Source organism: Notechis scutatus, chromosome Z, assembly GCF_049901735.1.
Source record: "Notechis scutatus isolate UNSWTSFEM ecotype Mainland chromosome Z, rNotScu1.2, whole genome shotgun sequence".
In the NCBI taxonomy this organism is placed as follows: Eukaryota; Metazoa; Chordata; class Lepidosauria; order Squamata; family Elapidae; genus Notechis; species Notechis scutatus.
In genome coordinates this window covers 109,598,985-109,729,452 of record NC_142025.1, presented here as the reverse complement: position 1 = coordinate 109,729,452, position 130,468 = coordinate 109,598,985, and the positions used below count along the sequence as shown (strand labels likewise).

General features: G+C 40.4%; 6 protein-coding genes and 6 non-coding genes across 12 annotated transcripts; 7 read left to right on the top strand and 5 right to left on the bottom strand.

Moving 5' to 3' along the window:
- Positions 1-11,950: 11,950 nt before the first annotated feature.
- CLDN15 (claudin 15) lies at positions 11,951-35,569 on the top strand. Its single transcript, XM_026683924.2, has 5 exons — positions 11,951-12,391; positions 25,280-25,444; positions 28,280-28,361; positions 32,284-32,394; positions 33,383-35,569. Exons 1-5 carry the CDS (start codon positions 12,175-12,177, stop codon positions 33,504-33,506), a joined length of 699 nt encoding a protein of 232 aa, XP_026539709.1. The 5' UTR covers positions 11,951-12,174; the 3' UTR covers positions 33,507-35,569.
- Positions 35,570-39,316: 3,747 nt separating this feature from the next.
- Positions 39,317-65,517, bottom strand: LOC113422776 (dnaJ homolog subfamily C member 3-like). The gene is made up of 12 exons (XM_026683921.2): positions 65,340-65,517; positions 62,776-62,886; positions 61,170-61,294; positions 60,901-60,975; positions 59,951-60,094; positions 57,771-57,952; positions 53,621-53,740; positions 53,176-53,281; positions 47,686-47,806; positions 45,576-45,708; positions 44,353-44,501; positions 39,317-40,625 (listed from the first exon to the last, which is right to left on the bottom strand). The coding sequence occupies exons 1-12, from the start codon at positions 65,485-65,487 to the stop codon at positions 40,483-40,485; spliced, it is 1,557 nt and encodes a 518-aa protein (XP_026539706.1). The 5' UTR covers positions 65,488-65,517; the 3' UTR covers positions 39,317-40,482.
- A 39-nt stretch (positions 65,518-65,556) lies between these two features.
- On the top strand, positions 65,557-69,553 carry ADAT3 (adenosine deaminase tRNA specific 3). Its single transcript, XM_026683923.2, has 2 exons — positions 65,557-65,806; positions 67,259-69,553. The coding sequence occupies exon 2, from the start codon at positions 67,280-67,282 to the stop codon at positions 68,318-68,320; it is 1,041 nt and encodes a 346-aa protein (XP_026539708.1). The 5' UTR covers positions 65,557-65,806; positions 67,259-67,279; the 3' UTR covers positions 68,321-69,553.
- Positions 69,554-75,323: 5,770 nt separating this feature from the next.
- Positions 75,324-75,395, top strand: TRNAM-CAU (transfer RNA methionine (anticodon CAU)). The gene has a single exon. It is a non-coding gene; the product is annotated as a tRNA-Met (tRNA).
- A 529-nt stretch (positions 75,396-75,924) lies between these two features.
- Positions 75,925-75,997, bottom strand: TRNAK-UUU (transfer RNA lysine (anticodon UUU)). Its single transcript has one exon. It is a non-coding gene; the product is annotated as a tRNA-Lys (tRNA).
- A 2,905-nt stretch (positions 75,998-78,902) lies between these two features.
- Positions 78,903-78,976, top strand: TRNAI-AAU (transfer RNA isoleucine (anticodon AAU)). Its single transcript has one exon. It is a non-coding gene; the product is annotated as a tRNA-Ile (tRNA).
- A 1,616-nt stretch (positions 78,977-80,592) lies between these two features.
- LOC113429545 (histone H2B 7-like) lies at positions 80,593-80,990 on the bottom strand. Its single transcript, XM_026692048.2, has one exon. It carries the CDS (start codon positions 80,971-80,973, stop codon positions 80,593-80,595), a length of 381 nt encoding a protein of 126 aa, XP_026547833.1. The 5' UTR covers positions 80,974-80,990.
- A 375-nt stretch (positions 80,991-81,365) lies between these two features.
- LOC113429544 (histone H2A type 2-C-like) lies at positions 81,366-82,320 on the top strand. Its single transcript, XM_026692047.2, has one exon. The coding sequence runs from the start codon at positions 81,406-81,408 to the stop codon at positions 81,793-81,795; it is 390 nt and encodes a 129-aa protein (XP_026547832.1). The 5' UTR covers positions 81,366-81,405; the 3' UTR covers positions 81,796-82,320.
- Positions 82,321-84,894: 2,574 nt separating this feature from the next.
- Positions 84,895-84,967, top strand: TRNAM-CAU (transfer RNA methionine (anticodon CAU)). Its single transcript has one exon. It is a non-coding gene; the product is annotated as a tRNA-Met (tRNA).
- A 487-nt stretch (positions 84,968-85,454) lies between these two features.
- TRNAK-CUU (transfer RNA lysine (anticodon CUU)) lies at positions 85,455-85,527 on the top strand. Its single transcript has one exon. It is a non-coding gene; the product is annotated as a tRNA-Lys (tRNA).
- Positions 85,528-85,825: 298 nt separating this feature from the next.
- Positions 85,826-85,897, bottom strand: TRNAM-CAU (transfer RNA methionine (anticodon CAU)). Its single transcript has one exon. It is a non-coding gene; the product is annotated as a tRNA-Met (tRNA).
- A 13,586-nt stretch (positions 85,898-99,483) lies between these two features.
- LOC148129104 (vomeronasal type-2 receptor 26-like) lies at positions 99,484-107,016 on the bottom strand. Its single transcript, XM_087947905.1, has 5 exons — positions 106,741-107,016; positions 104,669-105,544; positions 103,339-103,566; positions 101,988-102,114; positions 99,484-101,218 (listed from the first exon to the last, which is right to left on the bottom strand). The coding sequence occupies exons 1-5, from the start codon at positions 106,900-106,902 to the stop codon at positions 100,317-100,319; spliced, it is 2,295 nt and encodes a 764-aa protein (XP_087804031.1). The 5' UTR covers positions 106,903-107,016; the 3' UTR covers positions 99,484-100,316.
- Between the last annotated feature and the right edge of the window lie 23,452 nt (positions 107,017-130,468).

Here is a 130,468-nt window from a genome sequence, read left to right as displayed (position 1 = left end):
GGTTTACTCAGCTTTCCATCCTTCCAAGGTTGGTAAAATGAGGACCTATATTCAGGGGTGGGATTCTACCAGTTCGCACCTATTCGGTTGTTAACATTCTAAGCAGTTTGGAGAACCGGTTGTTAGAAGAAATTACTGGCCTAATCCTGCAAGGAAGGTAGGAAGGAAACATTCTGGTATTGCTTACAGAAACTGCCTCTCCATTAACTCTTATTACATTCTTGGGAGGATTAGACTTCCTGTCTCAGGAACTTCTCTGGAGTTTTTTCCCCCTCCTTTGCTGCTACTTTGCTTGTGTGGAGTGACCATTTAAAGTTACAATGGCACTGAAAAAAGTGACTTATGACCATTTTTCACACTTACGACTGTTGCAGCACCCCCTCAGTCATGAGAGGCCTGGCGAGGAGATGCATACCTCTATGTGAGTGATATTGAGTTGGCCACACCCAGCCAGTCACATGACCACCAAGCCATTTCCACCCAGCCACATGACCACCAAGCCACGCCCACCAACTAAGCCACGCCCACAGAACCGGTTGTTAAAAAATTGAATCCAACCCCTGCCTATATTCAATGGTGGGAGGCTGCCAGTGAAACAACCGGTGTGCTAATTGTGCACTTTGTGTGCACACAGGAACTTCACACAGCTTTTGAAATTACTAACCTTCAATGTTACTTTGGGGAAGTAACACAGCTGAGGTGTGGCAATGCACTCTGCAGTGCAAATCAGCTGAGCAGATATAAGCGAGTACAACAGAGGGGTGGGCGGGCCAGCCCACTTGATCGTTGGAACAAACCGGTTTGGAGCCAGCTGATCTTCACCGGTCTGAAACGGCTGAATCCCACTCCTGCCTATATTATTGGGCACAATAGGCTGATATTTGTTCACCGCTCAGAGAATGCTATAAAGCACTATGGTATATAAGCCTCAATCAGGGGTGTCAAACTCAAAGCCTGAGGGCAGGATCCAGCCTGAGGGGTGCTTAGATCTGGCACCCCGCAGTTTCAATCCATTTTCGCTGGCAGAGCGCTTGGGCCACCAGAGGCGCCCCTGACATGAGTGACGTCGAGCTGGCCACGCCTACCCTGGCCATGCCCACCTGGTTTCGTCCCCCACCCGAGGTCAAACACAACCCTGATGCGGCCCTCAATGAAATCGAGTTCGACACTCCTGCTATTGCTGTAAGTTGAGGGCTATCTGTACTAATATTGAAATAAGACTTCAAAACTGGATGGGGAGAAGTTGTAGAGATGTTTGTTGCACATAACAAAAGGCAGAGTTTTAGTTGCACTGCTGCGGGTGCCATACTGACTTTTTTTTAAAAAAAACCCATCTGTGGTAGTCTCCGTCCTTGGAAAAGAACATCTTTCTGGAAAAAAACAAAAAACCAGGGAGTCACAAGACCCAGTTTGAAAAGCATATGTTCTCCATTTTAATGGAAAACAATTAAACCGTCGAAAGCAAATGTATGCCTGGAGAAGGAAACAGACATGTTTGCTACACAGGCCACAATCCAAAGCACATTCAGATGAGGGAGATTTGGCTCAAAGTCATCCAGGAAACTTCTATGGCTGGGGTGGCTTTGAATCTGCTTCTTGAATCTGCATCCTATTTGTTACTGTTATTGTTATTATTATTCATCCTATAGCCAGCCAGCATCACATAGGCAGCCAGATGTTTTGACTAGATTTGACATTTTTCTTCTTCTTCTTCTTCTTCTTCTTCTTCTTCTTCTTCTTCTTCTTCTTCTTCTTCTTCTTCTTCTTCTTCTTCTTCTTCTTCTTCTTCTTCTTCTTCTTCTTCTTCTTCTTCTTCTTCTTCTTCTTCTTCTTCTTCTCCTCCTCCTTCTCCTTCTCCTTCTCCTTCTCCTTCTCCTCCTCCTCCTCCTCCTCCTCCTCCTCCTCCTCCTCCTCCTCCTCCTCCTTTCTCCCTTGCTTCCTCCTCTTTCCTTTCTTGTCCTCCCCTCCCCCCGCCTCCTTCCAAATATAGGTACTGCCTATCAGAGAATGATTCTAGGTGTTTTACATGATTATTTATACTAAATAAAAATAGGAGGGTTCACCATATACTTTGCCTTGAACATTTGAATAAAGGGTTGGTTGCAAATGTGACAAATAAATAATCCACCAAAAAATCCACTAAATTAATGACAAACTGCAAATCCCTGTGCTGATAAAAATGCAGCAATTAAATACATCAAAAAGCAGTAGAACCTTCCCTTACCCCCTCCAGTTTATGGATTGGATAGAAAATAATAGGAGTATTTCCATGTAGAATTGCCTTGTTTTGTCCAGGGACAACAGAACCATGCAGTGAATAATTTGTTTCTGGGATCAAAACAAGAGCCCCCCGCCTACAATTTAAGAGAAGTCTAAAATATAAATATTTTGCCAGCCTTCTGAAGTCACTATTTGCACTTCCATTTGGTTTGTCATCCATCCATCCATTTATGCATCCATCAATCCATCCATCAGTCTATCCATTTATGCATCCATCCATTTATGCATCCATCAATCCTTCCTTCCTTCCTTCCTTCCTTCCTTCCTTCCTTCCTTCCTTCCTTCCTTCCTTCCACCCACCCACCCACCCACCCACCCACCCACCACCCATCCAGGGTCCTTTGATTTCCTTTCTTTTCTTTCCCTCCCTCCTTTCCTCTGATTTTCCCTTCCCCCTTCCCCTTCCTTCCCCTTCTTCTCCCCCCCCCTCTCCTCTCATGATATTAGTCCAAAAGGGCATCAGACATATATTTATTTTTTTAACACGCACATCCATGAATAAAAAATATCTTAGTATTTGATTTCAAAAGCAGGATACCTGTTAAGAGCGGTTGGGTGAAATACTACAAAAATCTCTTTCCTGTGCTTTGTGAGGCCAAGCCGTTTTGTGCAAAGTTTTCCTAGGTGTCCATTTTTCTCTTTCACTGAGTTTTAATTCTGCACTGGAGTCTATACAGTTTTCCCTAAAGCAGAGGGGTCTCCAATTTGGCAACTTTAAGACTTGTGGACCTCAGCTTCCAGAATTCTTCAGCAGAACATGGCTGGATGAGGAATTCTGGGATTTGAAGTCCACAAGTCTTAAAGTTGCCAAACTTTGAGACACCCCCCCCCCGCCTCTGGTATTTTCCAGATGTTTCAGTGACAATTCACTGAACTCTGACCTTTCCACTGCATATTATTTCCCTTAATTAAAGCTAAAATTTAGATAGGGAAAAAATATTGTGTCAAACCATGATTGTGGACTCCTCCCTAGGTTTTCCAGCACAGGTCCACGTTTGGAAAATTTCTGGAGACTGCGAACCTTTGACAAGACAGAAACCAAATATTTCAAAGCCCAAGGTACCAGGTTACAGTGAAAACAGGGCATTGTGCTCATTTGAAACCTATGAACCAATCTTCGTGCAAAGGTTTTTTTGGTCTACCGATGCTCAGAGGTACTCCACCCTTCAGTCAAGTTGATGACACAATCTTTGTTCCTCGTGAATCACCCTGGTTCTTCAGAGATGTTTCAGGATAGGTCCAAGTTCCATTTGGGAGGTCAATTTAATTTTTATTATTATTATTATTTTAAAAGGAAGAAATCACAGAACGAACAATCCTGGGAATAAAATCCTGTATTTTTGAGAGAATAAAATGCTAGGAAGCAGGTGTTTCTGTGAACAGCTGAGCAAAAGCTTTAAACAATGAGGTTTAATGCAAATAATTCCTAAGAAATTCTGCATGACTATAGTTCTCTTTTCCATGAAAAAACTGGGTGAAAAAAAGACATGTCCAAACTAGCATGTGATATAACCAAAGGCTTTGCACACCCATCCTTTTAGCCTCATGATGTCCCGAAGTCATGAGACTGTGCTACATCATGATTTGTATTACATCTTCACTATTTCCTAGGGTAGCATATTTATTTGCTTGGTTTTTGTTCTGCCTTTATTACCTTAATAAGTAACTCGAAGTAGTGAATGTACTCAAACTTATTCTTCCTTCTATTTTCCCTACAACAACCCTATGAGATAGATTAGGCTGAGACAGGGTGACTGGCCCAAATTTACCCAGCTGGCTTTGAAGCCTAAGGTGGGACTAGAACTCACAGTCTCCTGATGATTGGCGTAAAGTCTCCCAGCCAGCTTTCATGTCTAAAGCGGGATTAGAATTTACAGTCTCCTGATGATTGGCCCAAAGTTACCCAGCCAGCTTTCATGCCTAAGGAGGGACTACAACTCACAGTCTCCTGGTCATTGGCCCAAAGTCACCCAGTCAGTTTTCATGCCTAAGGCGGAACTAGAACTCACAGTCTCCTGGTGATTGGTCCAAAGTCACCCAGCTATTTAGACTAGAACTCATCATCTCCTGGTTTCTAGGGCAGCACCTCCACCAACTGTGTCAAACAGACTCTCTATTTCATATACTCCAGTGGTGGGATTCAACAAATTTTATTACCGGTTCTGTGGGCATGGCTTGGTGGGCATGGCAGGGGAAGGATACTGCAAAAACTTCAGTCAGAGGTGATATTTGCCGGGTCTCTGAACTACTCAAAATTTCCGCTACCGGTTCTCCAGAACTGGTCAGAACCTGCTGAATACCACCTCTGATATACTCCTTGATTCATGCATTGAAGCAATTTCTAAGATAGCTACCTGAAGTAGCCATGTTAACCCCAAAGCTATTTAAGAGCTTTGTATTTATTCTGTGTGGGAATAAACGGAGAGTTCAGTGAGCAGGAAGTAATTCAAGTTCCCTTCGTTGCTTAATAAACCTGTGTGTGTGTGTGTGTGTGTGTGTGTGTGTGTGTGTGTGTAAGAAATGTTTGGTAGTGCTACAGGTATGTTGATTAGGAAAATGAATACAGATGTATTTTTTTTTTGTTTTGTTTTATGGAGATGGTGGCTGAAAGCCCAAGTGATCAAATCAAATATTTTTATTGCAGTCTTTTTTATGCTTCGTTGCAGCCTTTACAATCAAAAAGAGTACTGCACAAAAGAGAAATACAGATAAGTCCTCAATTTACAACAGTTCATTTAGTGACCATTCAAAGTGACAACGGCACTGAAAAAAAAAAGACTTACAACCATTTTTCTCACGACTATTGTGGCATCCCCGTGGTCATGTGATCTAAACGCCGAGCCACTGACTCATATTTATGACGGACACAGTCTCAAGGGGGTCACGTGATCCCCTTTTGCGACCGCCTGACAAGCCAAGTCATCGGGGAAGCCAGATTCGCTTAAAAAATGTGTTACTAACTTAATATCTGCAGTAATTCACTTAATGACCGTGACAAGAAAGGTCTTCATATTTGGCCTGTTAGTTTCAAGCCTCAGAACTGCATTGAGGATGCATTTTGGGGTACTGAACAATGACCTAAGAAAATTTGATTGAATGGCTTTAATTGGAAGAAATATCCTTCTGGTTCAGCTGGAAGGAAGGCACTGGAGACAATTGGAGGCTGTTTGGAAAGAGGGTCCATTTATTGATGAACAGAACCACATATTTGTAGTTCTGGTGCATCTGAACACAGGGAGTTGAGTGTGGGATGTATTTATATCTTCTCTTGGGCTTTGCACTTGAGCTCACTGTTCCTGTGCAAGAGCATGTGTTCTATTGGCTGTTGTCAGAATCTCATGGGGCTATGTACAAATCCTATGAGCTTGTCTGAGCTAAGTTTGGTTGAAGTTTGGCTGATGCAATGAAGGGGCTTGTTGGGCAATTCCTATTGGCTGAGGGCTAATCCTACCCTTGTTGGATCTTGCATGAGGGTATTTGCTTATGAACAGAGCTATCTATCTCTTTGTCACTTAAGTGCTGACATCTGCTGTGGGCTATGAAGGAAGGTGGGGGCTGCTTTCTGTCTCCAAAAGCATGTTTCTCCCTTTAGGGAAATATAATATTCTTCCTTTTTAATATTTCCTAAAATATTTCATTCTTCTAGGAGAGGGGTGGGTGCTAACTCTCTACACTTCCAAGTCATCAAAATTTCATTAGCCCCCAAATTCATGTATGGGCCAAGCCATCTGCCATGAATGCTGAGAAGCTTGCATGATGCAGCAGGCAGCATAGATGTGAAAGTTAACCCATCGCAGAGTGAGGTGGTTTTGGCAGTTGCTTTAGAAAATGAACAGTTGCAAGTGGGGAACAAGGAGGTGAATTTCTGTGCCTTGGTAAATCGTTAACTAAAGAAGGGGAGATGGATGGAGGAGGAGGAGGAGGAGGAGAAGAAAGGAGAAAAAAGAAGAAAGGTGGAAGAGGGGAGGAAGAAGAAGAAAGGAAAGGAGAAGAAAGAAGAAAGTAGAGGAAGAGGGGGAGGGGAGGAAAAAGAAAGAAGAAGAAGAGGGGGAGAAAAAAGGAGAGGAAAGAAGAAAGAAGAGGAGGAGGAGGAGAAGAAAGAAGAAAAGGGGAAAAAAAGACAAAGGAAGAAGAAAGGAGAAGAAAGAAGAGGAGGAGAGGAAGCAGAAGAAAGAAGAAAAGAAAAAGGAAGAGAAGGAAGAAGAAAGGAAAAGAGGAGAAGGAGAGGAAGAAGAAAGAACAGCAGTGCAGCAGCAGGAGAAGGAGGAGGAGAATGCTTGAATGACTTATAAAGTCATAAGGGCAGGATAAAAATCTAATAAATAAATAAAGTGGGAAGCATGTTGGTTTGAACTAATGCAGTGGTTCCCAAACTTTTTCAGTCCACTGACCCCTTGGTGCTACAAACTCATCCTCAATGCCCCCCACCCAGGGGCGGGATTCAAATTTCTGTGGGTGTGGCCTAATTTGAGGGTGTGGTTTGCTGGTAACATGATTGGGTGGGCATGGTTTGCTGGTCACGTGACTGGTGACGTAGCTTGCTGGCCATGTGACTGGGTGGGTGTGGTGTGGTGACTGGCAAACCAAATACAAGTGGTCCTCACTTAATGGCCGGTTGCTTAGCAAGTGTTCTAATTTATGACTGGCTTCCCCAGAACTACTTGACCTGTTTTTGGAGTTTTGACAGCCATGCACACACATATACACATACTCTCTTCCAACCCTGCTGGAGCAGGTCATTGGACTAGAATCGGCAAAGCATCTCTGATTAGATTCTAGTAGTGAATAAAATCTAATCAGAGATGCTTTGCTGATTCTTGTTGATTTGTTTTATTTGTATTTCTTTATTTTATGTTGCTGAATTGCATTGACATGTGTGTCCCTTCTTGTGCACAACCCAGAAGCTTTTGTGATTCTTTGCAGCAAAAATTACTGACCTCTGGCTTTGCTCCACTTTTCAAACGTGCTGGCACAGTCACGTTCTAGGTGCTGGCCCCACAGGTCCACCCCATTGAGCCAGCTGCACTGGAGGGACCTGCCCAAGCAAGTCCGAATGGAGCGGTGCACCAAATCAATGGGGTGAGTCTGGGAAGGGGAAGAGAGAGAGAAAAGAAAGAGAGAAAGAGAGAAGGAAGAAAAAGAATGAGAAAAGGGAAAGAAAGAAAAAGGGACAAAGAAAGGGGGGATGGAGGGGAGAGGGAGAGAGAGATAGAGAGACCTGATGCATCAGATTGAAATGAGGCCTAGTTTAGAGGCCCTTTTCCACATTGAAACATCCTTGCCAGCATCTTTGCCAGCACATTGAAACATCTTTGGCATCTATTAATTAAAGGTTTTGTGGACGAAACATGGCCAAGACTATCAGGAAGCTCTCACATTTTGTTGAGGCTTTAAACAGGATCCATTGGACCAGACCTCCACCCTAAAAAATTACTTTTCCCCAATGAATTACAGTGCCAATTCTGAAGAAGGCAAAACCAAAATGTACTGGTAAATTACAAGGAGAACACACACACACACACTCCCTTCTAACCCTACTGGAGCAGGTGATTGGACTAGAATAGATATCTCATTATCTTTCTCCTCCCTCCCTCCCTCCTTCTTTATTTCTTTTTCTTTCTGTCCCTTCCTTCCATCCCCCCCTTTCTTTGTCTCTTTTTCTTTCTCTCCCTTTTCTCTATCTCTTCTTCCTTCTCTCTTTCTCTCTCTCTCTCTTTCCTCTCTCAGGCTCACCCCACTGACTTCGTGCACCGCACCGTTCAGACTTGCTTGGGCAGGGACATCTGGTGCAAGGGGCTCAATGGGGTGGACCTGCAGGGCCACACCCCAAACGCGGCGGCGGTGGGATGTTTGAAAAGGAGAGCAAAGCCACTCTGGCTTTGCTCTCCTTTCCCAATGCTGCGTTCAAGGCAAGGGCCCGCAGGATCACCCCATTGAGCTCCTTGCCAGAGTGTGGGGGATTTTTTTCCTACCCCTGAATTGTGCCCTGCTGCTCACCTCCAGTGCCCCCCTGCTGCCTCTTAGTGCCCCCTGCCATCCCTCTTGCCTCTCAGCACCCCCCTAAGGCATCCCACCGCCCCCCAGGGGGTGGTACCGCCCACTTTGGAAATCACTGAACCAATGCTTGATAAGAGAAGCTAAATGTCAAAGTTCACATTGGGTGTGTCAAGAAAACAAAGCAGGACATTGTTTGCAAGGGGACTGGGATATCTATATATAATATAGGAAATCTGTGAGGATGATCAAGGGACGTAAACGAGGGTGGGCTGAATCCAAAGCGAGTGACCAATTTGGAAGAGGTTATGGTGACATGGTTTATATAAATACAGAGCAGGGTTTCTCAGCTTGGGGCAGGGATGCTGGCTGGAGAATTCTGGGAGTTGAAGTCCACCCGTCTTAAAGGTCCTAAGGTTGAGAAACACTGATATGGAGAGTATAAATGAGGACTGAATTGCACAACAAATATTTGAAGGCAAAGTGAATTGTGTTTATTATGGATTGCAATTCACAAGGGTTTATGACACGTTCAAGAGCTGGGTTTGTCGGTGGTGATAAGCAAATTACTTATCAGAAATTACTAGATAAACTGAGCACTTGAGAGCCAAACTTGGAAGAAACTTATTCTGGTTTACCTCCCAGATTAACTGAATCCAGTTAATCTAAGTTATATCTGAGTTGGGGCTTCTAGCGAGAACCCCAGAAGTTGTTAAATGACAAGTAGTCCTTGACTTACATACACAATTGAGCCACTTGTTTCTGTTGCTAAGTGAGACATTTGTTAAGTGAATTTTCCCCCGCCTTTCATTGTTAAGTGAATCACTGTGGTTGTTAAGTGAGTAACACGGTTGTGAAGTGAATCTGGCTCTCCCATTGACTTTGCTTGTCAGAATGTTGCAAAGGGAAGTCACATGACCCCGGGACACTGCAACCGTCATAAATACGAGTCAGTTGCCAAGCGTCTGAATTTTTGATCATGGGAATGGCGCAAGGCTCCTAAAGTGTGAGAAACGGTCATAAGTTTCTTTTTCAGTGCTGTTGTAACTTCGAATGGTCACTCAATGAACTAAATGAGGCCTATCTGTAGAACTCCCAATGGTCCCAGCAGGTATGGCCAGTGATGAGGAATTCTGGGAAATGGAGTTCAGTAGCTCTTGCAGGTTGCCATTTTTCTTGCTTTATGTACATTGTAATAGAATAGAATAGAGCTGGAAGGGACCTTGGAGGTCTTCTAGTCAGTCCCCTGCTCAAGCTGGAGAACTTATACCTGGAGTGTCAAACTCAAGACCCGTAGGTCGGATTCAGCCCATGGGGTGCTTCAATCTGGCCTGCAAAAAGCGTGTGATCCTCCCGAGCTCCGTTTTTGCTGGCAGATGGTTGCAGGAGGTGTCGCAGATGAAAATGCAGCTCGGAAGAGCGCTCGGGCTGCCACAGGCGCCCCCCTCACGCAAGTGACATCGAGTTGGCCACACCCACTCCGGTCCTGAGGTAAAACACAACCCTGATGCGGCCCTTGATGAAATTGAGTTTTGATACCCTTGCCTTATACCATTTCACATATTCAGATAATACTATCTGTACAACTTTTTTCTTCTTCTATTTATAGCCTGTACAACTTTTTTTTCCTTCTTCTATTTATAGGCCGTACGCAGCCCTCCCGAGCTCCGTTTTTGCTGGCAGAGGGTTGCAGGAGGCCATCGCAGACAAAAATGCAGCTCAGGAGCCTGTTTTCTCTGGCAGAGTGCTCGGGCCACCACAGGTGCCCCCGATACAAGTGACGTCGAGTTGGCCACACCCACCCTGGCCACACCCACTATGGTCCCCTGAGGTAAAATATAACACTGATGTGGCCCTCAATGAAATTGAGTTTTGACACCCTTGCCCTATACCATTTCAGATAATACTATCTGTACAACTTTTTTCTTCTTCTATTTATAGCCTGCCCTTGATCTATCGATTTGTGTGGTGGTTGCCAAGTCTTGCTTTGCACATTGATTTCCAGAGGGAACTCGCAGGATGCAGGTAGTCCTCGACTTACGATCACAATGGAAGCCAAAATTTCCATTGTTAGCTCGAGACACTGGTTCAGTGAGGTTTTGCATGTCCCCACTCCCCCCCGCACACATGTCCCCCGTGCCCCCCGCACATGCGCCACCCCACTGCTCTCTGTTTTGGGCCTAATAGGCCTCCCTGTAGCTTCCTGGGAGCAAAAACGGGGTACAAGGGGGTGCAGTGTGCCACACCCCATCTGCGCTCCCCCTACCCCTGGGCATGCACAGCAGAGACCCAAAAATCAACTTGGCGGGAGGCGGGAGGCATGCATGCATGCACGGTGGAGCTGAGCTGGGGTGACAATTCACATGCCCACAGAGAGGGCACACGTGCCATAGGTTCGCCATCATGGATATGGGCTTTCCTTTCTGAGCTGGGGGTTGGACTAGAAGACCTCCAAGGTCCTTCCCAACTCTGCTTTTCTGTTATTCTGTTCATTTATAGTTTGCCTTTCCTGCTGGTAGCCTGTTTAACGTTCCTTCCTCTGATTTTTCATCCCAACAACAACCCTGTGAGGAAGCTTGTGGAGAGGCAACAACTGGCCCAAAGTCAGTGTTTTAGAGCTGAGATGAGTCTTGCAGAGCTGGCTGTCTAATTCTCATTTTTTTAAAGCCTGCAAATGAAAAGGAATTGATCCTATGGAGAAAGTATGCTGGGTCTCCTGTCCCGTGGCCAATGGACACCCCCCCACACACACCCCTAATGATCAGGGAGGAATTTGGGTTTTCTTCAGGTGGTGGGGTGGGGGCTGATGCTCATCCTTCTCCATCTCTGGTTGGTTGGTCCTTTTGCAAAAGAGAAATGGAGGAGGAAGAGAGATGACGGGGGAAAAAGGAGGATAGGGAGATATGCAGAATGCAGGGAGAGAGAAGGGGAAAAATGCTTGATGAGGAGACAGTAGCTGCCTTGGCTCATTCTGCTAACCACCACAGATAAGCCACACTTCGTTTTAACCAGGTTTGTTGAGTCAGGAGGCGGTGGATGCCTGGTGTTCCCTCCAAAAATTCCCAAGCAAAGCAACCTAAAACTAAGGAGAAATTTCCTAACCGTGAGAATAATTAACCAGTGGAATGGTTTGACACCTTAAGTTCTGGGTGCTCTGTCACAGGAGGATTTTAAGAAGAGACTGGACAGCCACTTGCCAGAAATGGCATAGGCAGGGTCTCCTGCTTGTGCCAGGGATTGGACTAGAAGACCTCCAAGGTCCCTTCTGGTGGTGGTGGTGGTGGTGGTGGTGATGATGATGATGATGATGATGATACCACGATTTATCTGAAATGGTATAGCCTTTCCTGCCTCAGCAGAGGGTTGGATTAGAAGACTTCCAAGGTCCCTTTCCAACTAAGTTATTTTGAAGCATGGAACGGCTCCGCTTCAAGCGTGAACTCCCCTTTCCCGCCCCCACTCCCAAAACAGGCTGGCCGCAAAGGCAGGAGGACAGCGGTTCCCCCACTTTCCCCAAGCCGCCAGACCACCTCACCCATCATCCACGGGAATAGCAGCGCTTCGCAGAACACCACACCCCCATCCCTACCCTCCTCTGCTCTTTCACTTGCAAACTGGCCATCCCCGCCCCGCAGCGCTTGGCAAGGTTCAAATAGCGGGACCGCCAGCCGGGCGGGGAGGCTCTTATTAAAACGGAGCCTTCAACAAGCACCTGCCCATTCCCGTTTAGAGGTGGACTTCGGGGCCGGGCACTGACGTCACCCCTCTTACCTGCTCGCTCGTTCGGCGCTGCAGCAGGAGCAGCAGCGGCAGCTCATCGCTGGGGCTTCGCGCTAATCGCTTTGCAAAGATCTCGGATCGCGCTACTCTCGCCTCCGCTCCGCCGCCGCCGCCGCCGCGATGTCTCTCCTGCTGGAGACGGTGGGTTTCTTCCTGAGCATTGTCGGGTGGGCGCTGCTGGCCGTCACCCTCTTCAACAGCTACTGGAGGGTCTCCAGTGTCTCAGGCAACGTCATCACCACCTCTACCATCTTCGAGAACCTGTGGCAGAGCTGCGCCACCGACTCCACCGGCGTCTACAACTGCTGGGAGTTCCAGTCGCTGCTCGAACTGCCAGGTGAGCGGTGGGTGTGGGAAAATGGTGAGAGCCTGGCCGGGGAGGATTGGCGACCCTCCCCCCCGGAAGGATCTCCCCGGGGAAGGGAACGAGGTCGTTGTAGTCCGGTGCTCCCCAAAGCCATTGGAATTTAAAAAGAATAAAGAAACATTTTGAGCCATATTGTTTTACCTGTTAGTTTTTTCTATTCTGTTGTATTTACACCACAAAACTAAACTTTAGCTGCAACTTCTAGATTCCAGACTCACCCACCCAATTCATGCATTCATGAAAATGTGTGGCTTCTTTGATTTTAGCTTAGTGCAGTCTGGACTAAGATGTCAGACACAGTGTAGGGTCTCCTGCTTAGGCGGGGGGTTGGACTAGATGTCCTTCCAACTCTGATTATCTGTATCGATTTGGAAAGGAACCCGGGGATCGAGTCGAATCGCTTGCCCGGAATGCTGATCTTCCCCAGCCGTCGATTGGAGCGAGCAAAGGTGCACCTTTCCCGCGCTCGGAGCCCGATCGGGGAATCCAGGTTGATTCCCAGATCTCGAGCCGGCTTTAGGGAATCCTTTTGGGGGGGCGACTCCCCTCAGTAGCTGGAGTTTCCCGGACCAGCCCTTCCAGAGATACCCATCGTTCTTCTGTGGCTCCAGAACGAGTTTGTCGTCCAGGCGCTCTGGAGGAATCCGGGCTATTGGATTGAGCCTTTGCCTTTTCTTTGCCTTCGGAAGTTGTGGGAGCTGAATTCATCACTGGAAGATTTCAAGAAGAGATTGGACTGCCATCGGTCAGAAATGGTGTAGGGTCTCCTGCTTGGACTGGGGCTGGGGGCTGGACTAGATGACCTCCAAGTTCCCTTCCAACTCTGTTCATCTGTACCCCCATTCAAACCGCGTCTCTTCCCCGCTGTACCTCAGTCACGCTGAGTTGTGGGGAATTCTGGTTGTTGAAGTCCACAAGTCTTTTTAAAAAGTTCAAGTTTGAAATAACGCTGCTTGGGCGTGCAGCAAACAGGTGGCTTCGATGCCATTTATTTAAATCAGGGGTCTCCAAACTTGGCAACTTTAAGACTTGTGGACTTCAATTCCCAGAGCTGAAGTCCATAAGTCTTAAAGTTGCCAAGTTTGGAGAGCCCTGATTTAAATCGTATTCCGACTCCTGCAAATAAATCTCTTGCAAGCAACAGCAGAACAGTCTTTTACCGCTCAATTAATGGGACCAATTCAGAGCGTGCCACCTTATTTTATTGTAAGCCTGAACTGCAAATCCTTGAGTCTCTCTATTAAGGTGTATTTTTACCCCGTGCCCTTTATCCTGCCTACCTGTGCAACAGGTAGAAATGCAGCAAAGGTTTTGCTAGGGACCCAATGGGAAATCCCCCTTCCATGCCTAATGATGATCCATTGGTGTAGACATATTTCTTTGGTCATCTAGAGACAAAGCTGCTTAAATTTATTTTATTTTTTGGTCCAGAGTTGATTTTCCATGCCAAGGTCAACTTCTTAAAATCAGGCAAGATATTTTTCTAAGGGCTAAAATAACTTTTTCCACGACTGCGAGCAATCCATACATCCCTCGCTTATTTCGCTCAAAGCCAGCAGGGGGCAGCAACGAACAATTATCTATCGTGATAGTGGGTGGGAAACCTATTAAGATTAGAAATAGCTGTAAAAGGAGGATTCGGATCCCCGATATATAAACAATTATAGGCCGATTTCACTGTTAAACACCGACTACAAAATATTTACTTCTATTATAGCAAGCAGACTAAAAAGAATGCTAAACGCGCATATACATGAAGACCAAAATGGATTTCTCCTGACCAGACAAATTAGGAACAATTTAAGAACAGTACTAGATGTCTTAGAATTTTATGAAGCTCACCCCGAAAAACAAATTGCACTTAAGTTTTTAGATGCAGAGAAGGCCTTCGACAATTTAAATTGGCAATTTTTAATCCAAAAAAATTATAATATGAATTTAGGCACCACATTTGAAAATATTATAACAACTATTTATGATACACAACAAGCTAATATTATAATAAACGGGGAATATACCCGCCCAATAAAAATAGAAAAAGGAGTCAGACAGGGCTGCCCACTCTCACCCCTGCTCTTCATATTATCATTAGAAACATTATTAATGCAAATTAGACGGAACCCAGATATAAAAGGATTAAAGGTTAAGAAAGAAGAATATAAGTTGCAAGCGTTTGCGGACGATATGATTTTTTTCATTGAGGAACCAATAGAGGACAAAAATTGGTGAATGAATTAGAACAATTTGGAGCAGTAGCAGGGCTCAAAATTAATAGGAAGAAAACTAAACTAATGACTAAAAATTTAACAGGAAAACAGAAAATAGAGTTAGAAGAAGTTATGGAAATACAAGTGACAAAGAAAGTTAAATACCTAGGAATATGGTTGACAGCACATTGTAAGACACTTAAGGAAAATAATTATGATAAATTGATGCAACAGATAAAGAAGGATTTAGAATCATGGGGTAAGTTGCAACTTTCATTATTAGGCAGGATCGCTGCCATTAAAATGAATATTCTTCCAAAATTTCTATATCTATTTCAGACGATCCCAATGAAAGTACACAAATTTTTTTTTGAAGAACTCAACAAAATAACTGTTAAATTTATTTGGCAAGGAAAAAAACCTAGAATAAATTTAAAGGCAATGCAGGATATGAAGAGCAGGGGAAGACTGGCACTTCCAAATTGGGAGGTGTATTATATTGCTGCCTCTTTAGTATGGTTGAAGGAATGGGTGAATTTAACTAACAAGAGAATATTATTTTTAGAAGGCCATGATTTGCAGAGGGGGTGCCACACTTTTTTATGGGATGTAGGGAAAACTAGTCAAAAATATTTCCACAGACATCTAATCAGACTCATTATTAACTAATTGAAGAAAATACAGAAAAAACACTATTTAAAAATACCAATCTGGATTTCAACAATGGAGGCGATGATCCACCCAAATAATCTGGATATCACTAAAATGATTAAATATAAGGACCTATTGGATACACAAGGAAATTTGAAATCGAGGCAAGAACTTCAAGAGCGAGGACAAAAAATTGATCAGTGGGCATACCTTCAAATTCAAAGTAGATACAAACAGGACAAGAAAGAATTCGGAATCAACAATAAACTCCAGCAATTAGATAAAATTTTATTAGGATCAGGCAAAAAAAATTTTTTTTAAATAATTATTTATTAGAAATCAAATTAGAAGAAGAAATTGTAAAAGGGAACATGATTGCCTGGAGTAGGAATGTAGGACGTAGCATCACCTTAACAGAATGGGAAAAGGTCTGGGGTAGAAACAATAAGATCACAAAATCGGTAGCATATAAAGAAAATGGCTATAAAGTGTTTTATAGATGGCACCTTCCTCCTTCGAGATTAGCGAAGATGCACCCCAGTATGAGTCCGAATTGCTGGAAATGCAAAAAAAAAAGAGGGAACTTTTTTCCATATGTGGTGGTCCTTTACAGAAGCACAAAAATATTGGCAGAAAATTAAAATTTGGCTGGAAGAAATGACAAAAGAGCAGATTGAATACAAACCAGAGTCCTTTTTGTTAGGGATCTTTGACAAACAAATATCAAAAAAAGCGAAATACATAATAATACACATTTTGACAGCGGCCAGATTAGCCTTTGCCCAATGTTGGAAGCAGCCTCAGGTTCCATCAGAGGAAATGATCATTCAAAAAATCTCAAGCTGTGCAGAAATGGACAAATTAACTCTGGCACTAAAAAATAAAGACACCTCAATATGCTTCAATAGCTGGAACTGCTGGTACAAATGGATAGACCAAAGATAGATTTTACACTATAAGGCAAAAGAGAATAGGATAAACCCATAGCAGTGATATACAGATATATGTAAAGATTAAGTGTGTGTATATGGCATAAATTAAGGGTTAAAAAAAAAAGAGATCTTACAAACTGTTGAAGATGAGAATGTTTTTAATTGCTTTCTATTTTTTCTTTCTATTTTCTTTTCCTTCTTTTCTTTTCTTTTCTTTCATCTGTGTATGTGTTGTTGGTTTGTTTTAATTGTAAAATTAATACAATTTATTTATTAAAAAAAAAGATTAGAAATAGCTGTAAACATATTTTTGGCTATAATAGCTGTTCTCGATGCCAGCCAAGGCTATATTTTAGTCAGTGTGCACATCGATATCCTGGTAAGTTGTTTGCGGAACCAATCGCAGAGGTTCAAACAGCCTCTGGGAAAAGTTGTGAGATTCTCACCCACTGTTGCCAACTTTTCACAGCCTGTGCCCTTTGCAACTTTGCACAGCTGAGCGATTGGCTTGTAGCTTTTGCACAAAATGGGGTGGGTGGGAAATGTGGTTGGTTTGGTTTTGCCTAAGTGTGTTATTTGAACTTAGCTAGCCTGGTTTGTAAACCATAGCTGGATGGTTTTAGTGTCTCGTGGGAAGCCAGCACACCACGGTCAAAGCCACTGGTGGCAAAATTCCTCAGTACACGACCAGAATTGAGCCCAACATTTCTGTTGCTAAGTGAGATGGTAATTAAGTGAGTTTTGTCCCATTTTACAACTTTGTTTGCCACAGTTGTGCAGTGAATCGCTGCGGTGGTTACCTTAATAAACACCAAGTGCGGTGGTCACGTAATGACAGTTGTTAAGAGAATCTGGCAAAATCCGTTGATTTTGCATGTTAGAAGTTTGCAAAGGGGATCACATGACCACCATAAAGATGATTTAAAAGTAGCTGAATTTTGATCATGTGACCCTAGGGACGCTGCAATGGTCGTAAGTGAAAAACAGACATAAGTCATTTTTTTCAGTGCCATTGTCACTTCAAATGGCCGTTAAACGAACTGTTTTAAGTCAAGGACTACCTGTACAATGAAGTCATCCAGAAAATAGCAATAACAACAGCACTTAGACTTATATACCACTTTATAGTGCTTTCCAGCCCTCTCAAAGTGGTTTACAGACTCAGCATATTGCCCCCAACAATCTGGATCCTCATTTTACCCACCTCGGAAGGATGGGAGGCTGAGTAAACCTCGAGCCTGGTGGGATTCGATCTGCCAAATTGCAGTAGGAGTAGCTTGCAGTACTGCACTCTAAACACTGCATCACCGAAGCTCTGTAGCCACTTGTGGAATGCGAATGCAATTGTCATGGTAATGTATTATGTATTTAGTTATCAAAACGAGCAGGTAAAATGTTCAGAGTTTCTGAAAATGTTCAGGGTTAATATGGACTAATCCAGGAAAAAAAACTATTGTGTCTGTTTGCAAAAAAGTCTCTTTTTATGTCAGGTGAGGAAGAGAGCCATGATAGTTTCTGGTTGTAAAAAAAATATCAAGGAGTTGGGAAGCACCTTTTTAGATTGCAGATAATACTTGACTCACAACAATTCATTTAGAGACAGTTCAAAGTTACAACGGCAATGATCATGTGAAGTGTTAATACCACTTTATAAGGCCTTGGTAAGGCCACACTTGGAATGCTGCATCCAGTTTTGGTCGCCACGATGTAGAAAAGACATTGAGACTCTAGAAAGAGTGCAGAGAAGAGCAACAAAGTTGATTAGGGGCCTGGAGGCTAAAACATAAAAAGAATGGTTGCTGGAACTGGGTATGTCTCGTTTAATGAAAAGAAGGACTAGGGATGACATGATACCAGTGTTCTGATAGCTAAAGGGCTGCCACGAGGAGGAGGGAGTCAAGCTATTCTCCAAAGCACCTGAGAGCAGGACAAGAAGAAATGGATGGAAACTAAGGAGAGAAGCAACCTAGAATTAAGGAGAAATTTCCTGACAGTTAGAACAATTAATCAGTGGAACAACTTGTCTCCAGAAGTTGTGAATTCTCCAACACTGGAAGTTTTTAAGAAGAGATTGAACAACCATTTGTTTGAAGTGGTGTAGAGTTTCCTGCCCAAGCAGGGGGTTGGACTAGAAGACCTCCAAGGTCCCTTCCAACTCTGTTATTCTATTCTATACAATGAAAAATAACTTGTTGTGACCTTTTCTCACACTTACATTCATTGCAGCATTCCCATGGTCATATGATCAAAATTCAGAGGCTTGGCAACTGATTCATAATTATGATAGCTGCAGTGTCCCGGGGTCACGCGATCCTCTTTTACGACCTTCTGACAAGCAAAGTCAATGGGGATGCTAGATTCACTGAACAGCCATGCTACTAACTTAAGAACTGCAGTGATTCACTTAACAATGGTGGCAAGAAAGTCTGTAAAATGGGCTAAACTCATTTAGCAACTGTCTTGCTTAGCGACAGAAACATTAGAATCAATTGTGGTCATAAATTGAGGACAACGTCTGAGGTAGCACTCCATCCTGCGACGTTTTGTTGAAAATCTTAGGGTTTCTTCCTTGCTCCTGTTCATGATCTCTTTCAAAGTCCCAAAGGTGCTTTTATCCAGGAGGCAACTAGACTTTTCTGAGTTTTTTTTCTTTGAAGACGTTTCACTTCTCATCCCAGAAGCTTCTTCAGCTCTGACTGGATGGCGGGGAAATGAAAGGATCTATATTCCTTGCATCCTTTTTAGAGGGTCGTTGAGGCCACTGAGAGGTCTGCCTGTGTCCTCGGGGTGATCTGAGTGGTGTAATGGTTCCTGCAGTCTGTGATTTTCCCTCTGGAAAACTGTTCATGCTCCCACACCATTCAAATCTTCATAGAATCTCTTTCAAAATGCTGCTCTGTCACTGGATGAAAATGGCCACCATTTGCCAGTCTGTGGCTGACAGCAATTTGCGACAAGAAGGGAAGATGGGCTGAGGCGGAGAGGATTCTGCCTAGGATAGAAGATGGAACACTTGGCCTGAGACCATCCCCTGTTCAAAGTACAGCTGGGGTGGAAGCGAGGAAATAGCCCCATTTCTCCCTGCTTCCTGGTTAATATTTGTTGCTACGCCTCTGTCAAAACAACAGGCCTTTTGTTGGGATTTTCTTCTGCCACAGAGAGGCAGGACCAAAGTTGAAATGACGAGGCAAGCTCCAAGGACAAACGATCAAGAGGTTTTTCCCTTCCCAAATTTCCGTCACCTTCCAAGTTTCCATAGATGCCTTCATTTCTTGGGATACGTGTCGGGGGGGGGGGGGGCTTTATAATAAAACAAACCCTGAATGCTGGCCTCATCATCTGGAAAGACAAAGAAAGACCCTTCTTCCCACTTGAGGAGCTGGTAGTAAGGAGAGGATTGCGGTGTGAAGTCTAACATCACCTAATTGTGGCATTTGTGAGTTGATTTCTGGGTCCAGAGAGCAGTCTAGTCATTAAGGTGCCAGGCGAGAAACGAGGAGAGTGAGAGTTCAAGTCCATCCTTGGTCATAAAAGCCATCTTTGGGCCAATCACCAGGAGATTGTGAATTCTAGTCCCCTCTTAGTCAGCTGGGTGACTTTGTACTAATCACCAGGAGACTGGGAATTCTGGTTCCCAATTAGTCAGCCAGTTGACTTTGGATTAATCACCAGGAGACTGGGAGTTCTAGTCCCCTCTTAGTCAGCTGGGTGATTTTAAGCCAATCACCAGGAGACTGGGAATTCTGGTCCCCTCTTAGTCAGCTGAGTGACTTTGGGGCCAATCACCAGGAGATTGTGAGTTCTAGTCCCACCTTAAACATGAAACCCATCTCGATGACCGGGCCAATCCTTCTCTCTCAGCCCAACTCACCTCACAAGGTTGTTATTGTGTGGAAAAGAGGAGGAGTCTTAGATGTGTACGCTGGCTTGAGTTATTTGTAAAGTAATAAAGGTGCAATAAGAGAAATAAAAAAAACACATTTTTTTCCCTTCTCTTTCCACGTGGCAGCTTATGCCTGCATTTCTCAATACCCATTCCCCGCAACTTAATGTCCTGCCAATATGCTGACTGAAAGCTCCATTATCCCTAGCCTGTGGGAATTTGGACAGGTGAGGCCTCCACGTTGGGAGCGTTTCGGGTGGTGGCTAGCTGGCTGCATGCTTGTTTGTTTTTTAAGGAACTAACATTTGGGAGCCAGTTGCATAAACTAGCCATTTGTCCATGGATTGGTGTGGCTTCAATCTAAGCTGTTGCTACACAGGACCTGATTATGTTCTGGGTGAGAGAAAAAGGAATGCCAGTGTAGTTTGAGACCATTGACAGAAGAAAACAAACAGGGCATTTTTTTTGGAGGGTGGAGTTTATTTGCTCAGCAGATAAGTCAAGGATGTTATCAACATTGACCTAAAGGTAACTCTTTATAAAAAAATAAACATTTGGTTTGGGCATACTGGCGATGAATTGTTTTGGCAAGGACCAAGGTTTTTCAGCCATTTGCGGTTAGCTTCAATCTGCCACGAACTGTACTGGGCCTTCTTTGTTGTCACTTGATTTAAAACCATCCAGCCATTCTGAAAGGTAAATGTTTGTCTCAGCAGTTGAGTCAAGTTGAATTGGCCAACTGATGCTAACTCAGTCTGTTGGGAAAATCTGCTTCCTTGATTTACAACCGTTCATTTTGCAATGGTTCAAGTTCCTTAAATAGGAGCTGGCAGTGTGCTGCATCTGCCAAAAAGGCCAACACAGGCCTTGGCTTCATTAACAGAGGGACAGAATCAAGATCACGTGAAGTGTTAATGCTACTTTATAAGGCCTTGGTAAGGCCACACTTGGAATCCTGCATCCGGTTTTGGTTGCCACAATGTAAAAAAGATGTTGAGACCCTAGAAAGAGTGCAGAAAAGAGCAACAAAGATGATTAGGGGACTGGAGGCTAAAATATATAAAGAACGGTTGCTGGAATTGGGATGTCTAGTTTAATGAAAAGAAGGACTAGGGGTGACATGATAGCACTTAGCAATAGCACTTGGACTTCGCAGTGCTTTAATAGCCCTCTCTAAGCGTTTTACAGAGTCAGCCTATTGCCCCCAACAATTTGGGTTTTACCTTTTATCCACTTCAGGAGGATGGAAGGCTGAGTCAACCTTGAGCCTGGTGAGATTTGAACTGCCAAACTGCAGGTAGCCGGCAGTCAGCAGAAGTAGCCTGCAATACTGCCCTCTAATCACTGCACCACCACAGCTCATCATGATAGCAGTGTTTCAATGTCCAAGGCACTACCATAAAAAAGAGATGGTCAACCTATTCTCCAAAGCATCTGAGGCAGGAGAAGAATCAATGGGTGGAAACTAATCAAGGAGAGAAATAACCTAGAACTAAGGAGAAATTTCCTGATAGAACAATTAATCAGTGGAATGACTTGCCTCAAGAACTTGTGAACGCTGCAACTCTGGAAGCTTTTAAGAAGGGATTGGACAACCATCCAATGGCTGAAATGGTATAGGGCATGGGTCTTCAACCCCCGGTCTATGGATCGGCACTGGGCTGCGGCATGCCAGAAACTGGGCCCTGCAAAGAAGCGAATTTTCATCCATGGGATGCAGGCAGTAGGTGAAACCATACCCGCTCCGTTCCATCAAAAAAACACTCTCTCCATGGAACTGGTCCCTGGTGCCCCAAAGGTTGAATGCTGTTTGATAGAGGATCTCCTGCCTGAACAGGGGGTTGGACTAGAAGACCTCTAAGGTCCCTTCCAACTCCATTATTCTGTTACAGTGGCACTAAATGAAGTGACTTATAACTGGTCCTTATGACTGTTGCGACATGACCAGACTGGGCACTTGGCATAAATCCTGGCATCATGTGATCCCTGTTGCAATCTTCTCAGTTGACTTCCAACAAGCAAAGTCGACCGGGAAAGCTGGATTTGCAGAACAACCACATGATTTCATTAACAACCATGATATAAAGGCTGTAAAATCAGGTGCAGTTCACATAACAACCACCTTGCTTAGCAATGGAAATTCTGGTTCCAATTGTGGTCATAATTTAGGGACCACCTCCATTACCCAAAATAATTTCAAAGAAGTCCTCTTGCTTGAAAATGCAATTATCTTTCAATTATACTGTATTCTATAGTAATATTACGAGGGCAATACTACAATACCAACTACATTCTAGGCAGATTTTCTAATCTGCAGCTACAGATCCTGTTTATTTAATTAGAGCAGGTATAATGTTCCTAAAACTAGGGTGATGGCTGTAATATCTATCTATCTATCTATCTATCTATCTATCTATCTATCTATCTATCTATCTATCTATCTATCTATCTATCTATCTATCTATCTATCTATCTATCTATCTATCTATCTATCTATCTATCTATCCCTGCCTGTCTGCCTGCCTACTTGCCTTATCTATCTATCTATCTATCTATCTATCTATCTATCTATCTATCTATCTATCTATCTATCTATCTATCTATCTATCTTTCTCTCCCTGCCTGTCTGCCTGCTTGCTTTCCTCCTCAGCTGCCTATTATCTATCTATCTATCTATCTATCTATCTATCTATCTATCTATCTATCTATCTATCTATCTATCTATCTATCTACCTACCTACCTACCTACCTACCTACCTACCTAAAGATAATCTATAGATAGATATCTAGATAGAGATATAGAGATAGATAGATACCATAGCATAGATAGATAGACAGATAGATATAGATAGATATAGAGATAGATAAATAGATACTATAGAGTAGATAGATAGATATAGATAGATTGATATAGATAGATGGATGGATATAGATATAGATAGACCACAATAGATAGATTTGCAGCATGTCGCACTTCAGACAAATAACTCTTCCTGTGAGCTGAAATTTATTTTCCAGATAATAATAATAATAATAAATAAATTTTATAATAAATTTTCCTCCGGTGCTCATGATTTCTTAAAAGCTCTGCTGGTTCTAATTTCAAGAACAAATGTCTTGATTTCTTTAAAATACATTCTACGAATCTCTGCATTATCTCTGTGTGCCATCCTTGTTTCTTCTTCATTAAACATCAAATCGCAATTCTCTGGAAAACAACCTGAGGGGAGGATAAGCATGGTATATAAAATCATACATTCCAATGTCCTACCTGTCAATGAATACTTCAGCTTCAACCATAACAACACAAGAGCACACAATAGATACAAACTCAAAGTAAACCGCACCAAACTTGATTGCAGGAAATACGACTTCAGCAATAGAGTGGTCAATGTCTGGAATACTCTACCCGACTCTGTAGTTTCTTCCCAAACCCCAAAAACTTTAACCTTAGACTGTCTACTATTGACCTCACCCCTTTCCTAAGAGGCCTGTAGGGGGCGTGCATAAAGCGCACTTAACGTGCCTACCGTCCCTGTCCTATTGTTTCTCTTATTCTTTTATTTTTCTTATATGTACCCATTTCATGTATTCACAACTATGTATACATTTATACTTATTATCTTGTAAACAATTGGCAAATCAAATAAATAAAATAAAAATAAAATAAATAAGAGATACAGTGCACCTTTCCAAGTAAAAAATAAAAAAAGAGAAAAAGAATTGGTATTAAAAGGAAAAGTAATCCTCTGTCAGTGATACAGTGACCTGGAAGCATTTCTACATTTGACCAAAAATGTTACTGCTTGAAAAGTATTTAGAAATTTAGACTTCCTATACTAGTCTATATTAATGTCCCATGTGGCAGGCTTAAATCGGTGCTTTTCAACCTTGGCAAGTTTAAGATGTGTAGACTACCAGAATTCCCCAGCCAGTATGCTGACAGAGGAATTCTGCGAATTGAAGTCCACACATCTTAAGCTGCCATGTTTGAAAAACACTGGTTTAGAAGAAGCATGTCTCTGAAATCAGAGTGCCTGTCTGATCACATTAGGTACTAATATCACACTATAAAGCCTTAGTAGGACTAGAGTACTGCATCCAGTTTTGGTCACCACACTATAAAAAAAATGTTGAGACTCTAGAAAAAGTGCAGAGAAGAGCAACCAGGATGATTAGGGGACTGGAGACTAAAACATATGAAGAACGGTTACAGGGACTGCGCATGGCTAGTCTAGTGAAGAGAAGGACCAGGGGAGACATGATAGCAGTCTTCCAATATTTGAGAGGCTGCCACAGGAAGGAAGGGGTCAAGCTATTTTCCAATGTACCCGAAGGCCAGACAAGGAATAACGGATGGAAACTAATCAAAGAGAGAAGCAACCTAGAATTAAGAAGAGACTTCCTAACAGTGAGGACAATTAACCAGTGGAACAGCTTGTCTCCAGAAATCATGGGTGCTCCATTACTGGAGGTTTTTAAGAAGACTCTAGACAGTCACTTATCTAAAATGGTATAGGTTCTCCTGCTTGAGCATGGGGCTGGACTAGAAGACCTTCAAGGTTCCTTCCTTCCAACTCTGTTATTCTATTATTCTGTCTGGAGAATTCTGGGAATTGAAGCCCATGCATCTTAAAAGTATCTGTGTTTGAAAAACACTTTTTGAAATCTTAAGGATTATGAATAAATATTCACGTAACCCTGGTTTTGCTTTGTATATTTTATTTTTTATTTGTTTGTTTGTCAAACAGGTACAAGATAACAAGTATAAGTATGAACATAAACAAGAATAAAGGGAGTTAATATAGATAAATGGGGAAGGTAAGACAGGTGCGCTTATGCATGCTCCATTTAAGGACCTCTTAGGAATGGGGTGAAGTCCATGGTAGACAGTTTGAGGTTGAAGCTGTGAGGGGTTGAGGTTGTAACCACAGAGTCGGGTAGGGTGTTCCAGGCATTGACTACTCTGTTGCTGAAGTCGTATTTTCTACAATTGAGTTAGGAGCAGTTTACCTTGAGTTTATATAAAGGAATATACTAATGGTACATTAAGCTTGTGTGCATTCCTTCCTTTTATCAGTTGCGCATCCCTCCCTCTTGTCTATATAAAATAAAAACATGTTACTTTTTAAAAGCCAGTGGAAACAGCTGCACTCACTATTCTCCTTTTTTGTCTCCCCTCTAGCTTACCTGCAAGCTTCACGGGCCCTCATGATCACTGCGTTGGTCCTGGGTTTCTTAGCAATTGTGACTAGCATGTTGGGCTTACAGTGCACCAAAGTGGCTGAAAACAACCCCAATGCGAAAGCCAAGCTGGCGGTCATCGGAGGTAGCTTGTTCATCCTGGCTGGTAAGCTTTCTTCTCTACAGGTAGTCCTCCGCTTACAAACACAATGGAGCCCCAATTTCTGTCACTAAGGGAAACATTTATTAAGTGTGTTTTTGTTCCATTTTACGACTTTTCCTTAGCACACAGTTGTTAAGTGAATCATTGCATTTTGTTAAGTTAGTAACATGGTGGTTAAGCTTCCCTCACTGACTTTGCTTGTCAGAAGGTCGCAAAAGGGGATCACAGGACCCCGGGATACTGCAACGGTCATAAGTATGAACCAGTTGCTAAGCATCTGATTTCCTCCTCCCCAAGTTTTATTTGTTTTATTAATATACAGTAATATATAAAAATTCCATTTCAATCAAACTGTGTTGTCTGGGTACAATTGTTTTTAGGCGATTCTAATCAAGGTGTTTACAATAACATTTATCACAATAACATTAATACTGTAGTAACAATAATATTCTGTTTGTCCATTTTAACAAATTTCCATTTTAACATTTATAAGTGTCTGAATTTTGATCACGTGACCACGGGGGATGCTGCAATGGTCGTAAGTGTGAAAAATGGTCATAAGTCACTTTTTTCAGTGCCACTGAAACTTTGAAAGGTGACTAAATGAACTGTACTTGCCCTGCCTGTTCTCATTGGGTGGGATTAAGAAAGTACATAGTCCTCGATTTATGATCACAACTGAGGCCAAAATTTATGTTGCTAAGCAAGACGGGTTAAGTGAGTGGAGCCCCATTTTATGACCTTTTTGCCACTGTAGTTGTTAAGTGAATCTGACTTTCTCCATTGGTTTTGCTTACCGGAAGCCAGCTGGGCAGATTACAAAGGGTGACTTTTTTGCATCTGGTTTTGGTCACCCCATTATAAAAAAAGATGCTAAGACTTTGGAGAGAGTGCAGAGAAGATCAACAAAGATGATTATGAGACTGGAGGCTAAAACATATGAAGAACAGTTGCAGGAATTGGGTATGTCTAGTTTAATGAAAAGAAGCACTGGGGGTGACATGATAGCAGTCTTCCAATATTTGAGGGGTTGCCACAAAGAGGAGGGGGTCAAGCAAAGCACCTGAGAGCAGGACAAGAAGCAATGGGTGGAAACTGATCAAGGAAAGAAGCAACCTAGAACTAAAGAGAAATTTCATAACAATAAGAACAGCTTGCCTTCAGAACTTGTGGGCGCCCCATCTCTGGAGGCTTTGGAGGTCCTCTATTCCAACCTCCTGCTTAGGCAGGAAACCCTATACCACTTCAGACAAATTGTTATCCAATCTCTTCTTAAAAACTTCCAGTGTTGGAGAATTGAAGACTGGACAGCCACTTGTCAGAAATTGTATAGGGTCTCCAGCATGAGCAGGGGGTTGGACTAGAACAGGGGTCACCAACATTTTGGATCTCAGGGACCACCAAACTCATAATTTTAAATCCCGCAGACCAGAGACCTGGGAAAATCCCAAAGAAAGTCTGCAGGAAAGTTCCCCACTCTGTTTTCCTACCAATTGATCATTTTTTATTTGGGGTTGCAGGATACCGTCTCCAGCTCTGCTCTCAGAGAGAGAGAGAGGGAGAGAGGGAGAGAGGGAGAGAGGGAGAGAGGGAGAGAGAGAGAGAAAGAGAAAGAGAGAGAGAGAGAGAGAGAGAGAGAGAGAGAGAGAGAGAGAGAGAGAGAGAGAGACTTTTGGCTTCATGCAAGGAAAGCAGCAGAAGCAGCAGAAGTCTTTTTTCTCTACCCCAAACTTCACCAGAAATGAGTCTTTGTGAGACTTGTCGCACTGGCACAGCCTCTTTTGAGCAGGATGCCTTGCAGGGTCCCAAAGACATATTTCTGGCAGAGTTTGGGGGAGAGAAAGAAAGACTTTTGCTGCTTTCCTTGCATACATCCAAAAGCAGAAGAAGAAAGAAGTGGAAAGAAACAGCCCAGTGGCCAGTCCAGGCGTGTGGGGCAAGTGGGGCAGTTCCCCCCTCTGCCCTTACCCCGCTCCCCTCACTACCTTGTGTTATTCACAATGCAAGTGACGCAACCCTTGTGTTCTCATGCAGCCTGGATTAATTGCTTTGAGGGGTGCTTTGGGGGTGACATTTCTCTGCAGATCACCAAAATTTTCTCAAGGCCCACCAGTGGTCCCTGGCCCACTGGTTGGTGACCACTGGACTAGAAAGCCTCTAAGGTCTCTTCCAACTCTCTCATTCCATTAGTCTGATTGCATGACCCTGTCCAAATTTTGATCAAATGACATCACGTGGCGACGATGCAATGCTGTGGAAAATGGTCACAAGTCACTTTTTTCAGGTGCTGTTATAATTTCGAGCGGTCACTATACGAACTGCTGTAGGTCAAGATCTACTTGCATTCATTTGATGTATTTCTGGAGAACCATCCATCATAGCTAGTACGGTGTGGTAATCAAGATGCTGGGAGGACAGAGACCCACATTCAAATCCATTGTCAGTTAGGGAAATTTACCTCAGGCTACCTCACAGGCTTCTTGTCCTGGGAAAATCATTGTGTAAATGCCCTAGAACTTAAATTCAACCTATGTTCCAAAAATATTTTTCCAAAATCATCAAAAGGAGAAGCGAGTGACAGTATGTCCCAAAGGTGCTTTTTCAAGAGGCAGCTGGACTTGTCCGGTTTTTCTTTGAAGACATTTCACTTCTCATCCAAGAAGCTTCTTCAGCTCTGACTGGATGGGTGGGGAAATTGATTTATACTCCTTGCAGACAGCTAGTCATTTACTTTCTTTTTAGAGAGTCGTTAAGGCCACCTGGAAGTTTATCTGTATCCTCAGGGTCACCTGAGTAGTGCAGGGTCTCTCCCCAAATATCTTTTTTTTTTCTATTCAGGTCTCTGCGGGATGGTGACCGTTTCATGGTACGCCTTCAATATCACCCGGGATTTTTTTAACCCGCTCTTTGTTGGGACAAAGTAAGTATCCAACACGTGGATCCATATTCTTTTTTTTCTCTCAGCGTAGCCTAGGTCTAAGGTTGAAAAAAGAAAATGGCAGGATGGATTTTATTGATTTATATTTTATATTTTATTTATATCCTGCCTTTAAGCGGCCTGGTGGCCTCGTGGTGAAAATGCTTGCTTCCCACTTGGAAGGTTGAAAGTTCAGTCCTAGGTAGTAGCAGATGTTTCTCTCTTAGAGCCCAAAGAAAAAATATGTACTATGAACTCTATGTAGGCATCAGGAAGGGCATCTGGCCAGGAAACACTCTGGTCCAACTAGTTACCCCAACTCTATCCTGAATTGAGGGATTACAGAGTTTTAAAAAGGGAGTTTTATTATTTTTTCAAATTATTCAAGGTGGCACACATATCCAACACACCTTCCTCCTGTTCTCCACACAACGCCAACCATGTGAGGTGAGATGGGCTGGGAGAAAGAGGGACTGGCCGAAGGTCACTCAGCTGGCTCTCCTGTCTAATATGAGACTAGAACTCACTGTCTCCCACTTTCTAGCCTGCTGCCTTAACCACTAGACCAGTGGTTCCCAAACTTTTTCAGTCTACCACCCCCTTGGTGCTTCAAAGTCATCCTCAGTGCCCACCAACCAGGGGTGGGGATTCAAATTTCTTAACAACTGGTTCTGTGGGTGTGGTCTAATTTGTGGGTGTGGCTTGGTGGCCATGTGACTGGGCGGGCGTGGCTTGCTGACTGGGCATGGCTTGGTGGTCATGTGACTGGGTGGGCATGGTTTGGTGGTCATGTGATTGGGTGGGTGTGGCCAAGTGGCCAGGTGACTGGCAAACCGAATACAAGTGGTCCTCACTTAATGGCCGGTAGCTTAGCAAGTGTTCTAATTTATGACTGACCTCCCCAGAGCTACTTGACCTGTTTTTGGAGTTTTGAGAGTCATGCGTGTGTGTGCGTGCGTGCACACACACACACACACACACACACACACACACTCTACCTTCTAACCCTGCAGGAGCAGGTGGTTGGACTAGATATCTCATTCACTTTCTCCTCCCTTCCTTCCTTCCTTCCTTCCTTCCTTCCTTCCTTCCTTCCTTCCTTCCTTCCTTCCTTCCTTCCTTCCTTCCTTCCTTCCTTCCTTCCTTTCTTTCTTTCTTTCTTTCTTTCTTTCTTTCTTTCTTTCTTTCTTTCTGTCTCTTCCTTCCATCCCCCTTTCTTTGTCTATCACTTTCCTTCCTTTCTCTTCCTTTCTCTCTCCCTTTTTCTTTCTTTACTTTCTTGTCTGTTCCTTCTCTCTTTCTCTCTTTCCCTCTGTCTCTTTTTTTTTTTCTTCTCTCTCTCTCTTTCCTTCTCTTTCTTTCCCTCTCTCTCTATCCCTTCCCTAACCTATCTACCTATTTTCTGCCCAGGCAGGCATGGCCTAATCTGTCAAAGGTCTGGGCTAATCCTGCATCACCCCGTTTCCCCTTTCAGAGGCCCCGGCCCTTAATCTCCACGTTTCCTCCTCCCTGACCACCTCTTTCATCATTCCACAGCCGTGACTTTACCTTCCTCCTGCGGCTGGCTGCCAGGGAAGGCAAGCCAGGACTGGGCCATTGTTGTTGCTGGGCTCCCCACAGCCCGTGTCGCCCTTGTCATGAATGCCTGCAGCCGCCGTGTTTTTTTTTTTTTTTTGGTGCGGCTGGACTGCAGCGAAAGGCTGCTTTTTGCAGTGAAAATTACCAACCACTGGCTTTGCTTTGCTTTGCTTGCTTTTCCAATGCGCCACTGTGGCCACATTCTAGGTGCTGGCCCCGCAGGTCTATCTCAATGAGCCTGCTGCACCAGAGGGACTTGCCCAAGCAAGTCCGAGTGGAGTGCTACAGCAGTCAATGAGTGAGCCTTCATGCCTGGCGCCTAGAACACGGCGGTAGTGGCGCATTGGAAAAGCAGAGCAAATCCGGAGGTCGGTAATTTTCGCTGCAAAAAGCCTCCAGATGCCACGTGTTTTTCCAGTGTGACTGGAAAAAAAGTCGCAGCATCTGGATGCTTTTTGAAGCGAAAATTACTGACCTCCGGCTTTGCTTGCTCTGCTTCTCCAATGCGCCGCTGTGGCCATCAGCGATTGTCGCTCATGTGCACAATGTCGTGCATGTGCAATAAGGACTGACTGGGCAGGGAATGGAGGAGCAGGTGGAAAGGAGCAGGCCCAGCCAGGTGTCCGTTTTACTGGTTTTCTGAACTACCGGGAACTGTAATGAACTGGTAGAATCCCATCCCTGAATTGCGCCCTGCAAGGGGCTCACATCCAGCACTCCTCTGCCACCCTTCTTGCCTCTTAGTGCCCTCCTAAGGAACCACTGCACTAGACCAAACTGCCTCTCATTTACATTGCATCAGGCTCCTTGGAAGAGAGTAAGACATATCCTTATGACTGGTTGCTTAGTGACTGTTGAAAGTTACAACAAAGAGTCCTAGGGACTACTTACAACATATATTTGAAGTCACAATGATTAGGTCTCACTCACACACACAGACACACACACAGACACACACAGAAATTGAAGTCCAGCAATTTAAAGCCATTTGGTGAAAACTGCCATTTACTTCCTCGTTTGAGTAAAATTGCTTCCTTGACAGCCGCAAAAGAGATTGTAAAATTGGGTTGATCACATGACCGCTCCATTTTACAACTATCATAACTTATGACTGTGATGGGCAGACTCCTTTGTAGTCATAATTCAAGAACTATTTGTAGTGTACAATGACTAAGATTACTTAGTTTCTCAACCTTGTCACTGATTTGCTTTGTTTTGGGAGGCTGGGTGTGTGTGTAAGTTTTTATTGAGATGGCAGACAGATCTTCTAGGTAAGTTGAGAGTTACAACTTAAAGTTCTTATGATAGAAAAGCAAGTGGTATGAAGCCCGCAAGATGTGGAAAAATAGGCCATTCCTCCTCTTTGTTTCAACATAACAATACGGGCTAGTTGTGTAGCATCTCTTTTGACCCGTTCTTGTATTTTAAGGACTCTGCCATTTTTTTTTATATAGAATGGAATAGAAATAGAATAGAATAGAATAGAATAGAATAGAATAGAATAGAATAGAATAGAATAGAATAGAGAAGAGAGTAGAATAGTGTAGAATACAATAGAGTAGAATAGAATAGAGAATAGAAGAAAGTAGAGTAGAGTGAATAGAATAGAATAGAATAGAATAGAATAGAATAGAATAGAATAGAATAGAATAGAATAGCATAGAATAGAATAGAATAGAATAGAATAGAATAGAATAGAATAGAATAGAATAGAACAGAATTCTTTATTGGCCAAGTGTTATTGGACACACAAGCAATTTGTCTCTGGTGCATGAGCTCTCAGTGTAAATACAAACAACAAAGTGATACATCATAGATCATAAATCATAAGAGATAAACAATTGATAAATCATAATATACAACAGAAGGTAGTAGGAAAGATGAGAAGTTGACAAAGATAATAGCAATACAGCCCACTACATAGGTAAATATCTTTAGGCCTAAGAGAGTGCTGTAGGAGTTAGGTATTCAGCAGAGTGATGGCAAAAAAGTGATTATGAAAAAACTATCTTTATGTCTAGTTGTATTGGCATGCCATGCCCTATAGCTGGCATCATAATGAGCCCAAAATGAGGGATTTTAACAATTCCCTGTTCCAACTGCAGAAGGTTGAAAGAGACTGTTGGAATTCTTTTTTTTTCTGATGAGATGGAATAATTAAACAATTATTAATGTTGCCTTTGGATCCCAAGTTAAGTTCCTACTTAAAGATGTTGATTGCTAGGGGACTTTTGAGCTAAACCTTTAGACTGAGCCCACCTTTCCTGATAGATCCAGAAAAGTGAAATATCAATGCATCAAACAATCAACCAGCCCACCAATCAGTTTCATCCCTTTGTTTATTCAGATACGAAATTGGACCTGCCCTATATCTAGGCTGGAGTGCTTCCTTGCTGGTGATCATTGGAGGCTGCTTTCTGTTCAGTTCCTGTCGGAACAACTCATCCCAGGAGAACAGGTGAGAGGACAGGGCTGGTGTGTCTCATACAGGTAGTCCTCATTTATGACCACAATCGAACCCGACATTTCTGTGGTTAAGCGAATTTCACTCCAACTTACCACCTGTCTTGCCACAGTTGTTAAGTGAATAACTGGAGTTGTTAAGTTAGTAACGTGGCTGCTAAGTGAATCTGACTTTTTGTTCTGACTCAGCTCCCCAAACATGACAAACCCTCTGAAGTTAACTCAAAGATTCCTTTATTAGGAGTGCTGGCAGCCCCGGCAATAAATTTCTATCTCACCGCAAGCTAACATGTCCGTCCGGCCAGGAGATGAATAGTTGTCTGCCACAACTATTCATATCCGCTCCCTGCCTTTTATCCCCAGAGATAGGGTGGTTGCTTCGCTAGCAGTGGTGGTTCTTCTTTCCCAAGGATCAGCCCATAGATTTCCATCGCTCTCCTCTCCTCTGCCTTCCACGCATCTGCGCCTCAGGCACTGGACCCAGCTATTCCACCTCTTCCCCATCAGCCACTTCCAGACCTGGTTGCTGTTGACTCTCCATCTGAGGGCTGACGGACAGCCCAAGGTCTGCCTCTGTCACTCTCTGACAGCTCCATTCCCTCTTCCTCCTTGGAGCTCTTAGGTTGCCTGGATGCTGATTCTGACTCCCATGCTTCCTTCTCCTCCTCTGATTCAGCTGCTAGAGGGGCCGGGCGGCCAACAGGCCACCACATTTTTACTTGTTAGAAGGTCACAAAAAAGGGATCCCTTGACCCCGGGACACTGCAACGGTCAGAAATCTGAGTCAGCTGCCAAACCTCTGAATTTTGATCACATGCTGCAACAACCATCAGTGTGAAAAATGGTCATAACAAGTCGCTTTTCTTGTTGCTGTTGTAACTTTGAACGGTCACGAAATGAAGATGTTGTAAGTCAAGAACTACCTGCACTTCTCTGAAACCTTATTGAATCCAAATGTTGACATCTCCCTCTTCTTCTCCTAGCTACACTTATCCCTACAAAGCCCCGAAGAGTGGCACGTCAGCTCACAACCCCTCCATCTCTCGTCCCCGCAGAGAGTCCAATGCTAGCAGTAACGGCAAGTATGGTAAGAATGCCTACGTCTAACCTGGGAAATGGTGGATCATTTTGAATGCTTTCCTGGGAACCCGGAAGGCCGAAGACTCTTCCAAAGATGACCCGTTACCAAGGGAGAACTTTTTTTTATCCTTCGGTTTGGACTTTCCTACGTCGTGAGGATGCTCTGAACCTAAGGTGAACTGAAGGATATTTCTGGGTCAGATCCTGGCCAATATTACATTGGGCAAAGTTATTTATTGCCAAGAAGTGTATAATGGACTTTTAATATACACATACATACATACATACATGCATACATACATACATACATACACGTACATACATGTACATACATACATGTATGTATATGTGTGTGTACATACATTCATACATGTATGTATATATGTGTGTATGTGTGTGTGTGTGTGTATCTATATAGCTGTTCAGCACGGATGAAGATTGCTTCTCAGATTTTTGATGTCTATTGTTCAGTAGTATTGATGTGACCAATGACGGGGTTTGAAACTCAAGTTAAATCACCTCCTGTCACTCAAGGGGACATGAATGTATGTGTGAGAAACTGATCCATGCTTGGAGGACATCACAACTGGAGGCCTTATTCCTAATTCAAAATACTAGGATATCCCTAATACAGAATGGCGCTTGACCTCCCAATTGGGTGTATATGTTTCCCTCCAGTCAACACTTCTAACGGCTGGAAGTGCTAAATTGTGTGTTTGTGTGTGTGTGTGAAATCTTTTTAGGGGAAAATGGAAGTTAACCATTGGATCGAATTATACTGTTATTACGATTGCCTAAAAAAAAAAAATCTCAGCACTGAAGATCAGCATCCAGGAAGGCCTTAAATTTTGAAAAGCATGCCATGTTCACAACCCTAGCAACTTTGTGTTGTGTGGACTTCGTTTCCCAGAATTGCTGAGTGGGGAATTCTGGGAGTTGAAATCTACCCATCTTCAAGTGGCCAGCCAAGGTTGAGACACATTGGACTGTGGCTTATTTTGATTCGTTGTCTTCTGCGAGTTGACTGTCTTGGGTTGGAGAACTTCAATCTATGGATATTCCACTAACCCACCTTTCCCCAAAGCAATATTTAGGATGGAGTTTAGTAGCTGGCCATCTGCTTCTGCCAATAATCTAGACAGCAAGCTTGAGATCTTTAGAAGAAAATGGACCTGAATAATTGGTTTCTATTTCTTCAAGAACAGGGCTATCAAACACAAGGCCCGTGGGCGGGATCCGGCCTGCAATTTGGTCAGATCCGGCCTACGGGACCATCCTGGAAAATTTAAGAGGCCAACCTGTGTCACTTCAGCCCAGTCTACCCAATGCAAAGAAGCAACATCGGGCCAGCGTGGCTTTGGCCCGGTCTACTCAGTGTGAAGAGGAAACATGCTTAGCAGTTTGGGGAGTGGTGGTAAGCTGGCCACGCCTACCCAGTTGGCCACGCCCAGTGAGTGGTGGCAAGCTGGCCACACCCACCCAATTAACCCCCACACAAGTCAACCACAGCCCTATTGTGGCCCTCAATGAAATTGAGTTTGACACCCCTATTCAACAAGGAAATGAAGGTACAGCCAACCGAAAGAGGGAATCCTTCCCATTTTGAGATCTTACAGACTTTCAAATACTTCATAGGCTTTGGTTTCTCAATCCTTAATAACTTAAGTCATGGGGACTTCCACTCCCAGAATTCCCTACCCAGAGGGATTCTGGGAATTGAAGTCCACCCATCTTCGACTGTAGAGCTTGAGAAATGCTGTTTTTCAGGATTCCTCCCTTAGATTATTATTGCACAAAAATGTTAAGAAGGAAACTGAAAGGAGTTTTAGCAGCAGCTATTTATTTTTGGGCTAAGTATTGATCAAATCGGAGGTGCTGAGCAAATGGTGACTTGGCTTCCTTCCTACCTGCCGCAAGAATTGGAACGACATGAGGGTGTTTTGAATTATGCCGCATCTTGGAACCACAAGCTTCTGCTACCTGGCTGCTGAGGAGTACAACTCAAGTTTATTGTCATACGTTTTTAAAAAAGAAAGAAGTAAACATGTCTGTGACCTGTTTTATATAAAGACACACTGTTTGCAACTGCAGTACCCAACGTGAGTTGTCGTCTTTGGAATTTCAACATGGAAAGTCGGAAAGGGTGGGAGGGGAGATCAGTGAATTAATCTTACTGAATTCAATGATTTAACCAGATGGGCGGGGTTGCACAGTGGAGCATACGTACATTTCCACCTCATCTCTGGTTTGAGCCCAGCCATATCACATTTATAGCACTTAAGACTTATATGCCCCTTCACAGTGCTTGATAGCACTAAGTGATTTACCAAACCAGCCTATTGTCCCCAACAATCTAGATCCTCGTTTTATTGACTTTGGAAGGGTAGAAGGCTGAATCAACCTTAAGCCGGTACGGATTGAACTCCTGGCTGTGTGCAGAGTTAGGCCTGCAATACTTACTGCATTGTAACTACAGCTCTTGCAATCTGGCATTCGTAAAAGTATTGTACTAAATCCATGTGCTTCTTGTTCACATATGAACTGTTCCGGTTGAGGATTTGAACTAGCTGTGTTCAAATTAGAACTCGAGAGCCGAGTTCTAATCTAACACTAGCCAGAGAAGACCTCCTTGCTGGCTTTAGATCAGTCACATTGAACCGATCTGCCCAATCTATATTTGGGTTTGTTATGGGGAGAAAATCAGAAGAGACACAGCCTTGAATTCTGGAACACAAGCCAGGATGTAAATTTACATACTGTCCTTGACTTAGGAAACATATTTGGGGCCAGGATTCATTGCTACGCCCAAGGTAGTTGCTAAGAGAGTCGTGCCTGATTTTTAAAACTGTTTTGGCCATGGTTCTTAAGCAAACCACTGCAGTCATTAAGTGACTCACATGGTTAAGCAAATCCAGCTTCCCCCATTGACTTTGCTTGCTGGAAGCAGGCTGGGAAGGTCGGAAATGAGTCACTTAATGCCAGGATGCTGCAATTGTCATAAATGCAGGTAGTCCTTGACTTACAACAGTTCATTTAGCAACCTTTCGAAGTTACAACCGCACTGAAAAAAAATGGCTTGTGACTGTTTTTCACACTTACGACCACTGTAGCATCCCCATGGTCATGTGATGAAAAATTCAGATGCTTGGCAAATCGACTCCTATTTATGATGGTTGCAGTGTTCTGGGGTCATGTCAGGTACCTTCTGACAAGCAAAGTCAATGGGGAAACCAGATTCACTTAACAACGGTGTTATATAAGTAACTGCAGTGATTCATTTAACAACCGTGGCAAGAAAAGTTGTAAAATGGGGGGTAGGGAGGAAAAATTCCTTGCTGAACAAATGTCTCACTTAGCCACAGACACTTTGGGCTCAATTGTGGTTGTAAGCCGAGGACTACCTGTACTTGCTGGTGGCCAAATGTATGGAATTTTGGATCATGTGAACATGGGGATGCTGCAAGAGAGTTGTGTAAGGACTAGTGGTAAGTCACTTTTTCCCTGTAAAAAATGCTGTAACCTTTGAGCGGTTGTTAAACCAATGATGGTAAGTCAAGGATTATCTGCAATATGGAAGCAACTTCTGTGTATCTTCCAGCAAGGTAGGCTCTCTCTTAGGGGTGGGCTTCAAATTCTTTAGCAATGGGTGGCCTAGTTCGCCTCCTGCACCATGGCGGGTGTATGTGTGCATTTTTCTCCCTTCCAGGGCTCTGGAGGCTTTCCTTGAGCCTTCCCCAAGTTCCAGAGGCTCTCTGGAAGCTGGAAACGCGCCCATTTCTGGTCTTCCCAAACTTCCGGTAGGCCCGTTTTTCGCCCTCCCAGAGCCTCCGCACATGCCCTGCACTTACCTGTATCAAAACGGGCCGCGGGCGAGGCCAGCCAGGAGTGGGATTTGGGGGTTCTCTGAATTGCGCAGAATCTTAGCTAGGGGCTCTCCTGAACCCCTAGCAGCCTGCCCGTCTCCCACTTACAGAACACCTAAGAAGACTAGATCTTCTACATCTTTTCTATCCTGCTCTATGGAGTGGAGAGTCGGTCTCTGACAGAAGGCCACTTGAAGAGACTAGAAGCATTTGAAATGTGGATTTATAGGCAGCTGTTACGTACAAGCTGGGTTGACAAAAATCAGAAATGAGGTGATAAGCCGCCTGGGAAAGCCAGAGGAAATCATCCAAATCATAAAAAAGATAGTTAGAATATTTTGAGCATGTGATGCAATGCCTGGAAAAATACGGCACACTTCACTTAATCCTCCAGGGAAAGATTGAAGGCAAATGAGGTCCAGGCAGATGATGATGATCATGGCGTCAAGAGCTAACAAAACTCAGCAGCACTTTTTCATGCGGGAAGAAGAGGAAGGCAGACTAGAAGCCAGCATCCATCACCCTTCGTAGCTGATCTGTTAACTGGCACACCATATTAATCCTCAAAGAGGAAAATAAACTAAATCACCCCAGCAGGTTAGTGCTGTTCTGGGACTTTCTTCTCAGGTGATACCAAGGCATGCCAAAGGTTGTGAAAATTGGGGGGAAAAACCAACTACCTTGAGAGAAAATAAGACTGCACTCTTACATTTTCTTACTTGTATTGTGCCATTCGTGTGTTACTTGATAGGGAAGGCAGCCAGGGGGAAAAGGTTTCCTCCTGTACTAGGGTAGGTTTTTCTTCCCTAACACTCTGTCCTTAACATACCTGGGAGATAGTGCAAGGCATATATACTTAGAAGCCAGGTCATCAAAGCTGGTGGCCATCTTTACAAATCAACATTTAGGGCTGTGGTCTCCAATTCTTGCAAACAAGCCTGAGACAAAGCTGAATTCTATATTCTACTCTATATTAATATTCTATTCTATTCTATCCTAATTCTATCCTATTCTTCTGTTCTGTTCTACCCTATCTTACTAAATTCTGACAGTAATGGATGAGAATAACAGTTGGAAAGGACCTTGGAGGTCTTCTAGTCCAACCCGTCCCACTCAAGCAAGAGATGCCTATACCCTTTCAGACAAATAGCCATCCAATCTCTTCTTAAAACCTCCAATGATGGAGTGTCCACAACTTCTGGAGGCAAATTGTTCCACTGATTCATTGTTCTAACTATCAGGAAATTCCTCCTTAGTTCTAGGTTGCTTCTCTCCTTGATTAGTTTCCATCCATTGCTTCTTATTCTGCCTTCAGGTGCTTTGGAGAATGTGAGGTTTCCCTTTTAGGATATGTGCAAAATGTTCCAAGTTGGAACAAAACACTGTGTGTTGGTCAAACGATGATTAATAAAACAAAGTCTTATACGCAAATAGTAGAAGCATGTTATGTAGAAATAAGGCTGTTCTCTGCAACATGCATACATTTATTTAAAAATATAACCCTCTTGCCTATTTGTGTGTGTGTGTGTGTGTGTGTGTATTGAGTGGTATGTAGCATTCACCCCCCCACTTGGATGATTTTAGAAAGCAAAATCAGGCAACAAGGGACTGATTCTTATGTTGTATTTTTTCCACTGGATGTGACACTCAACGGATATTGTGTTCTCTTGGAATAAGTACACTTGAAAACGTTGGCAGAATGTTCCAAATCAATCTATTTAAATCAGAACTGGAAACAAAAAGATTTCTGTTTTATGCACAGCCCTACCTATTCGTACTCCAGTCTTACCCAACTACACCCAGTTTAAAACGCTCGCTTTCAACCCGAGTTAAAATATATTTTATTTTTTTCTTCTGGCTCAGAACTCGGGAGGCAAATTATGCTGAACCTTCAGCCTTCTTAACTCAGCACTTTTGGTCGCTTCCTCAACCTTTACTCCAGCAAAATGCTAAAGGTTGAAAAAAAATCAATTATTTCTGCAATACAAAATGTTTAATCTTGACACTTTCTTGGTAAAGACAGGATATTAATACCTCTCCTTAATCTTTTTTCCCCCCTTGAACTCCGATGACAACAACTGAAACAGACAAAGTTTATGTAATGACTGTACTAGATAAAAATGGAAGGAGGAGGAGATTTTTTTTTAAAACTAACTGTAGAAAAAACGGTGAGTGGTAGAGCTGTCGGACTATGCCTGGAAAATATTAAACTCTGGGACAGAGGGGAGGGTATCACAAAGGGTATCAATTTTTGTTTCTGAATCCATACTGTTCTTCATGTCCTCCTCCAGTATTTGAAAGAAGAATCAGTCAATGTGCAAAACCAACATCCATCAATAACACCATCCAGAAAGGCTCAAAGCAACCAAACCAACCTTATTTTTCTTCCCCTTTTCCAGTCTAACACAGGGGTTTCCTCCTCATTTCAAGGTCGAAAAGATCTTGCCCCAAAAGTTTACATCCCCCCACAACTCCTTCCCCACCGAAAGATGGCACAAAAACACAATTCTTGGCAGGAGCCAGCTGGCCTTTTCTCCCATCGGCATCTGTTACTGAAACCACACATGGCGTGAATCAAATGTCAACATGTCCAGCCAAGCTTTTCTTTGGGAAGGTGAACTCAAAACGGCATGCTTTTCCTTTAAGAAAGAGAGAGAGAAAAAGGAGAGAGAGAAAAAACGGGGGGGGGGACACCTTGCCTTGCTGGGATTTAAAAATGAACTGTTTACATGGCAAAGGGCTGGCAGAGCTTCCCGGGTCTTGCAGGTGCAACAAAGAACTTGAAAGATGTTTAGATGGACTACAAGGATTGAGCTCAACCTAAGTTTAAAAACATCCCTAAAAAAGATGGGATGCACAGACGGGTTTAAGGCTCTGCATGCATCATAAATCCCCCTCTTCCCAATCACTGTTTCGTGGGAATCGCAGCTAGAAGCAAGAGGTCGCCATCTTCCTTGTGGTCCAGGTTACTATCTTGAGGAACAAACTTCTGTTCATCTGGAAAGGGATACTTGAATATATAAATAAGGAAACTAACCTCCCTCCCCCGGTTTCCATTTGTGTAGGAATTGTTATTGTCCTATTTGTGCCTCAACTCACTGGCCAAGGTGTTGCATTGGTCTTCGGGGGGCTCAGGCGGATTAATTGAAATGAAACTTAAAATGAAAGTTCCCAGAGCCAAAGGGGTTAAATTCGGATGCCCACTGATGCTGATGTCCTGATCCTCCTTGTTGATTTTCCGGGTCTAAAGGATCCTCGCCAGAGTCGAATTTCTGTCGCATTTCTGGAAGGTGGGGAGAGAAATAAGAGAATAACAGAATTGAAAAGGGACCTTGGAGGTCTTCTAATCCAACCCCCACTCTCTAACAGTAGACCCTATGCCATTTCAGACAAGTGGCTGTCTAATTGCTTCTTAAAAACCTCCACTGATGCAGCACCCACAACACCAACCAACTGAGACACTTCCGGTTTGTCGGCTTCAGCAGCGGCAGGGATTCGCGATCCTGCGCGATTCCTGTTGCGTTTAACTGTCTTGGTGCCTCCGATCCGGACGGGTCTGGAGGCTAAGGCTGCCCGTAGAGGCAGCCAAGATAGGAGGGATCCGGACAGGGGTTGGGGTTTTCACAGACCCTTCCCCACCCGGCTTAACCCTCTTTTCTCAAGGCGGTGGAGCGGTAAGCAATGGCTGCCACAAAGAAGCTGACAGCTGGATAAGATTGTGCTGGAGGAAGAAGGAGAAAGTTCTGAAGCGAAAGTTTTTTGGCTGAACTGGGACTATAAGATACAAGTAATATCCTGAAAATCCTGATTTTTTGAAAGATACTTTGTTTCCAGAAGAGATTTACAAGCGGCGAGTGAAAGTGCTTAAAGAGAAAGTTTACTCTCCTTCCACATGGATTTAACAAATGGATATTGAAAATCCTGCTATTTTATAGAAGGTAAAAATTTAAAGCTTTCTGTTATAAGTGGGAAGGGAGAGGACAAAAGGAAAATTTTTATTAAGATTTTGTTGGAGGAGATGCCTGGAAGATTTTGAGATTGGAAGTTAATTGCAATAAGACTTTAAAATACAGATTGGGTTTTTTTTCCCCTTTTCAATTGATATTACCCCAGGAAGAAAAAGTGTGAAGGGAAGAATTTTGTGCTCTGTTTGGACTGTTTGATGACTTTTGAACTTTGGGAATTGTTTTAAGCCTTGAATTATCTTGGTTGTTTTAAGAAGAAAAAGAATGGAAAAAAGAAGGAAAAAAAAGGTTTATAATGACTTTATCTGTTGATGAACTGAGAGAGGAATATGGCAAAATAAAGAAAGAAGGAAAAGATACTGTGAAAGAAATTTTTCGCTTTTTAGAAATGGCGCTTGCTACTTATCAGAAAACACAACAATTGAGGGAGGAAGCAGAAGAAGAAGCCATCTTTAATGAATCGACAAAGTTGATTAAGAAAGGAAGGAGAAAGAGAGGAAGGAAAAAGGACACAAGACTTAAAAAAACATCCAAGAAAGTGAAAAATAAGACGCAAAATCAATACAATGTTAAAAAGCAGAAGAAAAGAGAAATACAACAGAGAGGGGAAGTCAAGGGGGGTAAAAAGACCAGATGGGATAGGATAGGGAGGAAAAAGGGGGAGGGAAGCCATAAAGGTATGAAACAAGATGTGCAAAAGAAATTTTTTTTTAGGGATAAAGGGTAATATAACTTTGTCTTAGGATTGTGCAGGGTACATAAGATGGTGTTGTAGTATCTGTATTAAAAATAGAGAATTAGAATTTTATAAGAGTAAAGATTAAAACATTAAAGGTTTAATAATTTAATAAAATATTAAAAGGAATGTTTAAAATATTTAGTTTAAGTATAGAGTTTAATTGACTATTGTGTGGATGTTAGTATGAATATATTATTGTAGTATTTTGTTTTTGAGATAGATGATTGGAATGTTATGAGATTTAATATTTAATTATATATTTAATTACTTTGTGGATTTACTATTTACTTTCTCTAAGTAGTATGTACTAAGCAGAATCAGATAGGGAACTAGGTGTTACCTTAAATGTTAATTTAGGGGTGCGATGGAAAGGCATCATGCTTCGATTAGTGATTTCAGGAGAATTTTTTTTCTTTTTTGCTGTAGGGAATGAGATAAATAGATAATTGGAAAAGAATGGACAAAAGATACAAATATAATGATTCAAACTAAGATGTAATAAATAAAATAGAATTAAGAAGAGTGGAAAGCGGGGAGAAGTTATAATGAAGATATAGAATGGTAAACAAGATAGGTAATGGCATATAAGATGAACATGAATTTAATTGAAGTCCATACAATTGGAAAAGAATGGACAAAGGATAGAAATATAATGATTTAAATTAAGATAATAAACAAAATAGAATTAAGAAGAGTGGAAAGCGGGGAGAAGTTATAAAGAAGACACAGAATGGTAATTAAGATAGGTAATGGCATATAAGATGAATATGAATTTAATTGAAGTCCATACAAAGAGAGGTAATCCGGGGCCGAGCTACTTTTTTGAAAAAGAAGTTTTATTTTTGTGTTTTGTGTGTGTATGTTTATTTGAGATTTAATAAAACCTTGGAGGAAAGCGAGAGGAGAATAATTGCAAACAAGACAGAGGGAAATATGAATAGGATGACTAAGTGCAAAGAGAAGTAATGAGAAATTTGCTCAAAGATATTTAAGTGGAAATGGGATATATTAGAATTGTATTGTATAAAACAATGTTTTATCTGCCTTGTAAAAATTTATAATGGAAAGAGGTTTAATGATGCTTTGTTTGTCTTTAAAAATTTAATAAAATTTGTTTCAAAAAAAAAAACACAAAACACCAACCAACTGAGAAGATGTTAGGGGTGGGTGGGAAGACCAGGCTAAGATCAGGAGATGGTCTTAATTTGGTATTGTCAGCCCTCACAGGAAAACCGGACAGCAAACCTGAGCAGATGAGACAATTCTACTGTCAAATTGTAAAATATTCCTATGGCTGTTCTCGAGTTGCCATAAAGGAAGAAAGGAGGGAGATCTGAAGGAGCAGTGTGGCAGTTTAAAACCAGAACTACATTCCACCCTTATCTTACAAAGATTGTAGCTAAGCTACCGGATTTTCTGCCCACGAAAATCCTTCATTGGAGAATGTGATTGATGACACCAAGCCCATGAATGTGCTTCATTGGAAAATCTGATTTATGATACATGGGGGGGGGGGACAGGGTCACAGGTGACTGTAAATTACGCATGCCAGAGTTGGCTTCATTTAGGTTAATGCCGACATGTTGCTCCTAATAAATCTTTTGAATTCTTTTGAAGCTTGGCTCGAAGCTCATGATCTAATTAGGGCAATCCTCAGAACCCTGACATCTACTTTGTTGTAAGGTTACATCAGGGGTGTCAAACTCAAGGCCCGTGGGGTGCTTAGAACTGGCCCGTGGGGCTGTCCTGGAAATAGTGAAGGACCAGCCTGTGGGGCCTCTGCCAGTGAAAATGGAGCTTGGGATGGTTGCGTGTGTAATGTTATGTACATCCCTGGGCTACATTAATAGAATCTTGCAAGTCTGAAAATACAAATTTCCCACCATCATCTTTAACAATTAGAGAAGATCCTTTTTAAGCTTCTTTCTGTACCCATTAAGCCATCATGGGTTCTTCGTGCTTTTATCTGATCCTTCCCTAGGCAGCATCTCTTCTCCTGTCCCTCAAGGTCACTCCCACAAACTATTTCAGATATTTACCACACCTACTGATAGATATTTCCGCATCTGGTTTTTCTGCTCTTTTCCCAAAACTGTTTTTTCAAAAGGTAACTGGACTTTTTGTTTGTTTTTTTGTCAAAGATGCTTCGCTTCTCATCCAAGAAGCATCCTCAGTTCTGACTGAATGTGGGGAAATGAATGCTGCATGCTCCATCATTTGGGATAAGAAAGGATGAGAAAACTGCTTTATCTGCAAACGCCCCCTTTTAGAGAAAAAGGAGGTTATGATAAGCTCAGTCATTTTACCTGGATCTGTCAGGACCTCTTTAGCAGCTGCAATGTCGATGAATTTTTTCTCAGCTTCCTTTTTCTCATCTTCCGACTGGAAATTGTCGGGGTGCCACTGCTGAGCCAGCTTTCGGTATGCTTTGATGATCTCCTGCTTATTGGCATTCCTGGGGGGGCAGGAGAAAGAGGCCTGTTTAGGATAGGGAGATCTGAAGCATCCCTCCTTTGGGGGCCAAAAATTAGCTCCGTGTTATGAACAATACCCAGGAGAAGCTCCATTTATCATCCTCCTGCTGGTGGGAATAAGGAGGGCAGGGAGAATGGCAGATTGCAGGAGGCAAATTAAAAAGAAACAACCAAAAGTACTCCTTTTGTCTACAGTATGTCCACAATGCTATAATTATTGGAGATTCATATCCATACACAGAAGTAAAAATATTTTGAACTACACTCCTATAAATGAGTTTAGAGCCCAAGCTTTTCTTTTCTTTTCCTTCTCACCTAATATATAAAGATAATCCAAGATAGGTTTGATGAACTTTTTCTATTAGGTATAGCACCAAGTGCCATGCGATGGGGTGAGTTGCCACCTAGCAGTTCGAAAGCAGGCAAATGCAAGTAGATAAATTGATACCGCTTTGGTGAGAAGGAAACAGCATTCTATGTTCCTCGGTTATATATGCTATGCTCCTCGGGTATATTCCTGCTGCCACATGACTACAGAAGTATCTTCGGACAATGCTGGCTCCCTCAGCTAAGAAACACAGATGAGCACCCCCTAAATTCGAACATGACTGGACAGGGGAAATCTTTACCTATAGTTCATAGGTATTTGAGAAGTTATCACTCTTACGGGACTCTGCAATTCTAAGCCATAATGAGATCTGCTTCTTTGGGGCTAGGTTTGAGTCTACCAATTATGACTTGGGTGAGAACAAGCTGTTGTGGCTTAGTCAACAAGCTATGGTTTATAAAAACAGGCTTGGCTGAACGTGCTGTTCATTCAGGGAAGATGGCCTTGTTAATTCAATAGATTGTTTTTTTTTTCCTTGTAGAAAGCAGCCTTGAGGTGACAAAAGTGCAACAACTGCTCTGGCTTCCCAAAATCATTAAACCAGGACTTCAACCTTCATGGTTAGAGTACAGTACAGGTTTTAATGTTCTATTACAGGGGAATTCCTCTCAGCAGTTTTAATCCTGGATTGTGAAAGACATTGGATACCAAAGATGAACCTGCTTACCTCTGAATTCCAAGAATTTTGTAATAGTTCCTCTTCTTGGATTGTTTCAGCAGTTTCTGTGCCCTCTCGAGTCCGTCTTTTAATTCTTCATTTTCAGCATCAAATTCTTTCGCTTCTTGATAATCTTCAATGGCTGGAGATTAAAAAAAAAAGGCTAGTTTTAATCCTTTAAATGTGGAAGTTTCCTCCCCTTCCAGCTTTGACTCTTCGGTCAAAGACTTTTATAGAATTCAGTTAAATGGAAATATGCAACCTTCATCTACAAGTAGCAGATACTCTTCAGGTTATTAGTTATTCTCCAAAAATAGGCAGGGGTAGGACTCATATTTAGAGACTGTGTTAATCCCACGGCACCCATTTTAGGAACTTTAAGGAGTAAAAAGTGTCTTGCAAGGTTCACGGCACCCATCCCAAAGATGCTTCCCCCGCCCCCATGGCAACTGGACTTTCTTGTGTTTTTTTTTTTCTTCAAAAACATTTTTGAAGCTCCTTGGATGAGATGCAAAATGTTTTCAAAGGTAAAAACCAAGAAAGCCCAGTTGCCTTTTGGAGTGGGAGAGGGGGAAAGCACCTTTGAGACAACCATGGCCTGGATGACTCAGAGTCACCACTGATGTTCAAGGCACTAATTTTACCCCTTAACCTCCCAAATGTGAAAAAAAGAAAGAAAAGGCGTCTGGAGTGTACACCTATCCATCTGGTGTGTGTGTTTGTGTGGTGCTCTAGAGCAGAGGTATCAAACATGCATTGTCACATTATCACATGATATATCACATCTTTTTTCCCTTTTGCTAAAACAGGGGTGGGCATGGCCAGTGCATGACTTATCGGCCCATTGGCCGCGAGTTTGACAACCCTGCTGTAAAGGAATTGGTGGTGAGCCATATATCTCCCTTCCAGCTGCATTAAAAAAAAAAAAAATCTGCAGTAGCATTAGGTGCACAATTGTAACATGATATAACAGAAGAGATCCCATTTCAGTAATTGTTTGGTATTTGGTCCCATTTTTGTCCCTGCTGGTAACAAAGTCTTGGGTTTTTAAAAAAACACTCTCAGGTTCGAGATATGAGATGTTTGGAATCGCTTTTTGTTGCCTCTGGATGAGATTCTTAGGTGGGCTGGAAATGAACTATCGGGCTTGCTTCATGTGGCTTCTGTATTTTGCGATTAGAAAGTGGTTTGACCAGAACGATAACATTTGCCAAGAAATGTATAAGCCAGAAAACCAGTTTGAAATTGCGGTTAAGGCTTGGAACTAGGAAACTTTGAGTTCTAGTCTTGCTTTAGGCACAAAGCCAGCTGGGTGACCTAGCTAGTCATACACTCTCAGCCCTAGGAAGGAGACCGTGGCAAATCACTTTAGAAAAGCCTTGCCAAGAAAATGGCAGGGACTTGTCTAGGCCAGAGGTGTCAAACTCCGGGCCCATGGGCCAGATTCAACCTGTGGAGTGCTTAGATCTGGCCCGCAGGCTGGCCTCAAAACAGCAAAGCACCGGCCCGCAGTGCTTCTGCTAGCAAAAATGGGGCACAGGTGCCCTCATTTTTGCTGTCAGAGGGCTATCAAAACAAACTAAAAACAAAAGGAGAAATGTTTCCCCTTTTGAATTTGAGCATCCAAGAAGGGACAGGAAAGGAGAAAGAAGGAAGACAAAGAAAAAGAAGGGAAGGTGGGAAGAGAGCAAGGAAGAAAAAATAAGGAAAGAGGGGAAGGAAGAAGAAATTAGAATGAAGAGAGAAGGAAAATGAAAAGGAAGGAAGATTATATGAGGGAGGGTCTCAGGGAAGTCCTGCCTTAGCACTTGGCCGCTACAGGTGCCCCCTCCCGACACAAGTCCCATGCCATGCCCACCCACACCCCCAGCCATACCCACCATGCCATGTCCCCTGGCATGGCTCCCCCCTCCGAGGTCAAATACAAGCCTGATGTGGCCCTCAATGAAATCGAGTTTGACACCCCTGGTCTAGGCAGTTTTTGAGAATTAAACATGACTGAACAGAAGAAAAAATAAACAAGCAAGGTTGTTAAGCCTGGGATGAAAGGAGGAAGAAATGAATCAGATGAGGCTCCCCCACCCCCCCTTGGTGGCAATGAGTTGTCTCGGATGCTGACCTTTCTCAAATTCTTCATTAAGGATGAAAGCCTCTGCTCGGTCGCGCAGGATGAAAATATTTCTGGGATCAAGCTGGTGGGCTTCGCTGCAGAGATCTATAGCTTCTGCAGTCTGTTTGCTCTGGAACAGGAGGTAAAATGCTTTTTTTAATCAGGGCAACCTGGTCTACCCAAATATGGGACAGGGCATACTGCTTCCACTTTTGCCTTTCAGCCCCAATTCAGGAGCTTCGCAGGTAGTCACTTTCGCGACAAATTATTTTTTGTGTTGAATTTATATTATACCAACAAAGAAATAAAGGGAGACTAGTATACATCTATTTCAAGCTAGTATTTAGCCCAGGTATGAAGGGTATGGCTAGCTAAAGAGAGCTAAATAGCTTAAAATAGATCTATGCTAATCTCCCTTTATTTCTTTGTCAGTAGATATAAATTTAACAGGAGGTAAGAGATGCAGTGGCTCAGTGGTTAAGACACTGAGCTTGTTGATCAGAAAGGTCAGCCATTTCGGCAGTTCGAACCCTAGCACCATGTAACAGAGTGATCTCCCGTTACTTGTTCCAGCTCCTGCCAACCTAGCAGTTCAAAAGCATGTAAAATGCAAGTAGAAAAATAAGGACCACCTTTGGTGGGAGGGTAACAGTGTTCCGTGCGCCTTTGGCGTTTAGTCATGCCGGCCATATGACCATGGAGGCATCTTCGGACGGCGCTGGCTCTTTGGCTTTGTAACAGAGATGAGCACTGCCCTCTATAGCCAGAAACGACTAGCACGTATGTGCGAGGGGAATCTTTACTTTTACCTTAAAAGAGAACTGCGATGTTTGGTGCTCTTTGTTCGACTAACACATTCACAGATCCCTTCCTGGCCCTGGCCATTTGCTCCAATCTACCCCATGATCTCGCAATAGGACTCTAATAACATACCCTCAAGTTAATTTTATTTACTTGATCATTTTAAAGAAATGCATAAGGCTTCCCCAATGGAATACTGTTGATTCTGGACAGCTTACAGAAAGTCCTTTGAGTTATCACCAGAATGGAGTCTGCCCTTTAGATTGATTAACTTCTAATGGTTGGTCATGTGACTGACTTGATTTTACATTTTTGTGATGGGTCATTAAGCCAAAGGAATGGTCCTAAATGTGAACACCTGGTCGGTAAGCAAGCATGGCAGTTATAAGTACAAACCCAAAGTTTTTAAAAAAAAACAAACACAGTGGTTGTAAGTGCAAATCCATTGTGGGTGTGGTTTTGCTGGAAATAAGTGCCAGTTTTTGGCAAAACTGCCATAAAATGGGGTTGTAGGTCTGCGGGATGCCGCAAATGCCTGAAGTGTGGTTGTGTGACCTGGGCAGTGGAGGCATGACCATCAGAACTTAGATTTGGGTCGTAAGTTCTCCTTTTCAGGTAGGTCATAATGTCTAACGGTCACTAAGCAACTGGTCATAAGTCAAGAACTACCTGTACAACGAATTCCTCAATTAAGCAAAAACAACCAATTCCATCAGAATATAAACAGATACTCTCTAAATCATCAGGAACTTGCAATTGTTAGCCTCCTCAAAATGAGGACTCCCATCATCCTGTCCCAGGAGCCCAAGAAAAAAGAAATAGGTTTTTAATGCCTTTTGAATGGGCCAGGAGGATTTGACAACTAAACCCGCCCTGTGCCATTTCTTCCAGCAAGTAGAAGAAAGGTCAGGAGAATTCTGGGGCAAAATATCTGAAAAAACCTTTTTAGTGCATCTTTTTACAATTTCAGAATCCTGCAGATGCCTTGGGTTATGATTTCTATTGTACTGGCTAGCGTGGTCCTCCAAAACATCTGGAGATCTGCTTGGCCAAGGCTGCAGATCAAGGACCACATCTCCACTGAGCTGTGGTGGTTAGAATGCAGTTTTGCAGGCTGATTCTGCCCACTGCCAAGAGTTCGATCCTGACCGGTTCAAGGTTGATTCAGCCTTTCATCCTTCCAAGGTTGGTAAAATGAGGACTCAGGTTGTTGGGGGCAATATGCTAACTCTGTAAACTGCTTAGAGAGGGCTGTAAAGCACTGTGAAGTGGTATATAAGCTCTATTGTTATACAGGAAGGAAGGAAAATCTCAGATAGGTGGAGCAATAGAACCAGACAGGTAGACAGAGGCCTGATAGTAGATCCAGGAAGCAAGCACAGATCCCCATTTCAAATTTATGACATTAAGCATTTGCACTTTCTCTGGCCTCTGGCCATGTTCTATCAACACAGGCAGCTTCCCAAAGAGGATGGTTAATTACCAGGGACCCAAACTACCGGAACAATCTGGAACTGAACACACTCGAAACCGTAGAAATGGTGGTAGATTTTAGGAGAAACCTTCCCATGCTACCACCTATTACAATACTAGACAATACAGTATCAACAGTAGAGACCTTGGACTTCCGGTTTGTCGGCTTCATGAGCGGCAGGGATTTGCGAAGCTGCGCGATCCCTGCCGCGCTAGCCGCTTTTGGGGCTCCGACCCAGACGGGTACGGGAGCTAGGCTGCCCTGCAGGGGCAGCTGAAGGTAGGGGGGATCCGGAGAAGGGTTTGGGGGTGTTGCAGACTCCCTCCCTGGCCGGCAGAACTCCCTTTTCCCAGGACGGTGCAGCGGCGGTCTGTAATGGCCGCCACAAAGAAGCTGGCAGCCGGGTAAGAATGCGCAGGAGGAAGTGGAGAAAGTGATTGAGAGGAGAAAGTTTTTCTTGGCTCCTAGGACTCTAAGACATATTTAATAAAATTCCTGAAAAGTATGACTTTCTGAATAATACCTGCCAGAAGAGGAAAAAAGCAGCTGTTTGAAGGTGCTGAAAGGATAGCTTTCCCTCTTTTCCTACGGAATAAATAACTGGATATTAAGAAACCTATTTCTTTTAGGTGAAAATTGGTTTTAAGCGATGAGTGGGAAGAGAGAGGATTAAAAAGAAAACATTTGTATGCTAAGACTTTGTTGGAGCAGATGCCTTAAGGATTTGAAGACTAGAATATATTGCAATAAGATTTTAAACAGATTTGGACTTTCTTTCTCTTGGATTGATATTACCCCAGAAGGAGAAAGTGAGAACTCTGCCTTGGTTTGGACTGACTGATAACTTTGGGACTGTTTTATTTTTTTTATTTACTTTTGAATATTCTGGTTGTTGTAAGAAGAAAGAAGGGGAAAAGAAAAGAAAAGATTTATAATGGCTCTTTCTGTTGAGGAACTAAGAAAAGAATATGAACAAGCAAAAAAAATTGGTAAAGATGGTGTGGAAGAAGCTTTCCTTTTCTTAGAAATGGCGCTTATTAATTATCAACAAACATTACAACAGATGAAGACAGCAGAGGAACAAGAAAGAAAGGAAGGAGCCATTTTTAATGAATCTCAGAATTTGATCCAGAAAGAAGGAAGAGAGAAAGAAAAGAAAAGAAGAGAAAAGAAGAAAACTAAAGGACTTAAGGACTTAAGATCTAAAAAAACATTTAAGAAAGGGAAAAATAAGGTGCAAAACCAATATGATGATAGTAAACAAAAGGGAAAAGGAATACGACAGAGAAGGGAAGCTGGTAAGGCAGAGGCTAGAAGAAGGGGGGGTAGAAAGGTTTGTTGGGAGAAGAAAGAAAGGGAAAAGGTGGAGAAAAGCTACAATGTTTTGAAATTAAATGAAAAAAAGAAATTTTTTATGGATAATGGATAAAGTATAATTTTTTTTTAAAAAAAAAGATTTTGCAAGGTACATAAGATGAGATGGTAGTATTGTAATGATTTAAGAGTTGATAAGAGATTAAAATGTTAAAATGTTTAAAAATGATTGGCTTTAAAACTTAATAATAGGGGAGGTTTAGAATATTGTTTTAATTAAAGAGTTTAATAAGACTATGGTATTGATGTTATTATAAAATTTTTATTATAGTATCTTTTTTTAATATTTGGATTTATTGTCTAATTATGTACTTAATTATGTTGGATGTATTAGTTAGATAGAATGTACCAAGCAAAATCGGATTGGGTATTAGATATTATTTTAAAGATTAATTTGATTAACTTAGGGGGGGGAGATAGAAAGGCATCATACTCTGATTAATGATTTCAGGAGAAACTTATTTTTTTTTTTTTTATAAGGAATGAGACAAAGGGATGATAAAAATGGACAAAAGATATAAATATAATGATTCAAACTAAGATGATTAATTAAGATAGAAGTAAGAAGTGTGAAATATGTGGGGAAGTTAATATAGAAGGCTTAGAATGGTAAATAAAATAAGTAATGATATGTAAGATGAGCATGAATATAATTGAAGTCCATGAAGAGAGAGACACCTGGGTCCAAGTTACTTTCCAAAAAGATTTTTTTTATGTTTTGTGTGTTGTGTGTATATGTCTTTTTTGGGGGGAGAATTAGTTAAAACTTGTAGAAATATAGAATGAGAATAATGGTAACTAAGTCAGAAAGAAACAGATGAAATAATAATAATGATATTGAATAAGAGTAAAGAGAAGTAAAGAGAAATTGAATAAGAGGTTTTGGTATGTTGTATGGAAATGGTTTAAAACAGAATTATAATTTATCTGACTTGTTAAATTGACAATGAAAAAAGGTTTAAACATGTAATGAATAATGATAATTTGTGTGTTTTAAAAATTAATAAAACTTGTTTTAAAAAAAAAACAAACAGTAGAGACCTTCACATTTCTAGGTTCTATCATATCTCAAAACCTAAAATGGATGCCTAGTATAAAAAACGTCATCAAAAAAGCACAACAAAGAATGTTCTTTCTGCGCCAATTCAGAAAGCTCAAATTGTCCAAGGAGCTGCTGATCCAGTTCTACAGAGGAATTATTGAGTCTGTCATCTGCACCTCTATAACTTTCTGGTTTGGTTCTGCAACCCAACAAGACAGACAGACTTTGGAGAGTAGTTAGGACTTCAGAAAAAACAATTACTACCATCTGTCTTCCATTGAGGACCTGTATACTGCACGAGTCAAAAAGAGGGCTGTGAAAATATTTACAGACCCCCCCTCACATCCTGGACATAAATTGTTTCAACTCCTACCCTCAAAACAACGCTATAGAGCACTGCACAGCAGAACAATTAGACACAAGAACAGTTATCACTTTACTAAATAAATAATTTCCTCAACACTGTCCAACTATTTACTAAGTCTGCATGATTATTACTATTAATCTTCTCATCATTCTTATCACCCATCTCCTCCCACTTGTGACTGTATCACTGTAACCATGTTGCTTGTATCCCTACGATTTATATTGACTGTTTCCAAGTATGATTTGATTGCTTATTTGTACCCTATGACTATCATTAAGTGTTGTACCTTATGATTCTTAATGAATGTATCTTTTCTTTTTATGTACACCGAGAGCACATGTACCAAGACAAATTCCTTGTGTGTCTAATCACTTAGCCAATAAATAATTCATTTGTTCATTCAAACCCATTTCGGAGGAGTTCCCCAGGTTCAGCCTCTACCTTGGATAAACAGTGGCAGATCCGTTCTTTCGCTTTTATGGTGTAGATCTCTATGTTGGGTTCTGTTTTCATGGTGGCTTTGTACTTCTCGATCGCATCTGCATATCTGTTATTAGAGAACAGCCAAGTTAAAAAATCAAGATTGGACAAGGAGCACAGCTAGTGAACGTGGATTTAGCATTTAGCATAATAATAATAGCATTTAGACTTATATACCGCTCTATAGCACTTTAGAGCAGGGGTGTCAAACTCAAGGCCCGAAGTGTTTAGATCTGGCATGCGGGGTTGCCTTGGAAACAAAGGACTGGCCCACAGTGCCTCTGCCAGCAAAATGGACCTCCGTTTTTGGCTGTGCCGGCCTCCTGCAGCCCTCTGCCAGAGAAAATGGAGCTTGGAGGGGGCTGCTCAGCTTAGATATTGGTACCCATGCAAACAGAAAACCCACCTCTGAGCTTTGATGTGCTCCTCAGCGGATTCCAGCTGCTTGGTGAGCTTCTTCACTTGCTTGTAGTGGGAAAAACAGTCCTTGTCATCTTGATCAAGCTTCAAGCACTCCCGTACTTGGCTGTGTGTGGAAAAAGGTTGAGAGCGAGAACTGAAAGAGGGAGATGTTTAAAGCCTTCCAGGCAGGGAAACTGAGGCAGAGAGTGGTCCTCTGCTAAGGGATCTCTTCGCTGAAGAATGTCCCCCAGAAGTGATAAGTGGTATTTGAGGGTCTGCCACAAAGAAGAGGGGATCGAATTGTTTTCCAAAGCATCACAAGGCAGGACAAGAAACAATACACGGAAAGAAATCAAGGAGAAAACAACCCGGAATTAAGGAGAAACTTCCTAACAGTGAGGACAATTCACCAGTGGAACAGCTTGCCTTCAGAAGTTCTGGGTGCTTCATCACTGGAGGTTTTTAAGAAGAGGCTGGGAAGCTACTCCAAATTCTATTCTGAATTAAAGTTCCAGAAGAAGGAAGATAAGCAGACAATTCAAAGAAATTGAAGCCATAACAGAATAATGGAGTTGGAAGGGACCTTGGAGGTCTTCTAGTCCAACCCTCTGGTTTAGGCAGGAAACCCTATAGTACCATTTCAGACACTTGGGTGTCCAATTTCTTCTTAAAAAACTTCCAGTGTTGTAGCCCCAGAACTTCTGAAGGCAAATCGTTCCATTGATTAATTGTTCTCACTGTGAGGTAATTTCTTCTCAGTTCTAGGTTGCTTCTCTCCTTGATTAGTTATAAGCTTCTCTTTTCCATGCATTTTTTAAAAAATAAAACTGCTTTGGCATCTGAGTTTACTCCATTGGGAAGCTTTGATGTAGCCATTTATTTATTTATTTTCCCATACAGCTCAGTGTTAACGCCCAAACCCACATACCCTAAATAACCAAAATTGCACAATTATTATTTGGTGTATGATGAGAATGTGTCAAATAGAACAAAATAAGACCCATTTAAACACATTAATAACAATAAAAATGTTATTAAAATCATAGAAAAAAACGTAATGTGAGGAAGCACAATCCAATTTATTAACACTACAGCCATTTTGCAGGCTCCATGCTATCAGGTTCCCAAGCAAGATGGCAAAGGAAGCATTCAGACGCTTCCTAAAGACCAAAAGAGCAGAAGCCAATATGAGTCCTGGGATAATGATGCTCCAAAGATGATATACAGGTAGTCCTCGTTTTACAATCACTTGTTTAGTGACTGTCTGAAGTGACGAAGTCACTAAGAAAAAGTGACTTATAACCACCGCAGCATTCCCAGGGTCACGTGATCAAATTTCTGGCGCTTGGCAATTGGCATGCATTTATGACTGTTGTGTATTGTGATCACCATTTGTAACCTTCCCAGTTGGGTTTCCAACAAGCAAGTCAATGGGGAAGCCTCATTCCCTTAATGACCGCACAATTCACTCAACAACAGCAGTGATTCGCTTAACAATTGTGGCAAATAAGGGCGTAAAAATGGGGCACAACTCACTTCTTGCCTAGGAAAGGAAATTTTGAGCTCAAATGTGGTCCTTAAGTCAAGGATTACCTGTATATATTTCAAAGTTGGGGAAAGAAGCTCCATCAAATCTGTTGATTTGCCAAGTTTCTACATAGTCAATCCTTGACTTACGACCACAATTGAGCCCAAAATTTCTATTGTTAAGGAAGACATTTGTTAAGTGAGTTTTGCACCATTCTATGACCTTTTTTGCTTCAGTTGTTAGGTAAGTAACCCGGTTGTTAGGTGAACCTGGCTTCCCTCTTTGACTTTGCTTGTCAGAAGTTCACAAAAAAGGATAACGTGACCTAGGGACACAGCAACAGTCATAAATATGAACTGGTTGCCCATCGTCTGAATTTTAATCACATGAGAAATGGTCATAAGTTACTTATTCAGTGCTGTTGTAACTTTGAATGGTCACTTAAGGAATTGCTCTAAGTTGAGGACTACCTGTAGTGCGAGATGTCAGATCATAAGCATTACTCCACCTATCCTTACCCCAGGGATGGTATATAAACAACAAGAGAATGAGTATGATAGACTAGACTAGAATAACATAACAGAAGGGACCTTGGAGGTCTTCTAGTCCAACTCCCTGCTTAGGCAGAAAACCCCATACCATTTCAGACAAATGGTTATTCAATCTCGTCTTAAAAACCTCCAGTGTTGGAGCATTTACAACTTCTTGTTGGTATATCTGGGAAGGAAAGCCAGCTCGTTCATGGTACACTGACTCGGGCTCCCAAATTCTGCGAAGCCACCATGTGACTTCCCTAATTTGGGTTTGGCGTGTGTGAAGGAATGCAGACTTGGCCTTGAGACCAGGGAATAACCCCGCCATCAAAGGGGAAGTTTCAGAAGGGATGAGTCAGTCTGTGTGTGAGGAGAAGAAGAAACTCAAGATGACCCCACCTTGAGTTTATTTGGCATACAAGCGGAGCAATGGAAAAAAACCCCAACAAACTCTTGATAGATTTTGTTTTTCTACCCTACATCAACAAAAGGCATTCTGGGAATTTCAGCTTCATACCTGTTTTTTTGACCTGGCCTTCCTTAAAAAGCTAATAGGATGCCATTGTGGCTTGCAAACCACATTTTACAGCATTGTATCCTGAGCAAACTCAATCAACTTTTTCTTGCTATGTACATTTATATATCCTAACTAGACTGTGTTGTTTCTGTGTCATATAACATATGTGGGTATATTATTTCTTTTTTTCTTTTTCTTTTTTTCTTCCTTATTTATACATATACACTTTTGTCATCTTTATGCAGTGCATATTGGAGGTGGTGACCCCTTTAAGAGCTGTATTGCAATGAAATTTCCTTTTAACGTATGCCGGTTACTGTACATTTAAAATGACGACAAAATTATTCCAAGACTAAGTCTAACTGTGATTTATGGTATATATTTTTTGCTTAAATTATTAAAGACTTAAAGCAGTGGTTTCTCCAGGGTGGCAGTAGTTTCAGGGGGTCCGTGGAAGTCTTATGAATAAATATTTTACATTTTCTCAATTTTATTTCCAATGCAGTAAATGTCAACGAATCTAAACCACATAAAAGCAAACTCTTTTGAGGTCCTCTTATCATTTTTGACAAGGGTCCTAACATTAAAAGGTTTGAGAAGGGCTGGCTTCAAGCAATGGGAAAGATTGGGCACAATTTTTCCTCTTGGTCTTCTGGCTGGCCATGGAGCAATGTCCGTGCTTCATTTACAGATGGTCTTCATTTAACAACTGCCATTGGGACCAGCAACTTGGTTAAGCAAAGCAATCACTGTAACCACACATGTGCTTGTGATTTTACCTCAGCTTCTCTCTCTTTTCTTAATGGACCTTACAGGTTGTTAAATGTGAGGATTAGTTGTAAAGGTTTTTTCTTCTTCCCCTCACCACTGTAAATGTGAATGGTCGCTAAATGAGACACTGGCTAAACAAGGACTACCTCTACTAGCTTCAGATGACTAAATTCACCCTCCTTCTGCCAGATCTGTGTTTCTCTTCTCATTCACATCCTATTGGACATCATTGTGGCCAATTTCATACAGATAGCTCTTGACTTTCATTCATTTAGTGGCCGTTGGAAGTTGCAATGGTGCTGAAAAATTGACTTATGACTGGTTTTCATACTTATGACCACTGCAGCACCTCCAGGGATCACCTGATCCAAATTCGGGCCTTTGGCAACTGGCATGTACTTAGGATGGGTTGCATTATCCTGGGATCATGTGATCACCATTTCCTTCCAACAAGCAAATGGGAGAAGCCAGATTCACTTAATAACCACATGATTTGCTTAACGACTCTGGCAAAACAAGTTGTAAAATGGGGGCAAAACTCACTTAACAACTGCCTTGCTTAGCAACATAATTTTTTTAGTGGCAAGTTGAGGACTACCTTGTAACTCATTTGAAAAATGGAAATTGAGGGTGCAACTTTTTTCCTGAAACCCAGCATTCAGACCTTGAGATGCTGGGGGACTCCAGAAGAGAGTTCTTGGGGTTGACGGTGGTCTGTGTGTTGCTCATCTGCTAAGTATGTATGCCAGAAGCACGCGCACAAACACACACACACAGAGCATTGGATTTAATATTGCTCACTCACGTTAAGGACTCCTCGTGCTCTCCCAAGTTGTAATAGAGCTTGCTAAGCTTAAGGAAGGCGGCCCTGTTGTCATTCCGCAGCTTAGTGGTGGGCTTCAAATCCATGATGGCCTTGTTGTAGTCCCCAAGATGGAGGTAACACTCGGAGCGCAGCTCTTTGGGTTCTGGAACCCAAGGAGAGATCTGAAAGAAAGCCGGGGGAGAATGGGGATGCAATGGTTTTGCTCAGCCTAATTGTGGCAACATCAACATCATCACAGGAAGGGACCTTGAAGATCTTCTAGTCCAGGGGTGTCAAACTTGATTTCATTGAGGGCTGTATCAGGGTTGTGTTTGGCCTCAGAGTGCTGGTAAGGGGGGCGGGGCGTGGTCATGGTAGGCATGACACAGGACTTGTGTTCGGGAAGGGCACAGTGGCCAAGTGGTAAGACAAGACTTACCTGAGACCCTCCCTCAGTCTTTATAATCTCCTTCCTTCCTTCCTTCCTTCCTTCCTTCCCTCCCTCCTTCCCTCCCTCCCTCCCTTCCCTCTTCATTCTAATTTATTCTTCCTTCCCCTCTTTATTTTTTCTTCCTTGCTCTCTTCCCATCTTTTCTTCTTTTTCTTTCCTCTTTATCTTCTTTCCTGTCCCTTGCATGCTCAAATGCAAAAGGGGAAACATTTCTCCTTTTGTTTTGTTTTTAATTTGCTTGATAGTCCTCTGCCAGCCAAAATGGGGTGTGGCGGGGTGGACAGATGTGTGCCCCTCCCACCCTGTTTTGGCTAGCAGAGGCACCGCGGGCTGGTCCTTTGCTATTTCCAGGCCAGTCCCATCGGCCAGATTTAAGCACCCCTTCAGTTTGACACCCCTCTTCTAGTCCAATCCCCTGCTCAAGCTAGACACCCTGTACCATTCCAGACAAATGGCTGCCCAGTCTCTTCTTAAAAACCTCCAGTGATGGAGAACCCACAACTTCTGGAGGGAAATCGTTCCACTGATTGTTTTCACAGTTAGGAAATTTCTCCTTATTTTTCTCCTTAGTTTCCATCCATTGCTTCTTGTTCTGCCTTCAGTGATTTGGAAAATAAGTGGACCCCCTCTTCTTTGCGGCAGCCCCTCAAATATTGGAAGACTGCTATCACATCACCTCTAAGTCCTTCTTTTCTCTAGAATAGACTTTATGCAGTCTTCCTAACCAAATACGTTCTCCAGGTGTGCTGCAACAGAGCCTCAATGCCACCAGCCTACAACCATCCAATCAATCTGAATTTGAGTGGCTGGACAAAGCCACTGGAGAATCCACCACTTGAAAAACATTAGCCATTTTGAAAAAAACAAAAAAGTGTTAAATATTGTCTGCAGGGGCTTGCGTTCATTGTTCTGCACCTCTGTTCTACTGAATATATCAGAATAAAAGTGCATCAAAAGAAGTAAATTCTGCTTAATAGCAATATAGCACTTAGACTTATACAACACTTCATAATACTTTATAGCCCTCTCTAAGAGTCAGCATATTACCTCCAATAATCTAGGTCCTTGCTTTACGAACCTCAGAAGGATGGAAGGCTGAATCAACCTTGAGCCAGTCAGGATCGAACTCTTGACAGTGGGCAGAAACAGCCTGCAAAACTGCATTCTAACCACTGTGCCACCATGGCTCTAACACCTTTCTAAAGGATTTCTTCACAGGGATGCTATATATACTGCCCATTGCTGCTTTAAAAGGGCTGTGTTCAGACTTCAAGGCATCTAAATACCATAGACATGGTTTGGATCTAGTTGGCCTCAGACCAATCTGCATACTGATCCTAGAAGTTTTGGATTCTAATCAGTGGTGGATTCTACCAGTTTCCCTACCAGTTCGGTGATGGTGCACTTCATGCGCATGCAGCTTTCTAAACACCAGCTGAGGCTCTGCCACGCCAATCAGCTGAGAGAATAAAGAACAGAAAAGTGCAGGGGCAAGCGGGACTGCTGATCCTGTGCTTTTCTCTTCTTTATCCTCTCAACTGATCGTCAGAGCTTTTTTTTACTACCAGTTCGGCCAACCAGTAGCATTTCACCACTGATTCTAATGCCAGTAAAACATGAGAGACCATTTTAGGACAGGAGAGAGACCCAGTCAATTTCTTTAAAATTCCAGTGCTAGTGCAAGACTGCTAGACAACGTTACCATAGAGAAGATAAGTTAAGAAAGTACCTCAATTACTCGATCCAGAAAACTGACTGCTCCCAGATAGTTTTTTTTCTGAAAGGCAGTCTGAGCTTCTTGCATGGAAAATTCCTGCTCAGTGACTCTGGAGAGTTGGTTCTGGGCTTCTGCATCATCCGGATTGCTCTTGAGCTGGGGAAAGTGTTTTTTTTTAAAAAAGTTATGTATACATACTACATATAAAAGGATGCACACTGTTTGCATTCCTTTGTGGAGTATATTAAAGAAAAATGCTCAGTTCAAACAGATCTGGATAGCAGTTTGTTTATTTAGCAGTGTTTCTATTCCACCCCTCTCCAGAGACTCTGAGTATCCAGAGAATAATCAAATAGAAACTCATAAAATAGCAATAATAATCATGGCACGAGGATGGGATCAAAGAAGAAATGTCTGAAATGCTTAGGGTAGAAAAACAATCACCACTCCAGCTCTCAATCTGCATTTTTTTCCATTAAAAAGCAGGGCTCTCTTGCTAGAGGAAAACACTGGAGTTTGGGCACCACAGATTTCAGGGTGCTGAATATCCCACAGGAACAAAAATATTTAAAAGTCCTGCTTCTAGGGCACCCTGCCCAGTTCCCACTGCGGGAGATGTCAAGAGGAGAATGACAAGGCATCACTGCATGATGCATCAGATGGGATGGGTAGATTCCAACCCAAGATCCATTTGTGGCTGGAGAAGCATTCAGATTATCTAGTAGCCCGATAATCTTGGCCACCCCTTTCCCTTTTCAAAAAGGTATTTTCTGTAACACCCTGGTTTTAATTCAAAAACCCAGGCTGTCAGCTCACTAACGGAATTTGTTGCTACTAAGGAATGTTGTTTCTGATGCACAAATCAAAAGAATGACACCTGGATATCTTTAAACTCTACCTAGCCAGGGAGGGAATATGAGCATAATTCCTAAAAAGTTTCTTGAAACAGGTATTTTCCTTACCACAGCTTCAAAGTCTTGTTTTGCTTCCTGGGTGTACCCTTGTTTCAGAAGGATATTGCCTCGCTGAAGCCGGGCCTGTGGAAATGGAGAAGATCAGATCCTTCAGAGCCAACGAACTTCCCCAAATTAGAACACGGCCCATTGTTTGTTTTTTTAAAGACCAGGTCAGCACCTTGGGACCAGAATAATCCCATTTTTCCTTAAGAATCCCTCTCTGCTTAATGTCAGCTAGGACAGGAGGACAGAAGGTGAAAGTAAAAAGAACTTACCGCAAGGAAGTCTGGCTTGAGCTCAATAGCTTTGGAGAGATCTGGCAATGCTGATTTAAACTTGCCCATAGCCAGGTAAATGGTGGCCCGTTTGTAATAGGTAAGGTAATTTTTCGGATCAATTTCTGACAGGAAGAAAAGAAATCAGCCACAGTGTCAGTATCAGCTTGCTTGTGACTTCGTTACCATGACACTCTGCCATGGACTCTGGGGATGGTGGATGGGAGGGGGAAAGTGAAAGTAACTGCTTCATGTCCAGAAGATACTGCTTCAAGGCCACCCAGCTGGCAGACGAAGGTAGTGGCATACCAACCTAAGCTTGAAGTGACCATTCTGAAAACATCTTGCTTGAACCTGATTGGTCATGGGGTGGGTGTGGGTGTCAGCGGTGGGAGGCAGTCAAGGTAGGAAAAAGTTGAACTTAGGAATTTTGGTGTGCAATACTCAGTTCTGGCTGTGCACTGGACTAATGCAAGGAACTAATAAAACTATACCTTTCTCAATAAATGGAGCCAAATATCATTTCTGCTTAGAATATTGTCAGTCACTGAGCAGGAAGGCAGAGTAACAGGTAACCTTGCTAGCATTCTAAACTAGCCAACTTGCAGCTCTGCCTCCATTTGTGATGCACAACACCAGAAAAGCAGCATGGAAACAAAGAATGTGGTCCCTCACTGGGTGCTCCTGCCTGAGTATGCAAAATCCTTCCCAGAGTCGTTTTGCAAAAGATCCAATGCAGAAATGGCTACATCTTCCTGCAGCAGCTGCCAGCAGTGGGTCAGAGCATCCTGGAGCTGTCATTATATTGCTATTCTCTACTGCACTATTATGAAGATTAAAAATGGGTGGTAGGGGAGGAAATTGCGCCCTGTGATAAAGGGAGGCCAGGCTAAACATCTCAATAAAAATATTGAGAGCAGCTTCTGAAGGAAAGGAGTCCTGCTACTTATCTAATAAATAGTTCATCAAGTTTGCTAAAAGAAGAAAATATCTGAATTTGAAGAAAGCATTATGCGAGGGGTTATTTTTTGCAAGAGACATGGCCCATTCATAGCAGGCACATCTTAAAAATGGCATTTTTCCCTTGTGGAAAACCCGATTGTGTTTCATATTAGAAGATTTTAAAAATGCTTGAAGTTAAAATAATATTTTTGAAATAAACTGATCCAGGTCCTGGCAGCAGGGCCATTATTTTTAGCTTCTTACTTTTATCTATTAAGCCTATAAAACACACTAGTCCTATAATGTAGCACAGGGGTCCCCAAATTTGTCAACTTTAAGACTTGTGGACTTCAGAATTCTGGGAGTTGAAGTCCACAAGACTTAAAGTTGTCAAGTTTGGAGACCTCTGATGTAGCAGATCTGCCTGTTTAGTAGTTATTAATAGTTAATAGTCATTTTTTTGCTGAAGAACAAGATAGACTTGTTCCAGTCCGGTTCATCTAATTCTCCTTTAAACTGCCTGGGCTGATTTCTATAGCTTTAAATTACTCCTACTAGAGAAATTGGACAGTGCCACAATGTTAATGTAACTCTATCAGCCAATGTAGCTTTTTTTCAATAGGCAGTTGGCATCTTGAATTGGCATTCCAAGGCTGGTACTTACCCACTGCTGAATGGTAGTGTGAGAGAGCTTCAGCCAGCTGCCCAGCAGCCAGTAGCTTTCGACCCATTTCTAGATGGTTGTCAATCTCAGCTTGCCCGGCAGCCAACAAACCTGGAAAAGAATGAAGTGATTCAGGAGACAAAGAGCTAGGACAGTGCTTCTCAATGATGGCAATTTTAAGATGACCGGACTTCAACATCTTTGCCAACAGCATGCTAGTATAAAATTCTGACAGCTGAAGTCCTCACATGCTGGCTGGGGATTTCTGGAAACTGAAGTCTTCACATGCTGGCTGGGGATTTCTGGAAACTGAAGTCCTCACATGCTGGCTGGGGATTTCTGGAAACTGAAGTCCTCACATGCTGGCTGGGGATTTCTGGAAACTGAAGTCCTCACATGCTGGCTGGGGATTTCTGGAAACTGAAGTCCTCACATGCTGGCTGGGGATTTCTGGAAACTGAAGTCCTCACATGCTGGCTGGGGATTTCTGGAAACTGAAGGCCTCACATGCTGGCTGGGGATTTCTGGAAACTGAAGGCCTCACATGCTGGCTGGGGATTTCTGGAAACTGAAGGCCTCACATGCTGGCTGGGGATTTCTGGAAACTGAAGGCCTCACATGCTGGCTGGGGATTTCTGGAAACTGAAGGCCTCACATGCTGGCTGGGGATTTCTGGAAACTGAAGTCCTCACATGCTGGCTGGGGATTTCTGGAAACTGAAGTCCTCACATGCTGGCTGGGGATTTCTGGAAACTGAAGGCCTCACATGCTGGCTGGGGATTTCTGGAAACTGAAGGCCTCACATGCTGGCTGGGGGATTTGGGGAGTTGAGGCCCTCAAATGCTGGCTGGGGATTTCTGGGAGCTGAAGGCCTCACATGCTGGCTGGGGGATTTGGGGAGTTGAGGCCCTCAAATGCTGGCTGGGGAATTCTGGGAACTGAAGGCCTCGCTTGCTGGCTGGGGAATTCTGGGAGCTGAAGTCTTCATATGCTGGCTGGGGAATTCTGGGAGTTGAAGTCCACACAACTTTAAAAAATGGCTAAGAAACTCTGACCTAGATCCTTGGTGCATTCTTAACTAGCTGGTGATGCAACTAGCTGGTGATACAACATCTTTTGCAAACACCAAAGATAGCACCTCAATAATTTTCTCCCTTTCATTCCCCTCTCCCTCTCTCCCTCTCTGAGGAATCCCTTTCCCTTGAAAGTGACTCTGGGTGGCTCAACCCTAGTAGAAGTCAATTATTAAAATACGAGAATAAAAGCAGCCACATTAGGGACAAAAACTGGCTTAATATACATAGCATTACTGTATTGGGTTTGTACATTGTCCTGCCCTATGGAAAGAGACTGGCTTAATGAACCTTAGTGAGATCAGGGCCGTATGAGTTTTGGAGGGATGCTAGTGAAAGGGTGAAAAAAATACTTGCTTTGAGTTTGCAGATTGCTGCTCTTTCATGAGAACCATGGAGCTCCTGTCCTTCTTTCACCAGTCAATGCTGAGTAAGATTTGAAAGGCCTCAGCTAGAAAATAATACTGAAATGTGCTGAAATCCTGAAAACCATAGATTGGAATGTGAACACTTTTCATGCTATTTGTTCTTTAAATGTTCTTCTGCATTTGCTTCAGACCCTTCAGCCTTTCTGTTTAGAAGTCCACTGAAACTTTACACCAGGTTTTGAATTATAACTCTATTTAACGATGCCATACTAAATTAGCCATTTATAGTTATAACATCTTTGCTGTTTTTAAATGTAAAATGGTTACCTGCTTGGTATCCCCCTACCAAGGATATTCTCTCCTTATAGCCTAGGTTTTGAGGGGTCTAAATTATGACTAAATTATGAAATAAACCAGCTCAGTTTAGTGAACATTTATTTTTCTCCTGTCCTGGATTTTTAAAATAATGACAGATAATTGTCAACTTATGACCATATTTCTTTTGCTAAGTGAAACATTTCCTAAGTGAGTTTTTTGCCCCATTTTATGACCTTTCTTTCTTGCCAGTTTTTAAGTGAATCGCTGCAGTTAGTAAAACAGTTGTTAAGTGAATCTGGCTTCCCCAGGTTACAACATGACCCTGGGTCATAAATATGAGTCAGTTGCCAATTCTTCTGAATTTTGACCATGGAAAAGCTGCAATGGTCACAAGGGTGAAAAATGGTCATAAAATCTCTCTTTTTAATGCCATTGTAACTTTGAATGGTCACTAAATGAACTGTGCAAGTCGAGGACTACTTGTATAAGGCTATACAGAACGAATGGGTTAACAGGTCAGTCCCATCAGACAGAGAGATCACTGAGGACTAGGAACATGCTAAGGTTTAATGGATGACACCAGGAAAAATGGGTTGGTGGAAGCACAGGCAAATCCAGCCAATCACATTGCCAGAAGGGAAGGTCTCCCGAGGAATAACAGGGCGGAGCTTGCCAAGGTAAAAGGCTATTGGGAGCAAAAAAAGACTGACAGGAAACGACTGTGGCAACAAGGGGCGGGACCACTGGAAGCTCGGTTGCTAAGGTCAAAAAGGAAACGGAGGTGGGCTTCGGTTACTATGGTTACCTGGCAACTGTAGATCCAGCAAGACGCAAAGCAACGAAGCGGCCCACAGCAACCTCTTCTCACAGTTGCCCGGACCAAGCACGGGACCGTCCGCGCTTCGCCCAAGCAGCCCCACGCTGCGCCACACCGGCTGCTGTCCGTACTCCATGTCCCAGCTCCAGAATCCGCTCACTTCCGTATCCGTATTTGGTCTCTGACCGGTTCCGGCACGCTGGTCGTGTCTCTTTTATTCGAGTGTGATAGGGCCGCTCTAGGAATGACCATTCACTCTCGTCGGCATCCAACAGGCGTCCAAAGGAAAGAAGGAAGGGAGGATAGGAATGGAAGAGTAGAGCCTGATAACCAATCACCGCCCTCTTCTTGGAGAACCGTAGAACTTCCCTGGCCAATCAGAGTTAGGGCAGGCACGGCGGAGAGTCAAAAGGCGGTGCTTCTTCGCGGGGAAAATTTGCAGAATTCGAAACGAGGTGAGAGCTTTTTTTCAATCACGTGATGCGAAAAAAAAGTAGAATTCCTGGATTGGTGGGGAGGGGCAGTTATTTGCAGGGTTTTTTGCAAACTGGAGGAAGGGAAATTACCATATGCATTATTGTAATTAGTAGCCAATAATAATAATAATTTTAAGGGTGCCTTATTATTTCTAGCGGAAGCAGAGGAACGAGGAAAAGCACTTGATGCAGAATATAGTTCCTGAGCCTGTGCAGAGTGCCTCTGTCGTCCTCTCTTCCATACTCTCCCATTGAAAGCTAGGCATGTAATCAAAAACGGATCAGGAGCTACTAGAGATCATTCTTAACCTTGTGCAGTTGTAAAAAATAAAATAAAATAAATAAGACGGGCAGCTCTTTTAAGGTTGACATTTTCCTCTTTTTAAACAATATAAATAAAAAAAAAACTAGTTCTTGGAGTTGTCAGTTAATGAGCCAAAGGGTTGGAAGGCCATTGTGTCACTACTGGAATGTTAACAACAATGAAGGTTCTGTACTTTTTAAGTTGTGAAATGTTTGGGAAGGAATGGGAAAATATAGTTCACAGTGCATGAGCTTACCTCTCCTTTGCAACTCTTTAAAACAACTCCATCTTTCCCCTGGGATCACATGGCAGCTTTCTGGAACTGCCCAAAATATTGTGTTTGTTTTAAATTTAAAAATGTACATTCAGCCTCACAGTGAGCTAGATGGCAAATTAAACAAATAATTTAAAAAAAATTAAAATGGTGGGTACATTTATGTCTGTCTACATATCTTGGAGCCAGATCTGAAGTTTGTTGCAGTCAGTGGTAAGCTGTGGACAAGGCCTTGCCTTATTTCTTTAAAACTGGCATAATGTTTAGAATTTTTTTCTTTTTTAACATTTTGGGAAGGAAGGAGAAGATGGGAGGGAAGGTGAACAACATGACTAGTGCTTTAACTATCATTCTGCATTTAATTTTGGATCATCTCAGTGCTCTAATGTTTGAATGGCTGCCACAGAGAGGAGGGGGTCAAGCTATTTTCTAAAGTGCATATAGGCCAGACAAGGAATAATGGATGGAAACTGAACAAGGAGAGATTTAACCTGGAAATAAGGAGAAATTTTCTGACTGTGAGAACAATCAACCGATGGAACAGCTTGCCTTCGGAAGTTGTGGGAGCTTCCTCACTGGAAGCTTTCAAGAAGAGACTGGACTGCCATCTGTCAGAAATGGTTTATGGCAGAGGTCTTCAAACTTGACAGTTTTAAGACTTGTGGACTTGAACTCTTGGAATTCCTCCTCCAGTCATGTTAGTTCAGGAATTCTGGGAGTTGAAGTCCACAAGTCTTCAACTTGCCAAGTTTGAAGACCCTTGGTTTAGGGTCTGTTTGAATGGGGGATTGGACTAAATGACCTAAAACATCCCTTCCAACTCTGTTAATATATTAATCTCTTCAATTCCCAGAGAATGTGACAAGGATGCTTGATGGAGCCCGATATCAAGCGACGGAAGACAGCGGAGCCCGTGGGTGCCTCCACTTGGGAAGTGCTGCCTGTACTTTCGGAGCAAGAATCTCAGGACGTCACGCTCATGCCCGTCTATGCCGCTCCTGTCGTGGATAAGAAAGAGACCTGTCGACTGATGAAAGAAGTCTCTGCTATCTACCCATTGAGTGACTACCCTCATTTGAAACGTATCCGGACTTGTCTCTCTGCAGGCAGCCCCCACCCCCTGGAGATGATCTTGTGTCTTGCAGGCCTCAGTGGAGAGCAGTCTGGCTTGCGATCTCTCGCTGAACTCTTTCCCAGTGGCGAAGTAGATCTCTGCGGCTTGGGAAAACCTTTCTTGGTCCATGTGCCGGCCTGCGCACCTCTGACTCGTCCCCAGTATGAGGAAGCTGCGTCGCACTGGCCTGTCTCCTTCCATGAGAACAAGCGGATCAGCCAAGCTCTGAAAGGCTGTCTTTTCTCCCCCCTGGAAAAGAATAGCATGCAGGGTTACATGGAGTTGGCCATCCAAGCAGCCCAGCAAGGAGCGAGACAGGCTATGGAGCCCGTAGGAGCTGTGGTGGTGGACCCGGCCACCAGCCGAGTCCTGGCAGTTGGTCATGACTGTAGAGAGGGCTCCAACCCACTTCTCCATGCCGCGATGGTCTGCATTGACTTGGTGGCCCACAGCCACGGAGGGGGAACTTACAGCTTCAATGATTATCCTGCTTGCACTTTCCTTCCTGTGGACAACACTTCCCAGCCGCCTCCTTCTCTTGAGGATGGCCTCCCGTACATCTGCACCGGGTATGACATGTACTTAACTCGGGAACCGTGCATGATGTGTGCCATGGCACTGGTACACTCCCGCATCCAGCGGGTGTTTTATGGAGCTCCGTCCTCTCATGGGGCTCTGGGTACAACACACCACATCCACAGCCGGAAGGGCCTCAACCATCGCTATGAAGTCTTCCGAGGCATTCTGGAAGATCAGTGCAAATGCTTGGCGCAGCTTTCCGATTACAAGGAATCGTCATGAGAGACATTTTCTGGTGGGGAAGTTCTTATTTTGGTGGCTTCCGGGGATGGTATATTGTATTTTTTTTTTCAAAAAAGGATACTGGAAGGATGGTTTTGTGCTTGTGGTGTAGTTTGTTTGTAGACCTTGACTTATAACAATTTGTTTAGCGATGGTTTGAAATTAAAACGGTGCTTTAAAAACTCACTTGTGACGGTTTTTCACACGACCGTAGTTTCACCCTCTTGGTTATGGATGCTTGCCAATAGATTCATATTTATGACAGTTGCAGGTCCCGCGATCCCCTTTTGCGACCTTCGGACAAGCAAAGTCAATGGGGGAAGCCGGATTCCCTTTACCACCGTGTTACTCACAACTGCACTGATTCAGTTAACAACTCTGGCAAGAAATGTCATAAAAATGGGGCCAAACTCCCTTTACAATAGTCTCAGCAACAGAAATGTTGGGATCGGTTACGGTCATAAGTCGAGGATTACCTGTAAAAGGTTGGGTCTTGAGCAATGGTGGGATTCAAATTTTTTTTTTACTACAGTTCTGTGGGCATGGCTTGGTAGGTCTGGCAGGGGAAGGATATTGCAAAATCTCCATTCCCACCCCGCTCCTGGGGGAAGGTTATTTCAAAATCTCATTCCCTCCCCACCCCACTAACCTGCTTTCCAGCTCCATTCTCCTGTGCAGGGCAACCAAAGAAGACCCAGCCGATCAGCTGGGACTCAAGAGGCAGAGAATAGATGGGGGCGGAGCCAGTCAGAGGTGATATTTGCCAGTTCTCTGAACTACTCAAAATTTCCGCTACTGGTTCTCCAGAACTGGTCAGAACCTGCTGAATACCACTTCCGGTCTTGAGATCAGCTGGTGAGAGTGCCAAAATGTAGACCGCCATAATGTATGGTGGGCATAAGCAAAAGCCACTTTGTTCTAGTAGATGAAGCCCCAGGTTGAGGCTCTAGTTCCATCTTGGCTATGAAAGCCTGGTGGGTGACTTTGGGCCAGTCCCTTTGTAGGGAAAACAGGAGGAGGAAGGAGTATTGGATGTATTCACCCGCTTGAGTTATTTGTAAAAATTATAAAGGTGGGATAAAAATAAATAAACATGGTCATAGCAATGCTAAAATAGGATGGGATATTGCAATGCCCTGAAACTACGATGGAATTGTTATTATTTTTATTTTGCTGTCGATGTGTAACAAACTGCCTTTGTTAACCATCAAAATAAATTGTAAGTGAAATCTTTTTATCCTTGTAATTTTTTGTTGGTAAACATATAAAAAAATTATGTCAAGTTTTTTTCATTCCTTGTTTCTGGTGAGCTGGAACCAATTGCCCCATTTTTCCTAAAAGTACCACTTTGATATTTTCAAACAATGCGACCATTTTGTGAGAGTTGTTAACTGCACCACTCAAGACTTACCTGTACGTCGCTGCTGCCTAATACAGGTGTGCCTGCTTGCTTTAATTCAACAATTACAAAGACTTGGGATGACTTTATGGGGATTGTATAACCACCAATGCTAGTGTTTTCCACTTTTCCCAGGACAATCTCCCCAATGAGACAGCAGAGCAGGAGTTGTAGAGCTAATTGTTTTGCTTTCTACTTTTATTACATAAAAATGAATTGAAATAATGTTTAACATCTGTACTGATGACACTCATAACTTTATAAAGGGGGGCTGCCTGTATGCGCCTGAATGGCATCTCTTCAAAATTAATAAAATGTGGTCTATGCACTTGTATCAGTTAAGCTGCTATGACTGGATATGTATCAAACTACTGGTCAGATAACAGATAATCAGAGTTGGAAGGGACCTTGTAGATTATCTAGTCCAACCCCCCACCCAAGTGGAAGACCCTACACCATTTCTGACAAATGTCAGTCTAGTCTCTTCTTGAAAGTTTCAAGTGATGATGCTCCCACAACTTCCGAAGGCAACTTCTGTTCCATTGGTTGATTGTTCTCACTGTCAGACAGTTTCTCCTTATTTCCAGGTTAAATCTCTCCTTGTTCAGTTTCCATCCATTATTCCTGTCTGGCCTACAGGCACTTTAGAAAATAGCTTGACCTCCTCCTCTCTGTGGCAGCCCCTCAAATATTGGAACACTGCTATCATGTCTCCCCTGGTCCTTCACTAGACTGCTGCTGCACACTGCTGGCTCATATTTAGCTGGTTGTCCACTAACACTCCAAGATCCCTCTCACAGTTACTGCTATTGAGCCTAGTTTTACCCAGTCTATATGTGTACTTTTGGTTTTTCTTGCCTAAGTGTAGGACTTTACTTTTTTCTACATTGAGTTTCATTTTGTTAGATACAGCCCAGTGCTCTAGTCTGTCAAGATCCATCTGGATCTTGAGCCTATCTTCTTGGGTGTTAGCTATTCCTGCCAGCTTAGTATCATCTGCAAATTTGGTAAGTTCCCCTTCTATTCCCTCATCGTCAATGAAGATATTGTAGAGTCCTAGACTTAGCGACTGTTCGGTTAGTGATCAAAGATACAATGAATCTGTCCAGGGTTATAGATAATTGTCAACTTACCACCATTCATTTAGTGACTGTTCAAAGTTATAACAGCACTAAAAACATGTTTTATGACCGTTTTTCACACTTATGACTGTTGCAGCACATGATCAAAATTTGGACACTTAGGGGGCTTCCGGTTTGAGCTTCTTCAGCGACAGACCCAAACCTCGTCTCTGCGAGGCTTCGATCCGTGCTCGCCGCTGGAGCGCCCCGAGCCGGCTGGTTTCGGGGCTAAGCCACCCCTTAGAGGTGGTGAAGAGGGGGGAGACTGCCTGCAGGGTTGAGGAGAGCCGCATCTCTCCTCCCCAGCTGGCCATTACTCCCTTTCCCAAAGGCGGTTGCAGTGGTGGTCAGAAATGGCCACCACAAAGAAGAACTCGACCGGAAAAAAATGTGCAGGAGGAAGATAAGAAGAGAAAGTTTTGGTCAAACAGCAAAAGCAACAAATAAGGTACCCTGGAATTGAAACTATTAAAAAACAATAACATTGTTCCCTAAGAAGATTTTTAAGCTGCAAAAGGAGAGAGAAAAGGAAAAGATTTGGTTTTCTCCTTTTCCTATACTGACAGCTAAGAGACTTAAGCAAGAAATTGGAAAAAATCCACTTTGACATCAATAGGCATTTAATGCTGAAAATAAAAAGTCAAAGGGATAATAAAGATTTCTGGATAATTAAAAGCTTTTGAAAACAGGAAAGGAGAGAAAAAAAATAAAAGGGCAGGATCTGGAAGGGAGGAGACTGCCTGGAATTAAAAAAGAACTTATAGCAAAATCTCAACAAGACTTCCAAAAGATACATTCTAACTGAAATATTGCAACAAAAACCCCAGGAAGAGAAAGTCGAAAAAGAAATAAGATATAACTAGAGATTTGGAGATTTGGAATTATGAGAAACAACAAGAAATGCCTGCAGAACAAGAAGATTGCGACAAAGAAAAAGCCATCTTTAATGAACAAGTAATCTTAGATGGGGGAAAAAAGGAAAGGGGGAAAGAGAATGGAAAGTTTAAGATTGGGAAAAACAACTCCCCCAAAAAAATTGTTTAATGAGAAAAGATAATATGAAATTGAAACAGAACAGACAAAAGTATAAATATAATGATTTGAATTGAGATGAGATAATCAAAATAAAATTGAGAAAATTAAAAGAGGGGAAAAACTATATAGAAAATGTAAAATAGTATAAGATATGGAATAGAATACAAAAAGGAGCATGAAATTGAGTTTTGTGTCTGTATAAAGAAGTTCAACCGGGACCATGCTATTTTCAAAAAAGATGTTTTACTTGTATTTTGTATGTGTGAAAACCCAAATAAAACTTTATTAAAAAAAAAAAATTTGGACACTTAGCAACTGGCTCATATTTATGACGATTGCGATGTCATGAGGTCATGTGATCCCCTTTTGTGACTTTACAGGCAATGTTAACAGGGAAGCCAGATTCACTTAGCAACCATGTTATCAAAAACTGCAGTGAATCACTTCACTGTGGCAGGAAAGGCCATAAAATGGGGCAAAAGTCGCAACCATTTTGCTTAGCGATCAAAATGTTGAGCTCGGTTGTCGTAAGTAGAGGACTACATGCACTTACAACCAAGATTCGAAATGCTGACAGTCACGTCCCACCCTTTCCTGCTGTGATCATGTGACTACATTTTTGGCGTTCAGTAATTGGCCCAATTTTATGGCTGTTTGCAGTGTCCTGCGATCATGTAACTGTGATATACAATGTATTTTGCTGAAAACTTGGTGTTTACTTCTGGTTTCTGGCAAAAAAAAAAAAATCCCCCATCCATTGCAGACAATGGATTTGTTTTACTACCACTGCGTTTGTTTAATGACCATCACAAAAATGGTTGTAAAATCAGGCATTGTCACTTGATTAATTCCAGGCTCAATTGCAGTCATAAATCAAGGAGTATCTGTATTCTGAAAAAATGTATCTGAGTCTTAAATGTTGGAGGATGGATGAGAATATCGTTTCGGGGTGTTAACTGATACTTTACTAACGTTCATTATAATGACACTTGATTGACTAATTTTGAAAATATTTGGAGAGACATTTCATGCCAAGGCATAGTTAGTGCACACTAGCGTTGAATCAATATTTACATATTTTTCCTATGCATTCTTAAAATGATCTTACCATCTTGTTTTAAAATGACTATATATGAATCCTTTGTAAGAAAAGAAATAAAACGATCAAGCAAAAAGGCAAAGATTAAAACCAATTATTTGAAAATAAAACAAACAATTAGGGCAGCTGATGAAATGATAGGGAAGTCCAAGAAAAGGGAGGGAAACAGATAAATCTAATTTGCTGACACCAGAACAGAATGACCTTCCCATCATTAAGTAAGTCTTTGATTTACGAGCACAGTTGAGCCCAAAATTTCTATTGTTAAGGCACTTGAGTTTTGTCCCATTTTATGGCCTTTCTTGCCACAGTTGTTAAGTGAATCATTGGAATTGTTCAGTTAGTACTGGTAATATGGTTGTTCAAGTGAATCCTGCTTCCCCTTTGACTTTGCTTGTCAGGAGGTTGCAAAAAGTGATCATATGATCCCGGGACATTGCAACCGTCATAAATACATGCCGGTTGCCAAGCTTCTCAATTTTGATCATGTGACCATTGGAGACCATTCATTCGTGCTAAGTGTGACAAACTGTCATGTCATTTTTTTCACTGCTATTGTAACTTCGACCAGTCACTAAGCGAATGGTTGTAAGTCAAAGACTACCTGTAATAACGTTCGACTGACCAATTTGGAAAACATGTTGAGACATTTCATGCCAACAAGCAATTAGTCCACAACAGTGTACAATCCATATCTTTCCATTTCTTCCCAAAATGATCTTAGCTTCTTGATTAAGAAAGGCTGTACATGAACCCTCAGTAAGGAACGATATAATATTATAAAGTTAAAAACAAACACTGAAACCAATTATTTGAAAATTAAACAAGAAATAATTAGGGCGGCTGATGAAGCGATAGGGAAGTCCAAGAAAAGAGAGGCAAACTGATAAATCTAATCTGCCAACACCCAATGACCTTCTCCCCATTAAGTAAATATTTAACTGAAGTATTTCATATTTAACTTAATATTTAACCAAAATATTTAATGTGGGAGCTGAAGTTCGCATATCTTAAAGTTGCTATGTTCAAGAGACACTTGGTTTTGGTATTTCTGAATGAGATTCATAATATGCCCCTCCCCATTTATGGCCCTTGACTTACAACCGTTTGTTTAGTGACCGAAGTTAACAATGAAAAAAAAATAACTTATGGCTGTTTTTCACACTTAGAACTGTTGCAGCATCCCTACGGTTGCTTGGCAACTGACTCGTATTTATGATGGTTTCACTGTCCTGGGGGTCATGTGATCCCCTTTTGCGACCTTCTGACAAGCAAAGTCAATGGGGGCAGCCAGATTCACTTAACCACTGGGTTACTAACTGAATAACTGCAGACATTCACATAAAATGGGGTGAAACTCAATTGTCTCACTTAACAACAGCAATCTCGGGCTCAATTGTGGTGTCTGGGTAGTGATTTAAGAGATGACCAGCTGCTGCAATTATGTAATGATGGGAATGAGTCAGCAAGGTTTTTGGCTAATATCCCTTTAAGAGCCTATATAATAAGAAGAGGCCCTATGAGGGCATCTCTCTCTCGCACGCACTGTGTTCCTCCCTGATGTAATTGCTGCTTGTTTAACCTCTGCCTATAATACATGTATGTATGGTATATATTCTTTTTGTAGATAAAAACACTATTTATTACAAATCTTTGTTGGCTGTTATTGCTACTGGGTTGTCTCATGTAGTAAAGCTGTGTGCACTCTGACATGTGGTCATAAGTCGAGGACTACCTGTAATGATATTTCCTCTGCCCCTTTAATTTCCTTCATGGCCTTTGTCAGGGGTTGGAGTAATTCCTCCTCAAAGTCTGCATAACGAGTCTTCAACATTGGGAACTTTAAGACTTGTGGACTTCAATTCCCAGAATTCCCCAAGCTGACTCCCAGAATTGTTGGCTGGGGAATTCTGTGAGTTGAAGACCACAAGCCTCAAATCGGCCAAATTTGGAGACCCCTGCTTTATAATATTAACACACCAAACTGAGTGTAATGGGTATACATTGAGAAGCAGAGGCTTGCCTTTTTTATTTTTTATTTTTGTATTTCAAAAATAATGTTTATTATAACTTGAAGGAAGCAGTAAACACCAGAAACAACAAATACCAAAAAATTAGAAGTCATATATAAGTCAAGAATAAGTATAAAAGACGACCATAAAAGCTTGCAAGCTCATGTGAGCAATGTGCTAGAAAAACCTGAAGCATAATACTTTCACAGGTTATGAGAAATGCTTTTTGTTCAGTAGACTTTTCAGTAGGCAGTACAAATGCAATTTTAATGAATACTTTAACCAAATAATATAGACACTTGCCTTTTAAAGACATAAGAAAGCCACTTTTACAGAAAGCAGAGTGGCGCAGCGGAAGCGTGCTGGGCCCATAACCCAGAGGTCGATGGATCGAAACCATCCTCTGCTAATTTGTGATTTCCCCCAATCCTCTTCTCGAAAGGGAAATAAAGTTGAATTACAAGCTAGCGGCCTTTTACATCCTTTTAAAAACTTTTGTAACTCGCCTCCCCCCCCCTCGCTTGGATTCCAGAAAACACGGGAAACGAACGCTGATGAAAAATCATATCTGTTAATCACCCTGACTTCTGAGCATTGAAGCCCGCTAATTCAGGATTACAGAGAATTGTCTTTAATTGCTGTTTCACGAAAAACCTTGATTTGCGTGGGTGCAATTCGGGGCGCAGGAGCGAGAGAAAGCTAGCTGGGGTTAAGGTGGTGGAGGAGGATGGGAATTGTAGTGCGAGGCTTCTGGGTTGCAGATGGAAAAAAGCGGAGTCTCCCGCAGCACTAACTTGATTTTTTTAAAAAGGTGGACATTTTATAATAAATTGGATTATTCGTTCGGGATTCGAGAGTCTTCGCTGCAGAGGCTGGAAAAGCTAACCAAGATAAAGGGAAAAGCCAACATTTTATGATAAAGAAAAAAAAAAACTACCCGCCCGAACAGGGACTTGAACCCTGGACCCTCAGATTAAAAGTCTGATGCTCTACCGACTGAGCTATCCGGGCTCTTAATGAAGATTGTTTTCTGGACTCCTGTAGTGTAATTCAATATCCTAATGCATTTTTTCCCCTGCTTTTTTTTAAGGGGATAGAACTAGAAGGAAATATTCCATATAGACTTTTTCAATTTTCTGTTCTTGAATTTTCTGATCCAAATGATTCATAAAAAACCAAACAAAAAAAACCAAACAGTGCATTAAATAACCTTAAAGATCGCAAAAACCATAAAAACGAGGAAAAGAGTAACAATAACCATAAGGAGCTGATGAAGTTTTGCCATGGCAGGATGGCTCTAAGGGTTGTGAAAGGCTGTTTGTGCAGATGACAGTTTGTTTTTTGAAGTCCGGATGTTGATTTCTGCTCAAAGAAATGCATAGATGTTTTGAAAAAAAAGTCATTTAAAAAAATGCCCTTATTTTGATGGCCAAACATCACCAAATAATCTCTTCCATCGGTTTTAATTCGAGCAAAGTCTGCCTGCTCCGTTTATTTCTTCAAGTCAGAATAACAGAGTTTGGAAGGGACCTTGGAGGTCCTCTAGTCTAACCCTCTGCTCAAGCAGGAGACCCTACGATATTGCAGACAAATGAATGGCTGTGGAATCTCTTCTGGAAAACCTCCAGTGATGGAGCACCCACAATTTCTGCAGGCAAGTTGTTCCACGGGTTAATTCTTCTCATGGTTGGGAAATTTCTCCTCCTTTCTAGACTAGTTTTCTCCTTGATTAGTTTCCACCTGTTGCTTCTTGTTGTTGGAAGAAAAAAATCCATCTAGTTCAGTTCCGAGCTGGGAGAAAGACACTGGAAATAACATGGAGGCTGATTGGAAAGAAAAATTCTGTTTGTTGATGGTGGTAGGTTAATCCTATTATGGCTATGTCCTAGGTTAGAATTTTTGAGTGAGGGGCTGCTTGCTCTAATTCTTGCTTTCATTAGCTGTCGAAATTGCTGTGTAAGGGGTTTCAAAATATCCTGTCCTGATTGCAGGTGGTATTTGGTTTGCTTATGAATGGAGCCGTCTAGATAGTTGGCTAACTTTTTCAATAAGCTCTTTATCTCCTTACGTGCTGTGGGCTATTAAGAAAGACTGGGGGCTGCTTTCTGCCTCTAAGAACATGTTTCTCCATTTTTGCTTTGGGGAAATATAATATTCTGCCTCTTAATAGTTCCCCAGAATATTTCATTCTTTGGCGAGGTAGAGTGCTTCCCACAATGTCCTGCCTTCAGGTGGTTTGGAGAATAGGCTGACCTCCTCATCTTTATTGGAAATCTTGGAACACTGCTATCCTATCTCCCCTAGTCCTTTTTCACTTGGTTAGTCCCCTTCCTGGAGTCTTGTGATCAGAGTGGTATTAAAAAAAAATCCAGTGAACACAATAAATAGGTGACTTGGTCCCCAAGGATCTTCTAGGCAACAAGAGCCGAACTGATTATCTCTAAAGGTCTCTGGTCATCCATGAGCCAGAAGGAGCAAAAGGTGGTGAGATTCAAAGCAGAAGACTCAAGCCAAGAACCACTTTAGAGAACCTTCAGCTTGACCCTCAAAATAAAATAGGACGTTCCTAAAAGAGACAATGAGAAACAGGAGCAATCTATCCAGTCTTCCTTGGTTTTTATTGGGGATGAAAATGGAGAACTTCAGATAACTTTCTGATAAGTTGCCTGACCTGAGAGGGAGACCACCCTCTAAACCAGGGGTCCCCAAACTTGGCAACTTTAAGACTTGTGGACTTCAACTCCCAGAATTCCATAGCTGGCTGAGGGATTCTGGGAGTTGAAGTCCACGAGTCTTAAAGTTGCCAAGTTTGGAGACCTCTGCTCTAAACAACTTCCTTTTTCCAGGTAGTCCTTGACACACCGGCCAAATCTTTATCCAGACATCTAAACACTGGTTTAGATCATCAGGAGAGGTCCTTTGTGGGAGATGACACCATGGCAAGAAAAATCCAGTTCCAGTTCCAAGCTGGGAGAAAGACGCTGGAAATGAAATATAGGCTGATTGGAAAGAAGGTTGTATTGATGAGCAGAACCAACAACAGCATGCAGTTCTGGGACAGATGACAAATAGGTTTGATGAGTCCATAGGGTTCTGAGATGCTCCTGGGGAGGAGGTGCAATGTCTGAGAGCTTTGTGTTTTTTACCATTTTACTAATGGGCTAATCCTATTAGGTCCTAAATGCCAAATCCTTTCCTTCTTCATCCCATCCGCTGGAGTTGAAGGTGTTTTGTTCATGAATAGATTGGCCTTTTCTTAATGGGCACAAAATCTCCATCTCAAAAGACTTCAGGCAGCTGCTAGAGGCTATTAAGAAAGACTGGGGTTGCTTCATGCCTTTAAGAACCTGTTTTCTCTATTTCTATCCTGCCTTTTTTAATATTAAGAATAAAGAATATTTTAATCCAGGGTGGGGATAGGCTCCTACAACACCACCATCAAAGCTCTGTTGTTTTATATGGAATATCTCTGTATATGGAAAAGGATCTTCTCTTGCAACAATAAAAGGTTTCAGTATTCAGTTTCTACTTAAAATTCTTACTCATTTTAGGGATCAGTTTTAACTGGGTTATTTCATTGGAGTTTTACATTTTTAAAAAAAATCACTTTGCACAGCCTTCAGTGTTTAGGTAACCAAATATTAATTTGACAATGAATAAAATTTAATTTAAAAAAATACTAAAGGCTTGTGTTTTAAAAAGTGCTATAGCAACAATGATGAAAAGTGGCTAAGAAAATCTTTGATAAAAATCAGAGGGTCCAAGGAATCCGAATTTAACAACGGAGGATTGTCAAATAATATTTAGGATTATATTAAAACAAGTGAACTCATAAAACACTAAAAACCTTTCATTTAGAATTATAATTCGACTCGATTGGATTCATTAAGAGGCTAAACCACTTCTTTTAATAGGTGGCCGGTTAGCTCAGTTGGTTAGAGCGTGGTGCTAATAACGCCAAGGTCGCGGGTTCGATCCCCGTACGGGCCAAGAAGATTTTTTAAGAAAAGAAAGAAGAATTTTAAACAACGCGTTGTGATGCGCTGTTTTTCCGGCAAATTTTTCGGAAACCGAAGTTTCATGCAATTCTTCCCATGCTAGCAGAAAATACCATGAAAATGTGCGACGCAATGTAACCCAGTGTAATGTAATGCAAAGGAAAAAGTAGAAAAGAACAGTAAAAAGAACAGTAAAAAAAGTCTACTAAAGAAATTGAAAATTGGTTATAAAAGGTGGCTTGCAAAACAAGGTTCCAAAGTTTAAAATTCGTGTTTTTAGGCAGCAGGCAGCGCGACAGTTTTCTCCGGTCGAAGGTCCTGAATTCGAGTCGCAGTAAAACCACTTTCCCTAGAGCAGGGGTTTTCAAACTTGACAGCTTTAAGACTTGTGGACTTCAACTCCCAGAATTCCTCCTCCAGTCATGTTAGTTCAGAAATTCTGGGAATTGAAGTCCAAAAGTCTTAAACGTGCTAAGTTTGAAGACCCTTGCCTAGAGAGAGTACAAATATTTTTCCACTTTCTTACACTTTATTTAATATCTCTTTTAAGCCCCAAACTTTACATATACATGTCACCTGCTTTGCATTGGGTGCCACAAAGCCAAAGCTCAAATAAATACATAGGAAGCATGTTTCCTACTGATAGCTGCTGAGAGTTTCAGTCTAAGCAAGAAACATTGACCACAGTTGTGAAAAAAAGCCCCTTTAATGGAAATCATTGTAACCTGCTTACCAACCTGCCTTCCACCGAGGACCTGTATACTATTGTAAACAACAAAATGTCAAGGAAAACAAAGGAAGTTCAGCTGCCTTTTGAAAAAGCCACCTTTGGGATAAACATGACTGGGTTGGGATGCCTAAGAATCACCAATGTTTAGATTTAGATTTTATTTAATATTTTCATTGCACCGTGTACAACAAAATCAAATGCCATCTTCAGTATACATAATAAATAATAAAACTATAATAAAATAAAACACACATCCTTCACATTCTATGCAATTGAATTGAAAACCCAATATTGCATTCATATAGCACTATCCAGTAGACTCAATATAGTTACTGCTCTGGGATAGCTGTTTTTCAGCCTATTTATCCTCATTTTTATTATCTTGTACCATCTGCCAGATGGTAATAGTTTAAAAAGAAGGGTGCCCTGGATGAAGCAGATCTTTAAGAATGTTTTGAAAAGGCAGCAGGAGCTATAAAGCTCTTCCAAAGAGGAGGGAGGGCAACCAATGATCCTCTGGGCAATGATGTTAACCCTCTGGAATGCTTTCCTATCTGCCATTGTGCAACTGACAAAACCATACATATACAATGTGGCCTAAATTAAGGATTCAGGAGACAAGGTCTAGTGAATTTGAAGGGCTAGTGAATTGCTCATAGCTTTACATTAGACTAGATCAGGGGTCTTCAAACTTGGCAAGTTTAAGACTTGTGGTTTTCAACTCCCAGAATTCCTGAGCTAACATGACTGGAGGAGTCTTAAAGCTGTGAAGTTTGAAGGCCTGTGCATTAGACAGATGCTAATAACAGCAGCTCTTCCTTTGCCTAAGTGGGTGGCTCTTAAAAGAGCCTTTGGGTGTTTGCTCTGGGAAAGCAGCTTTACTTGGAGCTGGTGTATTTGGTGACAGCCTTGGTACCCTCAGAAACGGCATGTTTGGCCAACTCTCCCGGCAGAAGGAGACGCACAGCCGTCTGGATCTCCCGGGAGGTGATGGTGGAGCGCTTGTTGTAGTGGGCCAGACGGGAAGCCTCGGCCGCAATGCGCTCGAAGATGTCGTTGACAAAGGAATTCATGATGCTCATGGCCTTGGAGGAGATGCCAGTGTCAGGGTGGACCTGCTTCAGCACCTTGTAGACGTAGATAGAGTAGCTCTCCTTGCGGCTCTTCTTGCGCTTCTTATCTCCTTTTTTCTGAGTCTTGGTGATGGCTTTCTTGGAGCCCTTCTTAGGCACAGGAGCGGATTTAGCTGGTTCAGGCATCCTTTGTCCAAGTTACACTACAGCACAACTGAAAAAAAAAGCAATCTGAACTTTATTCATCAGTCAGCCTTCTACTTATAGGGATTTCTATGCAAATGAAGTCTAACACGCTCTCCTTATTATTGGCTAATATTCGCTTTTTGACTGGGAAAAAAAACTTTTTCGGGATGTTGGGTTTTACAAACACGGTCGACCGCTGAGCGCCGCTCTCCCCCCCCCCCATTGGGTGGTTTAACAGTAGTCTCTTTGTGATTGGTTAGTCCGGGGAGACCAACGTCATTGGACGACGGAGATTCAAGCGGCCCAATCAAAAGTAGCACTCGCTAGACCTTGAAAAAGTATATAAAGGGCAGGACGAGGCGGGTTTTTCATTCGGCGATTTCAGAGTTCATTTATTAAACTATTCTTCTAGGTTCAATCTATTGAATCGGGATGTCTGGACGTGGCAAGCAAGGAGGCAAAGCCAGAGCTAAGGCCAAGACTCGCTCTTCCCGCGCCGGGCTCCAGTTCCCCGTGGGCCGTGTGCATCGGCTGCTTCGCAAGGGCAACTACGCGGAGAGAGTCGGAGCCGGGGCGCCCGTCTACCTGGCTGCCGTGCTGGAGTACCTGACGGCCGAAATCCTGGAGCTGGCGGGCAACGCGGCCCGGGACAACAAGAAGACGCGTATCATCCCGCGCCACCTGCAGCTGGCCATCCGCAACGACGAGGAGCTGAACAAACTGCTGGGCAAAGTGACCATCGCTCAGGGAGGCGTCTTGCCCAACATCCAGGCCGTCCTGCTGCCTAAGAAGACCGAGAGCCACAAGGCCAAAGGGAAGTAGAGCCCGCCCGCCTGCTTGCTCCCTCGGCTGCTAAGAATGACACCCAAAGGCTCTTTTAAGAGCCACCCACCTTTTCCTGGAAAGAGCTTGGGTCAACGTTGCTAAGTGAAACAGTATCCCAAGATCCTTTTGGGAAGGAGGGAGGGAGGGAAGGAAGGAAGGAAGGCAAGGCAGGCTTTATTGACCAAGTGATTACACAAACAATTTGTCTTTGTGCAAATGCTCCATGTACATAAAAGATACATTCATCAAGAGTCAAGAATCATAAGGTATAACACTTAATAGTCATAAGGTACAATAAGCAATCAAATCATACTAGGAAACAGTCAATATAAATCATAAGGATACAAGTGACAAAGTTAGTCATACAAGTGGGAGGGGATGGGCGATAAGGAGTGATGAGAAGATTAACAATAATAGTAGCGTGCACTTTGTAAATAGTTGAATGAACAGTGTTGAGGGAATTATTTGTTTAGCAGAATGATGGCATTTGGGGAAAAAACTCCTTGTGTCTAGTTGTTCTGATGTGCAGTGCTCTATAGCCTCGTTTTGAGGGAAGGAGGAAACAGTTTATGTCTGGGATGTGAGGCGTCTAAATATTTTCACAGCCCTCTGACTGTATATACAAGTCCTCAATTGAAGGCAGGTTGGTAGTAATTGTTTTTTCTGCAGTCCTAATTATCCTCTGAAGTCTGTGTCTGTCCTGTTGGGTTGCAGAACCAAACCAGACAGTTATAGAGGTGCAGATGATAGACTCAATAATTCCTCTGTAGAACTGCATCAGCAGCTCCTTGGGCAGTTTGAGCTTTCTGAGTTAGCTGCAGAAAGAACATTCTTTGCTGTGCTGTTTTAATTTCCTCCACAAAAGCATTAAAGGTTACATGATCTGTATAAAAGCGATTTTATTTTAAGAGCTACTCACCCAGCTTTTTTAAGAGCTGGGGAGAACATTTTTGGGTGGGTGGGTGGTAGAATTAAAAATCGAGCTCTGGTTTTCTCTGGCAATAAAATTGAGGGGCCTTATTCACATATAACTAGATTGCCCAGAAGTTTAGCAGTTGGTATTTGCCCACTTCATTAAATTTAGCAGCTCTTAATTTCTGTTTAATACGTGGTTCCATATTTTGTTGCAATCTGAAGGACGGATTACATTATTAAAGCCTTAAAAAACATCCCAAAGATGTGTGAACACAACTCATAATCATTGTCAAAGCGAGGTTAACGAGTTTGAAGGCGTGTAAAACGCGCTTTCGAGCCAATTCGCCCCACTTAGGTAAGTATCTAGAGAGATTGATACTATAATATAAAGTATCTAGAGAGATTGATACTATTTAAATGTTTCAAAGTGGCCTTAAACTTTTATAAATGTTAAAAAAGCCCCGTGGATACAACTTTTCCAACCAATCGGAAGTCTGGTCGCGCCTTTTCGACGATCACATTTTTATGAAAAAGCGTAAGCTTTCACTTTCTTTGAAAATGGAAAAGCGCTGGCCGACTACTGTTAAAACTTTCCAAGAAGGAGCTTTGCTTTCCGCCCCTTGTTTCAAAATCCTAAATTTCGCGCCAACTCAAAGGAGGAAGCGATTAGCTTCCGTCCAGCAGGAACGTGAGCCAGTCGTTTGCAAACGCGGGAATTTTGAAAAGGGGGGAATTTAACCCGGGGCTGGAAGGAGAAAGAAGCCTTTGCGTCCGTGCATGAAGGGGGAAAAAACATGGATCGGTTTAAATTCCTCTTTGATCAAGCATTTTGAAAATATTTTGGGGTGATACACAATTTAAAAAAGGAAGGCAGCTTTAAAAAAAAGTTCAGCAGTTTTAACATGCGTGGACTCGTTCCCAGGCAGATAGATGGCTGGGAAATTTTGGGAGTTGAAATCCTTTCATCTTAAAGTTGCTGGAGTTGAAAAAAAGTAGTACACAGATCCCTGTGGGCTAATCTGGCCAGGATTTGAACCAAAAATGTTATTTTTATTGCTTTTCTTTCCTTATTGAATCGTATTATATTTAAGGGGACTTCTGCAAACTCAGATATTGCTACCTTAGCTTGCTGCCTATTTTATTTGGATTGATTTGGCTAAAGGCATTGTTTTAAAGCTAAGAGCCTGACACAGGATAAGTAGCACTCCTCTATTTCTCGTGCTGCCAACAGCCCTGTGAGGTAGGTCAGGTTGGGACACAACCGGGCCAAGTCTCCCAAGGTGTGGTGGACTTTTCTTTTGATTGACATTTTAAAATTATTTCTTTGTTATTTGATAAGTTATATAGCTACGGAGTCTTTTTGAAATGAGATAGGTGGCAAATTCAATAAAGAACATATGTGCCACCAAGTTGTTTTCAACTCCTAAAGAACGCCTCATGGATTTTATGTAAAACAAACTGACTTTAATTTGTTCTTTCAAATCTGTCAACAGTGCATTGTAGACTGTTGTTTCTCCATGTCATATAATATATTTGGGTATATGCATAGTTTTGTATTTATTTATTTAGTCATGTTTATGTAGTGTATAATGGAGGTGGAGACCTTTTGGGAGCTATATGCAATGAGATTTCATTTTAATGAATGTCAGTGTATCAAAGTGTTAATAAAGTTATATTATTCTAAATTCATTAATATTGATGTGGCTACTGGCTGTCCTCTTCTCTTTCCTTCCATCCCTCCTCTTCCCTTTTTCTCTTTTCTTCCACTTTCCCCTGCATTAGAATCTTTTCCAGAGCGTTAGGTCTTTGCACACTGGGTTCAAAGTAAGATAATTTGAGCCTGGGTCTTTTGCATCACAGTCTTGGATTGACTCCTAATTCCATCCCTTCAATTTCTCTTTGCCCCTGATTTTTCAAAAACAGACTTCTGTAGTTGTCTCCATTATAACAACAATACCGCCTCTAGGCTGCAGACAAAACAGTAAAGGACAGGAACTTCCAAACCTTTAAAGTATAAATCAATTAAAAGTCATTTGTGAGTGGAAAGACTGAGAAATAAAGGCCACCAATGCAGAGGATCTAAGGAAAGGCACACTTCCGAAAGCGATTTAACCTAGTTAGCTCTTGCTTGAAAATGGAACCTATCTTCTAGTTCAAAGATATCGCTACTTTATTCTATGTGCCTTCTTAGCGCAGTAGGCAGCGCGTCAGTCTCATAATCTGAAGGTCCTGAGTTCGATCCTCAGAGAGGGCAATTTTTTTTTTCCATGGAAGGGGAGAAAAGAGTCTATTTTAGGTTCATGTTCAAAAAAATGAAATAAAATATTTCGCTGGGCGGAAAATTGCAGGATACAGGTCGCATTTTCCTCGAGTCTTCTAAAGGGGTTTTTGCAGGTTTTGGATTTGGGGGAAGAGGTAGGAAGAGGTTGCTGGGACACACACACACACGCGCGCGCGCGCTCATATTTATTTATTTGATTTGTCAATCGCTTACAAGATAATAGGTATAAGTATAAATATAGTTATGAATACATGAAATGGATACATATAAGAAAAATAAAAAGAATTAATAGGACAGGGACGGTAAGGATACATTGGGATCTTCTGCAGGCTTTGCAATTTGGCTGCAAATAGTGTGAGAAAAAGATGATAACTGATTGGCTTCTCATTGCAATGCACTGACTAATGCATGGCTATTATCGTGCGGAGTAAAGAAACGTAAACAGTTCTGCTTCTGAACCGCCCGGCTAGCTCAGTCGGTAGAGCATGAGACTCTTAATCTCAGGGTCGTGGGTTCGAGCCCCACGTTGGGCGTATACTGCGCTTTTGCTTTGCTTTTTAAATAGTAACCGTTTCCTCTCTTTTTAAATAGCGGCCACCAACATCAAAGAAAAGGTACTTTTAAAAAGCAAAGCACACTTTTTGCCAGGACAGATCGCAGAATAAACGGCCCTCGCTGCAATTATCGGCTCCAGTGATGTTTTACAAGCAGGTGACTTCATCCTTTTGATGATGGAGTATTCAGAAATCCGGAAAGAGTTGCAAAACAAAGTAACAACATAATTTTAAAAAAATCTGGATCTAAGGATGGGGAGGCGGAAAAAAAAACTATTAGCAGAGGATGGTTTCGATCCATCGACCTCTGGGTTATGGGCCCAGCACGCTTCCGCTGCGCCACTCTGCTGCACGTGGAATTATTGCTGTTAAAACCCTTCAAATGATGCTGCTTCTGCTTGCCAGCGTCTTTTTTAAAAAAGGTTTTTCTATCTTTGAAACCCCTGACCTGAAAGGAAACAGCTTCGATTGCTGTCCTTACAAAGAGGAAGTATTCAGAGGAAAATCAGGATGGGGGGGCAGGTGGGGTACCACTACACCCCTCCCCCTTTTTGCATGCATTAATGTATGCTAATTAGTGTACATTCAAAGTGACAATAAAGTTTATTCTGTTCTGTTCTGTTCTGTTCTGTTCTACTCCACTCCACTCCACTCCACTTCTATTCTATTCTATTCTATTCTATTCTATTCTATTCTATTCTATTCTATTCTATTCTATTCTATTCTACTCTACTCTACCCTACCCTACCCTACCCTACCCTACCCTATTCTTTGCTTTTTTATTCCGTTTTCTATTCTATTCCCTTTCCTACTCTACTCTATTCTGCACTCCCTTCTTGTGAATACTCTTGTGTCATTTTTTTAAAAAACTGGCAGTTTGAATGTGTAAAAAAATAATAAAATTTGCAGTGGATAACCTACACCCCTTCCTTGGTTAACTTGATAGGATTTTTAAAAATATTGCTATTTCAGGCATCTGCTGGAAACTGTTTCCTCTAGCAGGAAGACTGGGATAGCTTTCTACCTTTAAGAGTATGTTTCTCCATTTCTCCTTTGGAGAAATATAATATTCTGTCTCTTTTTAATATTAAGAATAAAGAATATTTTAATCTGGGCTGTGTGTCTTCCTACACTTTTCAATGGCCTCAAGAAATTGCAGAGGCTCCCTACAAGTCTCAAATTGGCAACACACGCATGTTTGCAGGAGATGGGAGACGTCTTAATTTTTAGTTTCATTGTATGCATGTTGTGCATTGACAATAAACGTTTGATTGATTGATCTTACAGGGTAGAAACGAAATTTTGGGTGATCATGGCAAGCTGGAATTGTGGGATTTCATTTCAACCCAGACATATCAAAGCAGAATTAATAGGATTGGGGAAGGGAGGGTTATGCTGGGAGCAGAAGAAGCGGGATGGATGTATTTGTTTTGTAGATCCCAAGCTGAACTTGAGGTAGTGCAATCCTAGCAGAAGAATAATACAGGCAATCCTCACCTTATGACCGTTTGAAGTTACATCAGCCCTGGAAAAACTGAGTTATGACCATTGCCACATTCCCATGGTCACGTGATCAAAATTCAGATGCTTGGCAACTGTATTTGTGACAGTTGCAGTGTCCCAGGGTTGGGACAACTGTTGGAAGAAATATCCATCTGATTCATTCCAATCAGGGAGAAAGACACTGGAAACATGGAGGCTGATTGGAAAGATGGTTTAATGATGAAGCAGAACCACCAAATACGTGTGATTCTAGGTAGCTGACCACGTGGAGTTGAGAGTTGGGGCTATTTATACCTTCTCTTGGGCTTTGCACTTGAGCTTCCTGTTCCTATGCAAGAACATGTATTCTATTGACTGTTGTCATACTCCCACGGGGCTATGTACAAATCCTAGGAGTTTGTCTGAGCTAAACTTGGTTGAAGGGGCTTGTTGGGTAATTCCTTTTGTGGGTGAGGGCTAATCCTACCCTTGTTCAGACCTTGCTGTAGGGAATTTGCTTATGAGTAGAGCTAGCATCTCTTTATCGCTTAAGTGCTGACATCTACTAAGGACTATTAAGAAAGATGGGAGCTGCTCTCCATTTATTATCCAGGGAAATATTCTGCCTTTTTATATTTCTCAAAATATTTCATTCTTCTAGGAGAGGGGGTCTTCCCTCACAACCTTTTGACAAGCAGAGGCCAGATTCACTTAAGAACCGTGTTACTAACTTAACAACTGCAGTGATTCACTTAACAACAGTGGCCAGAAATGTCATAAAATGGGTCAAAACTGACTTAAGAAATGTATCATTTAGCAATAGAAATGTGGTCAGGATTACGTGCATTAAACTCAAAAGAAAGAAGGACTTTTGGTTCAGGGTTGTTCATACTGTACTTATAACATTTAATCTAGTTCTGGCCCTAGCATTTTACAAAGGATAGTGAGAAACTGGAGGAGGTCAACTAAGATAAGACGTCTTAGGAGGACCTCCTGGAGGTATTAAGCACAGGAAGTCCTTGATACCAGATTCTAATGCAGCCTTAATCTTAAGCTGTGACAGTCATAAAGCAGGGGACTGGAGGCTAAAACATATGAAGAATGGTTGCAGGAACTGGGTATGTCTAGTCTGATGAAAAGGCAGGGGTGACATGATAGCAGTGTTCCAATATCTCAGGGGCTGCCACAAAGAAGAGGGAATCAACCTATTTTCCAAAGCACCTGAGGGAAGGACAAGAAGCAATGGGTGGAAACTGATCAAGGAGAGTGTCAGGAACATGTCACCTAACAGTTATTTGGGATGGAAATATATAAACTAGGATAGACATTTTAATACTATGTCTTTAAGAAAATGCTAAAACTGTAATTGGGTGTGGTTCCACAAATGGCCATAAGATGGAGCCAGAAACCTGGATTGTTTAGTCTCAGTGGAGTGTGAGTCTCTGTTTCTTCTGTTGGAGAGAGTTGCCTTTCCTCCTAAATGACTGTTACTGATCGTTGATGTAAGTCTGTTACTGAACTGTTTTTTTGATACTGGACTTTGATATTTGGGTTATCCCTGAACTGACCACTGACTGCCTTACCTGTGAATGACTTGGACTGCTTGTTTGGACTGTGCTTAAATGTTTATTGGAAGTAAAAACCTACATTTACTGTACAGTGTATCTGTGTGCTGTGTGTGTGTTATTCTTCCCTACTCTCACTACTTCTCCCTGTATGCACTCATTCTCCTAATGGGGAATTATCTCAACAGAGAGAAGCAACTTAGAACTAAGGAGAAATTTCCTGACAGCTAGAACAATTAATCAGTGGAACAACTTGCCTCAAGAAGTTGTGAATGCTCCAACACTGGAAGTTTTTAAGAAGAGATTGGATAACCATTTGTCTGAAATGGTGTAGGGTTTCCTGCCTAAGCAGGTGGTTGGACTAGAAGACCACCAAGGTCCCTTCCAACTCTGTTATTCTATTCTATTCTATTCTATTCTATTCTATTCTATTCTATTCTATTCTATTCTATTCATCCATGTGATTGACCCAAATTCATGACTTTTTTGGTGTGCTGGTCGTTAAGTGAATGGGGAAGTCGTAAAGCAAACAGCACAGTTGTAAGGCAAAACTGTTGTTTGCTTTGGGTCAGTTTTGCCAATCACCATTCCCTCTCCACCCCCACCCCCCTGGCAAAATTGTCATAAGCTGCAGTAATGAGATTATGAGACATTGCAAATGGCTGCAAATACAGTCTGATTGCTAAGTGCCTCAGATGTGGTCATATGACTTCGGAACTGGGCTGTAAGTACTTGGAGGAGGTCTGTCCTACCTAAGCACCCGGTCATAAGTTAAGGACTATATATTTCATCTGGAGAAACTTTAAAGGGAGACAAGCTGCTGAAGTTGGGACAGCTCCGGAAAGGAAGAGATTGAAAGAGAAAGTGTGTCGGCTGGGTGAGAACTTTTTTTTTTACTAATATTTTGAGATTTGAAAGGACACTCTAAGAATAAGAAGAAATCTGTAAGATTTTTGACAAAATTGAATAAGCGGTGATTTTTAAAGGGAGACGTCAAAGTGAGGCTTGGCTTTTTATTTCTTTACTTTTTTTTACTGGACTTTTATTGCGACTTAGCAGTTGTTAACTGGACTGATTTTTCCTTTATATATATTCTTTTTTTTCTCTTCTCCTTTTTGATTTTTCAATTTTTTAGATTAGAGGCTCCCTTTAGTTATTTTTCTTTTTATGTATATACATGTATATACTCTTTCTTCTTTTTTTTTTTTTAACTTCTATTACGTTTTCCCTGGGAAAGGAGGGGGAAAGTGAGAATAAAGAAACTTTGTAACACTGCCAACTAGAGGCTTGAAAATATTTTATTTGAAGTTGAGAGAATTGTGAAAGACTCCTTTTCAAGGACATTGCAACTTGATAAGATAGAGGGAAGAGCATGGGAGAGTGTTATTACAGGTGTTCTTCTGGACTTCTATCAATAACTAAACACTTGAAGCTTGGCTTTGAAGCTTGTGGAGAAGAGAGTCATAACAAGAGCCTCGGATAATTAAATAAAGTGCAGTGTGTTTTTTTTATTTTCTTTTAGTTGTGTTACCCCTCCTTACCAGCTCTACTGTAAACTTTTATTTTTGTAATATTTTTATGTTAGCTTTTTATTTTAAAGGGAAAGCTTCAGGATTTTTCCTTTTTCTTTTTTTATTGGGACTTTTGCTTCTTCCATCCATGTTTTTGGTTCATTTTTATGGTTTTTTTTATTATTGAGATTTTTCAATTGGATTAAGCTGTGAAGAACCTGAAGAAACTTTTCTTTTATTCTTTTTTATTTATTTTTTATTCTTTTCTTATTATTATTAGGCTTTTTTCTTCTTCCTATTTTTATCCATTATTTTGGATTACAATTGACTATTTTAATTGGATTAAGGTTCAGAAGAACCTGAAGAACTTTTTCTTTTCTTTCTTTTTTTTACTACTATTGGGCTTTTTACTCTTTACTATTTTTATTTCCCACTTTGGATTATAATTGGCTACCTTACTAATCGGATTAAGATCTAAAAGAATTTGAAGATTTTGAATTGTTCAAAATGAGTAGGAAACTCATACCTTCTGGCGCCTCAACTTCTACTTCCGCCTCCCCACCATCGGGAGGACAACGCTTAATTCAGACAATGTTAAAGCAAGATAAAGAACAAGAAAAAGTGACTCTACAGATGATTATGCAAGGAATCCAAGATCTCAAAACAAAATCAGACACCATTGAAAAGAGAACAGAGAATATTGAACAAAGAATAGAGAACATTGAACAAAGAAGAGGGAAGACTGATGAAAAAATTGAAAATATCCAACAAATGATGGCGAAGTATGATGAGAGATTCCAAAAAATTGAAGAAGAAGATAAACAAAGAGAGGAGAAGATTGGAAACATTGACAGCAGACTAACAGTGGTTGAACAAGATAAAAGTGGGATGCTGAAGTGGGAGATGGACAGGTCAGAATTCTATCTCAGATTTCAAAATATAGAGGAAGAAAAAGGACAAAACTTAGCTGCGATAATGATAGAAATTCTGGCTGAAGCCTTGGAAATAACAGAGGAAAAGATGATGGATGGAGTAGATGAGGTATACTGAGTGTTTACAAGATATGCGATGAGAAACAACTTACCAAGAGAAGTTCACATTAGATTTACAAAAAAAGCCATTAAAACATAAATATTACAAGTGTCAAGAGACAAGACATTGAAATACAAAGGCAAGGAGATTGTGGTTTTAAAACAAATACCTAGAAGAGTGAGAGAGATGAGAAGAGAATATCGATTCCTGACTAAAATGTTATTGAAAAAGGAGGTGAATTATAGATGGCTGATTCCAGAAGGACTAATGTTTATATGGCAAGAACGGAGACATAGAATTGATTCAATTGAGAAAGCAGAACTTTTCTACGCAGAATTTTTCGGAAGGAGAGAGGAAGAGGCAGAAAAAGAGGTCTCATTAATTGAATTCCAAGAGGACCAAATGGGGACTGAAAAAGAAGAAGGCGCAGTAGGTGGACAGGTGGAGATCAAAGAACAACGTGAACCAAGATCTACGAGAGCTGCCAAACCTAATTACAAAATATAATCATGGAAGAGAAAAAACTGATTACAATGAATATAAATGGACTTAATTCAGCTGTTAAAAGAAGGAAAATTTTTCATAAATTAGAGAAATTAAAATTTGATATAATTTGTTTACAAGAAGTACATATTAAAAAACAATATGAACAATTGTTGGTACAGCCAAAATTAGGGAAAATATTCACTTCTTTGACTCAATGTAAGAAAAGAGGAGTGGTTTTATACATTAAAGAGACTATCCCAGCAAAATTGATTTATACTGATGAAGATGGAAGAGTATTAATGGTGGAAATAATGGACAATAATATGAAAACACTCCTGATTGCAATTTATGCTCCGAATGATAAACAAGAAGAATTCTACAAAAAATTACATATGAAAATAATTGGACTGGACTATGTCAATATAGTTATGATGGGAGATTTTAATGGAATTGTAGACAATAAATTGGACTATACAGCAACAATAACAAAGCAAAACAGAAAGACTCTCCCTAAATCCTTTTTTAAAATGATAGATGAATTAAATTTAAAAGATGTATGGAGAGAAAGAAATGCTAAAACCAAACAATATACTTTCTATTCAAATAGACATTTATCATGGTCCAGATTGGATATGATTTGGATCTCAACAGAACTAATATCTAATATTCAAGAAACAAATATTGAAACAAGTACTTGGGCAGACCATAACCCAATGACAATTAAATGGAAGGGACAAAAAAAAAAAAAGATCGAGATGGATGCTAAATAATACTATCTTAAAGGAAAAAGATTTTATACATTGGATTGAAAAAGACTGGCTTTTTTCTTTAGAGAAAATAAAAAAGAAGATACTTCAACGCAAAATGTTTGGGATACAATGAAGGCATATGCCAGAGGTTTGATAATAGACTATATAAGAAAAAAGAATATCAAGAAAAGGCAAGCCATTAAAGTTCTAGAAGATGAGCATAAAAGACTTGAAAAAGAACTACAGAAAATGCCACAGAAAAAAGACATTATACTAAAATTGGACATAATTAAACATAAAATGGATTTAATAGAGAAAGAAGAATTGGCACAGAAAATTAGAAGTGCTAAACAGAACTATTTTGAAGATGCAAATAAACCAGGTAGATGGTTAGCATACAAATTGAGAAAGGAGAAAGAATCAAGGAAAATATCACAGTTAATAGATTATCAATGCCAAGTTTGCTATGGTAATAAAGAGAAAAAGGAAATTATTCGAGACTTCTACGGGCAACTATATAAGCAAGAGAATATTGATGAGGAAAAAGTCAAACAGTATCTACAGAATGCTAATCTACCTAAGATACCTGAAGAGACTGAAAAAATGTTAGAAAGTAATATAACAATGATGGAATTAACTGAAGTACTTAAGAAGCAAAACAATGGGAAAGCACCAGGTCCAGATGGGCTTCCGGCAGAATTTTATAAAACACTATAAGAATCATTGAGCATTCCATTGCTAGAAGTCATGAATGAAGCTATGTTAAAGAAGATGATACCTAAAACATGGTCAGAAGCTTATATTACACTTATTCCAAAAGAAGAGGCTGATCCATTGCAAATCAAGAATTATAGACCTATTTCTTTACTAAATGCAGACTATAAAATCTTTGCTTCAATTTTGGCAGAAAGACGTAAAAAATACTTAAATAACTTTATTCATCCAGATCAAAATGGATTTCTGCCAAAGAGACAAATCAAAGACAATATGAGAGTAATCCTGGACACTTTGGAATATTATGAGGCACATCCCCAAAAAGCAAATGGCTTTGATATTCTTAGATGCCCAAAAGGCATTTGATAATGTGAATTGGAGATTTATGTTATTATTATTGGAACAGATGGGTTTTGCCAGAAAATTTATCCAAGCAATAGAAGCCATATACCATAAGCAAACGGCAAAGGTAATGATAGAGGGAGAATTTACAGATTCTATTAATATAAGGAAAGGTACACGACAAGGATGCCCTCTATCACCTTTGCTATTCGTATTGACTTTGGAAGTGTTGAATAGAAATATTAGAGATGATAAAAGTATAAAAGGAATGAAAATTAAAAAGGAAGAATTTAAATGGCAAGCCTTTGCGGATGATCTGGCCTTTATTTTGGAAGACCCATTAGAAACAGCTCCAAAATTATTGGAAAAGATAGAGACATATGGTGAGGTGGCTGGTTTGAAAATAAATAAAGATAAAACAAAGATTTTGACAAAGAACATGTTATTAAGACAAAGAGAAGAACTGGCAGACCTATTGAAAATTCAAGTCACGAATAAGGTCAAGTATTTGGGGATATATTTGACACCAAGATGTAGTACATTAAAAGAGAACAATTACATTAAACTTAAACAACAGATAGCGTTAGATTTGATGAAATGGGAAAATTTGTATAAGATGTTTTACAGGTGGCACCTTCCCCCGACAAGAATAGCAAGAATGTTCAAGAATAAATCTGAAAAATGCTGGAAATGTCATCAGATACCTGGCTCATATTACCATATGTGGTGGACTTGTGAGGATGCTAGAAAATATTGGACTAAAATTCGCATGTGGTTGGAAAAAATGACAAAGAAACACATAGACTTGAAACCAGAGATCTTTTTATTGGGAATCTTACCTGATACATATAGTAAAGATTTGAAATACCTGATTGTAAATGTATTAACAGCGACTAGGATTGTATTTGCTAAAAACTGGAAAAATGAGAAAATACTATTGCAGGAAGAAATTATTAAGAAAATATTGGAATGTGCTGAAATGAGTAGATTGACATTTGAAATTAGAGAACAAGAGGATAAACAATTCTATAAAATTTGGGACCTTTTCTATCAATGGTTGGATGATAAAACACAATAATAGAATATTTAGAATTTTAGACAATAATGAATATATAAAGAGATATTTTTTTCTTTTTTATTTGATATCATATTTATAAAATGTTTTTAGGATAGATTTGGTATGATTATATGATTTGTTATAAAATAAACTAAGTAAATTATAGCTATCTCGCAAAGTATGAATGAATAAAATCATAGTCAAATGATTGTTTAATAGTGATACTAGGGTATATAATTTTTGATTGATAATATGAGTTATTATGTAATGTAATTGTAATTGAGACTATGAAATGGATGCACAAAAAATTGGTAAAGCAAAAATAATGGTCCTAAAATCTGGCCTGTCCCTCTTCGTTATTCTGAAAAAACACTGTAATATATGTATCTTCTCATTAACAGAGCCAATTCCCATCATACAAGAGTCCACATCCTTTATATTAGCTGATAAATCCTCAGAAATACGTTTTAAGAAGGTACAGTTTTGCTCAATTGCAGTAAGAACACTTTGGGTATAATGAAACTTGGTTACAGCATCCCCATATTAGAAGGGGTCCTTTTTAATATTTTAGTTCATAGTTGTTGATATTTTTAGTTAAATGCTGTGCTTTTTTGGGAAGCCTCTACCTCTCTCTTCCTTCTTTCTGCTTTTTGCAGATGTTGCCTTCAGTTACTTGTTCCAAAATACTTTGCCATTCTAATTCAAAGTTTTCTTCCCACACCTCCTGGCCCCTCCCCATAGAAAATAGGATTGGTTGCCCTTTCTTTTTACTTTTTCCTCCTTTCTCCTTTCCTTTCCCCTTTCCTTCTTTCCTTTCCTTTCCTTTCCTTCCTTCCTTCCTTCTTTCTTTTCTTCTTTCTTTTCTCTTCCTTCTTTTTTTCCTTTCTTTCTCTCCCTCTTTCCTTTCCTTTTCCTTCCCTCCTTCTTTTCTTTTCCTTCCTTCCTCTCCCTCCCCCTTTCCATTCCATAGGATTGGTTGCCCTTTCTTTTCCTTTTTCTCCTTTCTTCTTTTCTTTCCCCTTTCCTTTCCTTTTTCTTTCCTTCCTTCTTTCTCTTCTCTTCTCTTCTCTTCTCTTCTCTCCTCTTCTCTCCTCTCCTCTTCTTTCTTACTTTCTCTCCCTCCCCCTTTCCTTTCCTTCTTTCCTTTCCTTCTTTCCTTTCCTTTCTTTCTTTCCTTCCTTCCCTCTTTCTTTTCTTCTTTCTTTTCTCTTCTCTTCCTTCCTTTCTTACTTCCCCTTTCCTTTCCTTTCCTTTCCTTTCCTTTCCTTTCCTTTCCTTTCCTTTCCTTTCCTTTCCTTTCCTTTCCTTTCCTTTCCTTTCCTTTCCTTTCTTTCTTCCCTTCCTTCTTTTCTTTTCTCCTCTCTTCTTTCCTTCCTTTCTTACTATCTCTCCCTTCCCCTTCCCTTCCCTTCCCTTCCCTTCCCTTCCCTTCCATTTCGGTATTCAACACCCATTCCTTCCATTGAATATCCTCTGAATATCAATGTCTGTTCGCCATCTGCTGGTGGCCCAAAGAGTTGCATCATTTGGATAGCCAGAATATACCGTAGGTACATATAGTTGAAATATATTTATTTATTTTTATTTATTTGATTTGCCAATTGTTTACAAGATAATAAGTATAAGTGTATACATAGTTGTGAATACATGAAATGGGTACATATAAGAAAAATAAAAGAAGAATAAGAGAAACAATAGGACAGGGACGGTAGGCACGTTGGTGCGCTTATGCACGCCCCTACAGACCTCTTAGGAAAGGGGTGAGGTCAATAGTAGACAGTCTAAGGTTAAAGTTTTTGGGGTTTGGGGAAGAAACCACAGAGTCGGGTAGAGTATTCCAGACATTGACCACTCTATTGCTGAAGTCGTATTTCCTGCAATCAAGTTTGGTGCGGTTAACTTTGAGTTTGTATCTATTGTGTGCTCTTGTGTTGTTATGGTTGAAGCTGAAGTATTCATTGACAGGTAGGACATTGCAATGTATGATTTTATATACCATGCTTAAATCAGACCGAAGGCGGCGTAATTCAAGGTTTTCTAGTTCTAGAATTTCAAGTCTGGTGGCATAAGGTATTCTACAACGAGTAGAGGAGTGGAGAACTCTTCTTGTGAAATATTTCTGGACTTTCTCAATTGTGCTAATATCAGATATGTAATGTGGGTTCCAGACTGATGAACTGTATTCGAGTATTGGTCTAGCAAATGTTTTGTATGCTCTGGTTAGTAGTGTGATATTACCAGAGAAAAAGCTACGTAGGATTAGGTTAACAACTCTTAATGCCTTTTTGGCTATGTAGTTGCAGTGGGCTCTAGCACTTAGATCATTAGAGGTGAGTATTCCAAGGTCCTTTACAGAGCTTGGGTCATCAACAAGATCTTGACTATTCAGCTTGTATTTTATTTTCTGATTTTTTTTGCCAATATGTAAGACAGAGCATTTATTTGTTGAGATTTGAAGTTGCCATTTGTTTGACCATTCTGATACATAGTCAAGATCTTTTTGTAGGGTAGCAGTATTGTCTGTGGTATTGAACAGCTTTACATCATCAGCGAAAAGAACGCAATTGCTCTTAATATGATCTGCTAGCTAGTCCTTGTTCAGTTGACTGACACATTCTCCACAAGTTACAAGTGAAATGTAACAGGGTATTTAAACTCTGATTAAGAGTGCTGATAGGGAGAAGACTAAGTGAGGGAACCTGAGGCCCAGAAAATCAAATTGTTTCTATAGGTAGTCTTGAACTTACAACAGTTCAACGGCAGTTCAGAAAGTGATTTCTGACATTTTTCACACTTACAACCATTGCAATATCCTCATGGTCAGGTAATTAAAATTCAGACACTTGGCAACTGACTCATATTTATGATGGATGCAGTATCCTGTGGTCATGTGAATAATTTTTGAGACCTTTGGACAAGCAAAGCCAGATTCAGTTAACAACGATGTTACTAACTTAACAATGGTGGCGATTCACTTATCAACAGTGGAAAAGAAAGGTCATAAAATGGGGCAAAACTTAACAAATGTCTCACTTAGCAGCAGAAATTTTGGGCTCAATTGTGGTCATATGTCAAGGACTATCTATTTCACTGACCATATCTCAAAGATGTTATGGCAAGGATGTTGACCTAACAGGAAGGGATAAATGATATTATGGTCAGATAGATCGATTAATCTAACATTTTCTAATGCCACCTATAATTTCCACTGTTTCTACATTTTCTTGCTTTTAAATAAGCAAATGTATATAAACCCTGGTTTAGTTTTGCTTGTGTGGGCTCAGCAAAGTATTAAAAACTTTGCTGGGGATCCAGAATATAGTGTATTATTGCTTGTAAGCATATAAATAAAATTTTGTTGTCTTTTTAAAGCCCAATTTTGGCCACAACACCATGCTTTCCAGTGGTGGGATTCAATTTTTTTTTTTACTACAGGTTCTATGGGCGTGCCTTGGTGAGTGTGGCAGGGGAAGGATACTGTAAAATTTCCAGTCAGAGGTGATATTTGCTGGTTCTCCGAACTTCTCAAAATTTCCACTACCGGTTCTCCAGAACTGGTTAGAACCTGCTGAACACCCTCTTCCCTAACTAATTTACCTAACAAAATCACAAAAAGGAAAGGGTTTCATCGGGATATACTTATTTTCATCTAGGGAAAGAAATATTTCTTTATGTATCCTTAAACTTTCATGCCATTAGGAATTATCCATTAAAATAATTGCTCAACTCGTATGCATCTTCTAATTTAGTTGGAAGTCATGGGAAGAGTTTGGTAATAATTGTATTGTCAGCTTTGGTGGCAAAAAATAATCAATTTAAGGGCTAGGAAAATTGTTCAACAATCTACAAAGAATCACAATCAGAGGTGGTATTCAGCAGGTTCTGACCAGTTCTGGAGAATCGATAGCAGAAATTTTGAGTAATTCAGAGAACCAGCAAATACCACCTCTGACTGGCCCTGCCCCATCTATTCTCTGTCTCCAAGTCCCAGCTGATCGGCTGGGTCTTCTTTTGTTGCCCTGCACAGGAGAACAGAGCTGGAAAGCAGGTTAGTGGGGTGGGGAGGGAATGGGGATTTTGCAGTAGCCTTCCCCCAGGAATGGGGGTTTTGTAGTAACCTTCCCCCAGGAGTGGGAAGGGAATGGAAATTTTGCAGTATCCTACCCCTGCCACGCCCACCAAACCATGCCCACCAAGCCACACCCACCGAACCGGTAGTAAAATGTTTTGAATCCCACCACTGATCACAATCTATTCTTTCCAACGTTTATCTTGATAGCCACCAGTTCTTTTCTTATTACTATTGAAAACCCAAACAGAGCAACTTAATTAAATAATATTGTAAATGTCTTGCTGAAAAATTAATATAAACCCTACCCTCAAAAAAACTCCATCGATGATTAAGGCGAAAGACAAATTCAATTGAGTTTGTGTTGTGACTCGGAGGCTTAAGCCTGCTCTGTTAGAAGACACAGGCTCGAGTAATGAAGAAGAGGAGGATTTGGCCTTGAGGTTTGAGCCTGCTTTGCTGGAAGATTCGGAATCATCTTCCTCCCCTTCCTCCCTGGTTGTGCCTCAGGTGTCGGCAGATAATCAGGAGAGAGTGCCGGAGTCCTTGGCTGAGGATCAAACCGAGGAATGCTGGTTTGATGCAAGGCAAAGACGCAGGCAGAAAAGGGAAATGCAACGTAAAAGGAAATGTCAAATCAGGGACTGACTTGAGAGACTGACACGCCCCTCAGGAAATAAAAGAGGGCGTGTTAGCTCTGAATCCTCATTCGGGACAATTTGTTTATTCGGAATAGCAGCTTGACAAATTTCTCTGTGCGACTTCGCCTTCTGATTTATGGTCTTGTTTGTTATCAGACTTGGCAGGCAGCTTCTGGAAGACTGCCAAGGACTTCTCCAGTCAAAGGAATTTAACTCTATCATTCCTGGTCCTGTCTGTTTATTTATATTCCTTTGGAGGCTTGGACTCTCTCCTCGTGGTCACAGGTGAGACAGAACAGTTTGTTTATACTTTATTACCTATAGAGTTAGTGTATTTCCTAATAGTTTACTCTGGGGTGTACTAATCAAATTTGGACACAAATATTCCACGTAACTTTTTGAAATGTTTGTGCAGCTTCATTCAATAACTCATTCATTCCTGTATATGAAAAAGGCTGCACGTATACATCCAATTAGTATTTGCTTGTTCAAAATTCAATCTTGTTCTTTTTTATTATTTATTATGAAAGGACATGTTTTGACATGAATCAATCTAACCTTTGCTCTTTGCTTCTGTTAAAGAAGTTGCATGTACTATTTTGCTAAGGATCAGAGTCATTTGTTAGGAATTCATTCTGTAAGAGAATTGTATCCTTTTCTATCTGGTTTCTCGCTTCTGCAATTAGCTTCAGAGCTAGACACATCCTTGGAGACAATTCCCAAGAACATCCTGCTCCATAGATAAGTGGGGTGGCTGCCTAGGAACATGAACACACAAGCACAAGGGATACTGTGTAAAATAATGAAGTATGGACAGAGCATGGACAAAGAACGCTCCATGGATAAGGAAGGGAAGGGCATGGGCAAGACATTGCCACATTAATAATGAATCTTTGTCTCTGATTGATTTGTTTCTATCAGCTTAAAATGTATATAATACACTGAGCCACTCTCGCAGGGTGTGGCTATTCCTTACATGCATTTTTGTCTGTATGTTTTGGACATAGTATTCACCCAGACTTTTGCTTTGGCCAAAGAATAAAAAAGCTGTTATTTTTGCAAACCTCATCACGACTCTCAATCTTTGGCATCTCAGTGGCTCAGGGAAACTTCTGGGACCTTACAATTTCTTATGTATTAAATGCTCTCTAGTGTTGAGCTCAGGCCTCAGTATAATTATGTAGATTTTGGGGGTGAAGATACATCCCAGTAAGCCACCACTGGAAGACAGGATAGAGAAGATCTCCACGGCCACCATGTACTTCCCGTTGGTGCTCAGATAGGTGGGGACAAAGGTCAGCCAAACGCTGCAGAAAACCAACATGCTGAAAGTGATGAACTTGGCTTCATTGAAACTTTCTGGCAGCTTCCTGGCTAGGAAGGCCACAATGAAGCTGAGAAGGGCCAAGAAGCCCATGTAGCCCAAGACACAGTAAAACATGGTGATGGAGCCTTCATGGCATTCAACTATGATTTCTCCCAAGAGTGTCTCCATGTCCAAATCTGGAAATGGGGGAGATGTATTCAGCCAAACAACACAAATAGCTACTTGAATGAAGGAGCAGAACCAGATAATAGAATAGGTCAACTTTTGCCCAACCCATTTGTGGAATAGGCTTCCTGGCTTTGATGCTAGGAATGCTACGATGACTGTAATGGTTTTGGCCAATATAGAAGAGATTGCAATAGAGAAGATGATGCCAAATGTTGTTTGTCGAAGGAGGCAGGTCGCCTTATTGGGGTGTCCAATGAACTGAAGTGAGCAGAGGAAACAAAGGAAGAGGGAGACAAGTAGAAGGTAGGTGAGGTTACAATTGTTGGCTTTGACAATGGGAGTATCCCGTTGCTTAATGAAGATTATAAATACCAAAGCTGTAACTATAGAAAAAAGAAGAGACAGAGACACGAGAGTAATGCCCAGTGGCTCTTCAAAGGAGAGGTAATTCAGCATCTTTGGAATGCACTCATCGTGAGCTTCATTTGGAAATTGATCCTCTGGACAACGGTCACAATTCTCCATATCTGAAAGAAAGAGTTTTTGAACAGAATGAAACTTTTCCCAAGTTCAGATAACAGATAATCAGAGTTGGAAGGGACCTTGTGTTAGGGATAACATTGTTTACCCTAACTGTTTTGGGTAAAGATAATAAAATGATGAATCATGGTTTGTCAGATAAAGTGTATGTGACTTTAAGTTAAAGGAATGTAATTAAGGGTGCAGCTGTAAAAGTACTATATAAGCAGCAAGGCACTCTCTGGCTCTTACTGGCTGGCTTATTGAAGACTGCATTCTTGCTGGATCGGGGAGGAGAAGAAGTGTTGGATTACTTTGAAGATATTTCTCAACGGAGAGAAGATAAGTTTTGGACAGATTTATTATATGTGTACTGACACTGGCTATTCGACACGGACTTTGCAATTAGAGTATCCTCGACAAGACTTGACTGAATTTGGTATTTGACTAATGGACTGTTTATAATGACTATGCTATAATTCTTAAATGGAATAAATTATATTTTTGATAGCACAAGCGTATCTGTATTTTTACTGCGTGTTAACGAGAAGGCTTATCTCACACATTTACCTGTCTTCCTATCTGACTTAGCTGCACATTCTGTTTAGTTTGTTTTCCTTAACACCCGTTGGGGAATCCAGGCTTAACACCTTGTAGGTCATCTAGTCCAAACCCCTGCTCAAGCAGAGACCCTACACCATTTCTGTCAAATGTTTTTAACTGGGCTGCAGAAATAAACATTCAGACAAAGTTTCATTGGGATGCTATGAATCTTACCGATTTGTCTGGATATCATCTTTTCTGTACAATGAGCACAAGCATAGCAGCAAAATTTCTGCCCTTCGATCTTGTTCTTTATTTTTCCAAGAGGACATGGGTCATTACATAATGAGAGAGGTGGTAGCTATATCCAAATAAAGAAAGTAGTCAGTATTAAACTTTTTTTTAAAAAAAATCCTTCTTAGATATTTTGTCAGAGGGCTCATAAAATATTTAGAGACTTCTCACATCCTGGACATAAATTGTTTCAACTTCTCCCTTCAAGATGTCATTATAGGGCATTACATGCCAAAGCAACTAGACCAGTGGTGGTATTCAGCAGGTTCTGACCAGTTCTAGAGAACCGATAGCAGACATTTTGAGTAGTTCAGAGAACCGGCAAATACCCCCTCTGACTGGCCCCGCCCCCACCTATTCTCTGCCTCCCGAGTCCCAGCTGATTAGCTGGGTCTTCTTTTCTTCTTAAGAGAACGGAGCTGGAAAGCAGGTTAGTGGGTGGGGAGGGAATGGGGATTTTGCAGTAACCTTCCCCCAGGTGTGGGGAGGGAATGGAGATTTTATGGTATCCTTTCCCTGGAGTGAGATGGAAAGGGAGATTTTGCAGTATCCTTGCCCTGTCATGCCCAACAAGCTACGCTCACCAAGCCATGCCACACCCACCAAGCCATGCTCACAGAACCGGTAGTAAATTTTTTTGAATCTTACCACTGAACTAGACCCAAAGACAGTTTCCCCCCCCATACCATCACTCTGCTAAACACCTAACTACAATAGCATTGTCTTATGCCTAAGGTTATTTATCCATATAGTAGGGTTGTATTGCTATTATCCTTCGCATCTTCTCATCCTTCTCCTGTTTCTCAACTTCTAATCTTTCCTACTACCTTCTCCGATTGGTATCTTATAATTTATAAATTGTTCCTTGCATTGTATGATTTGTGATCTATCGCTCTGTTGTTTGTATGTACACGGAGAGCTTATACACCGGAGACAAATTCCTTGTGTGTCCAAACACCCTCGGCCAATAAAGAATTCTATTCTCAGGATTGAAGGTTTAGATACAAATACTTCCTTCAGATCTGCAGCCTACATCTGCACATGACACTGTTCTCGAATTCAGCAGGAGGAAAATACATCTCTTTGCACAGGTTTGGAAATTATTATTAGAATATTTATCATTAAGCATTTCAATAATACATCTGCTTTTGCACACCTTTGTCATGGATGGAGTGAAATGGTTTTGGGGCCTATGAGATAGTTCCTATCTATGGGCAAATAGAAAGGCTAGATATGTGAAAAGCAGTATATATGAAATTGATTCTTTTAGCCCATGTTATTGTTATGGTACCTGAGTAAATTCATGATGCCACTGGATTTTGTCTTGATGAATGAGGAAGAATTTTCCTGGAGGTGCTTGTGGATCTATTTCTCCAACTGGGATGTTGATATAAGAGCTATTTGGGAAAGTGACCAGGTTTACAATGTCAAATCCAGCTTTTAATGTTCCGTCTTCATTAAATTTAATTTCATCTCCAACATTGTTATTGAAGGAAATTCTCTGCAGAAATGGGTGGAGCTTGCAGATGAAACAGCATAATTATTAAAGGGAAACCAATATGCTTCCTAATGGCCTCATACAGACCTTCTTTTTAAAATTTGGAGCCTTTCCTTACTAGAATTTAAAAAGTATGGAGGACTGCAGCCACACTGGACCATATTCCACATTCAATATTAAAATATTAACCCTAACCCTAGAAGAGTGTAAGGCTTAAAGAGAAACAGAGACACTTCCTAATAGTCACAAACAACACCCATTTTTAAAATTTGGGGTCCCTCCCCCAGGAATAAAAAATATGAAGGACTGTAGCAGTTTAGTATAAATAAGAGGGTATGAAAGTATTATGTATTGTAAGTTTTGATAGGACACATAAATGTATATATAATGTCATAGCACTGTTTAATAACCATTAGTATTAGGTATAAATGGAAAAAAACTCAATAAAGCATTATAAAAAAAATTATGGAACCATAATCCATACCAAAATCTCTTCTAGTGCTTGGTAATTTTCTTCAGTGATATTTAGATGTTTAGAATAGCTGCCCTATCTAATGATGTGTTGATTCATTAATATAATAATAGAGTTGGAAGGGAGCCTGGAGGTTTTCTAATACAACAGATTGGTTGTCCAATTTGTTCTTTAAAAAGTCCCGAACTTCTGGAAAAAAGTCATTTCATTGATTAATTGTTCTAACTGCCAGAAAATTTCTCCTTTAGTTATAGGTTGGTTGTGTCCTTGGTTAGTTTCCACCCCATTGCTTCTTGTCCTGCCCTCAACTCCTGTCATTCTTTGCGTAGCCCACTTCTATCATGTTACCCTTGTCCTTCTTTTAATTAGACTAGATATACCCAATTCCTGCAACTTTAATTTGTATTTTTTAGCTTCCAGTCCATTAATCGTTTCTGTTGTTCTTTCTTTCTTTCTTTCTTTCTTTCTTTCTTTCTTTCTTTCTTTCTTTCTTTCTTTCTTTCTTTCTTTCTTTCTTTCTTTCTTTCTTTCTTCCTTCCTTCCTTCCTTCCTTCCTTCCTTCCTTCCTTCCTTCCTTCCTTCCTTCCTTCCCTGCCACTGTGCGTAAGCATGAAGAATCTTAAAAAAAACATTGATAAAGAGAAATCTTACCTGCCAGGCTTCTATTGTCTTTTCTTTCACCTGATCCCTATCCTTTTGTATGTTCTGATGTGTCCTAATTGTGTGAGCAGCATGTAAGGCTTGAGCCAAAGCATAGACGGCATTGTAGATACTATAACTATGGCTAAGTATGCTAGTTTCAAAAAAGGATGCAAGAAGGTCATCCAGTCTTTCCTCTCCAGTACACTGCTCATCTTCAGAAACAGCATTATTTGATACTGAGCAGCCAAAGGCTTGCTTCCAGACCTCTCTAATAAAGCCATCCTGATTTGGCCCAGAAGGAGTGACAGTCTGTATGTATTGTTGGAAACCTGGAAGTTCCTTTTTGCTAATTGAGAAGGAAATGGCCCCATGGAACATTTGCATATCGACAGCTCTTTGTAAAGAATGTAACGTGAAATCATTTTGGGCCATCGTGATCCACACTTTCCGTGTGGAAACTTCCTGTGAAAAATCAGAAGTTGTCACAGGAAAAAGTTTGGTCACCAGCAGAGTAGAGGCCAGCCACATAAAGACTATATTTTCTCCATGTATAATAACTGCATTTGCTGTTTTCTCTGTGAACACAACAACGTGACTCACTGTTCGCTCAACCATTTCAAGGAGTTCGTAAAAATGGAAGTTTCTGTCAACGCTTTCGGTGAATTCGGAGCAGATTTTGTTTTGTGAGAGCATGGGCTCCAGAGTTTGGATGAAGTGCTCTCCATGTTTGTCATCTGCAATGATAAATCCGACCCATTTCCATCCAAAGTACAGGAGGAGCTGGACTAAACCCTCATACTGGAGAGCTTCATCGGGGGCCATACGATAAAAGGGAGGAAAACGTGATTCATCAGTCCCTACCAACTGAAATGAGCCATAGGAAATCTAAAGGAAAGAAAGGAAGAATGAGAGAAAAGGAGAATGACAGAGGAAGATACATTCCATTTTTTATTGATTTAAACAATTTTATTTTAAAAAATGTGGATGCTTAATATTTTTATTTTGTTTAAAGGCCTTCCAAAAAGGGAGATATCTTTTTTTAATCTTATATGTCTTTCTATCTATCTATCTATCTATCTATCTATCTATCTATCTATCTATCTATCTATCTATCTATCTATCTATCTATCTATCCATCCATCCATCCATCCATCCATCCATCCATCCATCCATCCATCCATCCATCTATCTCTATATCTATCTATCTATCTATCTATCTATCTATCTATCTATCTATCTATCTATCTATCTATCTATCTATCTATCTATCTATCTATCTATCTATCTATCTATCTATTTCTCTCTCTCTAGGTATAGATAGAGATAGATAGATACAGATATATGTAGGTATAGCTTAATCATAATGAATATCATCATCAACATCTCAAGTCTTTTTCTTAAAGGTAATCTAAGTACAGGTAGTTCTTGATTTACAACAGTTGATTTAGTGACTGTTCAAAGTTACAACAGCATTGAAAAAAGTAACTTATGACTGTTTTTCATACTTATGACCATTGCAACATCCCCATGGTCATGTGATAAAAATTCAATTGCTTGGGAACTGACTCATATGTATGACCGTTGTAGTGTCCTGGGGTCAGGGGATCACCTTTTGCAACCTTCTTACGAGCAAAGTCAATGGGGAAAACCAGATTCACTTAACAACTGTGTTAGTAATTTAACAACTACAGTGTTTCACTTAAGATTTGCAGCTTTAGGGCTCAATTGTGGGTGTAAGTCGAGGACTATCTGTATTTGAATTTAAAGAAAAACATCTTTCAGTTCTTTTCTTCCACACAGCTAGGATAAGCCTGCAGGTTCAAACAATGCTACACTAAAATTCTGTATGATTCAATTCATCTTACTGAAAGCAGTGATATACTGAAGAAAAACACAGATGAATCAAAGTCCACCCTTTAATCTAATTTCTTTACTTCTGTTTACTTTAATTTCTTTACTTCTCTTTAATTTCTCTACACCTCTTTACAGATAATTCATCAAATTGCTTCTTGAAGGGGAAATCAAAAGCAGACAACTTATGTGATTGTCATAATTTTGAGATCTTTATTTATAGCTCCCACCTGTGGGATCTTGAAAAGCTGCAAAATTTCTGCCATGCGTATGGAGGTTTCTGGACTCATCCCTCCGATGATTCCCACAATTTTATTTATAGTCCCGCAAATATAGTTGGGCACAATTTTATGCAATTTAAAAAGCAGGTCCAGTGTGGTACGATAGGTCATTAGTGCATCAGAGTAGCTGTCATAGATGTGGAATCCAAGAGTGATATTGGGCAAGATGTGAAGATACTTGTTGATCTCTTTCACGGCAAACACTAAAGCCAATATGTGTTGATAGAACTTGGTTATCACACTGCAAATAAAGTAACTTTCTTCAAAAGAGAATTGTGCTATGCATTATGCCACTAAGGAAGAGATATCCAATGGAAAAAAACCCACAGGAAATATGTTTTGATTCTGCTTTCTAGGCTGCCCTTGTATTGCATATATTAGAAGTCTAGCTGAATTACAACAATTTGTCTCTTCAGAATCAAGATTCATATCTTTATATGAAGTATTTAACAGATATTTAAACTGCAATACCAAAAGAACATGAAAAGGAAAAGGCTTCAGCATGATTAGTATATAAATATATAAAAATGTGAAATATAAATATTTCACAAGAAGAGTTCTCCACTCTTCTACTCGTTGCAGAATATCTTATGCCACCAGACTCGAAATTCTAGACCTAGAAAATCTAGAATTATGCCGCTTTCAGTCCAATCTAAGTATAGTATATAAAATCATACATTGCAATGTCCTACCAGTCAATGAATACTTCAACCTCAACCATAACAACACAAGAGCAAGCAATAGATACAAACTCAAGGTTAATCGCACCAAACTGGATTGCAGGAAATATGACTTCAGCAACAGAGTGGTCAATGTCTAGAATATTCTACCTGATTCTGTGGTTTCTTCCCCAAACCCCAAAAACTTTAACCTTAGACTGTCTACTATTGACCTCACCCCTTTCCTAAGAGGTCTGTTGGGGGCGTGCATAAAGGCATCAACATGACTACCGTCCCTGTCCTATTGTTTCTTTTATTTTTTATTTTTCTTATATGTATCCATATATTCATAACTATGTTTTAACTTATATCTATTATCTTGTAAGCAATTGACAAAAATAAAAACAAGCAAACAAACAAACAAACAAATAAAGTCATGAATTCCCTTTGGAATAATTTGGAGAGACCATGAAACATTTTATAGAAGGATGACATGATAACATTCCTGAAATATTTTAATAGTTGTCATGTAGAAGAGGTTTACAAAAGAATTCTTATTTTTCCTGCCCTAGAAAAGAGAGTTTATTGTCATATTATACTTCTCATGCAAGCTTTAGTGTTTAATAAACTGTTGTTCAATCCACAATTATAAAATGTTCACCTTATAAAAATAAGAAGCTCCTGCACAATCAGATCAAGAGCATCCAGTCTTGTAAAAGCTAAACATTTTGCCCTTTGAAATTAAACAATATTATTGCTGAAGTTAATCTCTAGTTGTCCAGAAGACATGCTCCAAACTCTGAAGAGAATAGAGGTGTACTCAGTTGGAAGAAACAGAATGGGTTGATTTTTCAATTAGATTTCTTTCTAATTCACTATAGAAAGAATCTAAGCTAATTAGAACACATTTGCAAGGAAATATTACAGAAGATCTTATTGGTAAAGAAGCTGAAGCTGAAGAACATAGCCATATAGTTATAAATTTATTTTTCCTTCTATACACTATTTCCTTCTTATTTCTTTCTTAAGGGAAGATTGTGAGTAGAAGAGCCCACATTTCTACTCTTCTTGTGAAATTTTTTGTTTCAACTTTGAATTGCTCTTTCAAAGATTGTAAGATGCCCCATAATCTTTTTGAAGAAGATCAAATGGACTTCTAACTATTATAAAGGATATGTCCATGAAACCTTATATCTTCAACCATACAGTATGTTGAAGGAACCTCTCTATTTTACATGAGTTGGATTAGATTAAAATCAAGTAAGAGAGTGATTTCTTACAATGGGAGGTCAACAGATTCCTCAAAAGGATGTATCTTGAAACTAATTTCAGGGAACAAGTAATGGATGTGGGACATCAATCCACCAATGAGGAGTTCTCCATCCTGGTACCATTCCTGTGGAATTTTAAGGGCTTCCTCTCCAGTGCACTTAAGAGGTTGTACCTTCATGGCCAATTCTGGAAGCAGTAATATGGCAATAATAGCCAACATTCCTGCTCATTTGGCCTATTGTGTATTGCTGTTGGAAGACAGTGAAACAACTGCTTGATATCTGGCTTAAAAATATGTCATGCCTCAAAAATTGATCTGATCCTTTGTCTTAAGCTTCACATATGTCTGAATGTCTTGATGCTCAAATTGTGAAAGAACAGAGTTGCTCTCCAATCTAATACTGTACCTAATTTTTTCTACTCTTTCTTAACTTGCAGTTTAAAGGACCAGCAGAAGTTCTTGGCCACCATAATATTTTCTCTTGGTCACCCTGCCCTGAATTTCATTTGCCTTACACTAATTCTTCCAATACGGTTGTTCTGTGGAGCTGTTGAACCAGTGAGCCAACCAGTATTGGTATAAAGTCATACATCTCACATATATAAAACAACGGAGCTAGTCTAATTTATTGAAATCAAAGAGAATCTATCAGCTGCTGAATTGATTTGGCATTGGCTGATCAACAGTTTAAAAATATTAGCATTGGGATTTACCTGATAATTCCTTCAGAAGGATCTTGAGAGCCACTGGTGGATTGATCTGGTGATTTAATTATAGTGTCTATGATAAGTAGAGATACAATAACTTTGCTCATTGAAATGCTGAAGCAAACATGTTTGTGAGATGCCACAAGAAGATTTTTACATGTGTTCTGGTGGGAGATTTGAGAAACTGATCTTGAGGTCTATAATTGCACAGAGAGGCCTGTGGCATGCAATCAAAGAAGAGCAGAAAGATAAAACTTTCTGCACTACTTCACATGCAGCAGCAGTCAGAATTAGTATTACCTGCACCTTTAGTAAACCAACACATTTTGGAATTGTTTTTAAATCTCTCTTAAGTATCTATTTGCATTCTTTGGTCAGGAGATGCCATGAGGTAGAAAAGATCTACCAAGGTGGAAAGTCATAATATTGCTAAGTTGGGCAGTCCACTTTTTAAGAGGAGACATTTCATCCATGTATGACGGGACCCAAAGTTCTTGACAAGAGAGGATGTAATTAGATGGTAAGAGAGTCTAGATGCATCTCCCCCAAACATCTGAGAAGTCAAATGACTTCTTTCAGAAGAGACTATATGGAACAAGCTGCATGTTCTGTATTCTGAATCCGGCATTAGGAAAGGAAAAAAAAAAAAAGGAACGCAGTGTCTTTCTTTGTTTAAGGGATGAAGACAACGTTTGATTACTTCAAAGGAGAATGAGGCACAGAGGGAGTCCGAATTAATCATGTGTTTACTGCAGACAGACTCCAGATGCATCTACTTCTTTTGGGGCTTCAGGAGTTCATCTTTTTACTGTTCTGTATTCTGTGCAGTGGTAGATTTTTGTCTTCTGTACAGATAGAGATAGATAAACTCAACAAAACATTCATACAAAGTATTTATTATTGGTTCATCGGGTATCCTTATAACTCACATTTGTGATGAAGTTCTTCTTAATGTCCAATCCTTTGCATATCTGTCTTGTAGGTAAAAAGATGGTTATCTCCTTGACCCTTTCCCCTCATCTCGTAGCGGTAGAGGTAGAGCAGCTACCATGAGTCTGTGAGTTCAGGCAAGAGTGAAGAAACCTCCCCCAATCCATCGAGGGTCAATTTAGTGACCAATAAGGATTACAGATGTGGTCACATGACATGGACTACATTTCCCAGGATACCTTAACTACATTTACCATGATGCATTCCCTTAAGGGGACAGCTCACAATCGCTAACTAACTATCCAATTCCCATACACTGGCTGGACAGCACATTGCAACTTCTCAGAAGGTTTATGGTCCAGGAAGAGCAATCTTCCTGTTCTTTTGTCAGGATCCAACATGATAATTAGGAATGGAAATATGAAGGCATGGTCCAACTTATGTATATTTAGATGGCTCCAGAAATATGCTGATGGCTGTTACTGCAAAACACTTCCAAAATGTGACATCACTTGCATTGTGATGGATTAAAACATCTGTCAACTCATGAAGCATCCCTGACCTGCTCTTGAGTTGCCATAGGCAAGGGATAGGCACCTTCACAGGTGCATCAAGGGGCTAGCATCTCAGTCAAAGCAAAGTACATTCAGACTGATGTGCCCAGGTTGAAATTGCTTCGTTGGGGAATGTGACTGATGACACATATTGGGGGGAGGGGAAAACAGGGTCAGAGGCAAAGCACAAATTAACTGAGATCAGAGTTGGCTCCACCTGGTGGACATAAAGCTCCTAATAAATAACTGGATTTCTTTTGAAGCTTGGCTTGAGGCTCATGATTTAATTAGGGCATCTGTTGGAACCCTGACAACATCATTAAAACTGTTGGAAATTTCCTATCTAGAAAGCTAACATGAATCTAGAATGTCCAGAGAGCCTTCATAGTAGAAGACAAAATAAATTACAACTTGCATAATCCTTCTGCAATGATATCCCCACACACGTTTCATCCAAATATATTTAATGCCAATTTTTCACTAAAATATCATTGTTCTTTTTGTAATGCAATTTTCAACTCTCAAGAGATTTGATCTAAGGCATCAGATTCAGGACTTGTGTTAAGCATGCATACATTTGTTAAATGGGATAAAGACTTTATTAAGCTTTTACTTTTGTAATTGTTTTGTTTTCAGACTGAACCAGCAGGGCCTCTAAATATAGAAATGTGGAGAAAGATTTAATTTAAATTTAATTGCCCATGAAATTAAATGTTTACTTCCTGTGATTGGCAAGTGGATTGTTCATGAATTTTTCTGCTTGTATACACTTTATGGTTACTCAAGAAATTTCTCTTGGGTGGCAATTGTGCCTGTTGCTGGACTGGGAGGCTTTGCTCATGGTCATTCATGTTTAAATCACTTCCTAATTTATTTATTTATTTATTTATTTATTTATTTATTTATTTATTTATTTGATTTGCCAATTGTTTACAAGATAATAAGTATAAGTGTATACATAGTTGTGAATACATGAAATGGGTACATATAAGAAAAATAAAAGAAGAATAAGAGAAACAATAGGACAGGGACGGTGAGGCACGTTGGTGCGCTTATGCACGCCCCTACAGACCTCTTAGGAAAGGGGTGAGGTCAATAGTAGACAGTCTAAGGTTAAAGTTTTTGGGGTTTGGGAAGAAACTACAGAGTCGGGTAGAGTATTCCAGACATTGACCACTCTATTGCTGAAGTCGTATTTCCTGCAATCAAGTTTGGTGCGGTTAACTTTGAGTTTGTATCTATTGTGTGCTCTTGTGTTGTTATGGTTGAAGCTGAAGTATTCATTGACAGGTAGGACATTGCAATGTATGATTTTATATACCATGCTTAAATCAGACAGAAGACGGCGTAATTCAAGGTTTTCTAGTTCTAGAATTTCAAGTCTGGTGGCATAAGGTATTCTACAACGAGTAGAGGAGTGGATAACTCTTCTTGTGAAATATTTCTGGACTTTCTCAATTGTGCTAATATCAGATACGTAATGTGGGTTCCAGACTGATGAACTGTATTCGAGTATTGGTCTAGCAAATGTTTTGTATGCTCTGGTTAGTAGTGTGATATTACCAGAGAAAAAGCTACGTAGGATTAGGTTAACAACTCTTAATGCCTTTTTGGCTATGTGTAGTTGCACTGGGCTCTAGCACTTAGATCATTAGAGGTGAGTATTCCAGGGTCCTTTACAGAGCTTGGGTCATCAACAAGATCTTGACTATTCAGCTTGTATTTTATTTTCTGATTTTTTTTGCCAATATGTAAGACAGAGCATTTATTTGTTGAGATTTGAAGTTGCCATTTGTTTGACCATTCTGATACATAGTCAAGATCTTTTTGTAGGGTAGCAGTATTGTCTGTGGTATTGAACAGCTTTACATCATCAGCGAAAAGAACGCAATTGCTCTTAATATGATCACAGAGGTCATTTATGTAGAGTAGAGTATGAAGAGAGTTGGTCCTAGAACACTGCCTTGGGGGACACCACTATTGACAGGTACAGAATTTGATAGGACGCTCCCAATTTTGACCATTTGTTGTCTGTTTGCCAGGAATGCTTCTATCCAGTTATTCAGTTGTCCAGAGATACCATAGGATTTTATTTTTAGGAGTAGTTTGTCGTGTACCACTGAATCAAAGGCTTTACAGAAGTCTATGTAGATTGCGTCTATTGCTTTGCATGGAGGGAACCATGTAGTGAATTTAGCCATATTTAGTAGGAGGAAAAATTCAGGTATTTTATTCACGAGGCTTCTTGCATTGAGTAGTTTGCATTTAAGGTCAGCAGTAGTTGGAATTGAGGTAGTTAGGGGCGTGCATGCCTAGTCTTGGGTGATGGTGGATCGGTTGAGGTAGGATTGTGGTTGAGGGTTAAAGCTGAGTTGCGGGTTGTGTGGCTTACTTTTGATACAGTCAGCATGGTAGTCAATGTACAGGTCCCTCTCTCCATTGTCTAGACATTTTTTGAGTTCAGTGCGAGTACGGGAGCGGGCACGTTGCTGTATGGTTAGGTCAGGGCGACAATGGAGGTTCTTATGGTTGGTGTTGGTTTTAGCGAGTGAATTTATAGTGTAAATGAATTTACGTTTGCTTGCTTCATTTTTGCAAATGACCCTGCACAAGCGTGGGGCCACAGAGCCGTCTCTGTTTTTGAGCTCTCGCCAATGCGGGGAAATGTCAAGTATTTCATCAGCGGAGATGGTTGATGCTTGATAATCACTGATGATGTTTCGGACAGTTGTGATGTCATCATTGTCATTGATGTCCTCTAGACCAAATAAGATGGCGTTTGGACGTTTCCGTTCACGCTCAACAGCTTCTCTGATGAGGATTGGGATATCAATATTTGTCTGGGTTGTGTTTTTTTGTGGATTGGGTTTTGGATTGGGTTGTGGTTGTTGGGTAGAGATGTGGTTTGTAGCTATTGGATGTTCAGGTTTTTGCGTTGTGTCTTTTTTTCCAAGGTTGGATATTCTTTCTTTTACGGCGTCCAGGGATGCTACTATGGTGTTAAGGGATGTTTCAATGGTTTCAATGGTATCAACTCTTTCCAACAGATCCAGTTTGGGTTTGCATGATTTGCAGAGATATGAAAACTCATTGGATGATTCCAGGTATTGAATAAATTGCTTGGTTAATCCCAAGCAGTCATGATGAGTGGATTAACACAATACATTCTAGGCACGGCTGCCCTAAAAATCTTACCCCCAAACTCCTAAACCACTTGGAAGCTTCAGTTGGTCCAGAATCCAGAAATTTGCAGAGTTGTGGGTGCATCAAGATTCAATGTGTTACACTACTGTTGTTGCAAGCTGCACTGGCCCCAATATGCTTTTGAGTGAATTCAAGATGCTGGTTATCCAGAGGTTTTTGCCCCTTCCACCAGGGGTGGGCTTCAAATTTTTTAGCAATGGTTCTCTGCCTGGCTGGTGGGTGGGTGTGGCCTAGTCGGCCTCCTGCACCATGGTGGCGGGGTGTTTTCTCCCTTCCTGGGCTCCAGAGGTTTTTCTCAAGCCTCTGGGAGGGAGAAAACAGCCTCCCTGGGTTGTGGAGACTCTCTGCAAGCCAGAAACTCTGTTTTTCATCCTCCCAGAGCCTCTGCGCACACCCTACACTTACCTGCATCCAAAATGGGCCATGTGGGGACTCATGGAAGGGGAGGGGTGGGCGGGGCCAGCCAGGAGTGGGATTTGGGGGATTCTTCAAACTGCACATAATCTTAGCTAGGGGCTCTCTCAAACTCCTGTGAACACCCAGCAGCCCACCCCTGCCTTCCACTAGATCTGACATTGGGGCATGCTCCAGATCTTCTCTGTTAAGCAATAACATGTGGTGAGACAGGCAACATGCTTTTTCTGTTGTAGCACCAGCCTTATGAAACAGATACCCTCAAGATCTGGAATGCCTCAACACTCTTCCTTTTCAGAAGGGCATGAAGACTTGGATTTCCTCCAACTACTGATCAGTGTGGTTTTTATTGTGGGACAGTGATGGCATCTTAGTTATTGTGATGATTATTTGAACTTTGCTTTGCATTTTGTTGATAGAGGCTTCATTACACTGATGATTGCTGCTAGTTGTCCAGAGTCATGTATGTAAGATGGGCAGCCATATAAATTCTCTAAATCAACCAACCAGCCATTCAACCAATCAAACACACACACTCACTCACACAAACTCACAGAGAACAACTTTAGACTCCTGATCTTTAACCTATTGTGATGGTAAAAGGTACCTACTACTATATACATGTGAACTGCATTCACTGACAATTTATAAGATGTCCCTTGTATATATGAATTGCTGTGATCCAGAAAACTAAACTGTTTCTACTCACTTCCAGGAGTGGGATGCTGCCTGTACATCTGGATCCAGAACTCTCATAGATTCTTAGCTCTATTATTCTCCACCAACTTCTGTGGAAACTCCTTGATGGCTGGCTGGAGAATTCTGGGAGTTAAAGTCCACACATCTTTCAGCGGAGTGTGGTAAATTCTTGCTTCTATGGATCTGGTGCTTAGTGCCTGTTCTTATGTTGCTGTGATCAGTGATCAGTGCTGTCTACACACACACACACACACACACACACACACACACACACACACACACACACACACACACACTGTTCTATATTAACATTCTCCAAATCCTAAATTCTGATTGGTCCACATGGACTGCAACCTGATTGGCCGACTAAGCGGCCGTGATTGGTGTGTTAAGAACCTACCGCGATTGGCCGAGCCGATCGCGGGAGATTCAAAGCGCTGTCATTGGCCGCCGTGCCGCGGACAGCTCCTATATGAAGGGCTGCCGCGAAGCGCAGGTCCTGTACAGAACTATCTACCAAATAAAGAGCTGACTGTTCACTTTGGTCTCACGTCTCTGTGGGAATCGATCTACCCAATCTAACACACACCACAGATGAACAATGACAGGAGCAAACTACAAAGTATGCCTCCAAGAATGCCAATTCATCCTAAATAAATACAACCTTTATTTGCTTCTCTGGCTGGAAGGAATCTTTTGAAACACATCTGGGATGCTTTCCATCTCCAGACTCCATGGCAGCAGGCAGCAAATCCCTGCACCTGATTTCAGCAAAACACAGGTTTCCAAGCCCATTGCAGAAAAATGGAGGTTGGGGGGGGGGCAGGAGGGAAGAAGAGGAAATGACTCCTGTCATTGTCCTCATCCCTATTTCATAAATCGATCTGGCTATCAAACTTACAAACTGCTGTGAGAAGAAATATCTCCAATCTCTCTCCACCCCTAAAGTCCTTCCCTATGCCCTTAGCTCCAAGATGAACTTCAGGTGCAAAGCTTGGTCAGAGTGCTCCAGGTGAGAGAGAGAGAGAGAGAGAGAGCAGACCATTTCTTCCCAGGCTTCCACTCATCATTTCTCCTCCTTCCCAACCACTCTGGGGCCAAAACCTCCAAAACTGACCTCCTGAATGGCCAGGCTGTTGTAACAGTTGATTTCAATGCTGTCCAGCAGCTGCCTCTGCTCATCCAAGAGTTTGCCCAGGCTGGTAGCTCCTGCAGAGGAGGCAGTCGAAGTGGTACTCTTGGAGTCTTCCTGGGATAGCAACAGCCCCTACAGCTCCAGCAGAGCCCTGTGATACTTGTTGATGGCTTCCCAGCATTTCTTCTCCTTATAGCACTGAGCATCTTGAATTCCAATGCTCTCGGATTAACTGCTCAGGCTCGGCAGCCAGAGAAGCAGCGGTGGGGCCAGGTGAGCAGGTGGCTTGCCTGGCCTTCCAGCCACCCATTTGCCTGGCTTGACTGCCGCTTCTCCGGCTGCCGAGCCTGAGCAGGAGAAGAAATGCCACCAGAAGCCCAAGTGAGCTGCCAGCTCACCTAGCCTCTCAGCCACTAGCTCACCTGACATGACCACTGCTTCTCTGGCCGCCAAGCCCAAGCAGCTGATCAAAGATTGCTGGATTTCAAAAGCCAAGGAGCTCAATGCTACAAGGAGAAGAAGTGCTGGAAGCCATCGGCAAGAGGCCTGGAAGGGGTGAGGTACGCCGGTTCACTGAACTGCGCAAAAAGTTAGCTACCAGTTCAGGTGAACTGGTGTGAACCGACTGAATCACACCACTGGATAGTATGATCTAGCACAGGAGTGTCAAACTCAATTTCATTTTTTTAATAAAAGTTTTATTGTTTTTTAAGACAAACATAGACAAACACAACATAAAAACATCAAGCCATCTTCCATATATATACATACAGTGTGTCAGTAGGTTTATGGATTGTTTTGTGCTTCTACTTCACAGTCTTCACTTACAATTACATTATATATGTTCTTGTATTGTCAATCAGATATTCCTAAATACATTAATATTGTTAATCAATCATTTGACTATACTATTATTCATTCATGTTTTACAAGGTAATCCATATTTTACTTAGTTTGTTTTATAGCAGTTCATATTATCATCTTAAATCTATCCTATAATCATTTTGTAGTTATAATAAAAGTAATACATCTTTATATATTCATTATATTCTAAAAAAATCTACGTATTTCATTACCATGTTTTATTGTCTAACCATTGATAGAATAGATCCCAAATCTTATAAAAGTGTTTATCTTCTTGTTCTCTGATTTCAAATGTAAATCTACTCATTTCAGCACATTCCAATATTTTCTTAATAACTTCCTCTTGTGTTGGTAATTTCTCATTTTTCCAGTTTTTAGCAAATACGATCCTAGCCGCTGTTAATACATTTACAATCAAATATTTCAATTCCTTACTGTATATTTCAGGTAAAATTCCCAATAAAAATATCTCTGGCTTCAAGTCTATATGCTTTTTTGTCATTTTTTCCAACCATGTGTGGATTTTAGTCCAATATTTTTTAGCATCTGCGCATGTCCACCACATATGGTAATATGAACCAGGTATCTGATGACATTTCCAACATTTTTCAGATTTGTTCTTGAACATTCTTGCTATTCTTGTTGGGGGGAAATCCCACCTGTAAAACATCTTATACAAATTTTCTTTATATGCTGTTGACATTGTCATTTTATAATTTTGAGACCACAATTTTTGCCATTTCCTTAGATCAATCCCATATCCAAAATTCTTCCCCCAAGCAATCATTGTTTCTTTAACTTGTTCTTCTTCTAGTTTAATTTCTAATAAATATCCATACAATTTTTTAATCACCTTTTCATCAGTACCTGTCAAAATCTTATCTAAATCAGTCAATTTATCATAGAAACCTTCTGTTTTAGAATCTTTATCATACCTAGAATGTATTTGCGCATATGAAAACCAATTCATCTTTATACCTTGTTCCTCTAGTTTTTGCATAGATTTAAGTTCACCCTTTTCATTCAATATTTCACTATATCTAACTGTTTGTTCCTTTTGGTATATTATAGGATAAGAGAATGCTTCAATAGTCGATAGCCAGACTGGAATTTTCAAGTAACATTGCCTTTTAGTTTTCTCCCAGTTTAACCACAGGGACTCCCGTATATAATGTCTTCAAAAATACCCCTGTGTTGACTTCCAGTTTCGCTAGGCTTCGGAGGCGGCGGGGTTTCGCGATCTCTGCGATCCCCGCCGCGCTAGCCGTTCTTGGTTCCTCCGACCCAGACGGGTCTGGAGGATAAGGTTGCCCCGTAGAGGCAACCGAAGACAGGGAGGATCCGGACAGGGGGTTGGGGTGTTCGCAGACCCCTTCCCCACCCAGTACAACCTCCTTTTCTCAAGTCGGTCCAGCGGCGGTCAGCAATGGCCGCCACAAAGAAGCCAGCAGCCGGACAAGATCGTGCTGGAGGAAGAAGGAGAAAGTTTTGAAGTGAAAGGTTTTTTTGGCTGAACTGGGACTAGAAGATACATTTAATACCCTGAAATCTAAGATTTGGTTTTTTTTTGAAAGATACTTTGTTTCCAGAAGAGATTTGCAAGCGGCGAGTGAAAGTGTTTAAAGTGAAAGTTTACTCTCCTTCCACATGGAATTAACAAATGAATACTGAAAATCCTACTATTTTACAAAAGGTAAAAATTTAAAGCTTTTTGTTATAAATGGGAAGGGAGAGGACAAAAGGAAAATTTATATTAAGATTTTGTTGAAGGAGATGCCTGGAAGATTTTGGAGATTGGAAGTTACTGTAATAAGAATTTAAAATACAGATTGGCTTTTTTTTCTCCCTTTGCAACTGATATTAACCCAGGAAGAAGGGAAGAACTTTGTGCTTTGTTTGGATTGTTTGATGACTTTGGGACTTTGGGAATTGTTTTAAGCTTGGAAATATCTTTGGCTGTTTTAAGAAGAAGAAGGAAAAAAAAAGAGGAATTACAATGACTTTATCTGCTGATGAACTGAGAGAGGAATATGGCAAAATAAAGAAAGACGATGTGGGAGAAATTTTTTGCTTTTTAGAAATGGCGCTTGCTACTTATCAGCAAATACAACAACTGATGGAAGAAGAAGAAGAAGAAGAAGCCATCTTTAACGAACCCACAGAGTTGATTAAGAAAGGAAGGAGAAAGAGAGGGGAAAAAAAGGATATAAGACTTAAAAAAATATCTAAGAAAGTGAAAAATAAGATGCAAAATCAATACAAGGCTAGAAAGCAAAAGGAAAGAGAAATACAACAGAGAGGGGAAGTTAAGGGGGGTAAAAAGACCAGATGGGATAAGACAGGGAGGAAGAAGGGGGAAAAAGGCCACAAGGATATGAAACAAGATGCGAAAAAGAAATTGTTTTTCAGGGACAAAGGGTAATATAACTTTATTTTAAAAGGATTCTGCAAGGTACATAAGATAGTATTGTAGTATTTGTATTAGAAATAGAAAATTATAATTTTATAAGACTTGAGTAAAGACTAAAATATTAAAGGTTTAATAATGGTAGAATTTAAGATTTAATAAAATATTAAAAGGAAGGTTTAAAATACTTAGTTTAAATATAGATTTTAATTGACTATTGTGTGGATGTTAGTATGAATATATTATTGTAATATTTGTTTTTGAAATAGATAATTGGAATATTATGAGATTTAATGTTTAATTATATATTTAATTATGTTATGGATTTACTATTTTCTTTTTGTAAGTAGTATGTACTAAGCAGAATCAGATAGGGAACTTGGTGTTACCTTAAATGTTAATTTAGAGGTGCGATGGAAAGGCATCATACTTTGATTTGTGATTTCAGGAGAAATTCTTTTATTTTATTATGGGGAATGAGATAAATAGACAATTGGAAAAGAATGGACAAAGGATAGAAATATAATGATTTAAATTAAGATAATAAACAAAATAGAATTAAGAAGAGTGGAAAGCGGGGAGAAGTTATAAAGAAGACACAGAATGGTAATTAAGATAGGTAATGGCATATAAGATGAATATGAATTTAATTGAAGTCCATACAAAGAGAGGTAATCCGGGGCCAAGCTACTTTTTTGAAAAAGAAGTTTTACTTTATGTGTTTTGTGTGTGTATGTTTATCTGAGATTTAATAAAACCTTGGAGGAAAGCGGGAGGAGAATAATTGCAAACAAGACAGAGGGAAATATGAATAGGATGACTAAATTTAAAGAGAAGAAATGAGAGTGTTAAAAGATATTTAAGTAGAAATGGGATATATTAAAATCACACTGTATAAAATAATGTATTATCTGCCTTGTAAAAATTTACAAGGGAAAGAGGTTTAATGTCTACAAGGTTTATGTTTTGTTTGTCTCTAAAAATTAATAAAATTTGTTTCAAAAAAAAAAAATACCCCTGTGTTTTAGTTCCTTTATACCATAAAAAAGCATGCCACCCCAACAACAGATCATGTCCTTCTAATGTCAACAATCTAGCATTTCTTAATGTTATCCATTCCTTGACCCACATCAAATTTGCAGCTTGGTAGTACAACTCCCAATTAGGCAGGCCAAAACCTCCTCTAATTCTAGCATCTTGCAAAAGTTTTAACTTTATTCTCGCTTTCTTGCCTTGCCATATATACTTCAACACAATTTTATTTAAATCTTCAAAATAGTCTTTTCCAAGCCTGATTGGAATTGTTTGGAACAAATATAAAATTCTGGGTAATATATTCATCTTGACTGTTGATATTCTCCCTATTAATGACAGTTGTAAGTTTTCCCATTTTGCCAAATTTAGAGCTATCTGCTGCTTGAGTTTAATATAGTTATTCTCTTTAAGTGAACTACATCTTGCTGTCAAATGTATCCCCAAGTACTTAATCTTATTTGTGACCTGGATTTTCAAAACATCCGCCAATTCTTCCCTTTGTCTTGATAACATATTCTTTGTCAAAATCTTTGTTTTGTCTTTATTTATTTTCAAACTGGCCACCTTCCCATATACCTCTATCTTTTCTATCAATTTTAGTGCTGTTTCTAGTGGATCTTCTAAGATGAAAACCAGATCATCTGCAAATGCTTGCAATTTAAATTCTTCCTTTTTAATTTTCATCCCTTTTATATCCTTTTCTTCTCTAATATTTCTATTCAGCACTTCCAGGGTTAACACAAACAACAAAGGTGACAGTGGGCACCATTGTCTTGTTCCTTTTCTTATATCAATAGAGTCCGTCAAATCTCCCTCTATCATTACCTTTGCTGTTTGCTTATGATAGATAGCTTCTATTGCTTGGATAATTTTTTTGCCGAAGCCCATCTGTTCCAGCTATAATAACATAAATCACCAATTCACATTATCAAATGCCTTCTGCACATCTAAAAATATCAAAGCCATTTGTTTTTCAGGGTGTGCCTCATAGTATTCCAAAGTGTTCAAGATTACTCTCATATTGTCTTTAATTTGTCTCTTTGGCAGAAATCCATTTTGTTCAGAGTGGATAAAGTTATTTAGGTATTTTTTGAGTGTTTCTGCTAGTATTGAAGCAAAAATTTTATAATCTGCATTTAGTAAGAAATAGGTCTATAGTTCTTAATTTGTAATGGGTCAGCGTCCCCTTTTGGGACTAGTGTAATATAGGCTTCTGACCATGATTTAGGTATCCTCTTCTTTCATAACTTCATTCATAACTTCTAACAATGGAAGATTCAACGATTCTTGTAGTGTTTTGTAAAATTCCACAGGAAGTCCATCTGGGCCTGGTGCCTTTCCATTATTTTGCTTCTTAAGTGCTTCAGTTAACTCCATCATTGTTATATTGCTTTCTAACATTATTTCAGGCTCTTTAGGTATCTGGGGTAGATTAGCATTCTGTAAATACTGTTTAACTTTTTCATCATCAATATTCTCTTGTGTGTATAGTTTCCCATAATAATCTCATATGATTTTCTTCTTCTCTTTACTTCCACAACAAGCCTTGATCATCCATTAATTACAATATTTTCCTTGATTCTCTCTCCTTTCTCAGTTTATATGCTAACCATCTACCTGGTTTATTTGCATCTTCAAAATAGTTCTGTTTTGCACCTCTGATTTTCTGTGCTAATTCTTCTTTTTCCATTAATCCCATTTTATGTTTAATTATATCCATTTTTAACTTAATGTCCTTTTTTGTGGCATTTTCTGTAACTCTTTTTCAAGTCCTTTATACTCATCCTCTAATGTCTTAGAGGTAAGTCTTTTCGTGATATTTCTTTTCCTTGTATAGTCTATTATCAGGCCTCTGGCATATGCCTTCATTGTATCCCAAACATTCTGCGTTGATGTGTCTTCTTTTTTATTTTGTTTAAAGAAGAAAGCCAGTTCTTTCTCCACTCTCTGTATGAAGTCTTTTTCTTTTAGTATAGTGTTATTTAACATCCATCTAGATCTTCTTCTTTGTCTTTTCCATTTAATTGTCATTGGATTATGATCTGCCCAAGTACTTGTTTCAATATTTATTTCTTGGATATTAGCAAACAATTCTGTTGACATCCATATCATATCTATTTTGGACCATGATAAATGTCTGTTTGAATAAGAGGTATATTGTTTAGTCTTAGCATTTCTTTCTCTCCATGCATCTTTTAAATTTATTTCATCTGTCATTTTAAAAAAGGATTTAGGGAGAGTCTTTCTGCTTTGCTTTGTTGTTTTCTGTGTTGTATAGTCCACTTTATTGTTTACAATTACATTAAAGTCTCACATTATAACGATATTAGCATAGTCCAGTTCTATTATTTTCATATGTAATTTTCTATAAAATTCTTCTTGTTTGTCATTCGGGACATAGATTGCAATCAGGAGTGTTTTCATATTATTGCCCATTATTTCTACCATTAGTAGTCTTCCATCATCATCCGTTTGGATCAATTTCACTGGAATAATATCTTTAATATATAAAACTACTCCTCTTTTCTTGCATTGTGTCAAAGAAGTAAATATTTTCCCTAGCTTTGGCTGTATCAACAGTTGTTCATGTTGCTTTTTAATATGTACTTCTTGTAGGCAGATTATATCAAATTTTAATTTCTCTAATTTATGGAAAGTTTTCCTTCTTTTAACAGCTGAGTTAAGTCCATTTATGTTAATTGTAATCAGTTTTTTCTCTTCCATGATTATACTTTATAGGTAGGTTTGGCAGCTCTCGTGGATCTTGGTTCATGTTGTTCTTTAGCTTCCACCTTTCCACCTCCTGCACCTTCTTCTTTTTCAGTCACTATTTGGCAGTCCTCTTGGAATTCAATTAGTGACATTTCTTTTTCTGTCTCCTCCTCTTTCCCTCCAAAGTATTCTGTATAAAATAGTTCAGCTTTCTCAATTGAATCAATTCTGTGTCTCTGTTCTTGCCATGTGAGCATTAAACCTTCTTGAATCAATCATCTATAATTCACCTCTTTTTAAGTAGAATTTTAGTCAGGAATCGGTATTCTCTTCTCATCTCTCTCACTCTTCTGGGTACTTATTTCAGGACCACAATCTCCTTGTTTTTATATTTCAATGTTTTCTCTCTTGCTACCTGCAATATTTGTGTTTTAATGGCTTTCTTTGTAAATCTGATGTGAAATTCTCTTGGTAGACTGTTTCTCATTGCATATCTTGTGAAGACTCGAAAGACCTCATCTATTACATCTATCATCTTCTCTTTGGTTATTTCCAGAGCTTCAGCCAAGATTTCTATCATTATCTCAGCTAAGTTTTGTCCCTTTTCTTCCTCTATGTTTTGGAATCTGAGATAAAATTCTGATCTGTCCATCTCCCATCTCAGCATCCACTTTTATCTTGTTCAACCACACTTAATCTGCCATCAGTATCTCCAATCTTCTTATCTCTTTGTTTATCTTCTTCTTCAATTTTTTGGAATCTCTCATTGTATTTCATCATCATTTATTGAATATTCTCCACCTTTTCATCAGTTTTTTTCTATTCTCTTTTCAATATTCTCTGTTCTTGTATGTTTTGAATTCCTTGCATTATCATCTGCAGTGTCTTAATCCAATTAAAAAATCTCAGGTATGAAAAGGTATACGATAAAAAAAAGCCACAAAAAAAAACCAATGTGAAAAATAAATTTAAAAAAAATGCAAGAGAGGGAAAGAGAAAAAAGAAAAAAGACTAGAGAGAGAGGACAGTCGTCGCGACAGTACGGTCTGCAATCGAGCTCCAAGATTGCAGCCGATATCTTCGCCCCTGGTCGGTCCAAATGGACCTAAACCGTCCCGTAGAGATGGTGATTGTGAAGGACATATCCCGTGGATCCCAGGGACACCGCAAAGTCCCTGGTTGATCTGGGAGAAGTCCTTTTTGTCGGTGGCGGAGAGGCAGCCCCAAACCTGCTGAAGTCGGGACAGCTCCGGAAAGGAAGAGGCTGAAAGAGAAAGTGTGTCGGCTGGGTGAGAATCTTTTTTTTTTTACTAACTTTCTGAGACTTGAAAGGACACTCTGAATATAAGAAGAAATCTGTGAGATTTTTGACAAAATTGAACAAGCGGCGACTTTTAAAGGGACACGTCAAAGTGAGGCTTGGTTTTTTTTTTCTTTACTTTTTTTCTCTTACTGGACTTTATAGTAACTTTGCAGTTAACCGGACTGAATTTTCTTTTATATATATATTTACTTTCTTATTCTCCTTCTTGATTTCTTAATTTTTTTTAGACTAGAGGCTCCCTTTGGTTAATTTTTTTATATATATATACATGTATATATTTTCTCTTTTTTCTTTAACTTAAATCACATTTTTTCTGGGAGGAGGGGGAAAGTGAGAATTAAGAAACTTTGTAACACTGCCAACTAGAGGCTTAAAATTACTTTATTTGAAGTGGAGAGAACTATGAAAGACTCCTTCTCAAGGACATTTCAACTTAAGATAGAGGGAAGAGCGCGGAAGAATATTATTACAGGTGTTCTTCTGGATTTCTATCAACAATTTAACACTTGAGGCTTGGCTTTGAAGCTTGTGGAGAACAGAGTCATAATAAGGGCCTTGGACAACTAAACAAAGTGCAGTGTGTTTTCTTTTTTCTTTTTTCAGTTGTGTTACCCCTCCTTACCAGCTTCTCTCTAAACCTTAATTTTAGTAATATTCTTATTTTTGCTTTTCATTTTAAAGGGAAAGCCTCAGATTTTTCTCCTTTTCTTTTTTTTCTTTCCCTTTTTCCACTGGGACTTTTGCTTTTTCCATCCATGTTTTTGGACTATTTTGGTTTTTTTTTTTTATTACTATTGAGATTTCCTAACTGGATTAAGGTGTGAAGAACCTGAAGAAATTTTTCTTTTCTTTTGTTCTTTTTTTTATTATCATTGGGCTTTTTCCTTCTTTTTATTTTTCATTTCTTATTGTGGATTATTTCATAATTGGATTAGGGTCCGGAAGAACCTGAAGAATTTTCTTTTTCTCTTTTTCCTTTTTCCTTTTTACTATTGGGTTTTTCCATTTTGGATTATAATTGGCTAATTTACCAGCTGGATTAAAGTTTAAAAAGAATTTGAAGGTCTTGAATCGTTTAAAATGAGCAGGAAACTCATATCTTCTGGTGTCTCTACCTCTACTTCTGCCTCCCCACCATCTGGAGGACAACGTTCAATCCAGACAATGTTAAAGCAAGATAAAGAACAAGAAAAAGTGACCTTACAGATGATTATGCAAGGAATCCAAGATCTCAAGATAAAATCAGATACTATTGAACAAAGAATAGAGAAGACCGATGAAAAAGTGGAAAATATTCAACAAATGATGGCAAAATATGATGAGAGATTCCAAAAAATCGAAGAAGAAGGTAAACAAAGAGAGGAGAAGATTGGAAATATTGACAGCAGACTAACAGTGGTTGAACAAGATAAAAGTGGGATGCTGAAGTGGGAGATGGAGAGATCAGAATTCTATCTCAGATTTCAAAATATAGAGGAAGAAAAAGGACAAAATTTGGCTGCGATAATGATAGAAATTTTGGCTGATGCTTTGGAAATAACAGAGGAAAAGATGACGGATGGAGTAGATGAGGTATACCGAGTTTTCACAAGATATGTGATGAGAAATAACTTACCAAGAGAAGTCCACATCAGATTTACAAAACAATCCATCAAAACACAAATATTACAAGCGGTAAGAGAGAAGACGTTGAAATACAAAGGCAAAGAAATTGTGGTTTTAAAACAAATACCCAGAAGAGTGAGAGAGACGAGAAGAGAATATCGATTCTTGACCAAAATGCTAATGAAAAAGGAGGTGAATTATAGATGGCTGATTCCAGAAGGACTAATGTTTACATGGCAAGAACAGAGACATAGAATTGATTCAATTGAGAAAGCAGAACTTTTCTACGCAGAATTTTTCGGAAGGAGAGAGGAAGAGGCAGAAAAAGAGGTCTCATTAATTGAGTTCCAAGAGGAACAAACAGGGACTGAAAAAGAAGAAGGCGCAGTAGGTGGACAGGTGGATATCAAAGAACAACGTGAACCAAGATCTACGAGAGCTGTTAAACCTAACTACAAAATATAATCATGGAAGAGAAAAAACTGATTACAATGAATATAAATGGACTTAATTCAGCTGTTAAAAGAAGGAAATTTTTTCATAAATTAGGGAAATTAAAGTTTGATATAATTTGTTTACAAGAAGTACATATTAAAAAACAACATGAACAATTGTTAGTACAGCCAAAATTAGGGAAAATACTTACTTCTTTGACTCAATGTAAGAAAAGAGGAGTGGTTCTATATATTAAAGAGGCTACCCCAGCAAAATTGATTTATACTGATGAAGATGGAAGAGTATTAATGGTGGAAATAATGGACAATAATATAAAAATACTCTTGATTGCAATTTATGCTCCGAATGATAAACAAGAAGAATTCTATAAAAAACTACACATGAAAATAATTGGACTGGACTATGCCAATATAATTATGATGGGAGACTTTAATGAAATTGTTGACAATAAACTGGACTATATAGCAAGAACAACAAAGCAAAATAGAAAGATTCTCCCTAAATCCTTTTTCAAGATGATAGATTAATTAAATTTAAAAGATATATGGAGAGAAAGAAATGCTAAAACTAAACAATACACTTTCTATTCAAATAGACATTTATCATGGTCCAGATTGGATATGATTTGGATCTCAACAGAACTAATATCTAATATTCAAGAAACAAATATTGAAACAAGTACTTGGGCAGACCATAACCCAATGACAATTAAATGGAAGGGACAAAAAAAAAAAGATCGAGGTGGATGCTAAATAATACTATCTTAAAGGAAAAAGATTTTATACAATGGATTGAAAAAGAACTCGCTTTTTTCTTTAGAGAAAATAAAAAAGAAGATACTTCAATGCAAAATGTTTGGAATACAATGAAGGCATATGCCAGAGGTTTGATAATAGATTACATAAGAAAAAAGAATATCAGGAAAATGCAAGCCACTAAAGCCTTGGAAGATGAGTATAAAAGACTTGAAAAATAACTTCAGAAAATGCCACAGAAAAAAGATATTAAATTGAAATTGGACATAACTAAACATAAAATGGGTTTAATAGAGAAAGAAGAACTGCCACAGAAAATTAGAAATGCTAAACAGAATTATTTTGAAGATGCAAACAAACCAGGTAGATGGCTAGCATATAAATTGAGAAAGGAGAAAGAATCAAGGAAAATATCACAGTTAATAGATGACCAAGGCCAAGTTTGTCATGGTAATAAGGAGAAAAAAGAAATTATTCGAGACTTCTATGGGCAATTATATAAGCAAGAGAATATTGATGAGGAAAAAGTCAAACAGTATTTACAGAATGCTAACCTACCTAAGATATCTAAAGAGACTGAAGAAATGCTAGAAAGCAATATAACAATGATGGAATTAACTGAAGCACTTAAGAAACAAAATAATGGGAAAGCACCAGGTCCAGATGGGCTTCTGGCAGAATTCTATAAAACACTACAAGAATCATTGAGCATTCCATTGTTAGAAGTCATGAATGAAGCTATGTCAAAGAAGATGATACCCAAAACATGGTCAGAGGCTTATATTACACTTATTCCAAAAGAAGAGGCTGATCCACTGCAAATTAAGAACTATAGACCTATTTCTTTATTAAATGCAGACTATAAAATTTTTGCTTCAATTTTAGCAGAAAGACTTAAAAAATATTTAAATAATTTCATTCATCCAGACCAAAATGGATTTCTGCCAAAGAGACAAATTAGAGATAATATGAGAGTAATTCTGGATACTTTGGAATACTATGAGGCACATCCTGAAAAGCAAATGGCTTTGATATTCCTAGATGCTCAAAAGGCATTTGATAATGTGAATTGGAGATTTATGTTACTACTACTGGAACAGATGGGTTTTGCCAGAAAATTTATTCAAGCAATAGAAGCTATATATCATAAGCAAACGGCAAAGGTAATGATGGAGAGAGAACTTACAGACTTTATTAATATAAGAAAAGGCACAAGACAAGGATGTCCCCTATCTCCTTTGCTATTTGTATTGACCTTGGAAGTGTTGAACAGAAATATTAGAGATGATAAAAGCATAAAAGGAATGAAAATTAAAAAGGAAGAATTCAAATTGCAAGCCTTTGCGGATGACTTAGCCTTTATTTTGGAAGACCCTTTAGAAACAGCTCCAAAGCTATTGGAAAAGATAGAGACATATGGCAAGGTGGCTGGTCTGAAAATAAATAAAGATAAAACAAAGATATTGACAAAGAACATGCTACTAAGACAAAGAGAAGAACTGGCAGACCTGTTGCAAATCCAAGTCACGAACAAGGTCAAGTATTTGGGGATATACGTGACATCAAGATGTAGTACATTAAAAGAGAATAATTATATTAAACTTAAACAACAGATAGCTTTAGATTTGAAGAAATGGGAAAACTTACAATTGTCATTAATAGGGAGAATTTCAACAATCAAGATGAATATTTTACCCAGAATTTTATTTTTGTTTCAAACAATACCAATTAGGCTCGGAAAAGACTATTTTGAAGACAAATAAAATTGTGCTGAAGTATATATGGCAAGGTAAGAAAGCGAGAATAAAGCTAAAGCTTTTGCAAGATGCTAGAATTAGAGGAGGTTTTGGCCTGCCTAATTGGGAGTTGTACTACCAAGCTGCAAATTTGATGTGGGTCAGGGAATGGATAACATTAAGAAAGACTAGATTGTGGACACTAGAAGGTCACGATTTGCTGTTGGGTTGGCACGATTTTTTATGGTATAAGGGAACTAAAACACAGGGTTACTTTAGAAGACATTATATACGGGAGTCTTTGTGGTTAAACTGGGAGAAGATAAAAAGACAATGTTATTTGAAAATTCCAGTTTGGTTATCGACTATTGAAGCATTTTCCTATCCTATAATTTATAAGAAGGAACAAACAGTTAGATATGGGGAACTATTGGATGAAAAGGGTGAACTCAAATCGATACAAAATCTAGAGGAACAAGGTATAAAGATGAATTGGTTTTCATATGCGCAAATACACTCAAGGTATGATGAAGATTCTAAAACAGAGGGATTTTATGATAAACAGACTGATCTAGATAAGATTCTGACAGGTACTGATGAGAAGGTGATTAAAATATTATATGGTTATTTACTGGGAATTAAGCTAGAGGAAGAACAAGTTAAAGAAACTATGATTGTCTGGGGGAAGAATTTTGGATATGGGATTGATTTAGAGAAATGGCAAAAACTATGGTCGCAAAATTATAAAATGACAATGTGAACAGCTTATAAAGAAAATTTGTATAAGATGTTTTACAGGTGGCACTTTCCCCCGACAAGGATAGCAAGAATGTTCAAGAATAAATCTGAAAAATGCTGGAAATGTCATCAGATACCTGGCTCATACTACCATATGTGGTGGACTTGTGAGGATGCTAGAAAATATTGGACTAAAATCCGCATGTGGTTGGAAAAAATGACAAAGAAACACATAGATTTGAAACCGGAGTTTTTTTTATTGGGAATCTTACCAGATACATACAGTAAAGATTTGCAATATTTGATTGTAAATGTATTAACAGCGGCTAGGATTGTATTTGCTAAAAATTGGAAAAATGAGAAAATACCATTACAGGAAGAAATTATTAAGAAAATATTGGAATGTGCTGAGATGAGTAGATTGACATTTGAAATTAGAGAGCAAGAGGATAAACAATTCTATAAAATTT

Coding starts and splice junctions, on each gene's coding strand:
- LOC113422776 (XM_026683921.2), bottom strand. CDS start 65,487: ATGGAGTACGGACAGCAGCCGGTGTGGCGCAGCGTGGGGCTGCTTGGG. Junction 57,953..59,950: donor TTCTGGATCGAGTAATTGAG/GTACTTTCTTAA, acceptor GCTTTCTTTCAG/ATCTCTCCTTGGGTTCCAGA. Junction 47,807..53,175: donor TCTGCCACTGTTTATCCAAG/GTAGAGGCTGAA, acceptor CTCCTGTTCCAG/AGCAAACAGACTGCAGAAGC.
- LOC148129104 (XM_087947905.1), bottom strand. CDS start 106,902: ATGACCTATCGTACCACACTGGACCTGCTTTTTAAATTGCATAAAATT. Junction 105,545..106,740: donor AGCTTTTCAAGATCCCACAG/GTGGGAGCTATA, acceptor TCTTTCCTTTAG/ATTTCCTATGGCTCATTTCA. Junction 103,567..104,668: donor AGACAATAGAAGCCTGGCAG/GTAAGATTTCTC, acceptor TTCATCTGCAAG/CTCCACCCATTTCTGCAGAG.
- CLDN15 (XM_026683924.2), top strand. CDS start 12,175: ATGTCTCTCCTGCTGGAGACGGTGGGTTTCTTCCTGAGCATTGTCGGG. Junction 12,392..25,279: donor GTCGCTGCTCGAACTGCCAG/GTGAGCGGTGGG, acceptor TCTCCCCTCTAG/CTTACCTGCAAGCTTCACGG. Junction 28,362..32,283: donor CCGCTCTTTGTTGGGACAAA/GTAAGTATCCAA, acceptor TTGTTTATTCAG/ATACGAAATTGGACCTGCCC.
- ADAT3 (XM_026683923.2), top strand. CDS start 67,280: ATGGAGCCCGATATCAAGCGACGGAAGACAGCGGAGCCCGTGGGTGCC.
- LOC113429544 (XM_026692047.2), top strand. CDS start 81,406: ATGTCTGGACGTGGCAAGCAAGGAGGCAAAGCCAGAGCTAAGGCCAAG.
- LOC113429545 (XM_026692048.2), bottom strand. CDS start 80,973: ATGCCTGAACCAGCTAAATCCGCTCCTGTGCCTAAGAAGGGCTCCAAG.